The sequence below is a fragment of the Grus americana genome (genome assembly GCF_028858705.1).
Source record: "Grus americana isolate bGruAme1 chromosome 37 unlocalized genomic scaffold, bGruAme1.mat SUPER_37_unloc_1, whole genome shotgun sequence".
NCBI lineage: Eukaryota > Metazoa > Chordata > Aves > Gruiformes > Gruidae > Grus > Grus americana.
In genome coordinates this window covers 1-123,574 of record NW_026561323.1, presented here as the reverse complement: position 1 = coordinate 123,574, position 123,574 = coordinate 1, and the positions used below count along the sequence as shown (strand labels likewise).

The 123,574-nt window shown below is 63.7% G+C and overlaps 13 protein-coding genes across 23 annotated transcripts; 8 read left to right on the top strand and 5 right to left on the bottom strand.

The window, feature by feature from the left end:
• Window positions 1–36,424: 36,424 nt before the first annotated feature.
• Window positions 36,425–39,348, bottom strand: LOC129200195 (basic salivary proline-rich protein 1-like). The gene is made up of 2 exons (XM_054811492.1): window positions 39,065–39,348; window positions 36,425–38,184 (listed from the first exon to the last, which is right to left on the bottom strand). Exons 1-2 carry the CDS (start codon window positions 39,244–39,246, stop codon window positions 36,549–36,551), a joined length of 1,818 nt encoding a protein of 605 aa, XP_054667467.1. The 5' UTR covers window positions 39,247–39,348; the 3' UTR covers window positions 36,425–36,548.
• A 46-nt stretch (window positions 39,349–39,394) lies between these two features.
• DCAF11 (DDB1 and CUL4 associated factor 11) lies at window positions 39,395–46,180 on the bottom strand. Of its 3 annotated transcripts, none has more exons than XM_054811496.1 (14): window positions 46,049–46,180; window positions 45,526–45,655; window positions 45,340–45,431; window positions 45,041–45,171; window positions 44,231–44,295; window positions 44,025–44,125; window positions 43,798–43,944; window positions 43,025–43,079; window positions 42,820–42,946; window positions 41,953–42,138; window positions 41,573–41,726; window positions 41,224–41,379; window positions 39,975–40,081; window positions 39,395–39,539 (listed from the first exon to the last, which is right to left on the bottom strand). In XM_054811496.1, exons 2-14 carry the CDS (start codon window positions 45,651–45,653, stop codon window positions 39,402–39,404), a joined length of 1,587 nt encoding a protein of 528 aa, XP_054667471.1. In that variant the 5' UTR covers window positions 45,654–45,655; window positions 46,049–46,180; the 3' UTR covers window positions 39,395–39,401. The 3 variants fall into 3 exon arrangements, with proteins under 3 accessions (XP_054667471.1, XP_054667472.1, XP_054667473.1); XM_054811497.1 differs by having other exon boundaries at window positions 41,573–41,693; XM_054811498.1 differs by lacking the exon at window positions 41,224–41,379.
• Window positions 46,181–46,455: 275 nt separating this feature from the next.
• LOC129200194 (phosphoenolpyruvate carboxykinase [GTP], mitochondrial-like) lies at window positions 46,456–55,120 on the bottom strand. The gene is made up of 11 exons (XM_054811491.1): window positions 54,874–55,120; window positions 54,202–54,451; window positions 53,117–53,353; window positions 52,824–53,011; window positions 51,625–51,828; window positions 51,364–51,551; window positions 50,090–50,252; window positions 49,505–49,723; window positions 49,291–49,428; window positions 49,104–49,199; window positions 46,456–48,024 (listed from the first exon to the last, which is right to left on the bottom strand). The coding sequence occupies exons 2-11, from the start codon at window positions 54,228–54,230 to the stop codon at window positions 47,570–47,572; spliced, it is 1,917 nt and encodes a 638-aa protein (XP_054667466.1). The 5' UTR covers window positions 54,231–54,451; window positions 54,874–55,120; the 3' UTR covers window positions 46,456–47,569.
• Window positions 55,121–59,119: 3,999 nt separating this feature from the next.
• LOC129200192 (myosin-7) lies at window positions 59,120–73,237 on the top strand. Its single transcript, XM_054811488.1, has 40 exons — window positions 59,120–59,254; window positions 59,730–59,937; window positions 60,512–60,655; window positions 60,804–60,960; window positions 61,071–61,098; window positions 61,209–61,320; window positions 61,830–61,922; window positions 62,035–62,098; window positions 62,176–62,274; window positions 62,350–62,453; window positions 62,530–62,668; window positions 62,757–62,875; window positions 62,972–63,121; window positions 63,485–63,655; window positions 63,798–64,107; window positions 64,191–64,258; window positions 64,372–64,459; window positions 64,591–64,708; window positions 64,806–64,929; window positions 65,066–65,202; window positions 65,286–65,412; window positions 65,496–65,624; window positions 65,721–65,963; window positions 66,252–66,428; window positions 66,520–66,665; window positions 66,759–66,849; window positions 67,275–67,664; window positions 67,754–67,880; window positions 67,984–68,102; window positions 68,420–68,616; window positions 68,917–69,100; window positions 69,358–69,523; window positions 69,595–69,719; window positions 69,804–70,112; window positions 70,205–70,408; window positions 70,745–70,870; window positions 70,972–71,247; window positions 72,579–72,674; window positions 72,773–72,907; window positions 73,009–73,237. The coding sequence occupies exons 2-40, from the start codon at window positions 59,737–59,739 to the stop codon at window positions 73,027–73,029; spliced, it is 5,814 nt and encodes a 1,937-aa protein (XP_054667463.1). The 5' UTR covers window positions 59,120–59,254; window positions 59,730–59,736; the 3' UTR covers window positions 73,030–73,237.
• Window positions 73,238–75,126: 1,889 nt separating this feature from the next.
• On the bottom strand, window positions 75,127–78,577 carry PABPN1 (poly(A) binding protein nuclear 1). The gene is made up of 7 exons (XM_054811512.1): window positions 78,385–78,577; window positions 77,523–77,637; window positions 77,337–77,404; window positions 77,123–77,229; window positions 75,973–76,060; window positions 75,735–75,883; window positions 75,127–75,224 (listed from the first exon to the last, which is right to left on the bottom strand). Exons 2-7 carry the CDS (start codon window positions 77,602–77,604, stop codon window positions 75,185–75,187), a joined length of 534 nt encoding a protein of 177 aa, XP_054667487.1. The 5' UTR covers window positions 77,605–77,637; window positions 78,385–78,577; the 3' UTR covers window positions 75,127–75,184.
• Window positions 78,578–79,848: 1,271 nt separating this feature from the next.
• On the top strand, window positions 79,849–87,432 carry SLC7A8 (solute carrier family 7 member 8). Of its 3 annotated transcripts, XM_054811493.1 has the most exons (14): window positions 79,849–79,886; window positions 80,310–80,414; window positions 80,502–80,837; window positions 81,510–81,714; window positions 81,813–81,964; window positions 82,081–82,206; window positions 84,392–84,545; window positions 84,630–84,753; window positions 84,856–84,959; window positions 85,522–85,618; window positions 85,715–85,864; window positions 86,236–86,413; window positions 86,643–87,079; window positions 87,161–87,432. In XM_054811493.1, the coding sequence occupies exons 3-13, from the start codon at window positions 80,669–80,671 to the stop codon at window positions 86,777–86,779; spliced, it is 1,596 nt and encodes a 531-aa protein (XP_054667468.1). In that variant the 5' UTR covers window positions 79,849–79,886; window positions 80,310–80,414; window positions 80,502–80,668; the 3' UTR covers window positions 86,780–87,079; window positions 87,161–87,432. The 3 variants fall into 3 exon arrangements, with proteins under 3 accessions (XP_054667468.1, XP_054667469.1, XP_054667470.1); XM_054811494.1 differs by lacking the exons at window positions 79,849–79,886; window positions 82,081–82,206; window positions 87,161–87,432 and having other exon boundaries at window positions 80,269–80,414; window positions 86,643–87,045; XM_054811495.1 differs by lacking the exons at window positions 79,849–79,886; window positions 86,236–86,413; window positions 87,161–87,432 and having other exon boundaries at window positions 80,279–80,414; window positions 86,643–86,785.
• Window positions 87,433–87,754: 322 nt separating this feature from the next.
• On the top strand, window positions 87,755–101,051 carry ACIN1 (apoptotic chromatin condensation inducer 1). The gene is given in 17 exon segments (XM_054811489.1): window positions 87,755–88,182; window positions 91,083–91,148; window positions 91,249–91,398; window positions 91,401–91,574; window positions 91,658–92,332; window positions 92,456–92,517; window positions 93,296–93,377; window positions 96,514–96,559; window positions 97,153–97,274; window positions 97,359–97,544; window positions 97,655–97,847; window positions 97,939–98,078; window positions 98,180–98,287; window positions 98,386–98,493; window positions 99,397–99,760; window positions 100,443–100,543; window positions 100,661–101,051. Coding segments are annotated over 17 exon segments (3,069 nt in total). The 5' UTR covers window positions 87,755–88,044; the 3' UTR covers window positions 101,015–101,051.
• A 428-nt stretch (window positions 101,052–101,479) lies between these two features.
• NGDN (neuroguidin) lies at window positions 101,480–103,541 on the top strand. The gene is made up of 10 exons (XM_054811508.1): window positions 101,480–101,545; window positions 101,632–101,703; window positions 101,826–101,963; window positions 102,145–102,220; window positions 102,323–102,378; window positions 102,457–102,556; window positions 102,643–102,808; window positions 102,891–103,035; window positions 103,155–103,218; window positions 103,305–103,541. Exons 1-10 carry the CDS (start codon window positions 101,504–101,506, stop codon window positions 103,322–103,324), a joined length of 879 nt encoding a protein of 292 aa, XP_054667483.1. The 5' UTR covers window positions 101,480–101,503; the 3' UTR covers window positions 103,325–103,541.
• Window positions 103,542–103,671: 130 nt separating this feature from the next.
• THTPA (thiamine triphosphatase) lies at window positions 103,672–105,150 on the top strand. Its single transcript, XM_054811510.1, has 3 exons — window positions 103,672–103,806; window positions 104,229–104,882; window positions 104,978–105,150. The coding sequence occupies exons 1-3, from the start codon at window positions 103,776–103,778 to the stop codon at window positions 105,136–105,138; spliced, it is 846 nt and encodes a 281-aa protein (XP_054667485.1). The 5' UTR covers window positions 103,672–103,775; the 3' UTR covers window positions 105,139–105,150.
• Window positions 105,151–105,591: 441 nt separating this feature from the next.
• On the bottom strand, window positions 105,592–109,225 carry LOC129200199 (dehydrogenase/reductase SDR family member 4-like). Of its 4 annotated transcripts, XM_054811504.1 has the most exons (9): window positions 109,119–109,225; window positions 108,480–108,643; window positions 107,011–107,188; window positions 106,798–106,899; window positions 106,626–106,696; window positions 106,496–106,547; window positions 106,090–106,224; window positions 105,884–105,939; window positions 105,592–105,784 (listed from the first exon to the last, which is right to left on the bottom strand). In XM_054811504.1, the coding sequence occupies exons 1-9, from the start codon at window positions 109,125–109,127 to the stop codon at window positions 105,670–105,672; spliced, it is 882 nt and encodes a 293-aa protein (XP_054667479.1). In that variant the 5' UTR covers window positions 109,128–109,225; the 3' UTR covers window positions 105,592–105,669. The 4 variants fall into 4 exon arrangements, with proteins under 4 accessions (XP_054667479.1, XP_054667481.1, XP_054667480.1 ...); XM_054811506.1 differs by lacking the exon at window positions 106,090–106,224; XM_054811505.1 differs by lacking the exons at window positions 108,480–108,643; window positions 109,119–109,225 and adding an exon at window positions 107,720–107,855.
• On the top strand, window positions 109,034–112,072 carry RNF212B (ring finger protein 212B). Of its 4 annotated transcripts, XM_054811501.1 has the most exons (11): window positions 109,034–109,225; window positions 109,850–109,906; window positions 109,973–110,237; window positions 110,573–110,621; window positions 110,709–110,737; window positions 110,829–110,875; window positions 110,954–110,996; window positions 111,087–111,138; window positions 111,223–111,271; window positions 111,657–111,693; window positions 111,806–112,072. In XM_054811501.1, the coding sequence occupies exons 1-11, from the start codon at window positions 109,126–109,128 to the stop codon at window positions 111,930–111,932; spliced, it is 855 nt and encodes a 284-aa protein (XP_054667476.1). In that variant the 5' UTR covers window positions 109,034–109,125; the 3' UTR covers window positions 111,933–112,072. The 4 variants fall into 4 exon arrangements, with proteins under 4 accessions (XP_054667476.1, XP_054667475.1, XP_054667478.1 ...); XM_054811500.1 differs by lacking the exon at window positions 111,657–111,693 and having other exon boundaries at window positions 111,806–112,044; XM_054811503.1 differs by lacking the exons at window positions 111,087–111,138; window positions 111,223–111,271; window positions 111,657–111,693.
• Window positions 112,073–112,076: 4 nt separating this feature from the next.
• On the top strand, window positions 112,077–113,251 carry PSMB5 (proteasome 20S subunit beta 5). The gene is made up of 3 exons (XM_054811511.1): window positions 112,077–112,304; window positions 112,430–112,736; window positions 112,889–113,251. Exons 1-3 carry the CDS (start codon window positions 112,116–112,118, stop codon window positions 113,179–113,181), a joined length of 789 nt encoding a protein of 262 aa, XP_054667486.1. The 5' UTR covers window positions 112,077–112,115; the 3' UTR covers window positions 113,182–113,251.
• Window positions 113,252–118,428: 5,177 nt separating this feature from the next.
• Window positions 118,429–123,570, top strand: PRMT5 (protein arginine methyltransferase 5; the record flags this gene model as incomplete). The annotated part of the gene is made up of 8 exons (XM_054811513.1): window positions 118,429–118,559; window positions 118,659–118,777; window positions 119,592–119,677; window positions 119,769–119,903; window positions 122,533–122,657; window positions 122,757–122,806; window positions 123,140–123,303; window positions 123,415–123,570. Coding segments are annotated over exons 1-8 (945 nt in total), but the record flags the coding sequence as incomplete, so codon positions are not given.
• Window positions 123,571–123,574: the final 4 nt, after the last annotated feature.

The following is a 123,574-nucleotide window of genomic DNA, read 5'->3' as shown; positions in this document are numbered from 1 at the left end:
GCGACATAGCACCTTACGTCACTCTACCCTCGGCCAAAAATCACCATTCACCCTCAAAACTCCAAACGTCGAGCCCCTGCTCCCCGGCCAAAGGTGCCAGACCCAAAACGCGTGCCTGGCCTCAAACCTCCCTTGGTGGCCCTCGCACAGCCCCACTCACATTGGGGCTGCGGGCTCGCCGAGACGAGCAAGGCCTCGACATAGCACCTTACGTCACTCTACCCTCGGCCAAAATCAGCATTCACCCTCAAAACTCCAAACGTCGAGCCCCTGCTCCCAGCCCAAAGGTGCCAGACCCAAAACGCGTGCCTGGCCTCAAACCTCCCTTGGTGGCCCTCGCACAGCCCCATTCACATTGGGGCTGCGGGCTCGCCGAGACGAGCAAGGCCTCGACATAGCACCTTACGTCACTCTACCCTCGGCCAAAATCACCATTCACCCTCAAAACTCCAAACGTCGAGCCCCTGCTCCCAGGCCAAAGGTGCCAGACCCAAAACGCGTGCCTGGCCTCAAACCTCCCTTGGTGGCCCTCGCACAGCCCCATTCACACTGGGGCTGCGGGCTCGCCGAGACGAGCAAGGCCTCGACATAGCACCTTACGTCACTCTACCCTCGGCCAAAATCACCATTCACCCTCAAAACTCCAAACGTCGAGCCCCTGCTCCCAGGCCAAAGGTGCCAGACCCAAAACGCGTGCCTGGCCTCAAACCTCCCTTGGTGGCCCTCGCACAGCACCACTCACACTGGGGCTGCGGGCTCGCCGAGACGAGCAAGGCCTCGACATAGCACCTTACGTCACTCTACCCTCGGCCAAAATCAGCATTCACCCTCAAAACTCCAAACGGCGAGCCCCTGCTCCCAGGCCAAAGGTGCCAGACCCAAAACGCGTGCCTGGCCTCAAACCTCCCTTGGTGGCCCTCGCACAGCCCCATTCACATTGGGGCTGCGGGCTCGCCGAGCCGAGCAAGGCCTCGACATAGCACCTTACGTCACTCTACCCTCGGCCAAAATCAGCATTCACCCTCAAAACTCCAAACGTCGAGCCCCTGCTCCCAGGCCAAAGGTGCCAGACCCAAAACGCGTGCCTGGCCTCAAACCTCCCTTGGTGGCCCTCGCACAGCCCCATTCACATTGGGGCTGCGGGCTCGCCGAGACGAGCAAGGCCTCGACATAGCACCTTACGTCACTCTACCCTCGGCCAAAATCACCATTCACCCTCAAAACTCCAAACGTCGAGCCCCTGCTCCCAGGCCAAAGGTGCCAGACCCAAAACGCGTGCCTGGCCTCAAACCTCCCTTGGTGGCCCTCGCACAGCCCCATTCACATTGGGGCTGCGGGCTCGCCGAGACGAGCAAGGCCTCGACATAGCACCTTACGTCACTCTACCCTCGGCCAAAATCACCATTCACCCTCAAAACTCCAAACGTCGAGCCCCTGCTCCCAGGCCAACGGTGCCAGACCCAAAACGCGTGCCTGGCCTCAAACCTCCCTTTGTGGCCCTCGCACAGCACCACTCACACTGGGGCTGCGGGCTCGCCGAGACGAGCAAGGCCTCGACATAGCACCTTACGTCACTCTACCCTCGGCCAAAATCAGCATTCACCCTCAAAACTCCAAACGTCGAGCCCCTGCTCCCAGGCCAAAGGTGCCAGACCCAAAACGCGTGCCTGGCCTCAAACCTCCCTTGGTGGCCCTCGCACAGCACCACTCACACTGGGGCTGCGGGCTCGCCGAGACGAGCAAGGCCTCGACATAGCACCTTACGTCACTCTACCCTCGGCCAAAATCACCATTCACCCTCAAAACTCCAAACGTCGAGCCCCTGCTCCCAGGCCAAAGGTGCCAGACCCAAAACGCGTGCCTGCCCTCAAACCTCCCTTGGTGGCCCTCGCACAGCACCATTCACACTGGGGCTGCGGGCCCGCCGAGACGAGCAAGGCCTCGACATAGCACCTTACGTCACTCTACCCTCGGCCAAAATCAGCATTCACCCTCAAAACTCCAAACGTCGAGCCCCTGCTCCCAGGCCAAAGGTGCCAGACCCAAAACGCGTGCCTGGCCTCAAACCTCCCTTGGTGGCCCTCGCACAGCACCACTCACACTGGGGCTGCGGGCTCGCCGAGACGAGCAAGGCCTCGACATAGCACCTTACGTCACTCTACCCTCGGCCAAAATCAGCATTCACCCTCAAAACTCCAAACGTCGAGCCCCTGCTCCCAGGCCAAAGGTGCCAGACCCAAAACGCGTGCCTGGCCTCAAACCTCCCTTGGTGGCCCTCGCACAGCACCATTCACACTGGGGCTGCGGGCTCGCCGAGACGAGCAAGGCCTCGACATAGCACCTTACGTCACTCTACCCTCGGCCAAAATCAGCATTCACCCTCAAAACTCCAAACGTCGAGCCCCTGCTCCCAGGCCAAAGGTGCCAGACCCAAAACGCGTGCCTGGCCTCAAACCTCCCTTGGTGGCCCTCGCACAGCCCCATTCACATTGGGGCTGCGGGCTCGCCGAGACGAGCAAGGCCTCGACATAGCACCTTACGTCACTCTACCCTCGGCCAAAATCAGCATTCACCCTCAAAACTCCAAACGTCGAGCCCCTGCTCCCAGGCCAAAGGTGCCAGACCCAAAACGCGTGCCTGGCCTCAAACCTCCCTTGGTGGCCCTCGCACAGCACCATTCACATTGGGGCTGCGGGCTCGCCAAGGCGAGCAAGGCCTCGACATAGCACCTTACGTCACTCTACCCTCGGCCAAAATCAGCATTCACCCTCAAAACTCCAAACGTCGAGCCCCTGCTCCCAGGCCAAAGGTGCCAGACCCAAAACGCGTGCCTGGCCTCAAACCTCCCTTGGTGGCCCTCGCACAGCACCACTCACACTGGGGCTGCGGGCTCGCCGAGACGAGCAAGGCCTCGACATAGCACCTTACGTCACTCTACCCTCGGCCAAAATCAGCATTCACCCTCAAAACTCCAAACGTCGAGCCCCTGCTCCCAGGCCAAAGGTGCCAGACCCAAAACGCGTGCCTGCCCTCAAACCTCCCTTGGTGGCCCTCGCACAGCACCACTCACACTGGGGCTGCGGGCTCGCCGAGACGAGCAAGGCCTCGACATAGCACCTTACGTCACTCTACCCTCGGCCAAAATCACCATTCACCCTCAAAACTCCAAACGTCGAGCCCCTGCTCCCAGGCCAAAGGTGCCAGACCCAAAACGCGTGCCTGGCCTCAAACCTCCCTTGGTGGCCCTCGCACAGCCCCATTCACACTGGGGCTGCGGGCTCGCCGAGACGAGCAAGGCCTCGACATAGCACCTTACGTCACTCTACCCTCGGCCAAAATCAGCATTCACCCTCAAAAACTCCAAACGTCGAGCCCCTGCTCCCAGGCCAAAGGTGCCAGACCCAAAACGCGTGCCTGGCCTCAAACCTCCCTTGGTGGCCCTCGCACAGCCCCATTCACACTGGGGCTGCGGGCTCGCCGAGCCGAGCAAGGCCTCGACATAGCACCTTACGTCACTCTACCCTCGGCCAAAATCAGCATTCACCCTCAAAACTCCAAACGTCGAGCCCCTGCTCCCAGGCCAAAGGTGCCAGACCCAAAACGCGTGCCTGGCCTCAAACCTCCCTTGGTGGCCCTCGCACAGCACCATTCACATTGGGGCTGCGGGCTCGCCGAGACGAGCAAGGCCTCGACATAGCACCTTACGTCACTCTACCCTCGGCCAAAATCAGCACTCACCCTCAAAACTCCAAACGTCGAGCCCCTGCTCCCAGGCCAAAGGTGCCAGACCCAAAACGCGTGCCTGGCCTCAAACCTCCCTTGGTGGCCCTCGCACAGCACCACTCACACTGGGGCTGCGGGCTCGCCGAGACGAGCAAGGCCTCGACATAGCACCTTACGTCACTCTACCCTCGGCCAAAATCACCATTCACCCTCAAAACTCCAAACGTCGAGCCCCTGCTCCCAGGCCAAAGGTGCCAGACCCAAAACGCGTGCCTGGCCTCAAACCTCCCTTGGTGGCCCTCGCACAGCACCATTCACATTGGGGCTGCGGGCTCGCCGAGACGAGCAAGGCCTCGACATAGCACCTTACGTCACTCTACCCTCGGCCAAAATCACCATTCACCCTCAAAACTCCAAACGTCGAGCCCCTGCTCCCAGGCCAAAGGTGCCAGACCCAAAACGCGTGCCTGGCCTCAAACCTCCCTTGGTGGCCCTCGCACAGCCCCATTCACATTGGGGCTGCGGGCTCGCCGAGACGAGCAAGGCCTCGACATAGCACCTTACGTCACTCTACCCTCGGCCAAAATCAGCATTCACCCTCAAAACTCCAAACGTCGAGCCCCTGCTCCCAGGCCAAAGGTGCCAGACCCAAAACGCGTGCCTGGCCTCAAACCTCCCTTGGTGGCCCTCGCACAGCACCATTCACATTGGGGCTGCGGGCTCGCCGAGACGAGCAAGGCCTCGACATAGCACCTTACGTCACTCTACCCTCGGCCAAAATCACCATTCACCCTCAAAACTCCAAACGTCGAGCCCCTGCTCCCAGGCCAAAGGTGCCAGACCCAAAACGCGTGCCTGGCCTCAAACCTCCCTTGGTGGCCCTCGCACAGCCCCATTCACACTGGGGCTGCGGGCTCGCCGAGACGAGCAAGGCCTCGACATAGCACCTTACGTCACTCTACCCTCGGCCAAAATCAGCATTCACCCTCAAAACTCCAAACGTCGAGCCCCTGCTCCCAGGCCAAAGGTGCCAGACCCAAAACGCGTGCCTGGCCTCAAACCTCCCTTGGTGGCCCTCGCACAGCCCCATTCACATTGGGGCTGCGGGCTCGCCGAGACGAGCAAGGCCTCGACATAGCACCTTACGTCACTCTACCCTCGGCCAAAATCAGCATTCACCCTCAAAACTCCAAACGTCGAGCCCCTGCTCCCAGGCCAAAGGTGCCAGACCCAAAACGCGTGCCTGGCCTCAAACCTCCCTTGGTGGCCCTCGCACAGCCCCACTCACATTGGGGCTGCGGGCTCGCCGAGACGAGCAAGGCCTCGACATAGCACCTTACGTCACTCTACCCTCGGCCAAAATCAGCATTCACCCTCAAAACTCCAAACGTCGAGCCCCTGCTCCCAGGCCAAAGGTGCCAGACCCAAAACGCGTGCCTGGCCTCAAACCTCCCTTGGTGGCCCTCGCACAGCCCCATTCACATTGGGGCTGCGGGCTCGCCGAGACGAGCAAGGCCTCGACATAGCACCTTACGTCACTCTACCCTCGGCCAAAATCAGCATTCACCCTCAAAACTCCAAACGTCGAGCCCCTGCTCCCAGGCCAAAGGTGCCAGACCCAAAACGCGTGCCTGGCCTCAAACCTCCCTTGGTGGCCCTCGCACAGCACCATTCACATTGGGGCTGCGGGCTCGCCGAGACGAGCAAGGCCTCGACATAGCACCTTACGTCACTCTACCCTCGGCCAAAATCAGCATTCACCCTCAAAACTCCAAACGTCGAGCCCCTGCTCCCAGGCCAAAGGTGCCAGACCCAAAACGCGTGCCTGGCCTCAAACCTCCCTTGGTGGCCCTCGCACAGCACCACTCACATTGGGGCTGCGGGCTCGCCGAGACGAGCAAGGCCTCGACATAGCACCTTACGTCACTCTACCCTCGGCCAAAATCAGCATTCACCCTCAAAACTCCAAACGTCGAGCCCCTGCTCCCAGGCCAAAGGTGCCAGACCCAAAACGCGTGCCTGGCCTCAAACCTCCCTTGGTGGCCCTCGCACAGCCCCACTCACATTGGGGCTGCGGGCTCGCCGAGACGAGCAAGGCCTCGACATAGCACCTTACGTCACTCTACCCTCGGCCAAAATCAGCATTCACCCTCAAAACTCCAAACGTCGAGCCCCTGCTCCCAGGCCAAAGGTGCCAGACCCAAAACGCGTGCCTGGCCTCAAACCTCCCTTGGTGGCCCTCGCACAGCCCCATTCACACTGGGGCTGCGGGCTCGCCGAGACGAGCAAGGCCTCGACATAGCACCTTACGTCACTCTACCCTCGGCCAAAATCAGCATTCACCCTCAAAACTCCAAACGTCGAGCCCCTGCTCCCAGGCCAAAGGTGCCAGACCCAAAACGCGTGCCTGGCCTCAAACCTCCCTTGGTGGCCCTCGCACAGCCCCATTCACATTGGGGCTGCGGGCTCGCCGAGACGAGCAAGGCCTCGACATAGCACCTTACGTCACTCTACCCTCGGCCAAAATCAGCATTCACCCTCAAAACTCCAAACGTCGAGCCCCTGCTCCCAGGCCAAAGGTGCCAGACCCAAAACGCGTGCCTGGCCTCAAACCTCCCTTGGTGGCCCTCGCACAGCACCATTCACATTGGGGCTGCGGGCTCGCCGAGACGAGCAAGGCCTCGACATAGCACCTTACGTCACTCTACCCTCGGCCAAAATCAGCATTCACCCTCAAAACTCCAAACGTCGAGCCCCTGCTCCCAGGCCAAAGGTGCCAGACCCAAAACGCGTGCCTGGCCTCAAACCTCCCTTGGTGGCCCTCGCACAGCACCACTCACACTGGGGCTGCGGGCTCGCCGAGACGAGCAAGGCCTCGACATAGCACCTTACGTCACTCTACCCTCGGCCAAAATCAGCATTCACCCTCAAAACTCCAAACGTCGAGCCCCTGCTCCCAGGCCAAAGGTGCCAGACCCAAAACGCGTGCCTGGCCTCAAACCTCCCTTGGTGGCCCTCGCACAGCCCCACTCACATTGGGGCTGCGGGCTCGCCGAGACGAGCAAGGCCTCGACATAGCACCTTACGTCACTCTACCCTCGGCCAAAATCACCATTCACCCTCAAAACTCCAAACGTCGAGCCCCTGCTCCCAGGCCAAAGGTGCCAGACCCAAAACGCGTGCCTGGCCTCAAACCTCCCTTGGTGGCCCTCGCACAGCCCCATTCACATTGGGGCTGCGGGCTCGCCGAGACGAGCAAGGCCTCGACATAGCACCTTACGTCACTCTACCCTCGGCCAAAATCAGCATTCACCCTCAAAACTCCAAACGTCGAGCCCCTGCTCCCAGGCCAAAGGTGCCAGACCCAAAACGCGTGCCTGGCCTCAAACCTCCCTTGGTGGCCCTCGCACAGCACCACTCACATTGGGGCTGCGGGCTCGCCGAGACGAGCAAGGCCTCGACATAGCACCTTACGTCACTCTACCCTCGGCCAAAATCAGCATTCACCCTCAAAACTCCAAACGTCGAGCCCCTGCTCCCAGGCCAAAGGTGCCAGACCCAAAACGCCTGCCTGGCCTCAAACCTCCCTTGGTGGCCCTCGCACAGCACCATTCACATTGGGGCTGCGGGCTCGCCGAGACGAGCAAGGCCTCGACATAGCACCTTACGTCACTCTACCCTCGGCCAAAATCAGCATTCACCCTCAAAACTCCAAACGTCGAGCCCCTGCTCCCAGGCCAAAGGTGCCAGACCCAAAACGCGTGCCTGGCCTCAAACCTCCCTTGGTGGCCCTCGCACAGCACCACTCACATTGGGGCTGCGGGCTCGCCGAGACGAGCAAGGCCTCGACATAGCACCTTACGTCACTCTACTCTCGGCCAAAATCAGCATTCACCCTCAAAACTCCAAACGTCGAGCCCCTGCTCCCAGGCCAAAGGTGCCAGACCCAAAACGCGTGCCTGCCTCAAACCTCCCTTGGTGGCCCTCGCACAGCACCACTCACACTTGGGCTGCGGGCTCGCCGAGACGAGCAAGGCCTCGACATAGCACCTACGTCACTCTACCCTCGGCCAAAATCACCACTCACCCTCAAAACTCCAAACGTCGAGCCCCTGCTCCAGGGCCAAAGGTGCCAGACCCAAAACGCGTGCCTGGCCTCTAACCTCCCTTGGTGGCCCTCGCACAGCACCATTCACATTGGGGCTGGGGGGCTCGCCGAGACGAGCAAGGCCTCGACATAGCACCTACCGTCACTCTACCCTCGGCCAAAATCAGCACTCACCCTCAAAACTCCAAACGTCGAGCCCCTGCTCCCAGGCCAAAGGTGCCAGACCCAAAACGCGTGCCTGGCCTCAAACCTCCCTTGGTGGCCCTCGCACAGCACCATTCACATTGGGGCTGCGGGCTCGCCGAGACGAGCATGGCCTCGACATAGCACCTTACGTCACTCTACCCTCGGCCAAAATCAGCATTCACCCTCAAAAACTCCAAACGTCGAGCCCCTGCTCCCAGGCCAAAGGTGCCAGACCCAAAACGCGTGCCTGGCCTCAAACCTCCCTTGGTGGCCCTCGCACAGCCCCATTCACATTGGGGGCTGCGGGCTCGCCGAGACGAGCAAGGCCTCGACATAGCACCTTACGTCACTCTACCCTCGCCCAAAATCACCATTCACCCTCAAAACTCCAAACGTCGAGCCCCTGCTCCCAGGCCAAAGGTGCCAGACCCAAAACGCGTGCCTGGCCTCAAACCTCCCTTGGTGGCCCTCGCACAGCCCCATTCACATTGGGGCTGCGGGCTCGCCGAGACGAGCAAGGCCTCGACATAGCACCTTACGTCACTCTACCCTCGGCCAAAATCACCATTCACCCTCAAAACTCCAAACGTCGAGCCCCTGCTCCCAGGCCAAAGGTGCCAGACCCAAAACGCGTGCCTGGCCTCAAACCTCCCTTGGTGGCCCTCGCACAGCACCACTCACATTGGGGCTGCGGGCTCGCCGAGACGAGCAAGGCCTCGACATAGCACCTTACGTCACTCTACCCTCGGCCAAAATCAGCATTCACCCTCAAAACTCCAAACGTCGAGCCCCTGCTCCCAGGCCAAAGGTGCCAGACCCAAAACGCGTGCCTGGCCTCAAACCTCCCTTGGTGGCCCTCGCACAGCCCCATTCACATTGGGGCTGCGGGCTCGCCGAGACGAGCAAGGCCTCGACATAGCACCTTACGTCACTCTACCCTCGGCCAAAATCACCATTCACCCTCAAAACTCCAAACGTCGAGCCCCTGCTCCCAGGCCAAAGGTGCCAGACCCAAAACGCGTGCCTGGCCTCAAACCTCCCTTGGTGGCCCTCGCACAGCACCATTCACATTGGGGCTGCGGGCTCGCCGAGACGAGCAAGGCCTCGACATAGCACCTTACGTCACTCTACCCTCGGCCAAAATCAGCATTCACCCTCAAAACTCCAAACGTCGAGCCCCTGCTCCCAGGCCAAAGGTGCCAGACCCAAAACGCGTGCCTGGCCTCAAACCTCCCTTGGTGGCCCTCGCACAGCCCCACTCACATTGGGGCTGCGGGCTCGCCGAGACGAGCAAGGCCTCGACATAGCACCTTACGTCACTCTACCCTCGGCCAAAATCACCATTCACCCTCAAAACTCCAAACGTCGAGCCCCTGCTCCCAGGCCAAAGGTGCCAGACCCAAAACGCGTGCCTGGCCTCAAACCTCCCTTGGTGGCCCTCGCACAGCCCCATTCACATTGGGGCTGCGGGCTCGCCGAGACGAGCAAGGCCTCGACATAGCACCTTACGTCACTCTACCCTCGGCCAAAATCAGCATTCACCCTCAAAACTCCAAACGTCGAGCCCCTGCTCCCAGGCCAAAGGTGCCAGACCCAAAACGCGTGCCTGGCCTCAAACCTCCCTTGGTGGCCCTCGCACAGCCCCATTCACATTGGGGCTGCGGGCTCGCCGAGACGAGCAAGGCCTCGACATAGCACCTTACGTCACTCTACCCTCGGCCAAAATCAGCATTCACCCTCAAAACTCCAAACGTCGAGCCCCTGCTCCCAGGCCAAAGGTGCCAGACCCAAAACGCGTGCCTGGCCTCAAACCTCCCTTGGTGGCCCTCGCACAGCACCATTCTCACATTGGGGCTGCGGGCTCGCCGAGACGAGCAAGGCCTCGACATAGCACCTTACGTCACTCTACCCTCGGCCAAAATCACCATTCACCCTCAAAACTCCAAACGTCGAGCCCCTGCTCCCAGGCCAAAGGTGCCAGACCCAAAACGCGTGCCTGGCCTCAAACCTCCCTTGGTGGCCCTCGCACAGCACCACTCACATTGGGGCTGCGGGCTCGCCGAGACGAGCAAGGCCTCGACATAGCACCTTACGTCACTCTACCCTCGGCCAAAATCAGCATTCACCCTCAAAACTCCAAACGTCGAGCCCCTGCTCCCAGGCCAAAGGTGCCAGACCCAAAACGCGTGCCTGGCCTCAAACCTCCCTTGGTGGCCCTCGCACAGCACCATTCACATTGGGGCTGCGGGCTCGCCGAGACGAGCAAGGCCTCGACATAGCACCTTACGTCACTCTACCCTCGGCCAAAATCAGCATTCACCCTCAAAACTCCAAACGTCGAGCCCCTGCTCCCAGGCCAAAGGTGCCAGACCCAAAACGCGTGCCTGGCCTCAAACCTCCCTTGGTGGCCCTCGCACAGCACCATTCACATTGGGGCTGCGGGCTCGCCGAGACGAGCAAGGCCTCGACATAGCACCTTACGTCACTCTACCCTCGGCCAAAATCACCATTCACCCTCAAAACTCCAAACGTCGAGCCCCTGCTCCCAGGCCAAAGGTGCCAGACCCAAAACGCGTGCCTGGCCTCAAACCTCCCTTGGTGGCCCTCGCACAGCCCCATTCACATTGGGGCTGCGGGCTCGCCGAGACGAGCAAGGCCTCGACATAGCACCTTACGTCACTCTACCCTCGGCCAAAATCAGCATTCACCCTCAAAACTCCAAACGTCGAGCCCCTGCTCCCAGGCCAAAGGTGCCAGACCCAAAACGCGTGCCTGGCCTCAAACCTCCCTTGGTGGCCCTCGCACAGCACCACTCACATTGGGGCTGCGGGCTCGCCGAGACGAGCAAGGCCTCGACATAGCACCTTACGTCACTCTACCCTCGGCCAAAATCAGCATTCACCCTCAAAACTCCAAACGTCGAGCCCCTGCTCCCAGGCCAAAGGTGCCAGACCCAAAACGCGTGCCTGGCCTCAAACCTCCCTTGGTGGCCCTCGCACAGCCCCACTCACATTGGGGCTGCGGGCTCGCCGAGACGAGCAAGGCCTCGACATAGCACCTTACGTCACTCTACCCTCGGCCAAAATCAGCATTCACCCTCAAAACTCCAAACGTCGAGCCCCTGCTCCCAGGCCAAAGGTGCCAGACCCAAAACGCGTGCCTGGCCTCAAACCTCCCTTGGTGGCCCTCGCACAGCACCACTCACACTGGGGCTGCGGGCTCGCCGAGACGAGCAAGGCCTCGACATAGCACCTTACGTCACTCTACCCTCGGCCAAAATCAGCATTCACCCTCAAAACTCCAAACGTCGAGCCCCTGCTCCCAGGCCAAAGGTGCCAGACCCAAAACGCGTGCCTGGCCTCAAACCTCCCTTGGTGGCCCTCGCACAGCACCATTCACATTGGGGCTGCGGGCTCGCCGAGACGAGCAAGGCCTCGACATAGCACCTTACGTCACTCTACCCTCGGCACCATTCACCCTCAAAACTCCAAACGTCGAGCCCCTGCTCCCAGGCCAAAGGTGCCAGACCCAAAACGCGTGCCTGGCCTCAAACCTCCCTTGGTGGCCCTCGCACAGCCCCATTCACATTGGGGCTGCGGGCTCGCCGAGACGAGCAAGGCCTCGACATAGCACCTTACGTCACTCTACCCTCGGCCAAAATCAGCATTCACCCTCAAAACTCCAAACGTCGAGCCCCTGCTCCCAGGCCAAAGGTGCCAGACCCAAAACGCGTGCCTGGCCTCAAACCTCCCTTGGTGGCCCTCGCACAGCACCATTCACATTGGGGCTGCGGGCTCGCCGAGACGAGCAAGGCCTCGACATAGCACCTTACGTCACTCTACCCTCGGCCAAAATCACCATTCACCCTCAAAACTCCAAACGTCGAGCCCCTGCTCCCAGGCCAAAGGTGCCAGACCCAAAACGCGTGCCTGGCCTCAAACCTCCCTTGGTGGCCCTCGCACAGCACCACTCACATTGGGCTGCGGGCTCGCCGAGACGAGCAAGGCCTCGACATAGCACCTTACGTCACTCTACCCTCGGCCAAAATCAGCATTCACCCTCAAAACTCCAAACGTCGAGCCCCTGCTCCCAGGCCAAAGGTGCCAGACCCAAAACGCGTGCCTGGCCTCAAACCTCCCTTGGTGGCCCTCGCACAGCCCATTCACATTGGGGCTGCGGGCTCGCCGAGACGAGCAAGGCCTCGACATAGCACCTTACGTCACTCTACCCTCGGCCAAAATCACCATTCACCCTCAAAACTCCAAACGTCGAGCCCCTGCTCCCAGGCCAAAGGTGCCAGACCCAAAACGCGTGCCTGGCCTCAAACCTCCCTTGGTGGCCCTCGCACAGCACCACTCACACTGGGGCTGCGGGCTCGCCGAGACGAGCAAGGCCTCGACATAGCACCTTACGTCACTCTACCCTCGGCCAAAATCAGCATTCACCCTCAAAACTCCAAACGTCGAGCCCCTGCTCCCAGGCCAAAGGTGCCAGACCCAAAACGCGTGCCTGGCCTCAAACCTCCCTTGGTGGCCCTCGCACAGCACCATTCACATTGGGGCTGCGGGCTCGCCGAGACGAGCAAGGCCTCGACATAGCACCTTACGTCACTCTACCCTCGGCCAAAATCAGCATTCACCCTCAAAACTCCAAACGTCGAGCCCCTGCTCCCAGGCCAAAGGTGCCAGACCCAAAACGCGTGCCTGGCCTCAAACCTCCCTTGGTGGCCCTCGCACAGCCCCACTCACATTGGGGCTGCGGGCTCGCCGAGACGAGCAAGGCCTCGACATAGCACCTTACGTCACTCTACCCTCGGCCAAAATCAGCATTCACCCTCAAAACTCCAAACGTCGAGCCCCTGCTCCCAGGCCAAAGGTGCCAGACCCAAAACGCGTGCCTGGCCTCAAACCTCCCTTGGTGGCCCTCGCACAGCACCACTCACACTGGGGCTGCGGGCTCGCCGAGACGAGCAAGGCCTCGACATAGCACCTTACGTCACTCTACCCTCGGCCAAAATCACCATTCACCCTCAAAACTCCAAACGTCGAGCCCCTGCTCCCAGGCCAAAGGTGCCAGACCCAAAACGCGTGCCTGGCCTCAAACCTCCCTTGGTGGCCCTCGCACAGCACCATTCACATTGGGGCTGCGGGCTCGCCGAGACGAGCAAGGCCTCGACATAGCACCTTACGTCACTCTACCCTCGGCCAAAATCACCATTCACCCTCAAAACTCCAAACGTCGAGCCCCTGCTCCCAGGCCAAAGGTGCCAGACCCAAAACGCGTGCCTGGCCTCAAACCTCCCTTGGTGGCCCTCGCACAGCCCCATTCACATTGGGGCTGCGGGCTCGCCGAGACGAGCAAGGCCTCGACATAGCACCTTACGTCACTCTACCCTCGGCCAAAATCAGCATTCACCCTCAAAACTCCAAACGTCGAGCCCCTGCTCCCAGGCCAAAGGTGCCAGACCCAAAACGCGTGCCTGGCCTCAAACCTCCCTTGGTGGCCCTCGCACAGCCCCATTCACATTGGGGCTGCGGGCTCGCCGAGACGAGCAAGGCCTCGACATAGCACCTTACGTCACTCTACCCTCGGCCAAAATCAGCATTCACCCTCAAAACTCCAAACGTCGAGCCCCTGCTCCCAGGCCAAAGGTGCCAGACCCAAAACGCGTGCCTGGCCTCAAACCTCCCTTGGTGGCCCTCGCACAGCACCACTCACATTGGGGCTGCGGGCTCGCCGAGACGAGCAAGGCCTCGACATAGCACCTTACGTCACTCTACCCTCGGCCAAAATCACATTCACCCTCAAAACTCCAAACGTCGAGCCCCTGCTCCCAGGCCAAAGGTGCCAGACCCAAAACGCGTGCCTGGCCTCAAACCTCCCTTGGTGGCCCTCGCACAGCCCCATTCACATTGGGGCTGCGGGCTCGCCGAGACGAGCAAGGCCTCGACATAGCACCTTACGTCACTCTACCCTCGGCCAAAATCACCATTCACCCTCAAAACTCCAAACGTCGAGCCCCTGCTCCCAGGCCAAAGGTGCCAGACCCAAAACGCGTGCCTGGCCTCAAACCTCCCTTGGTGGCCCTCGCACAGCACCATTCACATTGGGGCTGCGGGCTCGCCGAGACGAGCAAGGCCTCGACATAGCACCTTACGTCACTCTACCCTCGGCCAAAATCAGCATTCACCCTCAAAACTCCAAACGTCGAGCCCCTGCTCCCAGGCCAAAGGTGCCAGACCCAAAACGCGTGCCTGGCCTCAAACCTCCCTTGGTGGCCCTCGCACAGCCCACTCACACTGGGGCTGCGGGCTCGCCGAGACGAGCAAGGCCTCGACATAGCACCTTACGTCACTCTACCCTCGGCCAAAATCACCATTCACCCTCAAAACTCCAAACGTCGAGCCCCTGCTCCCAGGCCAAAGGTGCCAGACCCAAAACGCGTGCCTGGCCTCAAACCTCCCTTGGTGGCCCTCGCACAGCCCCACTCACATTGGGGCTGCGGGCTCGCCGAGACGAGCAAGGCCTCGACATAGCACCTTACGTCACTCTACCCTCGGCCAAAATCACCATTCACCCTCAAAACTCCAAACGTCGAGCCCCTGCTCCCAGGCCAAAGGTGCCAGACCCAAAACGCGTGCCTGGCCTCAAACCTCCCTTGGTGGCCCTCGCACAGCACCCATTCACATTGGGGCTGCGGGCTCGCCGAGACGAGCAAGGCCTCGACATAGCACCTTACGTCACTCTACCCTCGGCCAAAATCAGCATTCACCCTCAAAACTCCAAACGTCGAGCCCCTGCTCCCAGGCCAAAGGTGCCAGACCCAAAACGCGTGCCTGGCCTCAAACCTCCCTTGGTGGCCCTCGCACAGCCCCATTCACATTGGGGCTGCGGGCTCGCCGAGACGAGCAAGGCCTCGACATAGCACCTTACGTCACTCTACCCTCGGCCAAAATCAGCATTCACCCTCAAAACTCCAAACGTCGAGCCCCTGCTCCCAGGCCAAAGGTGCCAGACCCAAAACGCGTGCCTGGCCTCAAACCTCCCTTGGTGGCCCTCGCACAGCCCCATTCACATTGGGGCTGCGGGCTCGCCGAGACGAGCAAGGCCTCGACATAGCACCTTACGTCACTCTACCCTCGGCCAAAATCAGCATTCACCCTCAAAACTCCAAACGTCGAGCCCCTGCTCCCAGGCCAAAGGTGCCAGACCCAAAACGCGTGCCTGGCCTCAAACCTCCCTTGGTGGCCCTCGCACAGCACCACTCACATTGGGGCTGCGGGCTCGCCGAGACGAGCAAGGCCTCGACATAGCACCTTACGTCACTCTACCCTCGGCCAAAATCAGCATTCACCCTCAAAACTCCAAACGTCGAGCCCCTGCTCCCAGGCCAAAGGTGCCAGACCCAAAACGCGTGCCTGGCCTCAAACCTCCCTTGGTGGCCCTCGCACAGCCCCATCACATTGGGGCTGCGGGCTCGCCGAGACGAGCAAGGCCTCGACATAGCACCTTACGTCACTCTACCCTCGGCCAAAATCATACTCAACCTCAAAACTCCAAACGTCGAGCCCCTGCTCCCAGGCCAAAGGTGCCAGACCCAAAACGCGTGCCTGGCCTCAAACCTCCCTTGGTGGCCCTCGCACAGCCCCATTCACATTGGGGCTGCGGGCTCGCCGAGACGAGCAAGGCCTCGACATAGCACCTTACGTCACTCTACCCTCGGCCAAAATCACCATTCACCCTCAAAACTCCAAACGTCGAGCCCCTGCTCCCAGGCCAAAGGTGCCAGACCCAAAACGCGTGCCTGGCCTCAAACCTCCCTTGGTGGCCCTCGCACAGCACCATTCACATTGGGGCTGCGGGCTCGCCGAGACGAGCAAGGCCTCGACATAGCACCTTACGTCACTCTACCCTCGGCCAAAATCAGCATTCACCCTCAAAACTCCAAACGTCGAGCCCCTGCTCCCAGGCCAAAGGTGCCAGACCCAAAACGCGTGCCTGGCCTCAAACCTCCCTTGGTGGCCCTCGCACAGCACCACTCACACTGGGGCTGCGGGCTCGCCGAGACGAGCAAGGCCTCGACATAGCACCTTACGTCACTCTACCCTCGGCCAAAATCAGCATTCACCCTCAAAACTCCAAACGTCGAGCCCCTGCTCCCAGGCCAAAGGTGCCAGACCCAAAACGCGTGCCTGGCCTCAAACCTCCCTTGGTGGCCCTCGCACAGCACCACTCACATTGGGGCTGCGGGCTCGCCGAGACGAGCAAGGCCTCGACATAGCACCTTACGTCACTCTACCCTCGGCCAAAATCACCATTCACCCTCAAAACTCCAAACGTCGAGCCCCTGCTCCCAGGCCAAAGGTGCCAGACCCAAAACGCGTGCCTGGCCTCAAACCTCCCTTGGTGGCCCTCGCACAGCCCCATTCACATTGGGGCTGCGGGCTCGCCGAGACGAGCAAGGCCTCGACATAGCACCTTACGTCACTCTACCCTCGGCCAAAATCAGCATTCACCCTCAAAACTCCAAACGTCGAGCCCCTGCTCCCAGGCCAAAGGTGCCAGACCCAAAACGCGTGCCTGGCCTCAAACCTCCCTTGGTGGCCCTCGCACAGCCCCATTCACATTGGGGCTGCGGGCTCGCCGAGACGAGCAAGGCCTCGACATAGCACCTTACGTCACTCTACCCTCGGCCAAAATCACCATTCACCCTCAAAACTCCAAACGTCGAGCCCCTGCTCCCAGGCCAAAGGTGCCAGACCCAAAACGCGTGCCTGGCCTCAAACCTCCCTTGGTGGCCCTCGCACAGCACCACTCACATTGGGGCTGCGGGCTCGCCGAGACGAGCAAGGCCTCGACATAGCACCTTACGTCACTCTACCCTCGGCCAAAATCAGCATTCACCCTCAAAACTCCAAACGTCGAGCCCCTGCTCCCAGGCCAAAGGTGCCAGACCCAAAACGCGTGCCTGGCCTCAAACCTCCCTTGGTGGCCCTCGCACAGCACCACTCACACTGGGGCTGCGGGCTCGCCGAGACGAGCAAGGCCTCGACATAGCACCTTACGTCACTCTACCCTCGGCCAAAATCAGCATTCACCCTCAAAACTCCAAACGTCGAGCCCCTGCTCCCAGGCCAAAGGTGCCAGACCCAAAACGCGTGCCTGGCCTCAAACCTCCCTTGGTGGCCCTCGCACAGCACCACTCACACTGGGGCTGCGGGCTCGCCGAGACGAGCAAGGCCTCGACATAGCACCTTACGTCACTCTACCCTCGGCCAAAATCACCATTCACCCTCAAAACTCCAAACGTCGAGCCCCTGCTCCCAGGCCAAAGGTGCCAGACCCAAAACGCGTGCCTGGCCTCAAACCTCCCTTGGTGGCCCTCGCACAGCCCCATTCACATTGGGGCTGCGGGCTCGCCGAGACGAGCAAGGCCTCGACATAGCACCTTACGTCACTCTACCCTCGGCCAAAATCACCATTCACCCTCAAAACTCCAAACGTCGAGCCCCTGCTCCCAGGCCAAAGGTGCCAGACCCAAAACGCGTGCCTGGCCTCAAACCTCCCTTGGTGGCCCTCGCACAGCCCCATTCACATTGGGGCTGCGGGCTCGCCGAGACGAGCAAGGCCTCGACATAGCACCTTACGTCACTCTACCCTCGGCCAAAATCAGCATTCACCCTCAAAACTCCAAACGTCGAGCCCCTGCTCCCAGGCCAAAGGTGCCAGACCCAAAACGCGTGCCTGGCCTCAAACCTCCCTTGGTGGCCCTCGCACAGCCCCATTCACATTGGGGCTGCGGGCTCGCCGAGACGAGCAAGGCCTCGACATAGCACCTTACGTCACTCTACCCTCGGCCAAAATCAGCATTCACCCTCAAAACTCCAAACGTCGAGCCCCTGCTCCCAGGCCAAAGGTGCCAGACCCAAAACGCGTGCCTGGCCTCAAACCTCCCTTGGTGGCCCTCGCACAGCACCATTCACATTGGGGCTGCGGGCTCGCCGAGACGAGCAAGGCCTCGACATAGCACCTTACGTCACTCTACCCTCGGCCAAAATCACCATTCACCCTCAAAACTCCAAACGTCGAGCCCCTGCTCCCAGGCCAAAGGTGCCAGACCCAAAACGCGTGCCTGGCCTCAAACCTCCCTTGGTGGCCCTCGCACAGCACCACTCACACTGGGGCTGCGGGCTCGCCGAGACGAGCAAGGCCTCGACATAGCACCTTACGTCACTCTACCCTCGGCCAAAATCACCATTCACCCTCAAAACTCCAAACGTCGAGCCCCTGCTCCCAGGCCAAAGGTGCCAGACCCAAAACGCGTGCCTGGCCTCAAACCTCCCTTGGTGGCCCTCGCACAGCACCACTCACATTGGGGCTGCGGGCTCGCCGAGACGAGCAAGGCCTCGACATAGCACCTTACGTCACTCTACCCTCGGCCAAAATCAGCATTCACCCTCAAAACTCCAAACGTCGAGCCCCTGCTCCCAGGCCAAAGGTGCCAGACCCAAAACGCGTGCCTGGCCTCAAACCTCCCTTGGTGGCCCTCGCACAGCCCCATTCACATTGGGGCTGCGGGCTCGCCGAGACGAGCAAGGCCTCGACATAGCACCTTACGTCACTCTACCCTCGGCCAAAATCAGCATTCACCCTCAAAACTCCAAACGTCGAGCCCCTGCTCCCAGGCCAAAGGTGCCAGACCCAAAACGCGTGCCTGGCCTCAAACCTCCCTTGGTGGCCCTCGCACAGCACCACTCACATTGGGGCTGCGGGCTCGCCGAGACGAGCAAGGCCTCGACATAGCACCTTACGTCACTCTACCCTCGGCCAAAATCACCATTCACCCTCAAAACTCCAAACGTCGAGCCCCTGCTCCCAGGCCAAAGGTGCCAGACCCAAAACGCGTGCCTGGCCTCAAACCTCCCTTGGTGGCCCTCGCACAGCACCACTCACACTGGGGCTGCGGGCTCGCCGAGACGAGCAAGGCCTCGACATAGCACCTTACGTCACTCTACCCTCGGCCAAAATCAGCATTCACCCTCAAAACTCCAAACGTCGAGCCCCTGCTCCCAGGCCAAAGGTGCCAGACCCAAAACGCGTGCCTGGCCTCAAACCTCCCTTGGTGGCCCTCGCACAGCCCCATTCACATTGGGGCTGCGGGCTCGCCGAGACGAGCAAGGCCTCGACATAGCACCTTACGTCACTCTACCCTCGGCCAAAATCACCATTCACCCTCAAAACTCCAAACGTCGAGCCCCTGCTCCCAGGCCAAAGGTGCCAGACCCAAAACGCGTGCCTGGCCTCAAACCTCCCTTGGTGGCCCTCGCACAGCCCCATTCACATTGGGGCTGCGGGCTCGCCGAGACGAGCAAGGCCTCGACATAGCACCTTACGTCACTCTACCCTCGGCCAAAATCACCATTCACCCTCAAAACTCCAAACGTCGAGCCCCTGCTCCCAGGCCAAAGGTGCCAGACCCAAAACGCGTGCCTGGCCTCAAACCTCCCTTGGTGGCCCTCGCACAGCACCACTCACACTGGGGCTGCGGGCTCGCCGAGACGAGCAAGGCCTCGACATAGCACCTTACGTCACTCTACCCTCGGCCAAAATCACCATTCACCCTCAAAACTCCAAACGTCGAGCCCCTGCTCCCAGGCCAAAGGTGCCAGACCCAAAACGCGTGCCTGGCCTCAAACCTCCCTTGGTGGCCCTCGCACAGCACCACTCACACTGGGGCTGCGGGCTCGCCGAGACGAGCAAGGCCTCGACATAGCACCTTACGTCACTCTACCCTCGGCCAAAATCACCATTCACCCTCAAAACTCCAAACGTCGAGCCCCTGCTCCCAGGCCAAAGGTGCCAGACCCAAAACGCGTGCCTGGCCTCAAACCTCCCTTGGTGGCCCTCGCACAGCCCCATTCACATTGGGGCTGCGGGCTCGCCGAGCTGAGCAAGGCCTCGACATAGCACCTTACGTCACTCTACCCTCGGCCAAAATCAGCACTCACCCTCAAAACTCCAAACGTCGAGCCCCTGCTCCCAGGCCAAAGGTGCCAGACCCAAAACGCGTGCCTGGCCTCAAACCTCCCTTGGTGGCCCTCGCACAGCCCCATTCACATTGGGGCTGCGGGCTCGCCGAGACGAGCAAGGCCTCGACATAGCACCTTACGTCACTCTACCCTCGGCCAAAATCAGCACTCACCCTCAAAACTCCAAACGTCGAGCCCCTGCTCCCAGGCCAAAGGTGCCAGACCCAAAACGCGTGCCTGGCCTCAAACCTCCCTTGGTGGACCTCGCACAGCACCATTCACATTGGGGCTGCGGGCTCGCCGAGACGAGCAAGGCCTCGAAATAGCACCTTACGTCACTCTACCCTCGGCCAAAATCACCATTCACCCTCAAAACTCCAAACGTCGAGCCCCTGCTCCCAGGCCAAAGGTGCCAGACCCAAAACGCGTGCCTGGCCTCAAACCTCCCTTGGTGGCCCTCGCACAGCACCACTCACACTGGGGCTGCGGGCTCGCCGAGACGAGAAAGGCCCCGACATAGCACCTTACGTCACTCTACCCTCGGCCAAATTCAGCATTCACCCTCAAAACTCCAAACGTCAAGCCCCTGCTCCCAGGCCAAAGGTGCCAGACCCAAAACGCGTGCCTGGCCTCAAACCTCCCTTGGTGGCCATCGCACAGCACCACTCACACTGGGGCTGCGGGCTCGCCGAGACGAGCAAGGGCTCGACATAGCACCTTACGTCACTCTACCCTCGGCCAAAATCACCATTCACCCTCAAAACTCCAAACGTCGAGCCCCTGCTCCCAGGCCAAAGGTGCCAGACCCAAAACGCGTGCCTGGCCTCAAACCTCCCTTGGTGGCCCTCGCACAGCACCACTCACACTGGGGCTGCGGGCTCGCCGAGACGAGCAAGGCCTCGACATAGCACCTTACGGCACTCTACCCTCGGCCAAAATCACCATTCACCCTCAAAACTCCAAACGTCGAGCCCCTGCTCCCAGGCCAAAGGTGCCAGACCCAAAACGCGTGCCTGGCCTCAAACCTCCCTTGGTGGCCCTCGCACAGCCCCATTCACATTGGGGCTGCGGGCTCGCCGAGCTGAGCAAGGCCTCGACATAGCACCTTACGGCACTCTACCCTCGGCCAAAATCAGCACTCACCCTCAAAACTCCAAACGTCGAGCCCCTGCTCCCAGGCCAAAGGTGCCAGACCCAAAACGCGTGCCTGGCCTCAAACCTCCCTTGGTGGCCCTCGCACAGCCCCATTCACATTGGGGCTGCGGGCTCGCCGAGACGAGCAAGGCCTCGACATAGCACCTTACGTCACTCTACCCTCGGCCAAAATCACCATTCACCCTCAAAACTCCAAACGTCGAGCCCCTGCTCCCAGGCCAAAGGTGCCAGACCCAAAACGCGTGCCTGGCCTCAAACCTCCCTTGGTGGCCCTCGCACAGCCCCATTCACATTGGGGCTGCGGGCTCGCCGAGACGAGCAAGGCCTCGACATAGCACCTTACGTCACTCTACCCTCGGCCAAAATCAGCACTCACCCTCAAAACTCCAAACGTCGAGCCCCTGCTCCCAGGCCAAAGGTGCCAGACCCAAAACGCGTGCCTGGCCTCAAACCTCCCTTGGTGGCCCTCGCACAGCACCATTCACACTGGGGCTGCGGGCTCGCCGAGACGAGCAAGGCCTCGACATAGCACCTTACGTCACTCTACCCTCGGCCAAAATCACCATTCACCCTCAAAACTCCAAACGTCGAGCCCCTGCTCCCAGGCCAAAGGTGCCAGACCCAAAACGCGTGCCTGGCCTCAAACCTCCCTTGGTGGCCATCGCACAGCACCACTCACACTGGGGCTGCGGGCTCGCCGAGACGAGAAAGGCCCCGACATAGCACCTTACGTCACTCTACCCTCGGCCAAATTCAGCATTCACCCTCAAAACTCCAAACGTCAAGCCCCTGCTCCCAGGCCAAAGGTGCCAGACCCAAAACGCGTGCCTGGCCTCAAACCTCCCTTGGTGGCCCTCGCACAGCCCCATTCACATTGGGGCTGCGGGCTCGCCGAGCTGAGCAAGGCCTCGACATAGCACCTTACGTCACTCTACCCTCGGCCAAAATCAGCACTCACCCTCAAAACTCCAAACGTCGAGCCCCTGCTCCCAGGCCAAAGGTGCCAGACCCAAAACGCGTGCCTGGCCTCAAACCTCCCTTGGTGGCCCTCGCACAGCACCACTCACACTGGGGCTGCGGGCTCGCCGAGACGAGAAAGGCCCCGACATAGCACCTTACGTCACTCTACCCTCGGCCAAAATCAGCATTCACCCTCAAAACTCCAAACGTCAAGCCCCTGCTCCCAGGCCAAAGGTGCCAGACCCAAAACACGTGCCTGGCCTCAAACCTCCCTTGGTGGCCATCGCACAGCACCACTCACACTGGGGCTGCGGGCTCGCCGAGACGAGCAAGGGCTCGACATAGCACCTTACGTCACTCTACCCTCGGCCAAAATCACCATTCACCCTCAAAACTCCAAACGTCGAGCCCCTGCTCCCAGGCCAAAGGTGCCAGACCCAAAACGCGTGCCTGGCCTCAAACCTCCCTTGGTGGCCCTCGCACAGCACCACTCACACTGGGGCTGCGGGCTCGCCGAGACGAGCAAGGCCTCGACATAGCACCTTACGGCACTCTACCCTCGGCCAAAATCAGCACTCACCCTCAAAACTCCAAACGTCGAGCCCCTGCTCCCAGGCCAAAGGTGCCAGACCCAAAACGCGTGCCTGGCCTCAAACCTCCCTTGGTGGCCCTCGCACAGCCCCATTCACATTGGGGCTGCGGGCTCGCCGAGACGAGCAAGGCCTCGACATAGCACCTTACGTCACTCTACCCTCGGCCAAAATCACCATTCACCCTCAAAACTCCAAACGTCGAGCCCCTGCTCCCAGGCCAAAGGTGCCAGACCCAAAACGCGTGCCTGGCCTCAAACCTCCCTTGGTGGCCCTCGCACAGCCCCATTCACATTGGGGCTGCGGGCTCGCCGAGACGAGCAAGGCCTCGACATAGCACCTTACGTCACTCTACCCTCGGCCAAAATCAGCACTCACCCTCAAAACTCCAAACGTCGAGCCCCTGCTCCCAGGCCAAAGGTGCCAGACCCAAAACGCGTGCCTGGCCTCAAACCTCCCTTGGTGGCCCTCGCACAGCACCATTCACATTGGGGCTGCGGGCTCGCCGAGACGAGCAAGGCCTCGACATAGCACCTTACGTCACTCTACCCTCGGCCAAAATCACCATTCACCCTCAAAACTCCAAACGTCGAGCCCCTGCTCCCAGGCCAAAGGTGCCAGACCCAAAACGCGTGCCTGGCCTCAAACCTCCCTTGGTGGCCCTCGCACAGCACCACTCACACTGGGGCTGCGGGCTCGCCGAGACGAGCAAGGCCTCGACATAGCACCTTACGTCACTCTACCCTCGGCCAAAATCACCATTCACCCACAAAACTCCAAACGTCGAGCCCCTGCTCCCAGGCCAAAGGTGCCAGACCCAAAACACGTGCCTGGCCTCAAACCTCCCTTGGTGGCCATCGCACAGCACCACTCACACTGGGGCTGCGGGCTCGCCGAGACGAGCAAGGGCTCGACATAGCACCTTACGTCACTCTACCCTCGGCCAAAATCACCATTCACCCTCAAAACTCCAAACGTCGAGCCCCTGCTCCCAGGCCAAAGGTGCCAGACCCAAAACGCGTGCCTGGCCTCAAACCTCCCTTGGTGGCCCTCGCACAGCACCACTCACACTGGGGCTGCGGGCTCGCCGAGACGAGCAAGGCCTCGACATAGCACCTTACGTCACTCTACCCTCGGCCAAAATCACCATTCACCCTCAAAACTCCAAACGTCGAGCCCCTGCTCCCAGGCCAAAGGTGCCAGACCCAAAACGCGTGCCTGGCCTCAAACCTCCCTTGGTGGCCCTCGCACAGCACCACTCACACTGGGGCTGCGGGCTCGCCGAGCCGAGCAAGGCCTCGACATAGCGCCTTACGTCACTCTACCCTCGGCCAAAATCAGCATTCACCCTCAAAACTCCAAACGTCGAGCCCCTGCTCCCAGGCCAAAGGTGCCAGACCCAAAACGCGTGCCTGGCCTCAAACCTCCCTTGGTGGCCCTCGCACAGCCCCATTCACATTGGGGCTGCGGGCTCGCCGAGCTGAGCAAGGCCTCGACATAGCACCTTACGTCACTCTACCCTCGGCCAAAATCAGCACTCACCCTCAAAACTCCAAACGTCGAGCCCCTGCTCCCAGGCCAAAGGTGCCAGACCCAAAACGCGTGCCTGGCCTCAAACCTCCCTTGGTGGCCCTCGCACAGCCCCATTCACATTGGGGCTGCGGGCTCACCGAGACGAGCAAGGCCTCGACATAGCACCTTACGTCACTCTACCCTCGGCCAAAATCAGCACTCACCCTCAAAACTCCAAACGTCGAGCCCCTGCTCCCAGGCCAAAGGTGCCAGACCCAAAACGCGTGCCTGGCCTCAAACCTCCCTTGGTGGCCCTCGCACAGCACCATTCACATTGGGGCTGCGGGCTCGCCGAGACGAGCAAGGCCTCGAAATAGCACCTTACGTCACTCTACCCTCGGCCAAAATCACCATTCACCCTCAAAACTCCAAACGTCGAGCCCCTGCTCCCAGGCCAAAGGTGCCAGACCCAAAACGCGTGCCTGGCCTCAAACCTCCCTTGGTGGCCCTCGCACAGCACCACTCACACTGGGGCTGCGGGCTCGCCGAGACGAGAAAGGCCCCGACATAGCACCTTACGTCACTCTACCCTCGGCCAAATTCAGCACTCACCCTCAAAACTCCAAACGTCAAGCCCCTGCTCCCAGGCCAAAGGTGCCAGACCCAAAACGCGTGCCTGGCCTCAAACCTCCCTTGGTGGCCATCGCACAGCCCCATTCACACTGGGGCTGCGGGCTCGCCGAGACGAGCAAGGGCTCAACATAGCACCTTACGTCACTCTACCCTCGGCCAAAATCACCATTCACCCTCCAAACTCCAAACGTCGAGCCCCTGCTCCCAGGCCAAAGGTGCCAGACCCAAAACGCGTGCCTGGCCTCAAACCTCCCTTGGTGGCCCTCGCACAGCCCCATTCACATTGGGGCTGCGGGCTCGCCGAGACGAGCAAGGCCTCGACATAGCACCTTACGTCACTCTACCCTCGGCCAAAATCAGCACTCACCCTCAAAACTCCAAACGTCGAGCCCCTGCTCCCAGGCCAAAGGTGCCAGACCCAAAACGCGTGCCTGGCCTCAAACCTCCCTTGGTGGCCCTCGCACAGCACCATTCACATTGGGGCTGCGGGCTCGCCGAGACGAGCAAGGCCTCGACATAGCACCTTACGTCACTCTACCCTCGGCCAAAATCACCATTCACCCTCAAAACTCCAAACGTCGAGCCCCTGCTCCCAGGCCAAAGGTGCCAGACCCAAAACGCGTGCCTGGCCTCAAACCTCCCTTGGTGGCCCTCGCACAGCACCACTCACACTGGGGCTGCGGGCTCGCCGAGACGAGCAAGGCCTCGACATAGCACCTTACGTCACTCTACCCTCGGCCAAAATCACCATTCACCCACAAAACTCCAAACGTCGAGCCCCTGCTCCCAGGCCAAAGGTGCCAGACCCAAAACGCGTGCCTGGCCTCAAACCTCCCTTGGTGGCCCTCGCACAGCACCACTCACACTGGGGCTGCGGGCTCGCCGAGACGAGAAAGGCCCCGACATAGCACCTTACGTCACTCTACCCTCGGCCAAATTCAGCACTCACCCTCAAAACTCCAAACGTCAAGCCCCTGCTCCCAGGCCAAAGGTGCCAGACCCAAAACGCGTGCCTGGCCTCAAACCTCCCTTGGTGGCCATCGCACAGCACCACTCACACTGGGGCTGCGGGCTCGCCGAGACGAGCAAGGGCTCAACATAGCACCTTACGTCACTCTACCCTCGGCCAAAATCACCATTCACCCTCAAAACTCCAAACGTCGAGCCCCTGCTCCCAGGCCAAAGGTGCCAGACCCAAAACGCGTGCCTGGCCTCAAACCTCCCTTGGTGGCCCTCGCACAGCCCCATTCACATTGGGGCTGCGGGCTCGCCGAGCTGAGCAAGGCCTCGACATAGCACCTTACGTCACTCTACCCTCGGCCAAAATCACCATTCACCCACAAAACTCCAAACGTCGAGCCCCTGCTCCCAGGCCAAAGGTGCCAGACCCAAAACGCGTGCCTGGCCTCAAACCTCCCTTGGTGGCCCTCGCACAGCACCACTCACATTGGGGCTGCGGGCTCGCCGAGACGAGAAAGGCCCCGACATAGCACCTTACGTCACTCTACCCTCGGCCAAATTCAGCACTCACCCTCAAAACTCCAAACGTCAAGCCCCTGCTCCCAGGCCAAAGGTGCCAGACCCAAAACGCGTGCCTGGCCTCAAACCTCCCTTGGTGGCCCTCGCACAGCCCCATTCACATTGGGGCTGCGGGCTCGCCGAGCTGAGCAAGGCCTCGACATAGCACCTTACGTCACTCTACCCTCGGCCAAAATCAGCACTCACCCTCAAAACTCCAAACGTCGAGCCCCTGCTCCCAGGCCAAAGGTGCCAGACCCAAAACGCGTGCCTGGCCTCAAACCTCCCTTGGTGGCCCTCGCACAGCACCACTCACACTGGGGCTGCGGGCTCGCCGAGACGAGAAAGGCCCCGACATAGCACCTTACGTCACTCTACCCTCGGCCAAATTCAGCACTCACCCTCAAAACTCCAAACGTCAAGCCCCTGCTCCCAGGCCAAAGGTGCCAGACCCAAAACACGTGCCTGGCCTCAAACCTCCCTTGGTGGCCATCGCACAGCACCACTCACACTGGGGCTGCGGGCTCGCCGAGACGAGCAAGGGCTCAACATAGCACCTTACGTCACTCTACCCTCGGCCAAAATCACCATTCACCCTCAAAACTCCAAACGTCGAGCCCCTGCTCCCAGGCCAAAGGTGCCAGACCCAAAACGCGTGCCTGGCCTCAAACCTCCCTTGGTGGCCCTCGCACAGCACCACTCACACTGGGGCTGCGGGCTCGCCGAGACGAGCAAGGCCTCGACATAGCACCTTACGTCACTCTACCCTCGGCCAAAATCACCATTCACCCTCAAAACTCCAAACGTCGAGCCCCTGCTCCCAGGCCAAAGGTGCCAGACCCAAAACGCGTGCCTGGCCTCAAACCTCCCTTGGTGGCCCTCGCACAGCCCCATTCACATTGGGGCTGCGGGCTCGCCGAGACGAGCAAGGCCTCGACATAGCACCTTACGTCACTCTACCCTCGGCCAAAATCAGCACTCACCCTCAAAACTCCAAACGTCGAGCCCCTGCTCCCAGGCCAAAGGTGCCAGACCCAAAACGCGTGCCTGGCCTCAAACCTCCCTTGGTGGCCCTCGCACAGCACCATTCACATTGGGGCTGCGGGCTCGCCGAGCTGAGCAAGGCCTCGACATAGCACCTTACGTCACTCTACCCTCGGCCAAAATCAGCACTCACCCTCAAAACTCCAAACGTCGAGCCCCTGCTCCCAGGCCAAAGGTGCCAGACCCAAAACGCGTGCCTGGCCTCAAACCTCCCTTGGTGGCCCTCGCACAGCCCCATTCACATTGGGGCTGCGGGCTCGCCGAGACGAGCAAGGCCTCGACATAGCACCTTACGTCACTCTACCCTCGGCCAAAATCAGCACTCACCCTCAAAACTCCAAACGTCGAGCCCCTGCTCCCAGGCCAAAGGTGCCAGACCCAAAACGCGTGCCTGGCCTCAAACCTCCCTTGGTGGCCCTCGCACAGCACCATTCACATTGGGGCTGCGGGCTCGCCGAGACGAGCAAGGCCTCGACATAGCACCTTACGTCACTCTACCCTCGGCCAAAATCACCATTCACCCTCAAAACTCCAAACGTCGAGCCCCTGCTCCCAGGCCAAAGGTGCCAGACCCAAAACGCGTGCCTGGCCTCAAACCTCCCTTGGTGGCCCTCGCACAGCCCCATTCACATTGGGGCTGCGGGCTCGCCGAGCTGAGCAAGGCCTCGACATAGCACCTTACGTCACTCTACCCTCGGCCAAAATCAGCACTCACCCTCAAAACTCCAAACGTCGAGCCCCTGCTCCCAGGCCAAAGGTGCCAGACCCAAAACGCGTGCCTGGCCTCAAACCTCCCTTGGTGGCCCTCGCACAGCCCCATTCACATTGGGGCTGCGGGCTCGCCGAGACGAGCAAGGCCTCGACATAGCACCTTACGTCACTCTACCCTCGGCCAAAATCAGCACTCACCCTCAAAACTCCAAACGTCGAGCCCCTGCTCCCAGGCCAAAGGTGCCAGACCCAAAACGCGTGCCTGGCCTCAAACCTCCCTTGGTGGCCCTCGCACAGCACCATTCACATTGGGGCTGCGGGCTCGCCGAGACAAGCAAGGCCTCGACATAGCACCTTACGTCACTCTACCCTCGGCCAAAATCACCATTCACCCTCAAAACTCCAAACGTCGAGCCCCTGCTCCCAGGCCAAAGGTGCCAGACCCAAAACGCGTGCCTGGCCTCAAACCTCCCTTGGTGGCCCTCGCACAGCCCCATTCACACTGGGGCTGCGGGCTCGCCGAAACGAGCAAGGCCTCGACATAGCACCTTACGTCACTCTACCCTCGGCCAAAATCACCATTCACCCTCAAAACTCCAAACGTCGAGCCCCTGCTCCCAGGCCAAAGGTGCCAGACCCAAAACGCGTGCCTGGCCTCAAACCTCCCTTGGTGGCCCTCGCACAGCACCATTCACATTGGGGCTGCGGGCTCGCCGAGACGAGCAAGGCCTCGACATAGCACCTTACGTCACTCTACCCTCGGCCAAAATCAGCACTCACCCTCAAAACTCCAAACGTCGAGCCCCTGCTCCCAGGCCAAAGGTGCCAGACCCAAAACGCGTGCCTGGCCTCAAACCTCCCTTGGTGGCCCTCGCACAGCACCACTCACACTGGGGCTGCGGGCTCGCCGAGACGAGCAAGGCCTCGACATAGCACCTTACGTCACTCTACCCTCGGCCAAAATCAGCACTCACCCTCAAAACTCCAAACGTCGAGCCCCTGCTCCCAGGCCAAAGGTGCCAGACCCAAAACGCGTGCCTGGCCTCAAACCTCCCTTGGTGGCCCTCGCACAGCACCACTCACACTGGGGCTGCGGGCTCGCCGAGACGAGCAAGGCCTCGACATAGCACCTTACGTCACTCTACCCTCGGCCAAAATCAGCACTCACCCTCAAAACTCCAAACGTCGAGCCCCTGCTCCCAGGCCAAAGGTGCCAGACCCAAAACGCGTGCCTGGCCTCAAACCTCCCTTGGTGGCCCTCGCACAGCACCACTCACATTGGGGCTGCGGGCTCGCCGAGACGAGCAAGGGCTCAACGTAGCGCCTTACGTCACCCTCGGCCAAAATCAGCCCAAAATTTTAAATGCGACAGCTTTAAGGAAAGATGAGATTAAAATAAAAACGGGGGGAAATAGCACATGCGCAAAACTAAAAATCAACGATGTATGTGACAAAAAAAAAAAATGGACCGAGTATGGGAAACTAAATAAATGGAGACATTGAAAATTCTTACAGCGACCCTGTGCAGGGCACAGAAGGAGGAATTAAAAAATAGAGACCGGGAGTCGGATAGAGGGAGACGTAGAAATTTTTAAAAGCGACAGGCTACAAGAAACGTCAGAAAGAAGAAAAAAGTAGGAATGGGGATGAGAATAGAAGGAAACATTGAAAGAAAATTTAAAAAGCGGCAGGGTATACGGAAGAAAAGGATGAATTAAAATTTAGGGAAAGGGAGATGGATATATGGAGTTGTTGAAAGAGAAATTAAATAGCAATGGCCTATAAGGAACGTAGAAAACAATTTTAAAAAAAATCAAGAAAGGGAGACAGAGAGATGTAGAAGGAATTTTAACAAGCAACTGAGTACAAGAAATAAAACGTAGGGACGGGAAGACGGGTAGAGGACGATGTGGAAAGAAAATTTAAAAACTGATGGGATACAAGAAACACAGAAATATTAAAAAAGGGACAGGGAGCTGAAGAGAAGGAAACATAAAAATTGAAAAAGTGAGTGGGTACAGAGGGAGGAATAAAAAACAGATTTGTTAAATCTACCAGAGGTGAGTTACCCTAGGTTTGCTTTACCACAGCGCCGGATGCACGGGGGGAAACGGCTCCGCCAAACGTGCATCCGGGTGATTACCGAGACGCAGGTTCTATAGAATCAAAATATACGTATCCATTATTTTTCCAAGAAAAGGCAGTCCTACGATAATCATTTCTTAGAATTCATTTCCGTATTCTCCTCCCCGTCACGCACGCTCGGTGATTTGAGTCGGCGGTCCTCGGGGGTCGCCGGCGGTCGCCGGCGGTCGCGCACCCGTGTCCGCCGGATGGCCCCTCTTCTTGCAGGCGTGCGCGGTATCCTCGCCGCGGATGCGCCTGTCCGTAACAACTTACTTTGTAAGATTAATATTCCCGGGCCTAGTGTCCGGTTGGGTGGGGACCCTACGAGGAACGTAGCGGCATTGTACGCTGCCGGGGTCGGTTAGCTTCGTTATCTATTACCTTGATTAGAAACCCCTTTCCCATAATTATAGGCTTTAAAACAGTTCTAGGCCTTAAGCAGCTTTCTGGTTAGCATAAGTTTTCTTCTAGCTAGGCTTCTATATTTTTTACAGTTCCCTCCGTTTGTTTTTATTGCATCCCTGCAATTATTTATATCCCCGAGCTCCTTGCCATTTTGCTACTGTACTAGAAAAACAGGTTATACGAGAGTGAAAAATCGCTATTACGCGTACAATCCCCACGATCGCTAAGGCTGCTACAGCGAGGGCCTTTTTGAGCCGCACAGATAGATCAGGAACCCGGGAAGTCAACCCCGACGCGGTATCGGTAAAACCCCGAGATGTATCGTCTTTTTGTACTTGTCGCATTCGAGAACTCATTTCCCAGATTTTATGTACGTCAGTCAAAAATTCCCCTGAATGATCCATACGCGTGCGACGACTCGCATTTAGCGTTGTGCGAACTCCACTTTGCGACGCTAACGTCGTATCTAAGGCCGTAAGATTTTGGAGGGCAATTTTTGAGAGTTCTGCGATTTCAATTTGCCGGTTTTTCAATTTCTCCCGATATGTTTAAAATCGCTTTTTTCCAGTTCGGTCACCCCTAAAGATGGTACGAACCGTCGGAGAAAAGAATGAAATCCCGAGGGCTTTTCTATTAATGGGGTATCGGTCCTGTTAACGCGAGTTAAAAAGGTGCGATGCCAGATGGGAACTTCTACAGTTTTCGGGAGAATTTGTAAATCCGCAGTTACCGATCCTAGAGTGCGAATTCCTCCCCGACGCGGTGGAAGTACTTTATAAGCTTTGTCGCTACGCGACCGAAATACTCCCGATGCCTTTGGTCCCCTCCGGGCCCGGCTCGAGCGAGATTTAATAGGATTAGTTGTGTTACATTTAGTTCGATTTCCCGCAAAAGCGTGGTTAAGATAAAACTGCCGATTCCGACTCTCTGGGGGGGTAACGTCTCTCTACGCAGAGGATGTTACGATATTTGTCTAAAGGAGGAATTTTGATGGTGCGGCGCACGTTAGAGATCGGATCTGCCAAGGACTGTGCTAAGAGGTGTTCTTCTTAACCCAGAGAGATGGTCTCCTGCCTGCAGGAGGTCCTCCTCCTCTGTTTCTTTAATGAAGCTGCCAGCTGGATCCCCTTCATTTTATTCTTCAGCTGCGTTGCCTTTTTCTGGCCTTGGGCTTGGGCCTCAGCAGCTCCTCTGTGCGGCCAGTAAGTGTCCAGCTATGCTTTTTTGCCTGTGCCTCTAGGAGCAGGAGGCCAAAGGCGACCCGCAAAAACCTGAGGCAGATGCAGCAAACAACATCCCCAGAGAGGAACCAACAACTGAGCCCTCACCGCTGCCTCTGGGAGAGGGAAACAACCAGCAACTCTCATCCACAGCGATGACTGTAGCTCTCCTGAAGCAGCAACCCCTTCTTCTGGGGGAGCTTTTGGAGACGCCGCTGTTTTCTCCAAACTGATGCTAATGACACCAGCATTTATGGTGCAATAAACTATCTTTGAGGGCCAGCGTGCTAACGTGAAGACAGGGTCAGGCAGCAGTCTGTGGCTATGGGACAGGCTACAGGGGAGGTGCTGCAGCTGGGAGCAGCTGTGTGGGCTAACCAGAGCTGGGGCATTTTTGTAGAGGTGAGAGGCAGACAGCGCCTTTTCCAAAAGGGGAAACAACACCTGCGGGCACGCACCGGCAAACACCGCATCTCAGCCGAGTGCCGTAAGAGACGGGAGGCAGCCTTCCACGCTTCCTGACCCTGCGGGGACACTGTCCCATTCCCTCGCACCAACTCACCGAGCTCCGCTCCTCCTCGAAGGCGCCACCGCCCTCCTCGGGGCTTTCCCCGGGACCCACCGGTCCGTCCCGCTGCCCCGCTCACCTTCTCCCTCCGTGCAGCCGCAGCCCGGCGACGCCTCCGCTCCTCCCTCGGCTCACAGCAGCCCCTGCACACCGGCAGCCCATTCCGGGGAGGGGCCGTGGCCATCAGCCTCACTGCCCGCACCTGGGGCTCCTCCAGCCCCAACCCACAGCTGGAGCCCCGCAGGAACAGGGGGCCATGGCCCGACCCCCCCCACCCCTCCTCCCCTGCCCTCCCTCACGGCCCCTCACCCCCCGCAAAGGAAGCACCAACGCAGCCGGCACGGCAAAAGAGACCGCAAGCGTTTATTCAGTCACACACAGAGCCGGTTCCGGGAGAGACTCCGCACCGGGGCTCGGGGCCCGGCCCTGGGGCACCTCGGCTGTCCTACCCGGAGCCACGCTCGCCAGTCCGGCGTGGAACAGACACACGGTCGGTCCGTCAGGCTGCTGGAGAGCTGGGCTGCTATGTGCAGGCTGCCGCCAAAACCGAGGAGCCAGCTGCAGGACGCTAGAAGAGAGGAGAAAAGGGGCAGCCAGCTGGATGGGGGGGGAGCGAGAAAGCGTGAGGCAAGGAAAGGGACGGCGAGTGAAGGACGGGGACAGGGAGCCTGACAGAGAGGGAGGAAGAAGCGGCAGGAAGAGAGGCAGCGGGACGGCGGCCGACAAACAAGGACGGGGAGCGGGACAGAGAGGCAGAAACGACCCTGGGCGGGCAGCGCCACGGCGAGGGAGGAAAAGAGAATAAGGGCAGGGAGCCGGACCGAGAGGTACTGCGAGGGACAGCGGCACGGGGAGCAGGACAGAGCAACAGAGAATAAAAAAAGGAAGCGGGAGCGTGAGAGAACCGGGCTGGGGAGCAGGGAGAAGGAGAGAGCAACAGAGGGAAAGAGGACCGGGGAGCGGGACGCTGGGGCAGAGTGAGAAAAAGAGGGGCAGGGAGCAGGACAGAGGGGCAGAGGCAGAAGGAGGACAGAGGGACAGAGAGACAAAAGAGGGAGACGAGGACTGGGCAGAGGGGAGAGAAAGACGGGGGCAAGGAGCAGAGACACAAAGGTGCCGGGAAAAGGACGGTCAGATGGAGCGAGAAACAGGGTCGGGGAGCAGGACAAAAGGACAGAGAAAAAGGCGAGGAAGAAGGAAGGAAGGCTAAAGGTGGGACAGGGAACGGGACATACGCAGCGAAACAAAGCAGAACAGAGAAGAGAGGACAGGGATTGAGGAACAGAGAGAGAGATGCAGGCCGGTACACAGAGACGGCGAAGGTAAGCAAAACCAGCGACAGGCAGGAGGACCTGGTTCTGACAAACCATCGCTCCCGGTGTCGCTTCCACGGCCTCAAAAAATGTGACGTGCCTAACCCTAACCCGTTACTGTGAACGCACAGAGCATCAGCGCAGCAGCACCTGTGCAATAACACATCGCCCACAGCTATACAGAAGAAGAATCCAACTGGATGTTAGAAGACCCCAGACCCTGGCCCCTAACCCTGGCCCCTAACCCTAACCCTAACACTAATGTCCACCAGGTCTACCCAAGGGAAAAAAGGACACCAGGTCTACCCAAGGGAAAAAAGGACATCAGGTCTACCCAAGGGAAAAGAGGACACCAGGTCTACCCAGTGAAACTGGCCATCAGGTCTACCCAGAGAGGGGATTGGGCGGGGTGGGGCTGTCTCTTTTTCCCTAAAACCGGCTGATTTAAGGCAAACCTCCACATTCACCTCTCATTTGCATCTGCGCAACCGCCTCGGTTGGTTTTTTTTTTTTTTCCCGCCAAATATAGTGCTCAAAATCGCCCTTTCTCGCCTCGTTTCTGCCCGCTTCCCATAAACGCCCTCCTGCTGCGAAAAATTGCTGGTTTTTGCTTCTTCCCCCCTGAATTTTTGAGTTTCGCCCTCGAAAGCGGCTCTGTCTCCTTGTGCTCCAAAATACCTGGTTTACGGTGGGAAAAAAAGTGCATATTTATGGTAAACGCCCCTTATTTTATGAGAAAATTACCCCATTTATGGTAAAAAAACCCAAACCCTCTCATTTTATGGGGAAAAAAACCTTCATTTTAGGGCTAAACCCATTCGTTTTGTGCAAAAATACACATGGCAAAAGAAGCATTGTCTGGCAAAAAAATAAAAAACCCCACACACCTCATTTTAAGGCAAAAAAAAAAAAATTCCTTATTTTAGGACAAACCTCCCGCCTTCATTTTCTGGTTAAAAATCCTCATTTTAGGGTAAAAAAAATTCCTCATTTGAGGACAAACAAATTCTTATTTTAAGTCTAAACAAAAAATCCTTATTTTTAAGGCAAAAAGACTTATTTTATGGCAAACACACCCCCCCACCCCGGGTTTACGGCACACCCCCACCCGCATTTTTGGGGGGGGGGGGGGGGCGGAAATTCTGGCAAAAGAAGCAGTTTTGGTCAAAAAACAAAAAGCATTTTATGGCACAAAAAGCAGCATTTTCTGGCAAAACCACACGTATTTATCAGCAACCCTACACATTTTACAGTAAAACCACACATTTTCTGGCAAAAATACATATTTTACGGCAAAACCACACGTTTTACGGCAAAACCACACATTTTCTGGCAAAAATACACATTTTACGGCAAAAATACACGCTTTCCGGCAAACCCGCGCATTTTAGGGGGGAAAAAAAAATAGACGTTTTCTTCATCATCATTTTAAGCCCCAAATTCCCCTTTTCCCCCCCAAACCAGGCGCCTTTCAGCAAAAAATACCCAATTTTACCCTCGCTGCTGAACCCAAATTCCCTTCCCGCCCCCCGCCCCCCCCATGATTTTTGCCCAAAAATTTGAATTTTGGCACAAAACTTGCCTGGCTTTTCGGAGAGAAATCCAACCAAAATTCACAAATCTTGACTTTTTTCACCCCAAAATCTTGACCTTTGTGTCCAAAAATCTTGACTTTTGTGCCCCAAAATCTTGACCGTTTTTGCCCCCAAAATCATGACATTTTGGTAAAAAAAAAAAAATCTTTAATTTTGTGCCCCCAAAATATTGAAATTCTCACCCAAAAAAATTTGAATTTTCTCCTCCAAAAATCTTGACTTTTACAACCAGAAAAAATCTCGATTTTTGTGCTCCAAAAATCTTCACTTTTACACCCAAAAATCTCGACTTCTGTGCTCCAAAAATCTCCACTTTTGCGCTCAAATATCTTCACTTTTACACCCCAAAATCTTAATTTTTGCGTCCAAAAATCTCCACTTCTCTGCCCCCAAATCTTCACTGTTGCACAAAAATTACCTGTTTTGCAAAACCCCGCCATTTCTGCAGATTAAAAGAAACCCAAAACCCCATTTTTTTAAAAAAAATCCCCAATTTGCCTCTTTACTCCCCAAAAAAATCTGGCCCCCCCCCGTCAAAAATCGCCACTTTTCACTTTTTGAACCAAAACCCACCTTTTTTAGCGCCGTTCTGCGCAGCCGCTCGATCGCGTCACCGCCCGGCCCCAAAACTTTTGCTTTTCACCTCGATTTGACCCTCCCAGCCCCAAAATCCCCCAAAGTGGTTGGATTTCACCCCAAAAACATCGCCCGATTGCCCCCTCGGGGCCCATCTCCTCCTCTCACCTGATTGGCCAATGGCTTCACCCTACCTCCCGCTCACTCAGCCAATGGCAGCGCAGGGATCTCCCCCCTTTGCCCTCACCTGATTGGTCAGGACCTCGATGACCTCAATCGCCACTCAAAAAAGTAGCAAACCCACCCACCCACCCCCGTTTTCGACCCAATTTGCCCCAAAATGGCTCCTCCTGGACACTTGAGGTTCTCCTGGAGGTCTTGGTCTTCTCCTGGACACCTGCCCCCCCCCCAAACCCCATAATTCCCCCATATGACCCCCCCCCCACCGTGGTCACATGGACCTTCTGGACACTTGAGGTTCTCCAGGAGAGTTGGGTTCTCCTGGAATCTTGGGTTCTCCTGGACACCTAGGACCTTCCTGGACACCTGAGTCCCATCCCGGCCACCAGGGTCCTTCAAGACGTTGGATATCCCAACCCTGGTGGCCCAGGAGAACATGGGTAACGGTACCAGAACCGATAGGTGATGACCCAAGCGGCCCAACCCAAGGCGGCGCCGACGGCGTTGCGCGGCCAGTCGTGACGGTAGGCCAAGGTGACGGCCAACAAGACCTGCCAGACCACCACCAAGGCCACGTTGAGGAGGAAGAGGAGGCAGAGGGCAATGCCCGGACGTCTGGGTCCTTCTTCTGTGGTATCTTCATCCTCCTTCCACCCAGATGTTTGGGACGGTTGGGTCCCACCAGGTGGCGGTGGCCTCATGGGTGATGGTGACCTCATAGGTGATGGTGGCTCCATGGGTGATGGTGGCCTCATGGGTGATGGTGACCTCATAGGTGATGGTGGCTCCATGGGTGATGGTGGCCCCATGGGTGATGGTGGCCACCTGGACGCTTGGGTCCACCCAGATGCAGGGGTCCCCCTGACAGCCAAACCGCCCAATGGGAGGACTTGTAACAACCAGCGCCAGAAGGTCTGGACCTTCCCAGGGGCGGAGGAGGAGGTGGGAACCTCCCAGCCGGGATATCTGGGTCCTTCATAGGTCTCCCAACCTGGATGCCAGGGTCCTTCATGGCTCCGTCCCACCTGTTGAGGCCCTTCATGGCCCCATCTCATCCGCTGAGGTTCTTCACGGCCCCATCCCACCCACTGAGGACCTTCATGGCCCCATCTCATCCGCTGAGGTTCTTCGTGGCCCCATCTCATCCGTTGAGGTTCTTCACGGTTCCATCCAACCCGCTGAGGTCCTTCACGGCTCTCCCAACCTGGGTATCTGGATCCTTCACGTCTCCATCCCGTCCGTTGAGCTTCTTCACCCTTCCATCCCATCCCTTGAGGTCCTTCAGGGCTCCATCCCATCCGTTGAGGTTCTTCACCCTTCCATCCCATCCCTTGAGGTCCTTCAGGGCTCCATCCCATCCGTTGAGGTTCTTCACCCTTCCATCCCATCCCTTGAGGTCCTTCAGGGCTCCATCCCATCCGTTGAGGTTCTTCACCCTTCCATCCCATCCCTTGAGGTTCCTCACGGCTCCATCCCATCCGCTGAGGTTCTTCACGGCCCCATCCCATCCGCTGAGGTTCTTCACCCTTCCATCCCATCCCTTGAGGTTCCTCACGGCTCCATCCCATCCGTTGAGGTTCCTCACGGCTCCATCCCATCCGTTGAGGTTCTCCACGGCTCCACTCGACCTGCTGAGGTCCTTCCCTCTCCCCTTTCCTCCTCCAATCCGGGTAGAGGATCCTCCCCAAAGCTCCGGCTTCTTCGGCCAATCCCAAGCCGCAATGAACCAAGGCGAACGCTTGAGGGGAGGCCCCGAACCCTTCCCACCGATGTCCTTCGGCCCGACAGCTCCGCGGGTCGCCGTGGGGCAGGAGAAGGATCCCGCCGGCCGCGGGGCTCAAGCAACGGCCGGTGGCGGCTTCCAAGGCGGCGAAGAGACGGGGGGCGGAGCGAGCCAGGGCCACGCCCACCACCCAGCGACCCACGGCGCGGAGAAGGGCGCCCCCGCCTGGACGGGCCAGGGGTAAGGTGGCCACCAGGAGGGCCACCAACAAGACGGTGGTCCAACCGCCGGCCGAGGCCACCAGGCGCCTGGGGGGGGGGGGAAGGGGAGAGGTCAACTGCCCCACAGGTCCCCCCCCACACCTGTGGTGACACCCTCTGCCCCATAGAGAACCCTCTGCCCCATAGACAGCCCTCTGCCCCATAGCAAACTCCTTGCCCCATAGCCAATCCCCTGACCCATAGCCACCCCTCCTGCCCCACAGACAATCTTCAGCCCCATAGCCACCCCTCTACCCCATAACAAACCCCCCTGCCCCATAGCCCCTCCCCCAGCCCCCCCCACGCCCTGCCCCATAGCCTTCCCTCAGCCCCATAGCCCCTCCTAAATCCCCATAGCCACCCCCCGCCCCATAGCAAACTCTCAAAGCCGCACAGCCCCTTCCCAGCCCCCCAACCCCACCTCCTCCCAGCCCCACACCCCCCTGCCCCATAGCGAGCTCTCAGCCCCATAGACACCCCCTGCCCCGTTGCCAGCCCTCCTGACCCGTAGCAAATCCTCAGCCCCATAGCCCCTCCCCTGGCCACCCCAACCCCCCACACACCCCCTGCCCCATAGCAACCCCCCCGCCCCATAGCCCCCCCAACCCCCATAGACCCCCCTCAGCCCCATAGCCACGCCCCTGCCCCATAGCCAGCCCTGCTGACCCATAGCAAATCCTCAGCCCCATAGCCACCCTCAGGCCCATAGCCAAGGCCCCCAGCCCCATAGCCCCCCCAAAGCCCCATAGCCACTCCTCTGCCCCATAGCCACCCCAGGCCCACGCACCCCCCCTGCCCCATAGCCACCCCCTCTGCCCCATAGCAACTCCCCCCAAGGCCCCATAGCCTCCCCCAAGGCCCCATAGCCCCCCCAGCCCCCCCCATAGCCCCCCCCCCTGCCCCATAGCCCCCCCCCGGCCCCACTCACGCCTCCAGCAGGTTATGGGGCGAGGCCAGCAGACTGTGTGGGTCAGCCCTGGCCCTGAGGGCCGGTCCCAGCCCCACAAGTACGGCCAAGGCCAAAGCGTGGGCCCGGGGAAAAATGGGGGACCCCAGGACGGCGGCCGCCCCACGGCTCAACGCCTGGATGGCCGCCCCACACCACCCCATGGCCGCCCCACAGCCGCCCCACGGCCTCCTGGGAGAGCGGCAGGTGGTGGGGGAGGGGACAAGGACAGGGAGGACACGGGTGGGGGTGGGGAGGGGGGTGGAAGGGGGGACACGGACGGACGGACGCTAAGAAGAGCCCAGGCGGCACTTGGGGGTCACAGGGGCTTTACTGGGGGGGAAGTGTGGGGCACGGGGGTGTCGCCGTCGCCCCCCCCCCACTCGTGTCGCCCCCCCCCGCTCGCGTCCTCGTCCTGCGGCTCCCGATAGTCCCACAGGCGGATGCTGCCGTCCCACTGCGGGGGGGGGGGGGGAAGGGGGGGTCAACCAGCCCCATAGCGACTCCTCTGCCCCATAGCGACTAGGCCCTGTCCCATAGATTCCCCCCGACCCACAGAAAACCCCCAGACCCACAGATTACCTCCCTGCTCCGTAGTCCGCCCCTGCCCCATAGATTCCCTCCCTGTGCCAGAGCTCCCCTGCCCCACAGACAACCCCCTGCCCCATAGATTCCCTCCCTGCCCCAGAGCTCCCCTGCCCCACAGGCAACCCCCTGCCCCATAGATTCCCCCCAGCCCCATAGAGACCCCCCCAGCCCCACAGATGCCCCCCAGCCCCATAGATTCCCTCCCTGCTCCATAGCCCCCCAGCCCCATAGCGACCTCCCCCAGCCCCATAGATTCCCCCAGCCCCATAGGCACCCCCAAGCCCCGCCCCCAAGCCCCGCCCACCGAGGCGCTGGCCAGCGTCCCCTCGTGCGGGTGCCAGCAGACGTCGCGCACGCAGGCGCCGTGATTGGTCAGCCGCCGCACGGCCCGGCCAGTCAGCACGTCGTACACTGCCCGGGGGGGGGGCGGGGCAAGGTTAGGACACACCCCCTGCCCGGAAGCCCCGCCTCCCTTAAGCCACGCCCCCACTCAGCCAGTTAAACCCATCCCACCCACAGGCCACGCCCCAGCATGTAAACCACGCCCCCTTGAAAGCCACGCCCATCCTCTAGACCACGCCCCCTCACCCTCAGACCACGCCCCCACCCTCAGACCACGCCCCTGCCCTGCAGCCCACGCCCCCACCCCCTCAGGCCCCACCCCCTCACCCCCAGACCACGCCCCCACCCCTGCAGACCACGCCCCCTCACCCGCAGACCACGCCCCCTCACCCGCAGACCACGCCCCCACCCCGCAGACCACGCCCCCCACCCCCAGACCACGCCCCCACCCTCAGACCACGCCCCCGCCCCCGCAGACCACGCCCCCGCCCCCGCAGACCACACCCCCACCCCCTCAGGCCCCGCCCCCTCACCCCCAGACCACGCCCCCACCCCTGCAGACCACGCTCCCTCACCCCCAGACCACGCCCCCACCCCCAGACCACGCCCCCACCCCCGCAGACCACGCTCCCTCACCCACAGACCACGCCCCCGCCCTGCAGACCACGCCCCCGCCCTGCAGACCACGCCCCCACCCCTCAGGCCCCGCCCCCTCACCCCCAGACCACGCCCCCACCCCTGCAGACCACGCCCCCATCCCGCAGACCACGCCCCCTCACCCACAGACCACGCCCTCGCCCGCAGACCACGCCCCCTCACCCCTGCAGACCACGCCCCCACACCTTCAGACCACGCCCCCTCACCCGCAGACCACGCCCCCACCCCTGCAGACCACGCCCCCACCCCCTCAGGCCCCGCCCCCACCCCTCAGGCCCCGCCCCCACCCCCTCAGGCCCCACCCCTGCAGACCACGCCCCCTCACCCGCAGACCACGCCCCACCCCCTCAGGCCCCGCCCCCTCAACCCATCCCCCAGGCCCCGCCCCCCAGGCCCCGCCCCCCTCAGGCCCCGCCCCCTCAGGCCCCGCCCCCTCAGGCCCCGCCCCCTCAACCCATCCCCCAGGCCCCACCCCCTCATGCCCCGCCCCCTCATGCCCCGCCCCCTCAGGCCCCGCCCCCTCAGGCCCCGCCCCCTCAGGCCCCGCCCCTCACCCAGCACCGCCCCCGAGGCGCAGCCCGTGCCCAGGTAGAGGCCGCCCCCCCCCCCGCGGGGCGGGGACAGGCGGCAGCGCAGGAGCGTGTGCAGCACCGCGTGCCCGCGGTACGTCATCAGCGAGCTGTCGCCCGGCAACGGCGCCGTCGCCATGGCTGTGGGGGGGGGGGGGAGAGAATCCATGAATGGGGCGGGGTAATTAACGCATGGGTGGGGCTAATTAACCCCTTTATAGCGCTAATTGCCCCAACCCTAATTACCACGGGGCCCCGCCCCCTCCCCTCATGCTCCACCCCCTCCCCCAAGGCCCCGCCCCCTCCCCCAAGGCCCCGCCCCCCCCCCCCGTACCGCGTCGTGGCGCCCGTTGCCAGCGATAGTCCCAGCTCTGCCGAGCGACGGCGCGGCGGGCAGCGGCCAATCCCCCGGGGCCGGCGGGACGCCGAAGGTCCCACAGTTTGGCCGTCTGGTCCTTGGAGTTGGAGACCAGGTAGCGACCGTCACCCTGGGGGTGGGGGGTGGGGGGGTGGGGGGGTGTCGGGGTGGGGGGTCAAGGTCAAAGGGGGGACCCTTAGGTTGGGGCTTTGAGGCACCCCAGGTGTCCCAGTGCCGCCCACGGCATCTCCAGGGCTTCTGGAGAACTTCCCAGTTGGACCAGTTCCACCAGAAACCCTTCCCCGTTGACCCCAGACCCCTTCCCGGTTGCCCCCCAGCCCCTCCCAGCGCCTCACCCTTGGGTGAAGGAAGGTGATGCCGTCGCGGTGACCCGCCAGGAGGCCGACGGGGCGAGGCCGCCCCTCCCCCAGGCACCGGCGGTCCCAGGCCCGGCAGACGCCGTCGTCCCCCCCCGAGAGCAGGAGCTGCCCCCCCGTGTCCCCCAGGGCCACCGCGTTGACGTCGTCCTCGTGGGCCTCCACCTGGGAGAGAGGAGGGAGGTCAAGGTCACCCCGGGGGGGGGGAGGGAGGAGTTCAGGGGCTGCAGGGTGGCCTTGACCTCCATGGGGTGGCCCCGACATCCATAGGGTGACATTGACCCCATGGGGTGGCTTTGGGACCGTGGATGGGGTGGCCTTGACCTCCCTTGGTTGACCTTGACCTCCATTGGGTGCTGTTGACCACCGTTGGGTAGCCTTGACCCCCATTGGCCAACCTTGACCCCATGGGGTGGCCTTGACCCTCCCCCATTGGCCAACGTTGACCCCATGGGGTGGCCTTGACCCCCATTGGCCAACGTTGACCCCATGGGGTGGCCTTGACCCTCCCCCATTGGCCAACCTTGACCCCATGGGGTGGCCTTGACCCCCATTGGCCAACATTGACCCCATGGGGTGGCCTTGACCCTCCCCCATTGGCCAACCTTGACCCCATGGGGTGGCCTTGACCCTCCCCCATTGGCCAACGTTGACCCCATGGGGTGGCCTTGACCCCCATTGGCCAACGTTGACCCCATGGGGTGGCCTTGACCCTCCCCCATTGGCCAACCTTGACCTCAATTGACGACCGTGACCCTCCCATTGGCTGTCCTTGACCCCCACACCCCCAGCCAACCGGCTGCCCCACCCCCCCGCCCAAGCCCCGCCCCTTGCCCCGACGCTGACCCGTAGGACGCGGCGTTGAACCTCCCGGTCGTAGACGTAGAGGCAGCCGTCGTTGGCTCCGCCCACCACCTCCCGCCCATCCGGCCCCACGGCCAATGAGAAGACAGCGAAGCGACGCTCTTCTGGTCTGGGGCGGGGCAAAAGAGGGTGTGGCACGCAGAGCCCCGCCCCTCCAAGCCCCGCCCCCTCAGGCCACGCCCCCTACCGTAGGTCAAGGGCCGTGTGGTTGTCGCCGTCCCCGTAGATGTCGTAGACGTGGACTGGGCGGGGGGGAGGGGCTTTGTCAGACCACGCCCCTTTTCTCCCAAGCCACGCCCTCCCTCGCCTAAGCCACGCCCCCCCGTGGGCACAAGCCACGCCCCCAGGAACACGCTACAGGCACAGGGGGCTGAAGCTCCGCCCCAACCACTTAAGCCCCACCCACACAGGGTGAGGCTCCACCCACAGCACCACTTAAGCTCCACCCACGGGTAAACCACGCCCATTGCCGCAAGCCACGCCCACAATCCCCAAGCCACGCCCCCAGGCCCATTCCCTCCACCTCCATAGAGACACATGGGGGGACCGTAAGCTCCGCCCACATTGCTTAAGCTCCACCCCCGGGGCCAAGCCACGCCCCCAGCCTTAAGCCACGCCCCCAGCCTTAAGCCACGCCCCCAGGCTCAAGCCACGCCCCCAGGCTCCTTCCCTCCAGCTCCCATAGACACGCATTGGGGGGGGGGAGAGGCTAAGCCCCGCCCCAAGCCCTGAAGCCCCGCCCCCCGTCTTAAGCCCCGCCCCCGTCTTAAGCCCCGCCCCCAGCCTTAAGCCCCGCCCCCAGCCTCAAGCCACGCCCCCCAGCCTCAAGCCACGCCCCCAGGCTCCTTCCCTCCAGCTCCCATAGACACACATTGGGGGGGGGAGGCTAAGCCCCGCCCCCCGCCTTAAGCCCCGCCCCCCGTCTTAAGCCCCGCCCCCCGCCTTAAGCCCCGCCCCCACCGTAGTCCGACCAGCTGGAGTAGAGGCACTGGGACGCGTCGGGGGTGAAGACGACGTCCAGGATGCTCCAACCCACGTCGCGTCCCCGCGACGCCCGGAACAGGCGCAGCCCCTCCCCCCGGCACTCGTACACCCGCAGCGTCTGGTCTGGGGGGGGGTTTAATTAACGTTAATTAACTTAATTAACGTAGTTAGGGTCTCCCCGTCGTCAGATCGAGGGGCGTTACCTTGGCAAGCGGAGACGAAGAGGGATCCGTCGTCGGAGAAGAGCCCGCAGAACGCTTTTTGGGGGTAGGAGTCGGCGAAGGCCACGTGGTTGGGGAGGAAACTTGGGGGGGGGGGGGGGCAGAGGGGGGTTAGTTAGGGGGCTGCCCCACACATCCGCACCCCAGTTGTTTCGGGGGTTTGGGGGGGTGTTTTCCCGGTTACTTACTGGGAGCTCAGGCGGGATTTCTCGCCCGGGGAGAAGCTGCCGTGGTGGCAACGGCCCCATTCACGCTGCGGGGAGGGGGGTGGGACCCATAGTGACCCATAGAGACCCCCCCCAGACCCATAGAGACCCATAGGGACCCAGAGCGACCAATAGAGACCCCCCCAGACCCATAGAGACCCATAGGGACCCACAGGGACCCCCCCAGACCCATAGGGACCCATAGGGACCCAGAGCGACCCATAGAGACCCCCCCAGACCCATAGAGACCCATAGGGACCCATAGTGACCCATAGGGACCCCCCCAGACCCATAGGGACCCATAGGGACCCAGAGCGACCCATAGAGACCCCCCCAGACCCATAGGGACCCATAGTGACCCATAGAGACCCCCCCCAGAGCCATAGAGACCCATAGGGACCCATAGTGACCCATAGGGACCCCCCCAGACCCATAGGGACCCATAGGGACCCCCCCAGACCCATAGGGACACATAGGGACCCATAGAGACCCATAGGGACCCCCCCAGACCCATAGGGACACATAGGGACCCATAGCAACCCCCCCTCAGCCCCACAGGGACCCATAGGGACCCCCCCACCCCAGCCCCATAGGGACCCCCCCAGCCCCATAGGACCCCCCCCCCAGCCCCATAGGGCCCCCCCACCCCAGCCCCATAGGGACCCCCCCAGCCCAGCCCCATAGGGCCCCCCCAGCCCAGCCCCATAGGGACCCCCCCAGCCCCATAGGGCCCCCCCACCCCAGCCCCATAGAGCCCCACAGATCCCCCCCCCCCATCCGCCCCTCTCCCACCTGCCGCAGCAGCCGGGGCAGATTCTCCTCGGGGGGGCCGGGTCGCCGCCCCCCCCCCCTCCCCGCCGCCAGTTCCAGCTGCGCCCTCAGCTCGTGGCTCGCCAGGACACGCGTGTCCGGGGGGGGCGGGGCTTCACGGGTGGGGGGAGTCACGTGATTAACCCCACCCCCCCCAACCCCATTTCCCCCCCCCAACCCCCCCATCCCCTCAATTCCCCCCTTCCCCCCCCCCGGCCCCACTCAGGACCCCTCCCCCACGCCCCTCCCCCCCCACGCCCCTCCCCCCCCCCCCAACTCACCGGGGGGGGGAGGGTCCGTTTCTCCCCCTCCCCCATCCCAAACTTCTTCGTCCGATTCGGGGGGGTCCCGCAGCCCCCCCGGGATCTGACCCCTGCGAGGGGGAGGGGGGAGGGAGGGGACAGGCTCGTTAGGCCACGCCCCCTTCGTCCTATAGCTCACCCTATAGGTGCCCCCCCCCGTTTTACCTGCGCAGGAAATAGCTCTGATTCTCTTCCTCTTCCTCCTCTTCTTCCTCTTCCTCTTCCGGGTCAGGACCCCGGGGAGGGGGCCGTGCCCCTCCCCCCCCCGCGCGGCTGCTGCTGTGGGAGCCCATCGCTGGGGGGGGGGGGGAGGGGCATCAGGGGTTTCCATGGCAACGGGATGGGTATTTCCCCCCCCTTCAGCCCTGTCTCCATGGCAACCGCCTGGGACACCCCCCCCACCCCCCGTGTCCATTGGGGATCCCCCCCTGGTCGCCATGGCAACCTCTCTGGGACCCCCCCCGTCCCCATGGCAACGGGCCTAGACCCCCCCCCATAGCGACCACCAGGCCCCCCCCGTTTCCATAGCAACCTCCCCCCCCCCCCGTCTCCATAGCGACCGCCCGGGGCCCTGCACCCCCCCCCCCCCCACCCCGGCGCCGTTTCAGCCAATCAGAGGCCGAGAGGCCGCCGGAGCCTCCCCCATGCCCCCAGCTGAGCGCCCACCAATCAGGAGCCCCCTCCTCACCCGGCGCTGACCAATCAGGAGCGGCGGCGCCACCGCCCCCCCCCCCCCCACACCGCCCGGCCGCCCGCTGCTTGTTTACGTCCGCCGCGCGCCGGAAGGGGCGGGGCCTGCATGGGGGGAACGAGGAGGGGGGCGGGGATTAGGCGTGGCGGGCGGGGATTGGACGCAGAGGGATCACGTGAGCGCTCCTCCCCTGCCGGGGGTGCTAAAGCGGCTCCCATTGGAGTCCCACCGCGCGGGCAGGTGGGCGGGAAGCGGGCGGGCACTGCTGATTGGCTGGGGCGGGGAAGGCCGCGCTGGTCCCGCCTACGGGAACTTTGATCCCGCGCTCGCGGCCAATAAGAAGCCAGCAGCGCCTCGCGACGGCCCCCCCTGGCCCCGCCCCAATAACAACACGTGACCCCGAGTCCCATCCGAGCCCCACCCCCCCCAAGGAGGGGGGGCTCTTTTATTGGTCCATCTAAGCCACGCCCCAAAGCACGTGAGCGAGGCCCCGCCCACCCCCAGGGGAGGGGGCGGTCCCTGAGGTTCCCACAGCGGCCAATGGGAGAGGAGGGGAGGCAGCACCCAGCCGGGGAAGGGGCCAATGAGAAGGTTGCGGGGGGGGGGGGCGGGGTCACTGGTATCAGGGCACGGTCATTGGTTAACAGGGAAAGGAGGCGTGGCCAGCGGGCAAATAGAGGCGGTCGGGGGCAGGGCCATCGGTCAGTGGGACGCAGCGATTGGTCAAGGGGAAGAGGTGGCCAAGGGGGCGTGGCCATGGGGCAGAGGGGCTGAGGCCACGGGTGGTGGGCACCCAACCCGAGGTGGTGGGCAACCAACCCGAGATGGTGGCGGGCAACCAACCCAAGATGGTGGCGGGCAACCAACCCGAGATGGTGGTGGTGGGCAACCAACCCGAGATGGTGGGCAACCAACCCGAGATGGTGGTGGTGGGCAACCAACCCGAGATGGTGGGCAACCAACCCGAGATGGTGGTGGTGGGCAACCAACCCGAGATGGTGGGCAACCAACCCGAGATGGTGGTGGTGGGCAACCAACCCAAGATGGTGGGCAACCAACCCGAGATGGTGGTGGTGGGCACCCAACCCGAGGTGGTGGTGGTGGGCAACCAACCCGAGGTGGTGGTGGCGGGCAACCAACCCGAGGTGGTGGTGGTGGGCACCCAACCCAAGATGGTGGGCACCCAACCCAAGATGGTGGTGGGCACCCAACCCAAGATGGTGGTGGTGGGCACCCAACCCAAGATGGTGGTGGTGGGCACCCAACCCAAGATGGTGGTGGTGGGCACCCAACCCAAGATGGTGGTGAGCACCAGCTCCTGGTGGTCAACGAAGACAATGGCCACCAGCCTGTCGATGGTCAACCAAGACAACGGTCACCCACCCACGCCCGTCAAGCAAAGCTGGTGGCCACCAGCCTGCTGGTCAACCGAGCTGGTGGCCACCAGCCCTCCAGAGTCCCTTGCCCCATCTGCTGGCCACCAACCCCCCCCGCCCCCAGCGCCGGCGTCCTGCCGCGTCACATCTTCTTGACACGTTCCTCCAGCGCCTCCAGCTCCTCCATCACCTCCTTGGGCAGATCTTCTCCAAAGTTCTCCTCGTAGTAACCACGCAACTCCCTCACCTCCTTCTCCCAGAAAGGTCTGGAGACCGAGAAGAGGTCGGAGTAGGAGACACTAGGAAGCCCGTCGAGATCCAAAGCGCCTTCCCGAGGTACCAACCCCACCGGGGTGGACCTGGCGTTGTCTTCTCCTCCCACCCGACTACAGATCCAAGCGAGGACGCGGGCGTTGTGACCGAAACCCGGCCAGACGTAACGACCTGCGGCGTCTTTGAGGAACCAGTTGACGTGGAAGATGCGAGGTAGTCGGGCGCCTTCTCGTTCGCCAATGGTCAACCAGTGGGCCAGGTACTGCCCGGCGTTGTAGCCGAAGAAAGGTCTCATGGCGAAGGGGTCGTGCATCAGGCGGCGACCTGGTGGGGAAAGGGGGCGGGGCCAAGGGGTGGTGAGGTCAGAGCAGCGGTAGGGCGGGGTTGGTGGAGAGGAAGGGCAGGAGGGGGGAGGTGGCAGGGTGGTGGGACATCAGTTATGGGGTGGTAGAACGTTGGGGCCAACGTTGGATGAGGTTATGGGGTGGTAGAACGTGGTTATGGGGTGGTAGAACGTTGGGGCCAACGTTGGATGAGGTTATGGGGTGGGAGAACGTGGTTATGGGGTGGTAGAACGTGGTTATGGGGTGGTAGAACGTTGGGGCCAACGTTGGATGAGGTTATGGGGTGGGAGAACGTGGTTATGGGGTGGTAGAACGTGGTTATGGGGTGGTAGAACGTTGGGGCCAACGTTGGATGAGGTTATGGGGTGGGAGAACGTGGTTATGGGGTGGGAGAACGTTGGGGTCAACGTTGGATGAGGTTATGGGGTGGGAGAACGTGGTTATGGGGTGGGAGAACGTGGTTATGGGGTGGGAGAATGTTGGGGTCAACGTTGGATGAGGTTATGGGGTGGTAGAACGTGGTTATGGGGTGGTAGAATGTGGTTATGGGGTGGTAGAACGTTGGGGTCAACGTTGGATGAGGTTATGGGGTGGTAGAACGTTGGGGTCAACGTTGGATGAGGTTATGGGGTGGGAGAACGTGGTTATGGGGTGGGAGAACGTGGTTATGGGGTGGGAGAACGTTGGGGTCAACGTTGGATGAGGTTATGGGGTGGTAGAACGTGGTTATGGGGTGGTAGAATGTGGTTATGGGGTGGTAGAACGTTGGGGTCAACGTTGGATGAGGTTATGGGGTGGTAGAACGTGGTTATGGGGTGGTAGAACGTTGGGGTCAACGTTGGATGAGGTTACGGGGTGGTAGAACATGGTTATGGGGTGGTAGAACGTGGTTATGGGGTGGTAGAACGTGGTTATGGGGTGGTAGAACGTGGTTATGGGGTGGTAGAACGTTGGGGCCAACGTTGGATGAGGTTACGGGGTGGTGGGACGTGGTGACGACACCAGGATGGTGGGGTTAGCGGGGCTGCCGGGGGCGTGGCCAGGGCGGGCACGGCTCACCCGTGTGCTCGGCGGCGGCGGTGGCCTCGCTCCTCATGGCGCTCCCCACGAAGACGCCGTGGCGCCAGTTGAAGGCCTCGTAGACCAAGGGCACCCCTAACCAAGAAGAAAAGCCACCCGCCATGGACCACCACAGCTGAGAACCAATCGCCTGGCAGGATCTAGGGCAGAGGGGGCGTGGCTTTACCTTCAGGTCTCCGCCCACCAAAGATGATGGCGTCGATGGGGACGCCCTCGGGGTCTTCCCAAGACGGATCCATGATGGGGCATTGTCTCGCCGGGGCGCAAAACCGCGAGTTGGGATGGGCGCAAGGTTGAGGGTCACCTACAAGTTCACCAGATGATGCGAGATGGTCCCGAGGGGGGCGGAGCCTCGGAGAGGAAGGGGCGGAGCATCTTACCAGGTTTCCAAGCTCGACCCAACCAATCGGTGAAGGTGGTGCCGGGGGTCAAAGGTTGATCGATGCCCTCCCAGTAGACGCCGCCGTCGCTGGTTTGGCCGACGTTGGTGAAGATGGTGTTGCTCCGGATGGTGAGCATGGCGTTGGGGTTGGTGCGCATGGAGGTCCCAGGGGCCACCCCGAAAAAGCCGCTCTCGGGGTTGATGGCGCGGAGACGACCTGGGCGGCATGAGGGGACAACGTGGGGTCAAGGGAGGACAGAACCTCAAGAGTCCTGGGGCCACCACGGCCAGGAAAACCCAAGAGTCCTGGGGCCACCAGGGCCACGGGACATCGTGGTCACCACGGCCAGGAGAACTCAACCATCTTGGGGCCACCACGGCCAGGAGAACCCAAGAGAACTTGGGGCCACCAGGGCCATGGGACATCGTGGTCACCACGGCCAGGAGAACTCAACCATCTTGGGGCCACCACGGCCAGGAGAACCCAAGAGAACTTGGGGCCACCAGGGCCACGGGACATGGTGGTCACCACGGCCAGAAGACCCCAACCAGAAACCACCCCCACCCCCCTCCCCGACATCACCTTCAGCGTCAAACTTCATCCAGGCGATGTCATCTCCAACACAATGGACACGCCAACCGGGCAGCGCCGGCGTCATCATGGCCAGGTTGGTTTTACCGCAGGCGCTGGGGAAGGCAGCTGCCACGTATCGCTTCCTGCCCATCGGGTCCGTCACCCCCAGAATCTTGGGGAGAAAAAAGCAAATTTTGGGGCCGTCAAGAGACCCAGGGTGGGCAGGGAGGTCCTAGGACCACCAGGGACGTGGGACATTGTGGCCACCACGGCCAGGAGAACCCAAGTGTCTTGGGACCACCATGGCCAGGAGACCCCAAGAGTCCTGGGGCCACGGGACGTTGTGGTCACCACAGCCAGGAGACCCCAACCATCTCGGGGTCACCGTGGCTAGGGGAACCCCACGAGTTCTGGGGCCACGAGACCCCCAAGACTCTTGGGGCCACCAGGGACACGGGACACGGTGGCCAGCACAACCTAAGTGTCTTGGGGCCACCACAGCCAAGAGAATCCAAGATTCCTGGGGCCACCACGGCCAGGAGAACCACAACTGTCTTTGTGCCACCACAGCCAGGAGACATTGTGGCCACCATCACCAGGAGATCCCGAGAGTCCTAGGACTACCACGGCCAGGAAACACTGTGGCCACCGCAGCCAGGAGACCCCAAGAGTCCTGGGGCTACCACAGCCAGGAGAACCCAACGGTCATGGAGCCACCAGGGCCATGGAACATTGGGACCACCGCGGCCAGGAGAACCCAACGGTCATGGAGCCACCAGGGCCATGGAACATTGGGACCACCGCGGCCAGGAGAACCCAACGGTCATGGGGCCACCAGGGCCATGGAACATTGGGACCACCGCGGCCAGGAGAACCCAACGGTCATGGGGCCACCAGGGCCATGGAACATTGGGACCACCGCGGCCAGGAGAACCCAACGGTCATGGGGCCACCAGGGCCATGGAACCTTGGGACCACCGCGGCCAGGAGAACCCAACGGTCATGGGGCCACCAGGGCCATGGAACCTTGGGACCACCGCGGCCAGGAGAACCCAAGTATGTTGTGGCCACCACGGCCAGGAGACCCCAGAAGTCTTTGGGCCACCACAGCCGGGAGACATTGCGGCCACCCTGGGCAGGAGAACCCAAACGTGTTGTGGCCACCACGGCCAGGAGACCCCAAGAATCCTGGTGCCGCCAGGGCCACGTATATAAACCCCCCCCAAAAGCCTTAAAATTCAGGGGAAATGGGTTAAAACGGAGGGGGAGGCCCCAAAAATCACCAGCATGTGCTCGGCCAGCCAGCCCTCGTCGCGCGCCAGGCGGGAGGCGATGCGGAGGGCGAAGCATTTTTTGCCGAGCAAGGAGTTCCCGCCGTAACCGCTGCCGAAGGAAACGATGCGTCGGCGGTCGGGGTGGTGCGCGATGAGCGTGCGGGGCGGGTCGCAAGGCCATTGGTTGACGAGGGGTTCTGGGAGGGAACGGGGGCGGGGTTAGCGAGGGGAGGGGGGCGGGGTTAGCGAGGGGAGGGGGGCGGGGCTTACCGCGGAGAGGGAGGGGCCTGCCGACAGAGTGGAGGCAGCGGATGAAGTCATCGCGGGCGAGGGCGGGGAAGGTCTGGGGGCCGACGCGGGTCATGATGCGCATGGAGGCGACGACGTAGGGCGAGTCGGTGAGCTGCACCCCCACCTTGGCCAGCGGGGACCCCACGGGGCCCATGCTGAAGGGGATGACGTACAGCGTGCGGCCTGCGCCGCGGCAGCGACGGAAAACGGGGGGAAGGGGGACAAAAAAAAAGAGGGATAGAGAGGGAAAATACAGGGAAAAAGAGTAACGGGGAAAAGGGAAAAGTGAGGAGAGAGAAAAGGGGGAAAGGGGGAAAAATCGTGATGGGAAAGGGGAAAAGAGGGAGAAAAAATAAGAAAAGGGGGAGAAATAATACAGGGAAAAAAGGAAAATAATAGAGAAGGAAAATAGGGGAAAAACAGAGAAAGAAAAAAAAAAGAGAACAAAAAAATCAGGGGGTGTCAGAAAACCATGGGGAAATTAGGAGAAAATGGGGGGAAATGAAGGGAAATCGGGGGGAAATGAGACATTTGGGGGGAAACGAGGGAAATCTAGGGGGGAATGGGGGGAGTTTGGGGAAAACCAAGGAAAATTTGGAGGGGAAATGGGGAAATTTGAGAAAAAACAGGGAAAGTGGGAGGGGGAATTTGGGAAAAAATGGAGGAAAGGGGAAGAGATGGGGGGGAAATTGGGACAATAGGGACAACGGGGGGGATACAGGGAAAATTGGGGGGGAGGGAATTCAGGAAAACCAGAGGAAATTTGGGATAAACAGGGAAAATGGGGGGGAATTTGGGGAAAACGTGGAAAAAAATGAGGAAAATTTGGGGGGAAATGGGGAAGAAAAAGGGGGGGGAACGAGGGGAAAGGGTGGGGGGAAATTTGGGGAAAAAGGGGGGAATGGGGGGGAAGGGGTAGTTTGGGGAAAAATTGGAAAAAACAGGGAAAATTGGGGGGGGAAATGGGGGGAAGAAGGGAAAACGGAAAATTTGGGAAAAATGGAGGAAAAAATGGGGGGAAATGGAAAAACAGGGGAAAAACAGGGAAAATTTGGGAAAATAGGGAGGAAAAAGGGGGAAAATTTGGGAAAACGGGGGAAATTTGGGAAAAATGAGGGGAAATCCGGGGCAATTAGGGTTTAAAAGGGCCCCCCTAAATCCTGGGGGCCCCCCCTTACCCTCCATACACCCCGGGAAGCGTTCCTGCACGGCCTGTTCCAACTCGGGGGGGCTCATCCAATTGCCCAACTGTCGGGGTCCCCCCCCGGGGGGTTTCGGGGGGATGGAATCCCTTTCCCTTTCCGTCACCAAAACCGTTCGGTTTTCCACTCGCGCCACATCCCGCGGATCCGTTCGCGCCAACCAGCTGCGAGAAACACCCCCCCCAAAAAAAAAAATCTCATTAAAAACATGGGGTTTTTAAGGGGGGGGGGGGGGTCGACTTTTGGGGGGTTTTTTGGGGTTCTCTTACCAGTTGTCATATTTGGGGAGGGGGTGCAGGAGCCCCTGGGCCTGGAGCTGGGCCAGGAGGGCGACCCCCTCCTCGGGGGAGCCATCGCAGAGGCGGACGGCGCGGGGGCGGCAGAGGCGAACCCCCTCTTCCACAAAACGACGGGCGGGGGGAGGGAGGGTCCCCAACCCCTCCCCCGTGCTCGGGGACACATCCCAGCTCCAAGCCCGGCAGGGGGGGAGGGGGGGGAGATGGTGGCTTTGGGGGGGGGACGGACGACAACACACACATGACACGGTTGAATTACGCAACTCTGTTTGCATTGGGCCCCCCCAAATTGGACCTTGCTCTGCCCCGGAGGATGCTGGGAAGGGAGCACCCCCCCACAGTGTCATCTCCCCCCCCCAGGACAACACGGGGGCAAAGGGCGGCTGTGGGTGGCCCAACCCCCCCACCCCCCGAGGGGACTGGGGAGTTTGGGGGCCCCACAGCCCCCCAAGTAGCCACAGACCCCCCCATGAGCCCCTAAGTAGCCCCAAAGCCCCCCCAAGTAGCCCCAAACAGCCCCACAGCCCCCCCCAATAACCCCTGTCTCCCCTATAGCCCCCCCCAAGTAGCCCCAGACAGCCCCACAGCCCCCCCAATGAACCCCTAAGTAGCCCCACAGCCCCCCCAAGTAGCCCCAGGCAGGCCCACAGCCCCCCCAAGTAGCCCCAGCCCCCCCAATGAGCCCCTAAGTAGCCCCAAACAGCCCCCCTAAGTAGCCCCCACGTAGCCCCCCTAAGTAGCCCCCCTAAGTAGTCCCACAAGAAGCCCCAGGCTGCCCCACAGACCCCCCATGAGCCCCTAAGTAGCCCCTGTCTGCCCCACAGCCCCCCCCAAGCAGCCCTGCAGCTCCTCAAGGAGCCCTGCAGCCCCCCCAAGTAGCCCCAGACAGCCCCACAGCCCCCCCAGTCACCCCTTGGCTGCCCCACAGCCCCCCAAGTAGCCTCCAACCCCCCCCCAAATCCCCCCTAGCCCCCACAAGCCCCCTTCCCACCCCCCAAATGCCCCCCCCCCAGCCCCCCCAAATCCCCTTCCCACCCCCCCAGATCCCCCCCACTTACCCCCCCAGCCTTCCGATGACCTTCTGCATCCCGGCTGCTGCTGCTCCTCCTCGGTCCAGGGGTCCCCCCCCAAACTTATAACCCCCATTGAAGGGGGGGGCTCCCCCCCCCCAAAAAAAAACAGGCCAGGCCCCACCCCCTGGAGTGGGCGTGGTTTAAGGGGGTTAAGCCCCGCCCCTATTTCCCAGGCTGATGTAACACCCCGTTGGCCTTGCCTGCAGGCCACGCCCCTTTGTTTGTGTAGGGTCGCCTGGGGAGAAAATAAAAAAAAAATATACCTATTTATATTTATATACGTACCTGGGTGCCCCCTTAGGTGTTTTAGGGGCTCCTGAATCGATTTTTAGGGAGATCCCCAAGATTTGGGACCCCCTGAATTAAGAGGGGGTCCCCCATGGTACATACCCCCCCCCTCCATAGAATTAAAGGGTTCCCTAACCATATACCAATATACGCCCCTCCCCTATGGATTTAAGGGGGGGGTCCCCGTAGCACATAGCCATCCCCTATAGAATTAAAGGAGGTTCCCGTGGTATATAGAGCCCCCCCTCAGAATTAAGGGGGTCCCCCCACCCAAGGAGAGGCACCAGCACCCTGAGGTAAAAGCTGACACCCCCCACTCTCAATTAAAAAAAAAAGCCCCCCAAAAACCCCATTTCCAGCCGGTTTTACCTCATCCCGCCGCCCCCAGCCGCGCCTCCATTCCCAGCCGCGGCTTCACAGCTCCGGCAGCGGCCGCCGCCATTTTCCTTCCTACCCTAAAGGTCAGTAAGCTTCCCCCAAAAAGGGTTGAGGGGTTAATTAAGGAGGGGAGGATGTTAATTAGCGGGGGGGGGGGTTTAATTAGGAGTTAAATGGGGCTTCTGCCCCCTCCCGGGCGCGGTAATGGCGGCTCTCCTCAGGGCTAGAAAATGGCGGGAAGCCAGCGCGCATGCGCGGAGCGGCGCCAAATCCACAAAGCACATGCGCGGAGGTCGCTCCACGCTCTTCTGCGCATGCGGAGCTGCCGGGAGTGAGGGCGGAACAAGGCAGGGCGGAAAGTCGGGCAGGTTTCGCACATGCGCAAACAGAGACAGTGAGGGCAGAGCGGCGGCGGGGAAGGGCGGGCAAGCGCCGCTCATGCGCGATGGAGCGCAGTGAAGCTGGGGCGCGGTACTGGCGCCGGGCAGCGGCTGTTTGCGGAGGGGCGGGGCTATGAATAGTAATTAGCAGCGATGCATATTAATTAGCATCAAGCGAACCCAATCATTCGGGGGCTTCTTCGGCTGAGTAACAAAGAGGGTTGGTGAATATTAATGAGCACCGGGAACTATTTATGGCATCGCTGGCCGTTAACGGCCCGGCCCTAATTAATATTAATGAGCATCACGCTGTTAACGAGCGTGATGAAGCTGTGAATATTAATGAGCATGGCTGTTAATGGCTATTAATGAGCAGTGGCGCACGCTAATCAGCGTTAATTGCTGTCTGTTAATAATATTAATGGTCATTAACGGCTCTTAATTAATAATGAAGGCTCCTAATTGGCATGTTAATTATTTTATTAACTTAATTAGGGGCTGGGAGACGCTCGTTTGGGGGTTTCAGGCCTTTTTGAGGGTGACTTGGGGCTTTAATGAGAAAAATTATTACAATTAGCATTAATTAATAGTAAATAACAGTAGTTAGCGCTAATTAATAGTGATTAATGGTAATTAATTCATGTGAGTTTCGGTATTTTCCACAATTTTCCTCATTTCGGGTTTTTTGGACCCATTTTGGGGGCAAAAGGGGGGTAGGGCCCCTTTTTGTCCAATGATGAGGGGGTTTACCCAAAAAATCGGGGGAGATGGGGAAAATTTGGGTTCAAAAAGACCAAATTAGGGAAAATTAATGAATTTGGGGGGGACTTTTCCCCCAAATTTTCATAATGTTCTCAACTGTTCCCCGATTTTCCCCAAATTCTCCCAACTTTCCCCTAATTATCCCCAAGTTTCCCTAATCCTCCCTTTTTCACCCCAAATTTCCCCTAATTTTCCCAAATTCCCTCTAATAATCCCCAATTTCTCCCAATTTTCCCCAATTTCCCCCTAAATTCTCCCCCAATTCCCCTAATTTTCCCTACTCTGCCTTTTTTCACCCCAAATTTCCCCTACTTTTCCCCAATTTCCCTCAATTCTCCTCAAATTCTCCCTAATCCGCCTTTTTTCACCCCAAATTTTCTCTAATTTTCCCAAATTCCCCCTAATTCTGCCAAAATTAGGGGGAATTTGGGGAGAATTGAGGGAAAATTGGGGTTTAAAACTTCAAATCTGGGAAAAATAGAGAAATTTGGGGTGCAAATGCTGGATTAGGGAAAATTTGGGGGGAATTTGGGTTTGAAAAGTACAAATTAGGGAAAAATTGGGGTGAAAAAAGGTGGATTAGGGAAAATGGGGGGATATTGGGAGAAAATGGTGCAAATTTGGACATAAAAAAGGGGAAATATTGAGGAAATAAAGGCAAAATTGGGGGAAATGGGTAAATTAGGGGAGATCAGGGAAAATTAGGACAGAATTAGGGGAAATTGGGGGAAAATTGTGGAAATTAATTGGAATTGGCGGAAATTAGGGATAAATTAAGGGGAAATGAGGGAAATTGGGGAAACTCTGGGGGGAATTGGGGGAAATTGAGGAAAAATACCAGAAATTAGTAAGATTTGGGGAAATTAGGGGAAAATAAGGGGAAAACCAGAGGAAATTGGGGGGGAATCAGAGGAAATTTGGGGGAATTGGGGGAAAGAGGAAACGTTGAGGGGAAATTAGGGGAAATACAGAGGAAATTAGAGGAAAACAGAGGAAATTGGGGGGGGAAATTGGGGGAAATGGGGGAAATCAGGGGAAAACGGGAAAACAGAGGAAATTTGGCAGAAACGGGGGGGAACAGAGGAATTGGGGGGAAATGGGGGAAATCTGGGGGAAATGGGGAAAGCAGAGGAAATTTGGGGAAATACAGGGGAAATTAGGGAAAATCACAGGAAAACCAGAGGAAATTTGGGGAAATGGGGTGAAATTAGGGGAAACCAGGGAAAAAACAGAGGAAATGGGGAGAGATTAGGAGAAATCAGGGGAAAACCAGAGGAAATTTGGGGGAAATGGGGGAAAATTAGGGGAAAGCAGAGGAAAAATGGGGAAATGGGGGTAAATTAGGACAAGTCGAGGGGGAATTTGGGGAATCAAGGGAAAACCAGAGGAAATTTGTGGGAAAGGGGAGGAAATTGGGGGAAAACAGGGGAAATAGGGGGGAAATGGGGGGAAATGAAGGGAAAACAGAGGAAAATGGGGGAAAATAATGGGAAAACCAGAGGAAATTTGTGGGAAAGGGGAGGAAATTGGGGGAAAACAGGGGAAATATGGGGGAAATGGGGGGAAATGAAGGGAAAACAGAGGAAAATGGGGGAAAATAATGGGAAAACCAGAGGAAATTTGGGGGAAAGGGGGAGAAATTTGGGGAAAACAGAGGGAAACAGAGGAAATATGGGGGAAATCAGGAAAATTTGGGGGAAATGAAGCAAATTTGCCCCCCCCCCCCACTTGGTGGGTTATGGGATGCCAGGGCGGGGGGGAGGGCATGTGTGGGATGGGGATCTATAGGGCCAGCCCCATATATGGCCATAGGGTGAAGGTGCCCCACGGCCCCACTGGCGTCACGAGCTGATCGGGTGTCGGGGGGGATCCCAAAAATATCCCATGGGGGGGGAGGGGGGGAGGGGAACAAAGGGATGGGGGGGAGGGGGAGGGCTCCCACCTGTCCTTTGTCTGTCTGTCCCCTCCCCCACCCCGGGGGGACCCAGGCGTCCCGCGCGCCTTTTGTCTCGCCTCATCCATCCCATAATAACCCGGGGGGGGGGGGGTATAGGGGGCCCCTATAGGGATGGGGGGGTGTTCTATGGGGCTGGGGGGGGGTTCTATAGGGGTCCTATGGGGCTGGGGGTTTCTATGGGGCTGGGGGGTTCCTACAGGGGTCCTATGGGGCTGGGGGGGGGTTTCTATAGGGGTCCTATGGGGCTGGGGGGATTCTATGGGGCTGGGGGGTTCCTATAGGGGTCCTATGGGGCTGGGGGGGGGGGTTCTATAGGGGTCCTATGGGGCTGGGGGGATTCTATGGGGCTGGGGGGTTCCTACAGGGGTCCTATGGGGCTGGGGGGATTCTATGGGGCTGGGGGGTTCCTACAGGGGTCCTATGGGGCTGGGGGGATTCTATGGGGCTGGGGGGTTCCTACAGGGGTCCTATGGGGCTGGGGGGATTCTATGGGGCTGGGGGGTTCCTACAGGGGTCCTATGGGGCTGGGGGGGGGTTTCTATAGGGGTCCTATGGGGCTGGGGGGATTCTATGGGGCTGGGGGGTTCCTACAGGGGTCCTATGGGGCTGGGGGGATTCTATGGGGCTGGGGGGTTCCTACAGGGGTCCTATGGGGCTGGGGGAGTTTCTATGGGGCTGGGCCCCCCATAGATCCATAGGGGTCCCCGTGGCCTTGAGGTGGCTGCTCTGTCCGTCAGGTCCCCCCTCCCCCCCCCCGGTGACGCAGCTTTGGGGGGGGGGGGTGGGGGGGAGGGGGGGATATAATGGGGAGACCCCCGGGCGGCGCCCGCAGACCCACGGGCAGGTGGGGCAGGGGCAACTGGGGGCACTGGGAGGGACTGGGAGGGGTCTTTGGGGGGACTGGGAGGGAACTGGGAGGGACTGGGAGGGAACTGGGAGGGACTGGGAGGGGGCTATGGGAGGACTGGGAGGGACTAAGAGAGTCTATGGGGGAACTGGAAGAGACTGGGGGGCACTGGGAGGGAACTGGGAGGGGTCTATGGGGGAACTGGGAGGGAACTGGGATGTGCTGGGGGAGGGCACTGGAGAAATCCTGGGGGATACTGGGACATACTGGGCAGGACTGGGGGGGGGGGGAGTGTTACTGGGGAACTACTGGTGTGGATATTGGGGCATACCGGGACATACTGGGACATACTGGGAGGGGTTGTTGTGTCCCGGATCAGGACCAGAGACCCCCCCCCCAAGTCAGCGCCTGAGACCGCAGAGAGAGGTGGGGCACTGGGAGCACTGGGAGGGACTGGGAGGGGTCTACGGGACAACTGGGGGGAACTGGGAGGGACTGGGAGGGTGTGTGGGGGCACTGGGAGGGACTGGGGGGACTGGGAGGGACTGGGAGGGTCTGTGGGGCAACTGGGAGGGACTGGGAGGGGACTGGAAGAGCACTGGGAGCACTGGGAGAGAACTGGGAGGGACTGGGGTGAGACTGGGAGGGCACTGGGATGCACTGGGAGGGTCTAGATGGGAAATGGGAGGGACTGGGAGGGACTGGGGTGGTACTGGGATGTACTGGGAGGTGCTGGGCTGGGGTAAAGCTCCGGCAGCGTGAGGCACTGGGCGAACTGGGCTGAACTGGGAGCACTGGGGAGGCACAGAACCTCCTGGAAATGACTCGAGACGGGTCCTACTGGTGGAACTGGGATGGAACTGGGACGGAACTGGGATGGTCCCCCCCCTCCCGGTCCCAGCTTGGCCATGCCGGACGTGGAGATGACGGAGTTCGGGGAGGCGGCCCCCTACCTCCGCAAGTCGGAGAAGGAGCGTGTGGCCGCCCAGACCCGCCCCTTCGACCTGAAGAAGGACATCTTCGTCCCCGACGAGCGGGAGGAGTTCGTCAAGGCCACCATCATCAGCCGTGAGGGCGCCAAGGTCACCGCCCAGACTGAGCATGGCAAGGTGGGGCACCCAGAACCCATCCCACCTTCTGCAGCATCCATGGGGCACCTAGGACCCATCCCACCTTCCAGAGCACCCATGGGGCACCTAGGACCCATCCCACCTTCCAGAGCACCCATGGGGCACCTAGGACCCATCCCACCTTCCAGAGCACCCATGGGGCACCTAGGACCCATCCCACCTTCCAGAGCACCCATGGGGCACCTAGGACCCATCCCACCTTCCAGAGCACCCATGGGGCACCTAGAACCCACCTCACCTTCTCCAGCACCCGTGGGGCATCCAGAACCCATCCTACCTTCTGCAGCACCCATGGGGCACCTAGGACCCATCCCACCTTCCAGAGCACCCATGGGGCACCTAGAACCCACCTCACCTTCTCCAGCACCCATGGGGCTCTCAAATGCCGTCCCACCTTCTCCAGCACCCGAGGGACACCCAGACCCCATGCCACCTCCTCTACCTCTTGAGGGACACCCCGACCTCCTCCAGCACCCAAGGGAACACCCTATGGGTGGGGCCAACTGGGCCAACTCCTTACCCGCCCCCCCCCCCCCCCCCTCACCTCGAGCAGACGGTGACGGTCAAGGAGGACCAGATCATGCAGCAGAACCCGCCCAAGTTCGACAAGATTGAGGACATGGCCATGCTGACCTTCCTCCACGAACCTGCCGTCCTCTACAACCTCAAGGAGCGATACGCTTCTTGGATGATCTACGTGAGTCAACAACCCACGAGGTTCTCTAGATCCTTCAGAACCAGGACAACCCATCTCCAGATCCAACGGACCACCCAGAGCTGGGATGTCCTCTCCTGGGGTGGAAGGTGGGACCTCATGGTTCTGACCCACCCATCTTCTTCTCCAGACCTACTCGGGGCTCTTCTGTGTGACGGTCAACCCCTACAAGTGGTTGCCCGTCTACAACGCCGAGGTGGTGGCCGCCTACCGAGGGAAGAAGCGGAGCGAAGCTCCTCCCCACATCTTCTCCATCTCGGACAACGCCTACCAGAACATGCTGACGGGTAAGGACCTCTTCATGGAGGACCTTGTGACCGTGCCCCCTTTGCCCTTATATGGAGGGGAAGGGGGTGGAGCCAAGGAAATTCACCGTTTCTCCTCCTCATCCCACCAGATCGGGAGAACCAGTCCATCCTCATCACGTGAGTGACGCCCGCCTCGGCCCCGTCCACTTGTCCGCATAGCCCCACCCCCTTCCCAGTCAGCCCCGCCCCCCCCCCCCCCCAGCTTCACTCTCATTGGCTGCCCCCAGCGGAGAATCCGGGGCGGGGAAGACGGTCAACACCAAGAGGGTCATCCAGTACTTCGCCGTCATCGCCGCCATCGGCGACCGTGGCAAGAAGGAGGCGGGGAGCCCGGGCAAGGTGAGGGGTGGGGCGGTGGGACATCCTGGGGCTGCTCGGTGCTCCTCACCCCGCTGTCCCACCGCCCACCTGGCCACCCCACCACCCCTCTGTCCCACCACCTAACATCTGACCACCCAACTGACCACCCAACCATCTGACCAGCCATTTGACCCAATGATCCACCCAATTGCTCAGCCAATGAATGAACCAGCCACCCAACCCACCATCCAACCAACCAACCGCCCATCTGACCACCCAACCGTCCATCTGACCATCCATCCACGCACCCAACCATCCATCCAACCACCTGTCCAACCACCCAACCAACCACCTATCTGACCACCCAACCACCCATCTGACCAACCATCTGACCAACCATCCAACCAACCATCTCACCAACCATCTGACCACCCATGCAACCAACCAACCACCCAACTAATCATCCAACCATCCTTCTGACCAACCATCCAACCATCTCACCAACCACCCAACCAACCACCCAACCACCCCTTGTCCCACCCCACCAGGGCACCCTGGAGGACCAAATCATCCAGGCCAACCCCGCCTTGGAGGCCTTCGGCAACGCCAAGACCGTCCGCAACGACAACTCCTCCCGATTCGTGAGTGGGGGTCTGTGGGGCAGGACCTGTGGGGTGGGGTGGGACGTATGGGGCGGGGTGGGACCTCCTAGGAGAAGGTGGCCACCTCCACCCGCCGCTGCTCCTCTCCCAGGGGAAGTTCATCCGGATCCATTTCGGCGCCACCGGGAAGTTGGCGTCGGCCGACATCGAGACCTGTGAGTTGTCCACCGCCCCCCACCCGTCCATCTCCTCCCCCTCCAACCTCCCCCCACCCACCTTCTCCCCACCCCAGACCTCCTGGAGAAGTCCCGCGTCATCTTCCAGCTGAAGGCTGAGAGGAACTACCACGTCTTCTACCAGATCCTCTCCAACAAGAAGCCGGAGTTGCTGGGTGAGTCACCTTTCCCACCCCACCCATGGACCTTTGACCTTGTGCCCTCGTCCCAACTACGTCTTCTCCTCGCAGACATGATGCTGGTGACCAACAACCCCTACGACTACGCCTTCATCTCCCAAGGAGAAACCACGGTGCCCTCCATCGACGACAGGGAGGAGCTCCTGGCCACAGACGTGAGATGGAGGGCCACCATCTCAGGGTGGGGGTGGCTGCTTGGAGAAGACCTTCACCCATGTTTTGACCTTGCAGAGCGCTTTCGACGTCCTGGGCTTCACCCAAGAGGAGAAGAACTCCATCTACAAGCTGACGGGCGCCATCATGCACTTTGGTAACATGAAGTTCAAGCAGAAGCAACGGGAGGAGCAGGCAGAGCCGGACGGCACTGAAGGTGGGTGGTCAACCGGGCAGTCACGGGGTGGGATTTGAGGTCAACTGCGTGGTCCTCCAAGGTCATGTCTTCTCCTGTGCAACCTTAGAGGCGGACAAGTCAGCTTACCTGATGGGGCTGAACTCGGCCGATCTTCTCAAGGGCTTGTGCCACCCCCGGGTGAAGGTGGGCAATGAGTACGTCACCAAGGGGCAGAACGTCCAGCAGGTGAGGAGGACATCCTCCAAAACGTCCTTCTTTTGGGGTGAGGCAGTGCCACCCCAGCCAAGGAGGACATGGAGAACCCAAACATCCTTGTTCCAGGTGATTTATGCCGTCGGGGCCTTGGCCAAGGCCGTCTACGAGAAGATGTTCAACTGGATGGTGACCAGGATCAACAACTCGCTGGAGACCAAGCAGCCGCGGCAGTACTTCATCGGCGTGCTGGACATCGCCGGCTTCGAGATCTTCGATGTGAGGCCTGGTTGACCCTGTTGCGTTGTCCCCGTTGGGTGTTGAGTTCACCCCGTTGATTCCACTGGATGTTCTGTTGACCCCGTCGGGGCTCAGGTTGACGCCATTGACGCCATTGGGCCTTCAGTTGACCCCATTGGGTCTTCCGTTGACCCCGTCGATCCCACTGGGTGTTGTGTTGACCCCATTGCATGTTCCATTGACCCCATTGACCACATTGAGCATTGCCTTGACCCCGCTGGGTGTCTAGTTGACTCTGTTGATCCCATTGGGCGTCATGTTGACCCCGTTGGGTGGTGACTTGCCCCTGTTGATCCCATTGGACATCACGTTGACCCCCTTGACCGTCCCCTCCCTCCCCAGTTCAACAGCTTCGAGCAGCTCTGCATCAACTTCACCAACGAGAAGCTGCAGCAGTTCTTCAACCACCACATGTTCGTGCTGGAGCAGGAGGAGTACAAGAAGGAGGGGATCGAGTGGGAGTTCATCGACTTCGGCATGGACCTCCAGGCCTGCATCGACCTCATCGAGAAGGTACCATCTCCCCCAGGGCCTCCAGGGGCTGAGGGGGCTCCTGGAGAAGGAACCTTCCAGCTGGAGCTCGCCGGGGACACCAAAGGTGGCTGGTTGGCTTGGGTTTGGTGTCCACCATGGCCAACAAATCTTCTCCTCCCAGCCCATGGGGATCATGTCCATCCTGGAAGAGGAGTGCATGTTCCCCAAGGCCACGGACATGACCTTCAAGGCCAAGCTCTTTGATAATCATTTGGGCAAGTCGGCCAACTTTGGGAAGCCACGGAACATCAAAGGGAAGCCAGAAGCCCACTTCGCCCTCATCCACTATGCCGGCACGGTGGACTACAACATCATCGGGTGGCTGCAGAAGAACAAGGACCCCCTCAATGAGACGGTGGTGGGGCTCTACCAGAAATCGGCCCTCAAGCTCTTGGCCAACCTCTTCGCCAACTACGCCGGGGCTGATGCACGTAAGGGGACATCCCCTTCCCTGGGATCCGAGGTTCTCCCCACCAAATCTTGACCTCTCCCATCCTTTCTTCTTCTCCAACAGCTGTGGAGAAGGGGAAAGGGTCCAAGAAGAAAGGTTCCTCCTTCCAGACCGTCTCTGCCCTGCACCGGGTGAGGCTCCGGGTGGACCCCAGGGTGTGGTGAGGGTGGACAAGGGGTGGTACCTCTTGGTGGGGCAGGTTGGGGTCTTCATTCCCTCCGTCATCTCCTCCTCCATACTCCAGGAGAACCTCAACAAGCTGATGACCAACCTACGGTCCACCCACCCTCACTTCGTCCGTTGCATCATCCCCAATGAGACCAAGTCTCCTGGTGAGCCAGTCCCAAGGGGTTACTCCAAGAGGGTGGGGCCAAACCCAGGGACAATGGGTTGTCCCCGGCCAAAGGTGGTGGCGGGGAGCAGCTCCGTGGGGCAGGACTTGACCCACCAACCCATTCTCCAGGCGTGATGGACAACCCCCTGGTGATGCACCAGCTCCGCTGCAACGGGGTGCTGGAGGGCATCCGCATCTGCCGCAAGGGCTTCCCCAACCGCATCCTCTACGGGGACTTCCGCCAGCGGTGGGAACGGAGGAGAAGACGTGGGGACGATGGGGGGGGACACACACAACCCCACCGGAGCTGATCTCGGGGTGTCCCCGTCTTCTCCGGCCACCAGGTACCGCATCCTGAACCCCGCGGCCATCCCTGAGGGACAGTTCATCGACAGCCGCAAAGGCGCCGAGAAGCTCCTGGGTTCCCTGGACATCGACCACAACCAGTACAAGTTCGGGCACACCAAGGTGAGGTCCATCATCTCCTCCCCCGTGCTCTTGTTGACCCTGTGCTCCCACCTGACCTCATGGTTCCACCACCCACGTGTGCACCTGCCCATCCGAGCTCCAACCCATCTTCTCGCCCACCTCCTCCTTCCATCAGGTCTTCTTCAAGGCCGGGTTGCTGGGGCTGCTGGAGGAGATGAGGGATGAGCGCCTGGCCAGGATCATGACCCGCTTGCAGGCCCAAGTCCGTGGTTTCCTCTCCCGGCAGGAGTTCAAGAAGATTCTGGAGCGCAGGTGGGTGGTGGGGCAAAGGTGGTGGTGGGTCTACATTGAGGTGGTGGCCCCTGGTGACCCACATCCTGCTTTGCCCCACTCAGAGATGCGCTGCTGGTGATCCAGTGGAACATCCGGGCCTTCATGGGGGTGAAGAACTGGCCTTGGATGAAGCTCTACTTCAAGATCAAACCCTTGCTGAAGAGCGCCGAGACGGAGAAGGAGATGCAGGTGGGGCAAGGACAGAGAGGACAGGATGAGGGGTGGGTGGAGGAAGAGATGGGCCTTACAGGGGACCTTTGCGCCTCCAACAGACCATGAAGGAGGAGTTTGGGCGGCTGAAGGAGGCCCTGGAGAAGTCAGAGGCCCGGCGGAAGGAGCTGGAGGAGAAGATGGTCTCCATGCTGCAGGAGAAGAATGACCTGCAGCTCCAAGTGCAGGCCGTGAGTGAGATGGCCCCCCAAAACCACGTCAAGGGGATGCCCCAGCCCTTCTCTCCTCCTTCCTTCACCCTCCCACCCACCTTCCCACCCTTCCAGGAGCAAGACAACCTGGCCGACGCCGAGGAGCGCTGCGACCAGCTGATCAAGAACAAGATCCAGCTGGAGGCCAAGGTGAAGGAGCTGACAGAGCGGCTGGAGGACGAGGAGGAGATGAATGCCGAGCTGACGGCCAAGAAGAGGAAGTTGGAGGACGAGTGCTCGGAGCTCAAGAAGGACATCGATGACTTGGAGTTGTCTTTGGCCAAGGTGGAGAAGGAGAAACATGCCACTGAGAACAAGGTGAGGACGAGGAGAAGCCTCCACATCAACGTGAGGGGACTTGAGTCCCCTCGGCCTGGTTGGGTTGAGGAGATAGGCTGGTTGGGTTGTGAAGACCCAAGGCTGGTTGGGTTGGCTTGAGAAGACCCAATTCTGGTCCTGTTGGGCTACATGGAGAAGACCCAAGGCCCTTTGGGTTCTCCTGCATCTCCTGACTGAGGTGCAGCTCAACCAAGAGCAAGAAGAACCTCCCCTCTCTTGCCCTACCACTGGCACCAAGCTGGACACCTGATGTTTCTCCTCCTGCAGGTCAAGAACCTGACCGAAGAGATGGCCGGGTTGGATGAGACCATCGCCAAGCTGACCAAAGAGAAGAAGGCCCTGCAAGAAGCTCACCAGCAAACGCTGGATGACCTGCAGGCGGAGGAGGACAAGGTCAACACCTTGACGAAGGCCAAAGTCAAGCTGGAACAGCAGGCGGACGACGTGAGTGTGTGCCGGTCCCACTGCGGGCACTGCCGAGGGCCAGAAATGACCAAAACCTGAGTTTTCTCCCCATTTCTCTCTTCCTGTGCAGCTCGAAGGCTCCCTGGAGCAGGAGAAGAAGATCCGGATGGACCTGGAACGGGCCAAGAGGAAGCTGGAAGGCGACTTGAAGCTGACCCAAGAGAACATCATGGATCTGGAGAACGACAAGCAGCAACTGGAGGAGAGGCTGAAGAAGTAGGGCCCCACCCTGTCACCCTAGACCCATAATCCCTCTCTCTGCCGAGGACCCAGCAGCGTGACAGGCTGGTGGTTCTCCTCCCCACCCAGGAAAGACTTTGAGCTCAACGCACTCAACGCCAGGATCGAGGACGAGCAAGCGATCGCGGCCCAGCTCCAGAAGAAGCTCAAAGAGCTTCAGGTGGGGTTCACCTTGTGGGTCAACCAGGACCCATTCTGAGAAGGACCTAGATCCACATGAGATCTGGAGCCCATGGCATGTCCCATGATCTGGAACCTCCCTGTGACTTATCTCATAGAAATGACTCATGGGTTCCTGGGTGGGTTGTCTTTGGGGTGGGGTGAGGTCAACCAACGGGTTTGGAAGGCTCAAGGCTGGTGGGGTGGCTTGGGTAGGATCAACTGAGCTGAGCAGAACATCTGGGGTGGATCACGGTGAGTCCAGTGTCCTCTGAGAAGGTTGTGCCGAATGTCTTCAAGACCTGTCGAGTTGAAGAGTCTCCAGCTGGTTGGGCTGAGCTGAGTTGAAGGGTCTCCAGCTGGCTGGGATGGGTTGAGGGGACAAGGTGGGTGGAGCCAAGCCTGATGGCAGCCTCTCCGTCCCAGGCGCGCATCGAGGAGCTGGAGGAGGAGCTGGAGGCAGAGAGGACAGGCAGGGCCAAGGTGGAGAAGCTGCGCTCGGACCTGTCGCGGGAGCTGGAGGAGATCAGCGAGCGGCTGGAGGAGGCGGGCGGTGCCACCTCGGTGCAGATGGAGCTCAACAAGAAGCGGGAGGCGGAGTTCCAGAAGATGCGGCGGGACCTGGAGGAGGCCACGCTGCAGCACGAGGCCACGGCCGCCGCCCTGCGCAAGAAGCACGCCGACAGCGTGGCCGAGCTCAGCGAGCAGATGGACAACCTGCAGCGCGTCAAGCAGAAGCTGGAGAAGGAGAAGAGCGAGCTCAAGCTGGAGCTGGACGACATTGGTTCCAACATGGAGCAGCTGGTCAAGGCCAAGGTAGGAGATGGGTGTCCAACCATGATGGGACAACTCTTGCACCACTCTCCCTACGTTCCCTTTCATTTTCCTGCTCTTCACATCTCCAGGCCAACCTGGAGAAGATGTGCCGCACCATGGAGGACCAGATGAACGAGCACCGGACCAAGTCCGAGGAGGCTCAACGCATGGTCAACGACCTGACAACCCAACGAGCCAAGCTCCAGACAGAGAACGGTGAAGGCCTTTGCTCTTCACCAACACAACCATTGATCCTGCGCCCAGCAGGGTAGCTTTGGGGTCTCTCCAGGGGGTGATTGTCCACCTTTCCACCCCACAGGTGAGCTCTCCAGGCAGTTGGAGGAGAAGGAAGCCTTCATCAACCAGCTGACGCGGGGGAAACTCACCTACACCCAGCAGCTAGAGGACCTCAAGAGGCAGCTGGAGGAAGAAACCAAGGTAGGGCTTCGGTGGGGAGGTCAACGGGGCCGAAGGTTGCAGGGTGGAAGACACCTCCAAGATCAAGGGTGAGGTTGGTTTGGGACTGAAGGGAGCGGGTTAGGTTGGTTGGCAGCGAGGAGGTCAGTTGAGTTGGTCTAGAGGAGGTTGGGTTGGTCTACAGAGGGTCTAAGGTGGGTCAGGTTGGTCTACAGAAGGTCGGGCTGGGTTGGGGTGATGAAGACCAGAACTCCCTCAGCTGGAGGACCCCAAGACGGCTCCAGCGGACGTGCGCCCAATGGTCCCACCTTCTCCTCACACACGCCCCTCTCCCCCAGGCCAAGAACGCGCTGGCCCACGCCCTCCAGTCGGCCCGGCACGACTGCGACCTCCTGCGGGAGCAGTACGAGGAGGAGACGGAGGCCAAGGCCGAGCTCCAGCGGTCGCTCTCCAAGGCCAACTCCGAGGTGGCGCAGTGGAGGACCAAGTACGAGACGGACGCCATCCAACGCACCGAGGAGCTGGAGGAGGCCAAGTGAGTCACCTCCCCACGGACGCTGAGGGTTCTCCCGTGGGTGGTGGCACCTGCTTGGTCTTCCTGGTCCCCACCTCTTCCCTCAAGAGCCACCAGCCAGGACGTTGGCCTTCTTCACGCTCGGTAGATCTAGAGCTCCATTTGGGGACCTAGAACCTGGGTCCACCAACCCAGAGCATCCATCGCCCTCAGGAGCCCACCGTCTTCTTCTCAGCCGCCTTCATTTTGGGGGTGACCAATTGACAGGGCGTCTCCGTGGGCTGGTGGGTCACACGTAGGTTTCTCCCCTACGTCTGGCAGGAAGAAGCTGGCCCAGAGGCTGCAGGAGGCCGAGGAGGCGGTGGAGGCGGTCAACGCCAAGTGCTCCTCCCTGGAGAAGACCAAGCACCGGCTGCAGAACGAGATCGAGGACCTCATGGCCGACCTGGAGAGGTCGAACGCGGCCGCCGCCGCCCTGGACAAGAAGCAGAGGAACTTCGACAAGGTTGGGGGGCACCGAGACAGGGTGGGAGGAGACGGGTGGGAAGCGGGTGAGGAGATGCGGGGCCCACCGGCCGTCCCCGACCAAAGCCCAGCAGGAGAAGAAGCCCAGCAGAAAGGTGGAGCGTGTTTCAGCAGAGCTTCGAGTCCCACCGGGAGACTGGTGGGGAGAGGAGGAGGAGGAGGAGGAGGAGGAGGAGGAGGAGGATGAAGAGAGGGGGGAAGCAGCTGGTGACCGGGGTGCGGGTGGTGTCCCCACAGATCTTGTCCGAGTGGAAGCAGAAGTTCGAGGAGTCGCAGACGGAGCTGGAGGCGTCGCAGAAGGAGGCCAGGTCCCTCAGCACCGAGCTCTTCAAGCTGAAGAACGCCTACGAGGAGTCGCTGGAGCACCTGGAGACCTTCAAGAGGGAGAACAAGAACCTCCAAGGTGAGAGCGCGGCCCCCCCTCGGCCCGCCCCTTCCTTCTCCACGGGACCTGAGGGCATCTCGCCCGCGCAGAGGAGATCTCGGACCTCACCGAGCAGCTGGGCGCCGGCCACAAGACCATCCACGAGCTGGAGAAGGTGCGGAAGCAGCTGGACGCCGAGAAGCTGGAGCTTCAAGCCGCTCTGGAGGAGGCCGAGGTGAGCGGAGCCACGTTCCCCGCGCGTCCCCACCTTCTCCCGGTCTCCTCCGTGGTCCTCAGCGTCCTCCCTGTCCCCCGCCAGGCCTCTCTGGAGCACGAGGAGGGGAAGATCTTGAGGGCCCAGCTGGAGTTCAACCAGGTCAAGGCGGACTACGAGCGCAAGCTGGCCGAGAAGGACGAGGAGATGGAGCAGGCCAAGCGCAACCACCTGCGGGTGGTGGACTCGCTGCAGACCTCGCTGGACGCCGAGACCCGGAGCCGCAACGAGGCCCTGAGGCTGAAGAAGAAGATGGAGGGCGACCTCAACGAGATGGAGATCCAGCTCGGCCACGCCAACCGCGCGGCCGCCGAGGCCCAGAAGCAAGTCAAGACCTTGCAGGGCTACCTGAAGGTCCGTCTGCCCCGCCTGGAGGCCGGGTGGACCTCCGCCCCCATCCCCGCCTCCCCGCTCACCCTCTCCTCCTCCCCCCCACCCCCGCGCAGGACACCCAGTTGCAGTTGGACGACGCGGTGCGGGTCAACGAGGACCTGAAGGAGAACATCGCCATCGTGGAGCGGAGGAACAACCTCCTGCAGGCGGAGCTGGAGGAGCTGCGGGCGGTGGTGGAGCAGACCGAGAGGGCCCGCAAGTTGGCCGAGCAGGAACTGATCGAGGCCAGCGAGAGGGTCCAGCTCCTCCACTCACAGGTGAGACCTCACCTACCTCCGAGGAGAGGGCGGTCGCCTCCGCCGCGCGACGCTCGGACCCTGGAGACACCGTGGGCGGGGGCTTCTCCCGGGCCGAGGCACCGAGATCTCCAGCTCGAGCCCCTTGATGCCTGCAGAGATGGGCGGGGGCTGCCCTGGTGGCGACTCCTGCCTCGCATCCCCTGGAACGTCCCGTTGGAGAAGAGCACGGCCTTGGGGGCCTTCCAAATACCCCCACGGGCCAGTGCCGTCTCCTGTCCGCCAAGCCCCCGAGATGCCTGCTGGACCAAAGCCTCCTCCCGGAGCTGTCTGAACCCGCGTGGTCTTCTCTTCCAGAACACCAGCCTCATCAACCAGAAGAAGAAGATGGAGGCGGACGTCTCCCAGCTGCAGACGGAGGTGGAAGAGGCCATCCAGGAGTGCAGGAACGCCGAGGAGAAGGCCAAGAAGGCCATCACTGACGTGAGTGCCGCCCTCGGAGCCGCACCTAGGACACCTTGCAGCGCGGGTGACGGAGAGCGCGCCTCGGACCTCCTTCTCTCGCTGCTTCTCTCCTCGGGCAGGCGGCCATGATGGCGGAGGAGCTGAAGAAGGAGCAGGACACCAGCGCCCACCTGGAGCGGATGAAGAAGAACATGGAGCAGACCATCAAGGACCTGCAGCTGCGGTTGGACGAGGCCGAGCAGTTGGCCCTCAAGGGGGGTAAGAAGCAGCTGCAGAAGCTGGAGGCCCGCGTGAAGGAGCTGGAGAACGAGCTGGAGGCCGAGCAGAAGCGCAACGCCGAGAGCGTCAAGGGCCTCCGCAAGTCCGAGCGGCGCGTCAAGGAGCTCAGCTACCAGGTGAGGCCGCCGCAGCCCGCTCCCGCATCACCCAGACCCGTGGTGGGACCTACCAGAGCGCGGAGCTGGTGGCCACAGGGACGGGGATGACCTAGGACATCACCCGCTGCCTCTGTGTCCGTGGAGCTAGAGCAGGGTTGACCTGGTGGCCGTAGGGGACATGGGTGACCCTGAGGTTGACCTGGTGGCCACAAGAATATGGGTAACCTAGAGGTTGACCTGGTGGCCGTAGGGGACATGGGTGACCCTGAGGTTGACCTGGTGGCCACAAGGATATGGGTAACCTAGAGGTTGACCTGGTGGCCGTAGGGGACATGGGTGACCCTGAGGTTGACCTGGTGGCCACAAGGATATGGGTAACCTAGAGGTTGACCTGGTGGCCGTAGGGGACATGGGTGACCCTGAGGTTGACCTGGTGGCCACAAGGATATGGGTAACCTAGAGGTTGACCTGGTGGCCTCATGGACATGGGTGACCCTGAGGTTGACCTGGTGGCCACAAGGATATGGGTAACCTAGAGGTTGACCTGGTGGCCGTAGGGGACATGGGTGACCCAAAGGTTGACCTGGTGGCCGTAGGGGACATGGGTGACCCTGAGGTTGACCTGGTGGCCACAAGGATATGGGTAACCTAGAGGTTGACCTGGTGGCCGTAGGGGACGTGGGTGACCCTGAGGTTGACCTGGTGGCCACAAGGATATGGGTAACCTAGAGGTTGACCTGGTGGCCGTAGGGGACATGGGTGACCCAAAGGTTGACCTGGTGGCCACAAGAATATGGGTAACCTAGAGGTTGACCTGGTGGCCGTAGGGGACATGGGTGACCCTGAGGTTGACCTGGTGGCCACAAGAATATGGGTAACCTAGAGGTTGACCTGGTGGCCTCAGGGTCAGGGATGACCAAGAAGGTTGACCTGGTGGCTGTAGGGACACGGGTGACCCCTGGTGGCCACAAGGACATGGGAGACCTAGAAGTTGACCTGGTGGCCACAGGGACACGGGTGGCCCAGAACGTTGACCTCTTGGCCATAGGGTCGCAGATGACCCAGAACATTGACCTGGTGGCCACAGGGACACGGGTGGCCCAGAACGTTGACCTCTTGGCCATAGGGTCGCAGATGACCCAGAACATTGACCTGGTGGCTAGAGGGGCACAGGTGACCCCAAAGGTTGACCTGGTGGCCTCAGAGACACAACTGACCCAGAACATTGACCTGGTGGCCACGGGGACGACCAAGGAGGTCCCGCCCCCCCCCAAGAACCTCGTTGCGGCTCTCCTGCCCCACGGCGTGGGCGGGCCCGGGCCCTGCCCCACACGTCTCTCGCCCCACAGACGGAGGAGGACCGCAAGAACCTGCTGCGGCTCCAGGACCTGGTGGACAAGCTCCAGCTGAAGGTCAAGGCCTACAAGCGTCAGGCCGAGGAGGCGGTGAGCGATTGGACGATGACGGATGATGACGATGGGGTGGGGTGGGGTGGGCGTGGCCGGGTGGGCGTGTCCCCGCTGAGGCCCCGCCCCCACCCCAGGAGGACCAAGCCAACACCAACCTGGCCAAGTTCCGCAAGGCGCAGCACGAGCTGGACGAGGCGGAGGAACGCGCCGACGTCGCCGAGTCCCAGGTCAACAAGCTGCGGGCCAAGAGCCGTGACATCACAGCCAAGGTGGGGCCCCGCCCCCCCTCGTGCCCCGCCCCCTACGTCACACCCACCTCACCCCAACCCCACCCCCCCAACACCTTCTCTGTGTCCATGTCCCCCCCCAGAAGCTCCACGAGGAGGAGTGATGCCCAAGATGGCGGCCCGCACACCCAAGATGGCGGCCCGCACACCCAAGATGGCGTCAGAGCCCCTCGGGCGCGTCCATTAACGGCGCGGCGGTGACGTCAGGAGGCGGGGCCGGGGGAGGGGCATAATGTCACCTCACCCGCCCCACCCTTAAAAAAAAAAAGTTAAAAATAAATAAAATAAAAAAAACTGCCCAGGGAGAACCAATGGGCCGTCGAGGAGGGATTTAATTGGTGGACGGAAATGAGGCGCGCGGGTGGTGGGCGGGGCCACGGTGGGCGTCAGCGCCGGGAATTATGGGTGTGGAGTGGGCGGGGCCACCCCAGGTGCACGTCGCGGTAGGTCCAGGGTGTGTGTGACGTCATTGGGGGGGGTGATGTCACGGGGGGGTGAGGTGTCATGGGGCGGGGGGAGTGACATCAGAAGAGGCGTGTAACCTCATGGAGCAGGGGAAATGATGTCATGGCAGGGGAAGATCCGGGGGGGGACGACAGAAATGACATCATAGCGGGGGGTGATGTCATGGGGCAGCAGAGATGACAGGAGCAGGAAGTGATGTCATGGCGGGGGGGTCATGTCATGCAGGAGAGGGAAAATGATGTCGTGGGGGGGATGAGATGTCATGGGGTGGGGCAGATCGTGGGGGGGGGGAAACGACATCAGAGCAGGCAGTGACATCATGGAGGAGAGAGGAAATGATGTCAGAGCGAGCGACATCATGGGGTAGGAGAGATCCCGGAGGAGGGGACGGAAATGACATCACAGGGGTGGAACGTGACGTCACGGGGCAGGGGAGATCCCGTGGGATCCCATAGCACCCATAGCACCCTACAGCACCCATACCACCCCATAGCACCCATAGCGCCCTATAGCGCCCTATAGCACCCCATAGCACCCCCCAGCGCCCCATAGCACCCTATAGCACCCATAGCACCCCCCAGCGCCCTATAGCACCCTATAGCACCCATAGCACCCTATAGCACCCCATAGCACCCACAGTACCCCCCAGCGCCCCATAGCACCCTATAGCACCCATAGCACCCCCCAGCGCCCTATAGCACCCTATAGCACCCATAGCACCCTATAGCACCCCATAGCACCCACAGTACCCCCCAGCGCCCCATAGCACCCCATAGCACCCATAGCACCCTATAGCACCCATAGCACCCTATAGCACCCCATAGCACCCACAGCACCCCCCAGCGCCCTATAGCACCCTATAGCACCCATAGCACCCTATAGCACCCCATAGCACTCTCCAGCACCCTATAGCACCCTATAGCACCCCCCAGCACCCTATAGCACCCCATAGCACCCCCCAGCGCCCTATAGCACCCATAGCACCCTATAGCACCCCATAGCACCCTATAGCACCCCCAGCGCCCCATAGCACCCCATAGCGCCCCATAGCGCCCCATAGCGCCCCATAGCGCCCCATAGCGCCCCCCAGCCCCCCTGGTCCCCCCACCCCCCCTCGGTGCTGCCCATCCCCCCCCAGCCCGAAGGGTCCCACCAGCCCCGGGGCGGGGGGCACTGGGGGGGGCAATGGAGGGAACTGGGAGCAACTGGGAGCCACTGGGCTGGACTGGACCCGGGCTCCCCCCTCCCCCCCCCAAGGGAGGAGCTGGCCCCGCCCCTGCCCTGTCAATCACAGCACAGGCCACGCCTCTTCCCCCCAGCAGCCGTTTATTCCCCCTCCCCCTCCCCATTTCCCCCTCCCCCCTCCAAAAAAAACCCCACCCCACCCCCACCCCTCCAGCGCACCCCTCCCCCACCCCTCCCCTCCTCCACCTTCCCCTCCCCCCACCCCTCCCCCTCTCCCCTCCCCTCCCCCCGCCCCCCCCCTCCCCCCCCCCCCCCCCGGCGTCGTCCGGCCCCTCCGGCTCCACCTGCAACGATAAACACACTGAAACCTGGGGGGGGAGGGGCGGGGTGGGGGGAGGGGCCGGGGGTGGGGGGAGGGGAAGCCAGGGCCCCTCCCCCCCCGGCATGCGGCTGCGGCGGGTGGGTTCGAGGGCGTTTTTTTTCCTTTTTTCCTGGGGTTTTTTTTGTTTCTCTTTTCGTTTTTTTCTTTTTTTTTTTTTTTTTGGAAGGGGGGGTGGGGGATGGGAGGGGGGAGGGGCAGGGAGGGGAGGGGGGGAGGGGGATCCCCCCCTAATAGGGGGTGTACCATGAGGTGGCTCTGGCCCGGCCCCTGTGGAGAAAAGGGCGGGGTCAGGGGCGGGGCTAAGGGCAGGGGGCACCGCCCATTGGGAGAAAGCACTGCCCCTCAGCCCGAAGGACCGCCCACCAGCTGAGGGAACCGCCCCATTGGACAAGGCAGCGCCCATCAGACCAAGGGAACCACCCATTGGGCCACCCCTCAGCCCGAAGGACCGCCCACCAGCCGAGGGAACCGCCCCATTGGACAAGGCAGTGCCCATCAGACCAAGGGAACCACCCATTGGGCCACCCCTCAGCCAAGAGCCCGCCCCCTTTGCCCAAAGGACCCACCCATTGGACAACGCACTGCCCCTCAGCCCCAGGCACCGCCCCCTCCCCCCGAGGCACCCACCCATTGGCCCACCCCTCAACCCAAAGCCCCGCCCCCTTAACCGAGACAGCTGCCCATTGGCCCACCCCCAGCCCCAAAGCACCGCCCCCCCAGCTTCCCCCCCTCCCATAGGCTGAGGATGCCGCCCGTCACTCCCACGCCCGCCCCCACCTGTAGGCCCGCCCCCGCGGGCGGCCGTAGCCGCTGTAGAAACGCGCCCGAGCGGCGCCGAACCCCCCGCCGCGTCCCCGGTACCGCGCGCGGGAGAACCCCCGGTCCGTCGTGCTGATGCCGGGACGGTTCGTGCGTTTGGGGATCACCTGGGCGGGGAGGGCGGGGCCCTGTCAGTCAGCGTGTCCCCGCCCTCCTCCCCCCCCCCCCCCCCCCCCCCAATTTCCCCGGGAATCACCTTAATTTGCCGCCCGCGGAACAGCGACTCGTCCAGCGCCATCGACGTCCGCACCGACTCCTTGTCTGAGAACTCGATGTAGGCGAACCTGGGGGGGGGGGGGAGGGGTTACGGGGGGCGGGGCTACACACTGGGGGCGTGGCCATAAGGGGCGGGGCTACAGGGGTAGGTGGGGTTTATGCGAGGGAGGTGGGGGCTACGAGGGGCAGGAAGCAGTGGGATTGGGGGGTGGGGCTATAGAGGGGGCGGGGCTACAAAGGGGTGGGGGCGTGGCTAGCACTGTAGGGGGCGTGGCTCCGGGGGCAGGGGGCGTGGCCCCAAGGCCCATGGCTCTATGGTGGGGGCGTGGCCTAGAGGCCCATGGGGGCGTGGCTCCAGGGCAGGGGGTGTGGCTCCGGGGTGGGGGCGTGGTCTGGAGGCCCGTGGGGGCGTGGCTCCCAGGCAGGGGGCGTGGCCTGGAGGCCCGTGGGGGCGTGGCTCCAGGGCAGGGGGCGTGGCCTGGAGGCCCGTGGGGGCGTGGCTCCACAGCAGGGGGCGTGGTCTGGAGGCCCGTGGGGGCGTGGCTCCAGGGCAGGGGGCGTGGCCTGGAGGCCCGTGGGGGCGTGGCTCTGGGGCAGAGGGGCGTGGCCCCAAGGCCCATGGCTCTATGGTGGGGGCATGGCCTAGAGGCCCATGTGGGCGTGGCTCCAGGGCAGGGGGCGTGGCCTGGAGGCCCATGGGGGCGTGGCTCCAGGGCAGGGGGCGTGGTCTGGAGGCCCGTGGGGGCGTGGCTCCACAGCAGGGGGCGTGGTCTGGAGGCCCGTGGGGGTGTGGCTCCGGGGCAGGGGGGCGTGGCCCCAAGGCCCATGGCTCTGTGGTGGGGGCATGGCCTAGAGGCCCATGTGGGTGTGGCTCCAGGGCAGGGGGCGTGGCCTGGAGGCCCATGGGGGCGTGGCTCTGGGGCAGGGGGCGTGGTCTGGAGGCCCGTGGGGGCGTGGCTCCGGGGCAGGGGGGCGTGGCCCCAAGGCCCATGGCTCTATGGTGGGGGCATGGCCTAGAGGCCCATGTGGGTGTGGCTCCAGGGCAGGGGGCGTGGCCTGGAGGCCCATGGGGGCGTGGCCTGGAGGCCCACGGGGGCGTGGCCTGGAGGCCCACGGGGGTCCCGCCTCACCCCTTGGGGTGGCCGCTGTACTTGTCGCAGAGGATGGTGACGCGGTTGACGGAGCCGCAGCCGTGGAAATGGGCTTCCAGCTCCTCCGCCGTCGCCCCGTAATCCACCTGCGGGAGAGGGAGGCGGGGTTTGTGAGGGCGCGGCCGCCATGCGCACCCCCCCCCTGCCCTCCCCCGGCCCCCTTTCCCCCCTCCCCAAGCCCCGCCGCTCTCACGTTGCCCACGTAGATGGAGCGAGCGTCGGCTTCCATTTTCTCTTCCAGCGACATGATGACCGGGCCGGCTACGAGGGAGGAATCAAAGGTCGACGTTAATAAACCACGCACCCCCCCCCATTTTCTTTTTAGGGGGAAGGGGGTGTGGCTTGTGCTGGCACCGCCCCTGGGCATGGCCCGGCTCACCGTTGCCCGGAGGGGGGCTCATGTTCATCTGCTTCTCCACCTCGTTCTGCAGCTCTTTCAGCTTTTCCGCCTCTTCCTCCATCTCCCGCACCCGGGCCTTGATGGCCTCCAGCTCCTGGGGGGAGAGGGGCAAAGGTCAAGGGGGGGAAGGGAGAGAAGAACCCCCCATGTGACCGTGCACCCCCCCAAAAAACCCCCCTTCACCCCCAAAATCACCCCCCTGTGACCTCAGCTCCCCCCCAAGTGATCCTGGACTGCCCCAAACCCCCTCTTCACCCCCAAAACCAGCCCCGCACCATGTCCCTGGACCCCCCCCTTCACCCCCAAAATCACCCCCCATCTGACCTCAGAACCCTCCCACCCTGGACCCCCCCAAACTCCCCCATCGCCCCCAAAATCACCCCCCCACGTGACCCTGGACCCCCCCCAAACCCCCTCTAATCCACCTCCCACATGACCAAGACCCCCACAAACTCCCCCTTCGGCCCCAAAATCTCCCCCCGCTTAACCAAGACCCCCAAAATCACCCCCCCCACGTGACCCTGGCCCACCCACATGACCCTGGCCCCCCCAACCCTCCCAAAATCACCCCCCACGTGACCCTGGACCCCCCCAAACCCCCTCTAATCCACCTCCCACGTGACCAAGATCCCATCCCCCCCCCCCCGTGTGACCCCAACTCTCCCTACATGACCCCGGACACCCCCCCCCCAAAAAAACCGCCATCCCACGTGACCAAGGCCCACCACCACCACGTGACCAAGGCCCACCACCACCACGTGACCAAGGCCCCTTCCGGCCCGGCCGCTCCCCCCACGTGACCCCGGCTCCCCCCCCCCTTCCCCCCCCCCCGCCTCCTCACCGGGTCCTCGATGGCGGAATCTCCGGGATCCCCGTCCCCTAAACCCGCCTCCTCCTCCAACTCCTCGGAGGCTTCGTGCGGCGGCTGAGGAGCGGCGGCGGCTGAGGCGGCGGCTGAAGCGGCGGACGACGAGGAGGAAGCGGCGGCGGAGGAGGAGGAGGAAACACCGGCCCCGCTACCCCCCGGGCCTCCCCCCGTCAGCGCTACCGCTGCCCCCCCCCCCTCCTCCTCCTCCTCCTCCTCCCCGGCCTCCCCCTCCCCTCCCGCGGCTCCCCGCTTCGCCTAACACCGCCGCCTCCTCCTGCCCGGCCGCCGCCGCCGCCGCTCCCAGCCCGTTGCCGTAAGGCGGCCCCGTTTCTCCGCTCCCCGTTACGGTCCCTCCGGACGCGGCCGCGGCCGCCTCAGCCCCGCGCTGCCCCGCAGCACCGCCGCCCCGCAGCGCCGCCATGGCCGCCCGCCCGACCGCACTGCGCATGCGCGCCGCCCTCGGGGAGGGGGGGAGCCACACGGACGGACACGAAGGGGCGGGGACTGCGGCGGCCAATGGCGGGGCGAGTAGAGGGGAGGTGGGCGGGGCGGGAGGGGGTGAGTGGCGGGGGAGAGGGTGGGCGGGGCGAGCGGTGAGTGGCGTGGGGAGGGTGGGCGGGGCGAGCGGAGGAAGTGGGCGGGGCGAGGCCTTAAAGGCGCCGCGCTCCCGCTTTCACCGACAAAACTGCTTTTTTCGAGCTTTTTCTTCTATTTTTTCCGCCACGTTTAATGATTCTAATTAATGGCGGCGCTAATTAACGGATTAACCCCGCCCCTCAGCGCGAAAAAGCACTCCTTTGACGGCCAAAGAGCGATTAAGGGGGGGTGGGGTGGGTGTGGGTTAATTAGCGCGGGGCGGTGTGGGTTAATTAATCAGCGCGGGGGTGTTAATTAATTAGCGCGGGGGGTGTGGGTTAATTAATTAGCGCGGGGGGGGTTAATAAGGGCCCCGCTAAGCGCTTAAGGAGAGGTTGAAGTCCGCTCGCGCTAATAGCGGTGCGGCCGGGTTAATTAATAAGCCGCTAAGGGGCGCGGGGCGCCGGGGGTGGTTAATGAGTGAGTTATTAATGAGCGCGCGGGGCGAGAGGCGTAATTAGCGGGGCGTTAATTAAAGGAGAAAAGGCGGGAAGGGGCGCGCATGCGCGGGAGGGGCGAGGGAGAGGCAGTGCGCATGCGCGGGAGAGGCGAGGGAGAGGCAGTGCGCATGCGCGGGGGGTGCCCCGGAGGGGGTGGGAGGGGGTCGCGCATGCGCGGTCCCGCGGGGGGGCGCGGAGAATGGGGAGTGGGCGGGGGAAGGGAGCGGGCGTGGCCGATGGTGGAGTGGGCGTGGCCTAGGGAGTGGGCGGGGTCAGGGAGTTGTGCGCGGTGTGGGGAGTGCGCATGCGCGGGGGTGGGAAAAGGGCGGGAAAAGGCGTCGGCGAGGGGGGTGGGGGGGCAGAGGGGGGGTCGGCTGAGGAGAAATGGCGGGAAGGGAGGTAGGAGCGGGGGGGGGGATGTGTGGGGGGAAATGGGGGGATTTGGGGGGGGGGAGATTTGGGGGGGTGCGGGGGGAACGGGGGGGTGGGGGCCGTGAGGGAGTTGGGGGGGGGGTGGGGAGTGTGAGGGGAATGTGAGGGGAATGGGGGGGGGTCGTGAGGGGAAACGGGGGGAGATAGGGGTCGTGAGGGGGTGGGGGGGGCTCGGAGGGGTGCGTGAGGGGAGATGGGGGGGCTGAGGGGAAATGAGGGGGCTGAGGGGAGATGGGGGGGGGGCTGAGCCCAACCCCAGCGATTTCGGGGGTCCGGAGGGGCCTGAGGCACCTTTGAGGAGGGGGGGGTGTGGTCACGTGGAGGGGTCACCCACCCCCCACCCCTTCCTCTTTCCTTCCTTCCTTCCTTCTCCTCCTCCTCCTTCTCCAGAGGGGGAAAGTCCGCTCCCCGTTATCAGCCTCCGGGTCGCCGAGGGGAGACCGAAGGTCGCCGGCAAGGAGAAGGGGGGGAAGACACGCTCCGCTCGCCCTCCAGGTATTTTTAGGGGTGCCCCCCTCCCCTTTCTATTCTACCCACGCACCCCCCCCTTTAAACACCCCCCGTTGTTTCCCTTCTTTACAGCCCCCCAAAACCCCCAGGAGGGCCCCCACCCCCCATAGAGGAGCGGCCACGGAGAACCGCCCCCCGCGTCGCCCGTCGGGAAGGGGGGAGCGAATAAACACCCGCACGCCCCCCCCAAAAATAACAACCTTACGGCGACAAACAACAACAACAAACAGCCGGGCGGCATGAAGGAGGGAGCCCGGCAGCGGGGTACGCCCCTGGGAAAAGAGGAACCCCCCCTGAAAGGAGATGGAGGAGGAGGAGGAGGAGGAGGAGGAGGGGGGGGCGATGATGGCGGCGGCGTGGCCTTGAAGAAGGAGATCGGGCTGCTCAGCGCCTGCGGCATCATCGTGGGTGAGGCGGCGGGGGGGGCTCCCGGCCCCCCCCCCCAAATACGTACCCTGGGGGGAGGGGGCACCCTGCTCTGAACACCCACCCGGGGGGATCCCCCCCCCCACCCCCTTAAACACCCACCCAAGGGGCTCCCCAAACCCCCACCCAAGAGGCTCTCACCCCCCCCGAATTCCACCCGGGGGGGGGATCCCCCCTCCCTGGGGTCTCCCCCCCACCCAACGGGCTCCCACCCCCCCAAATCCCAGCCCAAGGGGCTCCCCCTGCCCCAACACCCCCCCCCCAACCCCCCACCTAAGGCTCTCCCACCCCCCCACATCCCACCCAGGGGTGCTCCCCCTCCCCCAAACCCCCCCCCAAGGGGCCCCCCCACCCCAAACCCCCCCCCAACCCCCACCCATGGCCCCCCAAGCCCCCACCTATGGGGCTCCCACCCCCCCACATCCCACCCAGGGGTGCTCCCCCTCCCCTAAACCCCCCCCCAAGGGGCCCCCCCACCCCAAACACCCCCCCCCAAGGGGCTCTCCCCCCCCCCCAAACCCCATGGGCCATCCCCCAGGGTGGGGGGTGCCGCCTACCAGCGTGGTTTTGGGGTCCCTCCAGTGCCCCACGTCCCTGTTCCCCCCCTCCCCACCCCCTTTGCTGACCTCACCTCGCTGACCTCACCTCCCCAAGGTAACATCATCGGCTCGGGTATCTTCGTCTCCCCGAAAGGGGTGCTGGAAAATTCGGGGTGCCTGGGCCTGGCCCTGCTGGTTTGGGGGGCGACGGGGGCCGTGACGGCCGTGGGGGCCCTCTGCTACGCCGAACTCGGCGTCACCATCCCGCGCTCCGGCGGCGACTACGCTTACGTCACCGAGATCTTCGGGGGGCTGGCGGGGTGAGCGGGGGGGGGGGTGTGTGTGTTGGTGCGCGCGCCGTGCGGGCCGGTAACGCTTAACGAGGTTTTAATTAACCGCTTTTCTCCGTCCTCGTTAGGTTTCTGCGGCTGTGGATCGCGGTGTTGGTGATCTACCCCACCAACCAAGCCGTCATCGCCCTCACCTTCGCCAACTACGTCCTGCACCCGCTGTTCCCCTCCTGCCCCGTCCCCGAAACGGGGTTACGGCTCCTGGCGGCCGCCTGTCTGCGTGAGTGACACCGCACCCCCCCCCCCCCCTTTTTTCCTGCCTGTACTTTCCTTCCTGCCTGTCCTTTCCGCGCTCTGCCCGTACCCCCGCTGACCGTCGTGTCGCGTCGCCCGCAGTGCTGCTGACGTGGGTGAACTGCGCCAGCGTGCGTTGGGCCACCCGCGTGCAGGACGTCTTCACCGCCGGCAAGCTGCTGGCGCTCGCCCTCATCATCGGCACCGGCATCTTTCAGATCTGCAGGGGTGAGCCCCAAAAATCTACGCGCCCTCCCCCTCCCCGGGAACCCCCAAAATTTTGATCCCCGGGGGGATCCTAAAAATCGAGCTCTGGGACCTCAAAAATTGATCGCGGGGGATGCTGAAAATTGAGTCTCGGGACGCAAAAATTGAGGCCAGAGGCAAAAAAATGGAGCCTGGGACCCCAAAAATGGAGCCTGGGACCCCAAAAATGGAGCCTGAGACCCCAAAAATGGATCCTGGGACCCCAAAAATGGATCCTGGGACCCCAAAATCGACCCCTGGGACCCCAAAAATGGATCCTGGGACCCCAAAAATGGATCCTTGGAGCACCAAAATCCTCTCAGGGACCCCCAAAATGGATCCTGGGAGCACCAAAATCCTCTCTGGGACCCCAAAATCGACCCCTGGAGCCCCAAAATCGACCCCTGGGACCCCCAAACCAACCCCTGGGACCCCAAAATGGATCCTGGGACCCCAAAATCGACCCCTGGGACCCCAAAATCGTTATTGGGAACCCCAAAATCCTCCCTGGGAGCCCCCAAACCAACCCCCAGGAACCCAAAATCAACTTCTGAGACCTGAAAATGGATCCTGGGACCCCAAAAATGGATCCTGGAAGCACCAAAATCCTCTCTGGGACCCCAAAATGGATCCTGGGACCCCAAAATCCTCCCTGGGACCCCAAAATCCTCCCTGGGAGCCCCCAAACCAACCCCCAGGAACCCAAAATCAACTTCTGGGACCCCGAAAATGGATCCTGGGAGCACCAAAATCCTCTCTGGGACCCCAAAACCGACCCCTGGGACCCCAAAATGGATCCTGGGACCCCAAAATCCTCTCAGGGACCCCAAAACCAACCCCTGGGACCCCAAAATGGATCCTGGGACCCCAAAATCGACCCCTGGGACCCCAAAATCGTTATTGGGAACCCCGAAATCCTCCCTGGGAGCCCCCAAACCAACCCCCAGGAACCCAAAATCAACTTCTGGGACCTGAAAATGGATCCTGGGTGCCCCAAAATCAACCCCTGGGACCCCAAAATGGATCCTGGGACCCCAAAATCGACCCCCAGGAGCCCCAAAATTCTGGGAAACCCCCAAAACCACCCCTGCCCCCCCCCAAATCCTCCCTGGGACCCCAAAATTCACCCCAGAGGCCCCAAAAATGGATCCTGGGAGCCCCCCCAAAACCAACCCCTGATTGCCCCAGCCTGCTAATTACCCCCACCCCCACTAATTATCTCTAGAGCCTCCCTAATTGTGTTTTGGACTAATTAGCTCTAAGTGCCCCACTAATTATGTCCAGCCCACTCCTAGTTACCCCCAGCCCCCCTAATTACCGCAGGACCCTCTTAGTGCTCCCTAATTATCTCTAGTACTCTCCTAATTATCTTTAGCCCCCCCTAATTACCCCCCAGAGCCCCCTTAATCCCCCCATTACATTTAGGGTCCCCCTAATTACCTTTAGGACCTGCTAATTATCTCTGGGACCCCCTCAATTCCTCTCTTAATTACCTCTAGGGCCCCCCTTAATTACCTTTAGGACTCACTAATTACCCCCAGTCCTCCTGATTACCCCCAGGAACCCCTTAATCCCCTCCTACTTACCTCTAGGGCCCCCCCAATTAGCCCTACACCCCCCATAATTACCACCAGAGCCTTTAATTACTCTTACGCTCTCTCTAATTATCTATATAACCCGTGGTATTGCTTTTAAGACTCCCCGCTGGCCCCGCCCCCTCCCCGCTGGCCCCGCCCCCTCCCCGCTGGCCCCGCCCCCTCCCCGCTGGCCCCGCCCCCTCCCCGCTGGCCCCGCCCCTCCCCATATCCATGGCCCTGCTGGCCCCGCCCCCTCCCCGCTGGCCCCTCCCCATATCCATGGCCCTGCTGGCCCCGCCCCCTCCTGTATCCATGGCCCCGCCCCCTCCTGTATCCATGGCCCTGCTGGCCCCGCCCCCTGCTGGCCCCGCCCCCTGCTGGCCCCGCCCCCTCCCTATGTCCATGGCCCCGCCCCCTCCCTGCTGGCCCCGCCCCCTGCTGGCCCCGCCCCCTCCCCATGTCCATGGCCCCGCTGGCCCCGCCCCCTACCCGCTGGCCCCGCCCCCTCCCCGCTGGCCCCGCCCCTCCCATATCCATGGCCCTGCTGGCCCCGCCCCCTCCCCGCTGATCCCGCCCCCCTGTCCCCACAGGCGAATCCTATTGGCTGTCCCCGGAACAGGCCTTCTCCTTCTGGGAGCCTGCCACGGCCGGGGGGGTGGCGCTGGCCTTTCTGCAGGGCTCCTTCGCCTACGGCGGCTGGAACTTCCTCAACTACGTCACCGAGGAGCTGGTGGATCCCTACCGGTGAGAGGGCGGGGGCCTGGGCGGGGCCAGGGCGGGGGCCTGGGCGGGGCTTCTCACCCTCCCCTCCCCCCCCCCCCCCCTTAGGAACTTACCCCGCGCCATCTTCATCTCCATCCCCCTCGTCACCTTCGTCTACGTCTTCGCCAACGTGGCCTACGTCACCGCCATGTCGCCCCGCGAGCTGCTCGAGTCCAACGCCGTCGCCGTGGTGAGGGGCGGGGCCTTTGGGGGGGCGGGGACACGCCCTTCTCCCAGCTCCGCCCACAAGCCACGCCCCTTTGTCCCCTCTTCTCCCCACCCCCCCCCGCAGACTTTTGGGGAGAAGGTGCTGGGCGCCGTGAGCTGGGTGATGCCGCTGGCCGTCGCCCTCTCCACCTTCGGCGGCGTCAACGGCTCCCTCTTCACCTGCTCACGGTCAGTGACATCACCCAGCCGCGCCCTCGGCGTGACATCACACCGACACCCGCATCATCACACCCACACCCCCCCCCCTCCATGGACCCACCTGGGGGCTGAACCCCCCCTCCTGGCTCCGCCCCCTTTGTAGCCACGCCCACTATGGGGACACGCCCCCCTTAGCTCCACCCTCTTGGGAGTGGCCAGCTCCATGGCTCCACCCCCATTGGGGAGCCACGCCCCCTCCCTGAAGCCACGCCCCCTCCCTGAAGCCACGCCCCCTCCTTCCCGAAGCCACACCCCCTCCTCTCCCGGGGATGCCCCTCCCTGAAGCCACGCCCCCTCCCTGAAGCCACGCCCCCTCCCTGAAGCCACGCCCCCTCCCTGAAGCCACGCCCCCTCCTTCCCGAAGCCACGCCCCCTCCTCTCCTGGGGACGCCCCTTCCCAAGCCACGCCCCCTTTTCCTTAGGCCACGCCTCAAGCCCCACCCCTTCCCCCAGCCACACCCCCTCCACTCCCACCCCCACCCCCCCACCCCCCCGTGTGACATCACCCCCCCCCCCGATGACGTCACGGCAGGCTGTTCTACGCGGGGGCGCGCGAGGGCCACCTGCCGGCGCTGCTGGCCATGATCCACCTGGAGCGGCGCACCCCCATCCCCGCCCTGCTCGTCACCGTGAGTGGGCGGGGCTTCTGCGGGTTTTTGGGGGGAGGGCGGGGCCAGCCTGCCGGGCCACGCCCACACCTCCCGTCCTCCTCCTCCGCCCCGTAGTGCGTCTCCACCCTGCTGATGCTGGTGACGGGCGACATCTACACGCTCATTAACTACGTGGGCTTCGTTAATTACCTCTGGTACGGCGTCACCGTCGCCGGGCTGGTGGTGCTCAGGTGGAGGCAGCCCGACAGGCCACGCCCCATCCGGGTGAGCCACGCCCACCCCCCGATGCTCCGCCCACCCCCCCCGATGCTCCGCCCACCTTTCCTTTGCCCCATAGCCCCGCCCACTCCCTCGTTGCCCCGCCCACTCCCTCGTTGCCCCAGCCTCTCCCATGGCCCCGCCCCCTCTCCCGTGGCCCCGCCCCCTTTGCTCCACCCATGTTCTTGCCCCGCCCACTCTCCCTTTGCCCCACCCTTTACCCTGCCCCTGAGGACAGGCCCCGCCCCCCTGGGGGCGTTCCCCTCCCTGTCCCCGCCCCCTTGGGGGCGTTCCCCTCCCTGTCCCCGCCCCCCGGGGGCGTTCCCTTCCCTGTCCCCGCCCCCTGAGGGTGTTCCCCGGTGTGGCCCCGCCCCCAGGTGAGCCTGCTGTTCCCCGGCGTGTACCTGCTGTTCTGGGCCGCCCTCCTGCTCTTCTCGCTCTGGTCGGAGCCGCTGGTCTGCGGCATCGGGCTGGGCATCATGGCCACCGGCGCCCCGCTCTACCTGCTGGGGCTGCGGGGGGGACCCCGGCCCCCCGCCCTGCGCAGGGCCCTGGGTCAGTGGGGGCGCGTGGGGGGTGGGGGTGGGGGGCACTTGGGGGGTAAGGGCGGCGCTCGGTGGATGGAGGGGGCACTTGGGGGGCAGCAGGAGGGGCAGCATGCTGGGGAGGGATGGGGTTTGGGGGTGATGTGGGGTGCTATGGGGCACTGCGGGGTGCTGTGGGGCTCCACGGGGTTCTTGTGGGGTGCCGTGGGGCGCCGTGGGTCACGGCCCTTTTCCCACAGACGCCATGACACGCTTCGGCCAGCGCCTCTGCCTGGTGGTTTACCCCCTCGCCGACGGCGACTCCTCCGCGCCCCACGGCGACGCTGCGCCCCACGGCGACCAGCAGCAGCCCCTCACCTCCCAGCCCCACAACTGAACCTTCCCCCCCCCCCCCGCCCTAGCTCCAGCCCCACACCTGAGCCCCGTGGGGCTGCCCCCCATCTCCCCCCCCCCACACACACCCCCCCTTCCCGGTGCCTTTACCCTGCCCCACGGCCTCCCCATAGCGTGGCCGCCGCAGTGCCTTAACCCCAGCCCCGCCGTGGGGCTGCCCCACGGAGCCGGCCCCTGCGGAGGAGGGAGGGGCCCGGTGGGGGCGGGGCTTCTGTGGAAGCCCCGCCCCCACCGCCTGACCCCGCCCACTGCTCGCCCCGCCCCCGAGCTGCGGCTTCTCCAGGTAAGACCCTGCCCCATGGCCCCGCCCCCAGCCCCGCCCACAACACCCTGGCCCCGCCCCCTTAACCCCATCTCCCCTCAGGTCCGTGGCCCCGCCCCCTGACGTCGCCGGCTCCGCCCCCGCCTCAGCCCCGCCCACCCGGACACTCGGGCCCCGCCCCACAAACGGGACCCGGATGTCTGGGCCCCGCCCCCCCGGAAAATGGGGGGGGGTGGGGGGGAGAGATCACGTGGTGTGGCCCCACCCTTTTGTTTTTATCGTAGGTCCTACGTCATCAGTGGGGGAGGGGCGTCGTTGGGGGGGAGGGGGGAGGGGCTGTATTTGTAGGTCCTACGTCAATAAAGGTCCTTGCAACGAAGGCGTGGGGCTGAGTTACTGCGGTGGTGATGTCATCAGAGGGGCGGGTCTGCATCATCGAACGGGTTCCCCTGTCAACCTTGGGGGGGAGGGTGTCTGACGTCAGCAAACCCCTTCCTGGAGGTCCTACGTAAACAAACCGCCCCCCCCCGTTGTTCTCACGGCGGTCCGACGTTCGTTTTCCGGAAAGAGCCGAAGCGTTTTCCGGAAAGAGCCGAACGCCTCCGGGGCGGAGGCGGAAAGAGCCGAAGAGGAGGCGGAGGGAACCGAAGAGCTTCCGAAAAGAGCCGAAGAGCTTCCGGAAAGAGCCGAAGCGACGTCGGAGGAAGCCGAAGCGGGAGGGGAGGGGGGAGTCGAGGCGCAGGCGGAAGTAAACGATGCGCGGCCGGAAGGAGCCGAAGAGGAGGCGGAGGGAGCCGAAGGGAGGCGGAAGTAACCGAAGAGGAGGCGAAGGGAGGCGGAAGTAACCGAAGAGGAGGCGGAGGGAGCCGAAGCGGCGGCGGAGGGAGCCGAAGCCGTTCCGGAAGTTGCCGAAGCGCTTCCGGAAGGAGCCGAAGCGTCGCGCAGGGGCGGGCGCTGTTCGGAGCGGTTGAGCGGCGCCACACAAGATGGCGGACGGGGAGGAGGTGACTCTGGACGGGCGGCCGCTCCATCTGCTCCGCGTCGCCGACCTGAAGGCGGCCCTGGAGCAACGGGGCCTGGCCAAAAGCGGACAGAAGAGCGCCCTCATCAAACGGCTCCGCGGGGTGAGAGCGGCCGGCACCGCGGCGGGGAAGCGGAGGGGCGAGAAGGGAACTGAAAGGCGGCGGGGCTGGCGCGGGGGGGGGGGAAGGCGGTTACCGGCGGCGCATGCGCCGTCGAACCGGTTTATCCCCCCACATCGTTGTGTCTCTCTCCCCCCACACACACACCGTCCCGGTTTCCCGCCAAGGGCTGAGGGGAACCGCGCGCATGCGCAGAGCGGGGAGGGGGGGGGGGAGAGAGAGAGACCCCCCGTGCGGAGGGGAACTGAGGTGACAGCGGCGGGTTTTGGGGGGAAAAGGCGGGTTTGGGGGCAAAAATCGCGGGTTGGGGGAGGTGAAAATCGCGGATCCGGGGAGTTTTTTGAGGGGATTTGAGGTAAAAGTCGTGTTTGGGGGGAGTTTGTGAGGGATTTTGAGGTAAAAGTTGGGGGTTTGAGAAGGGTTTTTTTGGGGGGGTGAGGTAGAAGTCGTGTTTTGAGGGAGTTCGGGGGGGATTTGAGGTAAAAGTTGTGTTTTGAGGGAGTTTGGGGGGGGATTTGAGGTGAAAGTCGCGGGTTTGAGGGGATTTGGGGCAAAAAGGGCCGTTTGGGGGGATTTGAGGTAAAAAAGCATGGGTTTGGGTAGTTTGTGAGGGGAGATTTGAGTAAAAATCGCGGGTTTTGGAGAGTTTCTGAGGGGATTTGGGGCAAAAATCGCGTTTTGGGGGGAGTTGAGGTGAAAGTCGCAGTTTTGGAGAGTTTGTGAGGGGATTTGGGGGAAAAACCGTGGGTTTGCAGAGTTCGGCAGGGTTGAGGCGAAAGTTGTGTTTCGAGGAGGAAAAGTTCCGGGTTTGGGGGTATTTGGGCCAAAAATCATGGTTTTGAGGGGGATTTGAGGTAAAAATGAGGGTTTCTGGGGGGGATTTGAGGCAAAAGTTGTGGTTTTCGGGAGTTTTGGGGTGAAAAACCAGTGTTTTGTGGAGTTTGTGAGGTAAAAGTGGCGGGTTTTGGGGACTTTGTGAGGAGATTTGAGGTAAAAGTTGAGTTTGGGGGGGATTTGAGGTAAAAAAACAGGTTTTTGGGGGGGGATGAGGTGAAAGTCGTGGTTTTTTGGGTGAAACACCAGGATTTTGTGGAGTTTGTGAGGGGATTTGAGGTAAAAGCGGCAGGGTTTGAGGGTTCGTGAGGGGATTTGGGGCAAAAATCACGGTTTTGCAGAGTTTGGGGGAGCGTTGAGGTGAAAGTCGTGGTTTTGGGGGGATTTGGGGTGAAAAATGAGGTTTTGGGGGAGTTTGTGAGGGGATTTTGGGGTAAAAGTTGCGGGTTTGGGGAGTTTGTGAGGGGATTTTGAGGTAAAAGTTGCGGGTTTGGGGAGTTTGTGAGGGGATTTGGGGTAAAAACGGTTGTTTTGAGGAGCTTTGGGGAGGGATTCAAGATAAATTCGGTGTGGGGGGATTTGAAGTGAAAAATAATGGTTTGGGGAAGTTTGTGATGGGGGATTTGGGGTAAAAATGATGTTTTGGGGGAGTTTGGGGGGGAGTTTGGGTGAAAAACCATGGTTTTTGGGAACTTTGTGAGGGGATTTGAGGTGAAAGTCATTTTTGGGGGGGAGTTTGGCGGGATTTGAGGTAAAAGTTGCGGGTTTGGGGGCAATTGCGGTTTAAAACCATGTTTTTGGGGAGGAATTTGAGATAAAGATCAGTTTTTTAAGGCGTGTGTTTTGGGGGAGTTTGAGGGGGGATTTGGGGTAAAAGTCGCGGGTTTTTGGTTGTTTAGGGAGACTTGAGGTAAAAGTTGTGGTTTTGGGGGGATTTGAGGTAAAAATCATGTTTTTAAGCAGTTTTTGGGGGGGGGGATTTGGAAAAGTGTTACTTTGAGGGGTGATTGGGGTTAAAAATCAGGTTTTTCAGGAGTTGGGGGGGTGGTGTGAAAAATAGTGGTTTGGGGTGTTTGTGAGGGGATTTGAGGTGAAAGTCGCGTTTTGGGGTAGAAATCACGTTTTTAGGAAGTATTGGGGGGCAGTTGAAGTAAAAGTTGCATTTTTGGGGGAGTTTGGGGTGGAATTTGAGGTAAAAATCACGAGGTTTGGGTGAAAGCTATGATTTTGGTAGTTTAGGGTGGAATTTGGGGTGGAAGTTGTGGCTTTGGGGGAGTTTGTGAGAGGATTTTGGGGGAAATCCTGGTTTTAGGGAGTTTGTGAGGGGGATTTGGGGTAAAAGTTGCGTTTTGGGGGAGTTTGGGGCGAAAAATCAGGTTTGGGGGATGTTTGTGAGGGGGAATTTGAGGTGAAAGTCGTGGAGCTTTGAGGTAAAAAATCAGATTTTGGGGGAGTTTGTGAGGGGATTTGGGGTAAAAAATGTGGGTTTGGGTCGGAATTTGGGATAAAAGTTGTGGGTTTGGAGTGGAATTTGAGGTAAAAATGGGGTTTGGAAGTTTTGGGCGGAGTTTGAGGTAAAAATTGTGGGTTTGGGGGAAGTTTGGGGTGAAAGTTGTAAGTTTGGGGTGAAAAATCGTGTTTTATGGTGGAATTTGGGGGAAAAGTTGTGGGTTTAGGGTGGAACGTGAGGTAAAAAGAATAACATTTTTCAGAAGTTTGGGGAGGATTCGAGGTACAAGTTGCATTTTGGGGGAGAATTTGGGGGAAAAGCGATGGGTTTTGGGGTGAAAGCCATCTTTTTGGGGGGTAAAAGTCACGTTTGGGGGGTGAAAACCCACATTTTTGGGGTGAATTGGGGTAAAAACCGCGGTTTGGGTGTGAAAAATGACATTTTGGGGGGAGATTTGTGAGGATTGATTTCTGCCGTTGGGGGGTGTCTGGATAACTTGGGGGGTCCCCGATCAGTTCGTTAATCTGACGCGTTAATTTGCACATATTAATTGAAGCCTGTTAATTAATTACTTGTTATTAATTAATTGCCTGCTCAGGCGCTGATGCTGGAGAACCTCCAGAAGCACTCGACCCCCCACCCCACCTTCCAGCCCAACTCCCAGGTGAGAAACACCCCCCCCCCCCCAAAAAAAAAACCCCTTAAATCCCTAAACCGCCCCTAAATCCCCAAAACGCCCCAAATTGCCCCAAATTCGCGCCCAGATGGGGGAGGAGATGAGCCAGAACAGCTTCATCAAGCAGTACCTGGAGAAGCAGCAGGAGCTGCTGCAGCAGCGGCTGGAGCGGGAGGCGGCCGAGCTGGAGGGTGAGGATGTTTTGGGGGCAGAAAGGGCCGCTTTGGGGCTTTTTGTCAAAAAAAAAAAAAAAAAAACCAAAACCCAAAACCTTTCATTTTTCTTCACACCCCCCCCCCCAAAAAAATATTAAAAAATGACATTCAAGCTTCCGGGAAGAGCGGCCCCACCCCGGGAGACTCGGACGAGGAGGGGGGGCGGAGGCCGGAACGACGAGCCGGGCGCCTCCGGCAGGTAAGAGAGGGGGTAATCCCCCTCCTCCCCCCCCTTTTTTTTTTTCCCCGCTTCCTCTTCCTACTTCCTCTTCCTCTTCCCAGGCTCGAGGCGCCAAGCCCCCCGAGACGGGGGCGGAGGGCCCCCCCCGCGGGCGGAGGGCCGGCGCGCGGCCCCCCCTGAAACCGGGCGAGGAGGAGGAGGAGGAGGAAGAGGAGGAGGAGGAAGAAGAAGAGGAGGAGGAGGAGGAAGAGGAGGAGGAGGAGGAAGAGGAAGAGGAAAAGGAAACCAAACCCCCCCCAGCCGGGGAGAGCCAAGAGCAGCCTGAGGGAGACCCCGCCCCGCCCATGCAGGAGGAGGCCCCGCCCACCCAGGAGGCCCCGCCCATGCAGGAGGAGGAGGCCCCGCCCACCCAGGAGGCCCCGCCCATGCAGGAGGAGGAGGCCCCGCCCACCCAGGAGGCCCCACCTCCCGAGGAGGCGCCATCCAATGAGGAGGCGCCACCCAAGGCAGAAGCCCCGCCTGCCTCCCCCTCCCCGCCCCCGCTGAGGGAGGGGCCTTGCCAGGCCCCGCCCCCCCGGGAGGAGGAGGAGCCGGCCCCACCCCTCCTCACCAAGGAGCCGCCCCCTCCCGCGCCTGGGGGGCGTGGCCGGCGCCGGGCCAGCTCCTGCTCCTCTTCCTCCTCCTCCTCCTCCTCCTCCTCGCCCTCCCCCTCGCCTTCCGCCTCCTCCCCCGACAGCTCCCCCTCCCCCCCGGCATCGCCCCCCCGCAGCGCCAAGGTGAGGGGTGCTGGGGGGGAGCTGGGACCCGGTTGGGGGGGAGCTGGGGGGGAGCTGGGACCCTGCTGTGCTCCCCGTGCTGGGCGTGGCCCCGCCCCCACTGACCCCTCCCCCTCCCTGCAGGACACGCCCCAAGGGCCGGGGGGGGCGGCGGCGGCCTCCTGCCCCCCGAGTCAACCCCCCAGGTGGGTATGGGGGGGGTAGGGGGGGGCTATAGGGGAGTATAGGGGATATGGGGGGGTGTAGGGGGGCTATAGAGGGGATATGGGGGGGTGTAGGGGGGGTATGGGGGGGTATAGAGGGGATATGGGGGGGTGTAGGGGGGGTATGGGGGGGTACAGGGGTCTATAGAGGGTCTATAGGGGGGCTATGGGGGGCCATGGGGTGGCTATAGGGGGCCATGGGGGGCTATAGGGGGCTATGGGGGGCCACAGGGGCCATAGGGGCAGCGGTGCCTGTAGGGCACAGGGGCTCTGGGGGACGCGCGGCTCGATGGGGCTCTGTGGGCGATGGGGGGGGCGCGGGGTTGTTCCCCCCCCCTTCCCCCTTCCCCCTTCCCCCCGGTGCCGTCTGGGCTCCATGGGTGCCCCCGGGGTCACGTGGGTGGGCCCGCTGGCCCCGCCCCGCCCCTCCCCGCGCGCCGGCGTGGGCGTGGCCCCGCCCCCTTTTCCCCGCCCCTTCCCCGCTGCCGGCCCCGCCCTCTCCGCGGGGGCTGCCGGGTAAGCGGCAAGATGGCCGCCCCGCCTGCCTGCGGCTGCCCCGCACAATAGAGCAGGGGGGGAACCCCCCGGGCGGGGGGGCCGCCATGCTGGCCGCCTGCGAGGAGGGGTGAGACCCACGGCTGCCCCACGGCGGCTGGGGGTGTGGGGCCGGGCCCCACAAGTGTGGGGCGGCCCCATTGATTCTCACACACGCACGTATCCCTCCCCCCCCCCCCTTTCCTTCTTTCCCCTCTTCACCCAGCGAGGAGCCGGCGGTGCCCGCGGAACCGGGGCCCCCCCCCGCAGCGGGGGGCTCCCCCCCCAGCGCCCCCCCGGACCCGGAGGTAATTGGGGGGGGCAGCGGGTTTGGGGTGGGGGGGGGGGCGGGGGGCCCGCGGGGGGGGAGAGAAGGAGGGATGTGTGGGGCGTGTGTGGGGCGGGGGGGAGGGGGGGGATGTGTGGGGCAGCCCCCCAAGTGTGGGGCGGGGGAGGGAAGGGGTGTGGGGGGCGGGGGCTGCCTGGCTTCTCTCGACTTGGGGGGGCGCCCCACGTCGCCGCCGCCGCCGCTGCCACTCGGGGGGCGCCCCACGGCGTGAGTTGGGGGGCAGGCGCCCCCGCGGCCCCCCCCCTTTCCCCTGCGCCCCACACCCGGGACCCCCCAAACGTCTCTCTTTTGGGCACCCAGCGCTGGCTCAAAGGACCCCCCGGACCCCCAACGTCTCACTTGGGGGGCGCCCCACACCCGAAGGACCTCCGGGACCCCCGGCGTCTCACTTGGGGGGCGCCCGAACCCGGTTGAAGGATTTTTGGGGAGATGCGCCCCACACACACCCCCCCACCCCGCCCCCCAACCCACCCACCCCCCCCAAAGAAACGTCTCACTTGTAGGGCGGGGGGGGCGCCCCACGGCTTCCCGGAACCCCCAAGTCTCTTCTGGGGGCACCCAGGGACCCCCCCGACCGCACTTGGGGGGCACCCCACGGAACTCCGGGACCCCCAACTTCGCTTATGGGGCACCCCACGGAGATGAAGATGCTCCGCTGTCACTTGGGGGGCACCCTATGGACACGTGGGACCCCCAAACTCGCCTGGGGGGCACCCCACAGACTCCGAGAACCCCCACCGTCACTTGGGGGGCACCCCACGGATCTCTGGGACCCCCAACTTTGCTTATGGGGCACCCCACGGACCTGAAGACGCTCCAGCCTCGCTTGGGGGGCACCCCACAGATCTCTGTGATCCCCAACTCCATCTGGGGGGCACCCCATGAACCGCTGCGACCCCCAAGCCCAACTTGTGGGGCACCCCATGGACTGCTGGGACCCCCCAACTTCACTTGTGGGGCACCCCAGGAACACGAAGGTCTTCTGATGCGAGGCGCCCCACGGTTCGCAGCAGCCTGCAGCGTCACTTGGGGGGCACCCCACAGATCTCGGGGACCCCCAACCGCACTTAGGGGGCACCCCACGGATTTCAGGGCCCTCTGACTTCGCTGGTGGGGCACCCGACGTCTCCCACGGAGGTCGCCCAGCACCCGCTGAAGGAGCCCTGTGACCCCCAACCGCACTTGGGGGGCGCCCCACGGACCTCCAGATCCTCCACTGTCGCTTGGGGGGGCACCCCACGGACTGCCGTGACCCCCCCGACTTCACTTGTGGGGCACCCCACGGATCTTGGGGACCCCCAGCATGCTCCACGGAGGTCGTCCATCGAAGGAGCTCAAGGGCCTGCACTCTCGCTTGGGGGGCACCCCACAGCTCTCCGGGACCCCCACCCGCACTTGTGGGGCACCCCATGGAGCTCCGGGCCCCCCCCGACCCCACTTCTGGGGCATCCTACGGACTGCCGGGACCCCCAGTCGCACTTATGGGGCACCCCATGGACTTTTGGGACCCCCAAGCTCGCTTATGGGGCACCCCATGGACTGCCGGCACCCCCAACCGCACTTGGGGGGCACCCCACAGACCTCAACAGCCTGCGTCGTTGCTCGGGGGGCACCCCACGGACCACCAGGACCCCCACTCGCACTTGGGGGGGGGCACCCAACTCTGCCCCATGGACTTCCAGAACCCCCGACCTCACTTGTGGGGCACCCCATGGATCTCGGGGACCCCCAACCGCATTTCTGGGGCACCCGACTCCCCCTCAAGGACCCCCAAAATCTCCTGTGGGGCACCCAGCTCTGCCCCACGGATCTCAGGGACCCCCCGATGTCACTTATGGGGCACCCCGCGGACAGCGAGATCCTTTGGCATCACTTGTGGGGCACCCCACGGACTGGTAGCCCCCCCCGCAGCTTTGCTTGTGGGGCAGCCAGCTGCACGTCAGGGACCCCCAAGCTCATTTGTGGGGCACCCCATGGACCTCAACGAGCTCAACGGTCACTTATGGGGCACCCCACGGATCTCGGGGACCCCCCAACCGCCACTCAAGGGGCACCCCGTGGATCACGGTGACCCCCAACCACACTCGTGGGGCACCCAACTGCACTGCACGGACCTCGGGGACCCCCCCCGGTTAACTTAGGGGGCACCCCACAGAACCCCAACCCCAGTTCCGGGGCACCCCGTGGATCTCGGCGACCCCCAACCGCACTCGTGGGGCACCTGGCTCCACCCCACGGACCTCTGTGACCCCCAACTTTACTTACGGGGCACCCCACGGACCCCCGACCTCAGTTATGGGGCACCCTATGGACTTCTGGGCCCCCCCCACCCTCAACTCGGGGGGGCACCCCACGGACCTCAAGATCCTCCACCGTCACTGGTGGGGCGCCCCACAGATCTCAGGGACCCCTGACCGCACTTGTGGGGCACCCCGCGGACCTCAGGGACCCCCGAAACCTCACTTATGGGGCACCCCATGGACTTTTGGGACCCCCAACGGCACTTGAGGGGCACCCCATGGACCTCGGGCACCCCCGAAACCTCTTAGGGGGCGCCCCACGGACCCCCAGCTCCACTTGCGGGGGCACCCCACGGACTTTTCGGGACCCCCCCCTCGAGTTTACTTATGGGGCACCCCACGGACCCCCGACCTCACTTGGGGGGCACCCCCGGACCTCGAGACCCACGGCCCGGACCTGCGGGACCCCCCCACCCCGCCGCGGTGGGGCACCCCCCGGCTCTCGGTGCCCCCCACCCCCACCCCACTTGGGGGGCACCCCACGGATCTGCAGGACCTGCGAGGTCACCCCGCCCCTCGCAGGACACGCCCACGGCCACACCCCCATCTGGGGCGGGGCAACGGGGGGAGGGGGCGTGGTCACCCCCCCCACACTTATGGGGCAGCCCCATGGATTGCCCCACACCCTCCCCCTGGAATTAAAGCTGCCCCAAAATGGGGGGGGGGGGGGAAGGGAGGGGGTGAGGGGGCGGAGCCTCCGCCTTGCCCCGCCCCCGGTGCTGATGCGGCCCCTCCCGGCCCCTCCCCGTGTGGGGGCGTGTCTCTCCCCTTGGCCCCTCCCACTCTCTTCCCCAGAGCCCCGCCCAGCCCAAGGCCTTCAAGAGGAAGATCTCGGTGCTCTGTGAGTGGGGGCGGGGCCGGGGGGTGGGGGCGGGGCTGGGCAGTAAGGGGTGGGGGTGGGGGCGGGGCTTGGCCCGCGGGGGGCGGGGTTTAGGTCATAGGGGGCGGGGCTTGGCCATAGGAGGTGTGGTTTGGACCGCGGGGGCGGGGCTTAGCCCGTAGGGGCGGGGCTTGGCCATAGGAGGTGTGGTTTGGCCTGCAGGGGGCGTGGCTTAGTCTGTAGGGGTGGGGTTTAGCCCGTAGGGGCGGGGCTTGCCCATAGGGGGTGTGGTTTGGCCTGCAGGGGGCGGGGCTTGGGCGGGGGCGTGGCTTGGCCCGCGGGGGGGCGTGGTTTGCCCCATGGGGGCGGGGCTTGCCCATAGGGGGCGGGGCTTAGCCTGCAGGGGGGTGTGGTTTGGCCTGCAGGGGGCGTGGCTTAGCCTGCAGGGGGCGGGGCTTGGGCGGGGGCGGGGCTTGGCCCGCGGGGGGGGCGTGGTTTGCCCCATGGGGGCGGGGCTTGGCGGCTGTGGGGTGGAGCCCGGTGGGGGTGGGCGGGGCCATCCCGGGCAGGGGCCGGGTCTGAGGCCAGGCCCCGCCCCTCCCCCCCATCCCCAGCAGCCTCCAAGGGGGCGGCGCCGGGCGCCCAGGAGCCGGGGGGCCGGAAACGGCGCTGGGGGGCCAGCACGGCCTGCGCCCCCAAACGGCCCTCCATCAGCATCACCACCGAGTCCCTCAAGGTACCGATCCCCACCCCCACCCCCCCCCCACCACCGCCCCCCGGGGCCCCTCCCCCGCTGACCGCCTGCGCCCCTCCCCCGCAGAGCCTGATCCCCGAGATGAAGGCGGGGGGAGGGGCGGAGGCGGTGGTGGAGCTGCACCCCGAGGAGGGGCCCATGTCGGAGGAGGAGAGCGGGGGAGGGGCGGAGAGGGGGCAGGGCGGCCCCCTCCCCCTCCTCCCCTCCCCCGCCCACCACCCCCCGCTGAAGATCTGCCGCACCGTCACGCAGGTGGGGGATGGGCGACGCGCGCACACACCACACCCCCCCCCCTCCCCAAACACCCGCCCCCCTCCCCCCCGCCCGCCCACCGCGCTCTCACCCCTCCCCCACCGCCGCAGGTGGTGCCGGGGGAGGGGCAGGAGAACGGGCAGGAAGAGGAAGAGGAAGAGGAAGAGGAAGAAGGCAGGCCGGCGGGGGAGGGGAAGGGGGAGGAGGAGCGCCCGCAGCCCCTCCCCCTCCCCGCCCCTCCCCCCGCCCCCGCCGAAGCCGCCGCGCCGCCCCTCCCCCCGCCGGGCGAGGAGGGGAAGAGAGGTGAGGGGGGGGGAGGGGCGAAGGGCGGGGGAAGGGGTGGCGACCCCACGGTGACGTCACCCCCGCCCCTCCCCGCCCCCCCCCCCCCCAGGCGAGGCTCCACGGCGGGGGATGGGCGCCCCGTCCCGCCCCCTCGGCCTCTCCCTCCCCATCGACGACCCCGTCCGGGCGGCGCCGCGCCCCTCCCCCCCCCGCGCCCGCCCCTCCCCCATCGTCCATCTCTGCAACCTGGTGAGTCCCCGAAAAGAGGGGGGGGGGGGGGGGGAGGGGCTGCCCCCCAGGTGCCGGGGCTGCCCCCCAAGCGCTCTCCCCCCCCCTCCTCCCCCCCCCAGGTGCGGCCGTTCACGCTGGGGCAGCTGAAGGAGCTGCTGGGCAGGACGGGGCGGCTGCGGGAGGACGGGTTCTGGATCGACAAGATCAAGTCCCACTGCTACGTCACGGTCCGTGGGGCGCCGTGGGGGGTGTGCGCGCGTCCCGTGGGGCGGCCGTGGGGCTGACCCCCGCGCTCTGCTCTCCTCTCCCCCCCCCCCCCCCCAAGTACGCGTCGGTGGAGGAGGCGGTGGCCACCCGCAACGCCCTGCACGGGGTCAAGTGGCCGCAGTCGAACCCCAAGGTGCTGGCGGCCGACTTCGCCGAGCAGGAGGAGGTCAGGGGGCTGGGAGGGGGCTTGGGGGGCTGGGAGGGGATTTGGGGGGCTGGGAGGGGGATGCTGGGGGGCTGGGAGGGGGCTTGGGGGGCTGGGAGGGGATTTGGGGGGCTGGGAGGGGGATGCTGGGGGGCTGGGAGGGGGCTTGGGGGCACTCGTGGGTCTCAGCAGGGCACTTGTGGGGCTGGGGGCACACGTGTGGGTCTCTGGGGCACTTGTGGGTCTCAGTGGGGCACTTGTGGGGCTGGGAGGGGACTTGGGGGCACTTGTGGGTCTCAGTGGGGCACTTGTGGGGCTCAGCGGGGCACGTGTGGGGCTCAGCAGGGCACTTGTGGGTCTCAGCAGGGCACTTGTGGGGCTGGGGGGACACGTGTGGGTCTCAGTGGGGCACGTGTGGGGCTCAGCGGGGCACGTGTGGGGCTGGGGGGACACGTGTGGGTCTCAGTGGGGCACTTGTGGGGCTCAGTGGGGCACTTGTGGGGCTGGGAGGGGACTTGGGGGCACTCGTGGGTCTCAGTGGGGCACTTGTGGGGCTGGGGGCACACGTGTGGGGCTCAGTGGGGCACTTGTGGGGCTGGGAGGGGGATGCTGGGGGGCTGGGAGGGGGCTTGGGGGCACTCGTGGGTCTCAGTGGGGCACTTGTGGGGCTCAGTGGGGCACGTGTGGGTCTCAGTGGGGCACTTGTGGGGCTCAGTGGGGCACTTATGGGTCTCAGTGGGGCACTTGTGGGGCTCAGTGGGGCACTTGTGGGTCTCAGCGGGGCACGTGTGGGTCTCAGCGGGGCACGTGTGGGGCTGGGGGCACACGTGTGGGGCAGCGGGGGGCGCCGGCGGGGTGGCACCTGTGGGTGGGCGTGGGGCAGCCCCCGACGCGTGGGTCCCGTTCCCCCCCCCTCCCCCGCAGCTGGATTTCCACCGCGGGCTCCTGCCCGAGCGCCCGCAGCGGGGGGAGGAGGCTCCGGCGGGGCCGTGTCCTTCGGGGGCGGGGCGGGGCTCCGCCTGCCCTTCCTCCGGGGCGGGGTCCTCGGGCGGCCGCGCCCCCCGGGAGGCGGAGCGGGCGCAGTGGGCGGAGCGGGAGCGGGAGATGGAGCGGCGGGAGCGGACGCGGGGGGAGCGCGAGTGGGACAGGGACAAGGGGCCCCCCCGCTCGCCCAGCCCCTCCCCCCCGGCCCCGCGGGGCCCCGCCCCCCGAGAGCCCCGGGCCCGGCACCGCCCCCCGGACAAGGAGAGGGGGCGGGGCTCCCGAGAGGCGCGCCCCGACAAAAAAGGTAAAAGGGGGCGGGGCTTGAGGGGTGGGGGCGGGGCTAAAGGGGCCTGGGGGTGGGGCTAAAGGGGCTGGGGGCGGGGCTAAAGGGGCTGGGGGCGGGGCTAAAGGGGCTGGGGGCGGGGTTATGGGGTGGGGGGCGGGGTTATGGGCCTGGGGCGGGGCTAAGGGGTGGTGGGCGGGGCTAAAGGGGCCTGGGGCGGGGTTAAGGAGCTGGGGCCGGGGCTAAAGGGGCTGGGGGCGGGGCTAAGGGGTGGTGGGCGGGGCTAAGGACCTGGGGCGGGGCCAAGGAGCTGGGGTGGGGCTAAAGGGGACTGGGGGCGGGGTTAAGGGGTGGTGGGCGGGGCTAAAGGGGCCTGGGGCGGGGTTAAGGGCCTGGGGGCGGGGCCAAGGAGCTGGGGTGGGGCTAAAGGGGCCTGGGGGCGGGGTTATGGGCCTGGGGGCGGGGCTAAAGGGGCTGGGGGCGGGGCTGAGGGGTGGGGGGGCCAAGGAGCTGGGGTGGGGCTAAAGGGGCCTGGGGGCGGGGTTATGGGCCTGGGGGCGGGGCTAAAGGGGCTGGGGGCGGGGCTGAGGGGTGGGGGGGCCAAGGAGCTGGGGTGGGGCTAAAGGGGCTGGTGGGCGGGGCTAAGGACCTGGGGGCGGGGTCAAGCCCTGATCCCCGCCCCCTCCGTCACGTCCGCGGGCAGAGAAGCCGCCGGAGGAGCCGCCGGCCAAACTGCTGGACGACCTCTTCCGCAAGACCAAGGCGGCGCCCTGCATCTATTGGCTGCCCCTCACCGACACCCAGGTGGGCGGGGACGCGTCCTCCGAACCCCTCCCCCCCCCGGGGGGTGGGGTCCTCTTCCCTGGCCACGCCCCCTCTGTGACCACGCCCCCCTCTCTGGCCACGCCCCCCCCCCCCCAGTTCGTGCAGAAGCAGGCGGAGCGAGCGGCGCGGGCGCGGGAGCGGGAGCGGCGCCGGAAGGAGCAGGAGGAGGAGGAGCAACGTCAGAGGGGAGGGGGCGGGGCCAGCAACGCCTCGGCCCCGCCCCCTTCGGGGCGGGACAAACGGGGAGGGGGCGGGGCCGGCTCCGGGCGAGAACGAGGCTTGGGCCCGCCCGGGGCCACGCCCACCGCCGCCAACGCCCCGCCCACCGCCCCGCCCACCCACCGCGACCACCACCGCGAACGGCACCGCAGCCGGGGGGGCGGGGAGAAACGCCGCAGTCGCAGCCGCAGCCGCAGCACCCCGCTGCGGGACCGGGGAGGGCGGCGCTGAGAGCGGCAATAAAAACCACCCCGCGGGGGGCTTTGCAACCGGCCCGGCAGCGTCGTTTGTTGGTTTTTTGGGGTGATTTCCGGCGGGTTTGGGGGTTTGGGAAGGGAGGACGGGGAGGCGCTAGGACCCAGCGGGTGGTTGGGGGGGGCCGCGCACGCCGCTCGGATCTCATTGGTGAGGCGGCGTGCCGCTCAGCAAGCCGCGCCCTCTCATTGGCGCTCCGCGCTCCGGTTGGGGCGGGCCGCCCGCGCGCTTCGCCCTCCCATTGGTCCGCGGGCGCCTCCCGCCCCCCAGCTCGTGGGCGGGACATCCGCAGCGCTCCTCGCCCTCCCATTGGCCGCTGCGCGCGTGCTCCTCGCCCCTTCCCGCCGTGCGGCGCGGGGGGCGGGCCATCCTCATCCCCTCCTCTCCCTCCCATTGGCCGAGCGCTCCAACGCCTCGCTCCTATTGGCTCCCGGCCTTGCCCTCAGCCTTTCTCCTCTCCCCAAGATGGCGGAGGCGGTCGCGCTGCTGGAGGCTCTCCGCGGGCAGGTCCGGGCCTTAAAAATCCCTTAAAAAAAAAGAAAAAAAAAATACACAAAACCAACCCCGCTTTAACGCTTATTACGGTTTCGCAGGTAGCGGCGGTCACCGACCACGGCTTAGCGCTGCTGCGGCGCGTTGGAGGCGGGCGGCTGCGCACCGAGAAGGTACCGGGCTGGGAGGGAGGGAGGGAGGGAGGGAGGCGGCGGGGGGGAATTGGGGCCTGCGGAGCTCCCTGTGACCGAACCGCGGCCCGGGCTCTCTCCCCTCTCCTCTCCTCTCCCCGCAGGGCGTGTCGCTGCTGGAGGTGCGGGCGCAGGCGCTGCTGCAGTACCTGCAGGACCTGGCGCTGCTGCTGGCGGCCAAGACCCGCGGGGGGACGCTCGGGGCGCTGCCGGCTCTGCCGCGGCTGCTGGAGACACGGCTGGTGAGGGGCGGGGCCTGCGGCTGGGGGGCGGGGCCTGCGGGTGGTGGGAGGGGCCGTGGGAGGGGCCTGTGGCTGGGGGCGGGGCCGTGGGAGGGGCCTGTGGCCGGGGGCGTGTCTGTCTTGGCGTGGGCGGAGCCTGCGTGCCCACGCCCCGCCCCCTGACCCTTGACCCCTCCCCCAGGTGCTGGAGAAGCTCCGCCCGGCCGAGCGGCGCCTCAAGTACCAATTGGAGAAGCTGCTGCGGGCGGGGGGGCGGGGTGAGCGTCACCAGGTCCCGCCCCCTCGGGGCGCTGTGCCCGCCCCTCGCCAGGTTGATTGACACCCGTCCGTCAACCGTCTTCTTCCCGCGTCCCTTCTAGGCGGCGGCGGCGACGACGACCCGCTGCGCTTCCGCCCCGCCCCCGCCAACATGGAGGTAGGGCGGGGCCGGGCGGGGTGGGGCGGGGTTTCGGGGGGGGCGGGGCTTGTGATTGACAGCTGCGGCGCCCCACAGGAGGAGGGTGAGGAAGAGGAGGAAGGGGGAGGGGCGAAAGCCCCGGGATTGGGTGGCGGCCGCCGCTACGTCCCGCCCCGCCTGGTCCCCGTCCAATACGGTGAGTCTTCATCCCCCCGAGCCCCGCCCCCGCGCCGTCGCCCCGCCCCTGCCCCGCCCCACGGCCTTCCCCCCTCTGCCCCACAGACGCCGTGGGGCAGGAGCGGGAGCGCCGGGCGCGGGAAGCGGCTCGTCGCCGGGCCCTGAGCGGCTCCGTCATCCGGGAGCTGCGGGAGGAGCTGGGCGACGCCCCCCACCAAGTGGGCGGGGATGAGGGCGGGGCTTCGGCCACGCCCCGCCACGCCCAGATGAGGTCAGTGCTTTGGAGGGCGGCTGGGAGGGGGGGAGGGGCGGGGGCCGGCGGCGGGCGCGGCTGACGCAGGCCCCGCCCCCAGGCGCCGGTACGAGGAGGCCATGTTGGTGCGGCTGAGGGAGAGCCGGCGGGAGCGGGCACAGCGACGGCGGGGGGCGGGCGGCGACGGCCTCGACGTCATCACCCGCTTCGGTGACATCACGCCTCTGCTCGATCCGGCCAATCAGGTGAGAGAGAATCTGCCGGAAGTCCCTCCCCTCATTTACATATCCCCGCCCACCTCCCCGCAGGAGGCGTGTCCTCTCCGGAAGCCTCTCCCCTCATTTGCATATCCCCGCCCCCGCAGGAGGCCCCGCCCCCCAAGAAGAAGAGGAAGAAGCTGCCACTGACGGGCAGGAGGAAGAGGCGGGGTGAGTCCGGCCGGCGGCCAATCAGGGGGCGGGGGCGGGGTGGCCACGCCCCCTCGCTCACCCCCCCCCTCCCCTCCCCCCCACAGGTTTCCGGCGTCGGCGCTGAGCCCCTCCCCCCTCCTCTGGTGGTGGGTAATTAGCGCTAATTAGCACTGCGGGGGGGGGTAATTACAGCAATTATGCTTTGTCCTGGCCTTAATTAACCCCATGTGTGGTGATTAAAGGCAACTAAGCCTTACTTATAGGTAATTAGGCCTTAATTAAAGGTAATTAAGCCTTAATTGGAGGTAACCAAGCTTTAATTAAAGGTAACGAGGCTTTAACGGACGGCTCGGGGGGGAGGGGCTGGATTCGTTACCCTGGAGACAGGCCACGCCCCCCACCGTGTCAGCGTGGCCCTGCCCTGCCCGGACTCCACTTCCCACAATCCCTTGCGTCGCCCCGCCCCCTCCAATCCCATCCTGCCCCGCGGCCCCGCCCCTTCCCACAATCCTTTGTGGCGCCCCCCCCCCCCCCCCACGCTTGCCCTTTCTCCCAACCGGGCCCTGCTCGTCGCCATGGAAACCGGCCCCCCCGGAGGGGAGGGAGGTGCCAAGGGGCATTATGGGATGGCAGGGGGCGGGGGGAGGGGTCTGGGGGGCAGCGGGGGCTCTGTGGGGCACCGGATGGGTTCTGTGGGGCAGCGGGGCGGCTCTATGGGGCAGGGGCTTTTCTATGGGGCACTGGGGAGGCTCTGGAGGGTGTTGGGGGGGGTCCCTATGGGGCACCGGGGGTTTCTATGGGGCACTGGTTTCCCCATGGGGCACTGGGAGGGGGGGTGTTCTGTGGGGCGCTGGGGGGGTGCCTGTGGGGTACTGAGGTTTCTCTATGGGGCAGAGGTTTCTCTGTGGGGCACTGGGGGGGGGGGGCCTGTGGGGTACTGAGGTTTCTCTATGGGGCAGAGGTGTCTCTGTGGGGCACTGGGGGGGATCTATGGGGCAGGACCTGCAGCCCCTTCCCCCCCCGCCCAGCCCCCATCGAGGTGGAGCTGAAGTTCCGTGTGGGTCCCGACACGGCGACCGCTCTGTGGGCCCTGGGCGCCGTGGGGCTGCCCCACACCCCCCCTTTCCGCGACTGCTACTTCGACGTCCCCGGAGCCGCCCTGGGGCGAGCCGACGTCTGGCTGCGGCACCGCCAGGGGCAAGGCTGGCAGCTCAAACTGCCCCACGGAGACCCACGGCTGCCCCACGGAGACCCAGAGCCAGCTCACGGTGACCCCCAGCCCCATAGAAATGCCGAAATCACCCGAACCCCCCCCGAACCGGCCGAGCCCCGCTCCCACCCGCCCCCCACCTCGCCCCCCAGCCGCCCCCCGAGCGCCGTCACAATCTACCGGGAAGTGTGGGGCGACGCGGGGGTCTTACGGGAACTAACCCGGCTCCTGGGGGTCCCGTCGGCGCCGTGGGGCAGCGTGAGGGCGGCCCTGGCCCCGCTGGGCCTGCGCCCCACGGCGTCCTTCGTCACCCGCCGGCGCAGCGTCCGCGTGGGGCGGGTGAAGGTGGAGCTGGACGAGGCGGATTTCGGGTACGGGCTGGGGGAAGCGGAAGAGGAAGTGACGGCAGAGGGCGGGGCCCGGGAAGTGGAAGAAGCCAGGAAACGCGTGGAAGGGGTCTGCAGGGCGCTGGGTGAGCGGGGCGAAGGGCAGTGGGGGGGCAAGGAGGGGTCACGGGTCCTTTTGACCCCGTCTGACTCCTCCCCCCGTGGTTTATCCCCCGCCCAGGGGCGGAGCCGCGGCAACGAATTCCCGGGAAACTCAGCGTTTTCCTGGCCCGGCATCAGCCGCGTTATTACAAGCTGCTGCGGGAAGCCGGGAGGTTGGAGGAAGTGGAGAAAGAGGAAGAAGAGGAAAAGGAGGAGGAAGTGCCAGGCCCCACCCAATAAACCATGCCCTAAGCTCCGCCTCCAGCCTTGTTTCTTGGCACCAAGATGGCTGCCCCCTTATCCAAGATGGCCACCTTCATGGGGGGACGCCATGTCGACACACCAAGATGGCCACCCCATCCAAAAATGGCTGCCACGATGGGGGGGGGGGCGCCATGTTGATGCCCCAAGATGGCCGCTACGATGGGGGGCACCATGTTGGCACCCCAAGATGGCCACCCCCCCCAATCAAAGATGGCTGCCTCCAGCGGAGGCCGCCATGTTGGCTCCCCCCTCACCGAGGAGCCCCGGTTCTCAGCACTGGGGTTTATTGCGAGGGGGGGGTGACAACACAAGACTGCCCCGAAACGGACGGAATTCCCCCCAAAAGGTGCCCCGTTCCCCGCCATGGCCCCTATAGGCACCCCTAAACCCATCTATAGGCACCCGCATCCCCTATAGACCCCCCCCAAACCCCCCTATAGGCACTGACGTCCCCTATAGACGCTCTCTGGGCGCCCCTCGCCCCCCCTATCCATCCCCTATAGGTTGCTATAGGCGGGAGGGGGCCCCCCCGGCCACCACCACGGTCTCCCCGACCACGTAGGCGGCGGCGGGGGAGCAGAGGAAGGTCACGACCTCGGCCACGTCCGACGGGGTCCCCAGCCTGGGGGGAGGGGGGGGGGGGAAGGTCACGGGGTCACAGAGGGAAGGGAGGGGCTGGGGGGGGTCAGGCTCCACCCCCCCTCGTAGCCCCGCCCCCTACCTGTCAATCCCCATGGATGACATCACTCGCTCCCGCGTCGCGTCGTCCTCCCACAGCTGCCGGACAAGGGGGGGGGGGTGGGTGGGTGTCGAGGCCACACCCCCTCCAGGCCACGCCCCAACCCCCACACCCCTCCCCCCAGCCCCGCCCACCCCAGACCACGCCCCCTCCCCAGCCCCCGCCCCCCCCGGGTCCCCTCCTCTCACAGCTGCGCTGAAGCGCGTGCGGATGAGTCCCGGCGCGACGCCGTTGACGCGGATGTTGCGTGGGCGGAGCTCGGGGGCCAAGGCCTTCACCAGGCCCAGCAGCGCCGACTTGCTGACGCTGTACGGACCCAGCGCCTGGCCACGCCCACGGACACGGTTAGGACACGCCCACAAAACCCACTCGGGCCACGCCCACCCCCCGGCCACGCCCACAAACCCCCTCGGGCCACGCCCACCCCACTCAGGCCACGCCCACCCCATTGGGAGACAGAGCCACTCGCCTGCACCTAAGCCCCGCCCACACCTAAGCCCCGCCCACACCTAAGCCCCGCCCACTCCCCACCCAAGCCCCGCCCACTCCCCACCCAAGCCCCGCCCACCACGCCCCAAAGCCCCGCCCACTCACCGTGAAGGGCATGTACCCGGCGACCGACGACACCAGGACGATGGCCCCGCCCCTAAGGGGAGGGGACAGTGGGGGTGGGCGTGGCTAACCCAGACCACGCCCACCCCCCCAAAAAGCCCCGCCCACTCACCCCCTCCTCTCCATGTGGGGCACGACCAGCCGCACCAACATGGCGGCCGCCGTCACGTTCACCTGGAAGAGCTGGGGTTGGGGTTGGGGGGGTAAGGGGGCGGGGTTAATGCTGGGCGTGGCCCTGGGCGTGGTCAAAAGGGGGCGGGGTTAAAGGAGGGGGCGTGGCCGACCTTCTCCCAGGCGGCTTCGTCGGCGTCCAGGGTGCTGCCCAGGACGGGGTTGACGGCGGCGTTGGACACCAGGATGTCGATGCCCCCGTAGGTCTCCAGGGCCTGGGGTGGGGGCACAGACCCATAGCGCCGTGTGACCCACGGCCACCCGACCCACATCGACCCATAGCGTCCCCATAACCCCCCCCCCCCCCCATATTGTCATCCCCGCACCTTCTGGACGAGGGCCGTCCGGCTGTGGGGCTGCCCCACGTGGCAGACGACGCCGCTGACCTCCAGCCCCCGGCTCCTCAGCTGCCCCACGGCGGCCGCCACGTGGGGCTCACGGCGAGAGCTCAGCACCACCCGCGCCCCCGCCCCAGCCAGCCCCGCCGCCACCGCCAGCCCGATCCTGGGGGCACGGGGTGGTGGGGGGGGGGGGTCAGGGGGGGCTGGGGGTCACGGAGGTTGGGGGGGCTCAGGGGGCTGATGGGGGGCTATGGGGTGGGGGGGGCTGGGGGGGGCCATAGGGGCATTATGGGGGGGCTATGGGGTACTATGTAGTGGCTATAGGGGGCTATGGGGGGGCTATGGGGCACTATGGGGTGCTATGGGGTGCTGGGGGGGGGCCATAGGGCACTATGGGGGGGTTATGGGGTGCTATGGGGGTGCATGGGGCACTATGAGGGGGCTATGGGGGGGCTATGGGGGTCCACGGGGTGCTATGGGGGGCTATGGGGGGGGCTATGGGGCACTACGGGGTGCTATGGGGTGCTGGGGGGGGGCCATAGGGCACTATGGGGGGGTTATGGGGTGCTATGGGGGTGCATGGGGCACTATGAGGGGGCTATGGGGGGGCTATGGGGCACTATAGGGGGGCTATGGGGCGCTATGGGGGTCTCTGGGGTGCCGTGGGTCATGGGGGTCACTGGGGGTCACTCACCCGTCGGTGGCGGCCGTCACCACGGCCACCTTCCCCGCCAGCGGCCCCCCGGGGCCCGCCGTGCTCGCCATGCGCAGGCCGCTGCCCCCCGCCCGCCCCACGGCGCCCCACATGCGGCCCTGGACACGGACTCTGCCCCCCCCCCGGGGAACCGGGGCTGGAACTGCTGGGAGGGGCTGGGGGGGAACTGGGAGGACTGGGGGGGACTGGAGGGGGGATCAGGGGGGACGGCGGCGATGAGGACGAGATAAAGGAGCGGGGGGGGGGGCTGTGGGGGGCACTGGGGGCTACTGGGAGGGACTGGGAGGGAGTGGAAGGGCACTGGGAGGGAGGGGGGGGCACTGGGGGGGGGACTGGGGGGGCATTGGGGGGGACTGGGACGGGATTGGGAGGGACTGGGGGGGACTGGAAGGGCACTGGGGGGGCACTGGGAGGGACTGGGGGGGACTGGGGGAGCACTGGGAGGGACTGGGGGGGACTGGGGGGGCACTGGGGGGGACTGGGGGGGCACTGGGGGGGGCATTGGGGGGACTGGGAGGGCACTAGTGGAGTACTGGGAAGCACTGGGGGGGTTACTGGGGGGTACTGGGAGGCACTGGGGGTTACTGGGAGGTACTGAGGGGCACTGGGGGGGGGTTACTGGGGGGCACTGGCTGCTCTCGGACCCGGTTCGGGACACCTCGGGTGGGTTCGGGTTCTCTCGGGTGGGCTCGGCCCCTTTCTCGGGTTGGTTCGGCTCCTCTCGGGCGGGCTCGGGTACCTTCGGGCAGGCTCGGGAGCGCTCGGCCTCTCTCGGGTCTTTTCGGCTCCGTCCCGGGCTCGGCTGTGTTCGGCTCCCGACTCGAGCGCGTTCGGCTCCGCCCGGGTCCCGTTCGGCTCCGCTCGGGCCGGCTCGGCGCAGGGGGGGGGGGGGTGTCCCGGGAGCTGGGGGGGGGGGGGGGGCACCCCATAGGACCCCCCCTGTGCCCCCAGAGCCCCCCCAAATCCCCTGCAGGGCCCCTCCATCGCACCCTATGCCCCCCCCCCCCTCCGTGGGGTCCCCTATATCCCCCCATATACCTCCCATATCCCCCCATGACCCCCTATAGCCCCCCCCCATACCTCCCGCTTATTCAATGGTGGCTCCGCCCCCTCCCCGCCCCTTCCAGCGATCGCTCCGCCCCCTCAGGCTTCCCCCTCTTTTCACAGTGGCTCCGCCCCTTCACTGCTGGCTCCGCCCCCTCGTCCTTCCCGCCCTTTCCAACGGCCGCCCTGGCTCCGCCCCCCCCAGCTCCCCTCAGGTTTCCCGCCCTTTCCAACGGCCGCTCCTCCGTCTCCTCACAGCTCTGAGGCGCGAAGGGAGAAGGGGGCGGGGGGGGGTGCGTGGAGGAGCACCTCGTCCTCCTCGCCCTTTTCTCACCTCCAGCATGGACTGGTTCCACTGCAACCGCTGCTTCCGCCAAGAGGGAGCCAGCTTCGCCGTCACCAGCTGCGGCCACGTCCTCTGTGCGACGTGTGGGGCCGCGGGTAGGAGCCCCTTCCGCCTTACACAGAATGGAGGGACACCCCCTCCTTTCCTCCCCCTCCCACCTCCTTTTTCCCCTCACAAACGCCCTTTATCCCCCCATAACTGCCCTTTTTCTCCTCACAAATGCCCTTTTTCTCCTCACAAACGCCCTTTTCCCCCTCACAAACGCCCTTTTTCTCCTCACACACCCTTTCCCCCTTCACAAACGCCCTTTATCCCCCCATAACTGCCCTTTTTCTCCTCACAAACGCCCTTTTTCTCCTCACACACCCTTTCCCCCTTCACAAACGCCCTTTATCCCCCCATAACTGCCCTTTTTCTCCTCACAAACGCCCTTTTTCCCCTCACAAATGCCCTTTCCCCCCCATAACTGCCCTTTTTTCCCTCACAAATGCCCCTTATCCCCCTACAAACACTTTTCCCCCCTACAAACGCTGTTTCTCCCATCACAAACACCCTTTATCCTCTCACAAACACCCTTTATTCCCCCCACAACCTGCCTTTATGTCCCACAAACACCCTTTTTCCCTCACAAACACCCTTTTTCCCTCACAAACACCCTTTTTCCCTCACAAACACCCTTTTTCCCTCACAAACGCTCTTTTTCTGCCCCTCTCGTGCAGCTCCCTGCCCGGTCTGCGCCGCCGACTGCCGCTACCTCCCCATCTCCGACCAGGCGAGTTCTGCCCCCCACCCCCCCCACCCCCCCTTTGACCTTCCTCATCCTCCTCCTCCCTTCCCCGCAGATGCGCCCGCAGGAGAAAATCTTCTTCAAGAGCCCAGCCGACATCGCCCTCAAGCGCTTGACCCACATCTCCCAGGCGAGGAGGAGGAGGACGAGGAGGATGAAGAAGGGCGGCCTGCCCCACGCCAGCCTCACGCCTCCTCCCCACAGGTCTGGCGATTCCAGCGTGCCCAAACTGACATGCTGTTGGCTTCCCACAAGGAAAAAACCCGCCGTGCCAGGGCGGCGCTGGAGGAAACCCGCCATGTCCTGGAGAGTCGAAACAGGTGAGGCGCCCATCTTGGGGGGGGGTGGTGTCCCTGGGGCCGCCATCTTGGTGAAGGGGCTGTCCCCTCATGGTGGCCGCCATCTTGGAAGGGTCCCCCCCTCGTGGTGGCCGCCATCTTGGAAGGGTGTCCCCCCTTGTGGTGGCTGCCATCTTGGAAGGGTGTCCCCCCTTGTGGTGGCCGCCATCTTGGGAGGGTCTTGTGGTGGCCATCTTGGTGAGGTCCATGCTGCAGCCCCATAACGCCTGTTAATGTGTGCGGGTGTGTTCCCCCCCGTGCCGCCATCTTGGGAGGGTCAGCCCCACATCACTCCCCCCCCCCATACACACACACAGGGAGCTGGAAGCGCTGCGGAGGGAGAACGGGGAGCTGCGCCGCGCTCAGGTGACACACTCCCCCCTCCTCATTCCCCCCCCCCCATATTTTACCCCCCCCCTCCCCACACTGACACCCTCTTTTCTCCCCACGCAGCTCTCACCCGGCTGGCGAGGGGGCAGCAGGTGAGACACCCCCCCCCCCATACCTTGTGTGGGTTTTTTTTGGGGGGGGGGGGTGGTGTTTGCGCTGAGACCCCTGTATTTCTCCACGCAGGAGCAGCACACCCCGGCCGGTCGGTGTCACATCCCCGGCGCAGACAGGTAGGCGCCCCCCGCCCTAAAATTTGGGGGTCCCCGTGCCTCTTCCTGCCCCCCCTCAACCAGCTCCTTCCCTTCCAGTCACCCCCCAGCCCCGCCGGCAGCTGAGCAGCCAAGTGGTGAGGTAATGGGGGCTCCGTTTATTGCTGGGACGACCCCAAAATCCCTGGGGCTCATCCCAAAATGCTCACGGACACCCCCCCACCCCTCGCAGCCGCTCGGCCCCGCTGGAGCCCCCCCTTTCCCACGGCACCCCCGTATGGCAGGTAACAGCCGCCATGTTGGGTGTGGCACCCCCCCCCCCCAAAAAGGGGCGGTTACCCAGCATATTTGCACCCCCCCACACACAGGTGGGCAGCGCCCGTAGGGGATGGGTGACCCCCCAACCCTCCAGCGTGGGTGAGCGACCCCAAAACTGGCTGGTTTTCACCTAAATCCTGGCTTGCCCCCCCCCCCCTTTGTGTCACAAGCCCCGCCCCTCGCCCCGCCCCTTCACCCCCCCACAAACCCCTGCTCTTCCTCTGCCCCAAACCCCGCCCCTTTTCTGCTCAGCCCCGCCCCTTTCCCTTAGCCCCGCCCCTTCCCCTTAGCCCCACGCCGTCTCCCAAGCCACGCCCCCTCGTCACCCAAGCCACGCCCCCACCCCGTGCCCTGGTCTTCCTCTGCCCAAATCCCGCCCCTTCCTACTCAGCCCCGCCCCTTTCTCCATAACCCCGCCCACAGCCCGCCCCCTTGGTCACGCCCCTTCCCCTAACCCCGCCCCTAACCCCGCCCCCCTCCGCAGCCCCGTCTCCTGCCTCCGCCCACGGGCTGACCCACAGGTGAGCGTGGCGGGGGGGGTGTGTGGGGGGGTGTCGTGTTCCCCCCCCCCCCTCTCTGTGGGTCCCTTTGCGGGGGATCCCCGCACCCACCGTCCCCCCCTGTTCGCCCCAGGGCCGCCCCCCCGGCGCCTCGCAGCCCGCTGTGGGTGCCCTGGGCCAGCCCGCCGCTGCCCGCCGCCATTTTCCCCGCGGAGACCCCTTCTCCTTACCCCTCCCTGCGCCCGCCCCCGCGCGGCTGACGTATACCGGAAGAAAGAAGCCTGCGGCATCCTTTTGCCGCCTCATGCCCTCAACAGACATGGCGCCACGCGTCGCCCGGCAACCCGCCGCCCGCCTGCGGGCGTTGCCTAGCAACGCGCTCACCGCGCATGCGCCTCCCCGCCCTTCCGCCGCCATTTTAGAGGCGCAGCCGCCTTTCCAAGATGGCGCTGGCCAGCGTCCTCCGCTCCTCCGAGCTCCCGGCCCTTCCTTCCCCTTTCCCTCCGCTCGCCGCTCCCCGCGATGGCTCCGGCTTCCCGCAGGGTTTCGCTACCCCTGCCTGGGGCGTCCAGAGCTCCCTCCCCGGGCCTGGTTTGCATCTGCTGCACGGTACCACCACGCTGGCCTTTAAGGTGGGTGAATCTGTGTGGTGCCACCCTCGCGTTTTTCCATCCCCCCCCCCCCCCCCCCCCCTTTTATTTCTCCCTTTTCTTTTCTAAAAAAAAAAAATTTTTTTTTTTTTTTTTTTCCTTTTCAGTTCGACCACGGCGTGATCGTGGCGGTGGATTCGCGAGCCACGGCGGGTTCCTACATCAGTTCGCAGACGGTGCGTAAAGTCATCGAGATCAACCCTTACCTTTTGGGCACCATGGCGGGGGGAGCGGCCGACTGCAGCTTCTGGGAGCGGCTCCTGGCCCGGCAGTGTCGCGTCTACGAGCTGAGGAACAAAGAACCCATTTCGGTAGCCGCCGCTTCCAAATTGCTAGCCAACATGGTCTACCAGTACAAAGGCATGGGGCTCAGCATGGGCACCATGATCTGCGGATGGGACAAGAGGGGGCCAGGTGAGATTTGGGGGGGGGGGGTGTGGGGGGTGTTTGGTGGCCACCGTGAGGTTTTGGTGGCCACCTGGGGGTTGTTGGCCACCGCGGGGTCAGTGGCCGTGCTGTGAAGTTGGTAGCCGCGGTTCAATTTCTCCATCTTACCCCCCCCACAGGTCTGTACTACGTGGACAACGAGGGGACGCGCGTGCCGGGCCGCGCCTTCGCGGTAGGGTCGGGTTCGACGTACGCTTACGGGGTGTTAGATCGCGGTTACCAGGCGGGGCTGGAGGTGGAAGCCGCCTGCGACTTGGCGCGACGCGCCATCTACCAAGCGGCCCGTCGCGACGCTTATTCGGGGGGTCGGGTCACCGTTTATCACATCGGGGAGAACGGTTGGCGACGCATTTCCACCGATAACATGGCCGAACTTCAGGAACGATACGCCGGAGAGGAGGGGAACGCCTGAGCGGGGGGGGTGTGTGTGTGTGTGTGTGTGTGGGGGAATACAACGCAAAAAATCGTGGTTTTGGTGAAAATCCTCTGAGTTGAGTGGTGGTTTTTGGCGCCGTCGGTAGGCTCCAGAGTGAACGGGAGCGGCGCATGCGCAGAGCGCCGCGGGAGGGTGGAGGCATCTGCGCACGCGCCGGCCCCCCCCCCCCGGTGGATCCCCCACTGCGCATGTTCCGCTTAGGGGCGGGAACTTTGCTCCCACTCCGCTCGCCTATTGGACGCCTGCCCCAGCCTCGCCGCGTTCCTATTGGGGGGCGCTCGGGAGTGGGCGGGGCTCGGCGGGGCGCGCGGCGGCAGCAGCCGCATACGGGCGCGGCGGGAACGATCGTGAGGGGATACGGGGGGGGGGGAGGCGGATTTTGGGGTGAGGGAGCGGGATTGGGGGGGGAGAATAAGGGTTTGGGGGGAAGCTGCGGGGGGGGGGGCGGGACGACGAGTTTTGGGGTGAGGGAGGGGGTTTTTGGGGGAGTCGTGAGGGGTGGGACAGGCCGGGGGGGGGGCGGGTTTTTTGAGGGGAGAACAAGGGGTTTGGGGGCTGTTGTGAGGGGAGGGGCAGGTTTTGGGGGGGGGGAGCAGGTTTTTGGGGGGAGAACAAAGTTTTTGGGGGGCAGTTGTGAGGGGGGATAGGCTGTAGAGGGGAACCTGAGGGGGGGGGGAACAGTTTTTGGGGTGCGGCAGTGGGTTTTTGGGGTGAAAACAAGGTTTTGGGGGGGGAGTTGTGGGGGGGACAGGCCTTTGGCGTGCTATGGGGGTGAAGAGGGACAGCTTTTGGGGTGGGGGAGCAGGTTTTGGGGGGAGAACAAGGTTTGGGGGGGGACTTGTGGGGGGGTGAGGGGGGGATAAGTTTTTGGGGTGAGGGAGAGGGTTTTGGAGGGGGGTAACGGGGGGGGGGGGGGCAGCTGCGTGTTCCCCCCCAACCACAGGGGTGGCCGCCATGGCGCTGGGCGTGGGGCCGCCGGGCACCGACCTCCTTCCCGTGGGTGAGTCCAGCGCTAACGAGGAGCCCGGGGCGGGGGTGTGTGTGTGTTTGTTAATTAAGATACTAATTAGCTTCCCCCACACACACACACAGAGGAGGAGCCCCCCCTGCCCCTCAGCACCGTCACCCCCGAGGAGCTTCGCGCCCACCCCGGCCTGGCCCGGCTGCTGCGGGGGCTGAGCTGCGCCCTGGGGCCCGACGGGCTGAGCGCCCCCCTGGAGAGGGACCTGCGGCAGGTTTGGGGGGGGGGGACGCACGGGGGTTCAGAGATTTTGGGGGGGGGGTGGACACGCTCCAGGTGATGTTTTTGGGGTTTTTTTGGGGGGGTTTCTCACAGGCGGAGGCGGCGCTGGCCCTGCGGCGCCGGACCTGGCTGCGCTGGGAGACCCTTTGGCGGGGGGTGCAGGAGCTGCGGAGGGACCCCCGGGACCTGGAGCCCCCTGTAAGTCTGCGCAGGGGGCTCCCCCCCCCAAAAAAATTCGGGGGCACCCCAAAGCCTGCCGGGACACGTGTAAAATCCCCCCCGCAACCCCCCGTTTAGGTGCTGCAGGCGCTGGAACGCGCCTTGGCCTTGGCCGAGCTGCGCCGCGGCCCCTCCGCCTTCGCCCCGCTGCTGCCCCCCGCCCAGGTGAGCACCCCAAACCCCCCCCGCACCCCAAAAATACCCCCCCGACATTCCTCACGCACACACCCCCCCCCCCTTTCTTCTTTTCCCAGGATCCCTCCCCGCTCCGCGCCCGCCTGCTGCTGGAGCTGGAACGCCGCTTGGCCGAAAAAACGGGGGAATTGAGCGATTATCACGGGGGGGGGGGCTCCCCCCGCCCCCCCAAATTCCCCCGCGCCCCCCGAAGAGCTGGCGGTAGCGTTAAGCGCCCAACGGCGACGCTTGGAACGAGCGCGACGCCAGCGCCGTGACCTCATCCGGCTGCTGGGGCGGCAGCGCCGGGCGTACGCCGAGGTACTGGGGAGGGGCGGGGGGGGGGTGTCAGGATTTGGGGGGGGGGGTTTGTTGTTGGGGTGACCCCCCCCCCACCCCGCGTGACACCCCCCCACCTCCCCCCCCCCAGGTTTTGGGGCGCTGCGGGGAGGTTTTGGGGCGCCTGGCAGGGCAGAGCTGTGCCGGGGCGCAGGCGGAGCTGGACGGGCGTCGGGCAGAGTACCTGGAGGTCAAAGGGGCCGCCATGCTGCTCAAGATCCGGTGACGAGCCCCGCGCTAATTAACCCCCTCGTTAGCACCCCGCGTTAATTACCTCCTTACCCTGCCCCCCTCGTCACCCCCTTCCCCTCCTTCCGTCCCCCCATTGCCCCCCTCCCCTAGTTGGCTCCCTCGTTAGTTCCCCCCCTCCTTACTCTCCCCCTCGTTAACTCCCTCGTTACCTCCCTCTTCCACTAATTCCCTCGTCAACCCATCCCCTCCTGAACCCCCCTCCTCGTTATTCGCCTGCTCATTAATCTCCTCGTTAGTCCTCTCCTCTTTACTCCCCCTCCTTAATTCCTTCGTTAGTCCCCCCTCATTAGTCTTCCCCTCTCGTCACCCCCCTCATTAACTCCCTGTCATTAATTCCCTCGTTAACCCACCCCTCTTAATTCCCTCGTTAACCCATTCCTCATTAATTTCTCCTTAACCCACCCCCTCGTTAACCCATTCCTCATTAATTTCTCCTTAACCCACTCCTCTTAATTCCCTCGTTAACCCATTCCTCATTAATTCCCTCGTTAACCCACCCCCCCTTAATTCTCTCATTAACCCATCCCTGCGTTAGCCTCCCTCCTTAATTCCTTCATTACCCCCCCACTAATCACCCCCTCGTTAATTCCCTCGTTACCCCCCGCCCTCATTACCTCCCCCTCATTAATTCCCTCGTTAGTCCCCCCCCATCACCTCCCCTTCCCCACAAACTCATTAACGAAAAAGGGGGGGGGTGGGGTTAGTTACCCAGGGGAATTAATTCCCCCTCGCTCACCCCACCCCCTCATTAACCGCTCGTTAACCCTCGTTACCGCAGGCTGGAGGAGCTGGGGGTGCTGCTGGACACCTACCCCCCCCACAAGGTGGACGCCCACCGCCGCATAAGGTCCGCCCCCTTCCCCTTAGCCCCGCCCCCCCTTAGCCCCGCCCCCTTCGCTGACCCCACCCCCTTTTTGTCCTTTTTTGGCGCGGCAGGGCGGGGCTGGAGGCGGAGTCGGAGCGAGCGGCAGCCCAGGCCTCGGGGTTGCGGGCGGCTCTGGCAGCTTTCGGGGAGCTGGGCCCCGAATTCGGGGCGCTGGCCGGGGAGTACGGGCGGCTGCGGGAGAGGCTGGGCCATCGGCGCTGGGCCCTGCGCCAGCTGCGCCCGCATCAGCCCTGACGTCACGGCGGCCTGGCAGTAAACACACCCTGCGCTGGCACACGCGCTCCTGGCTCCGTGCACTTCCTTGGCGGGACGGGGGGTGATTGGCAGGCAGCGCGGTGTGGGGATTGGCCTGCTGGGTGGGGGGGGGTGGGGCCTTGGGGTGAGTGACAGGCAGCGCAGTGTGGGGATTGGCCTGCTGGGTGGGGGGGTGGGGCCTTGGGGTGAGTGACAGACAGCATGGTGGGGGGATTGGCCTGCTGGGTGGTGGGGTGGGGCCTTGGGGTGAGTGACAGGCAGTGCAGTGTGGGGATTGGCCTGCTGGGTGGGGGGGGTGGGGCCTTGGGGTGAGTGACAGGCAGCGCAGTGTGGGGATGGGGTGGGGCCTTGGGGGGTGATTGGCAGGCAGTGCACTGTGGGGATTGGCCTGCTGGGTGGGGGGGGTGGGGCCTTGGGGTGAGTGACAGGCAGCGCGGTGTGGGGATTGGCCTGCTGGGTGGGGGGGGTGGGGCCTTGGGGTGAGTGACAGCAGCGCAGTGTGGGGATTGGCCTGCTGGGTGGGGGGGTGGGGCCTTGGGGTGAGTGACAGACAGCATGGTGGGGGGATTGGCCTGCTGGGTGGGGGGGTGGGGCCTTGGGGTGAGTGACAGGCAGCATGGTGGGGGGATTGGCCTGCTGGGTGGTGGGGTGGGGCCTTGGGGTGAGTGACAGGCAGCGCGGTGTGGGGATTGGCCTGGTGGGTGGTGGGGGTGGGGCCTTGGGGTGAGTGACAGCAGCGCAGTGTGGGGATTGGCCTGCTGGGTGGGGGGGTGGGGCCTTGGGGGTGAGTGACAGCAGCGCAGTGTGGGGATTGGCCTGCTGGGTGGGGGGGTGGGGCCTTGGGGTGAGTGACAGGCAGCGCAGTGTGGGGATGGGGTGGGGCCTTGGGGGGTGATTGGCAGGCAGTGCACTGTGGGGATTGGCCTGCTGGGTGGTGGGGGTGGGGCCTTGGGGGGGTGATTGGCAGTCAGTGCACTGTGGGGATTGGCCTGCTGGGTGGTGGGGGTGGGGCCTTGGGGGGGTGATTGACAGGCAGTGCAGTGTGGGGATTGGCCTGCTGGGTGGGGGGGTGGGGCCTTGGGGTGAGTGACAGGCAGCGCAGTGTGGGGATTGGCCTGCTGGGTGGGGGGGGTGGGGCCTTGGGGTGAGTGACAGGCAGCGCAGTGTGGGGATTGGCCTGGTGGGTGGTGGGGGTGGGGCCTTGGGGTGAGTGACAGCAGCGCAGTGTGGGGATTGGCCTGCTGGGTGGGGGGGTGGGGCCTTGGGGTGAGTGACAGGCAGCGCGGTGTGGGGATTGGCCTGGTGGGTGGGGGGGTGGGGCCTTGGGGTGAGTGACAGGCAGCGCAGTGTGGGGATGGGGTGGGGCCTTGGGGGGTGATTGGCAGGCAGTGCACTGTGGGGATTGGCCTGCTGGGTGGTGGGGGTGGGGCCTTGGGGGGGTGATTGGCAGTCAGTGCACTGTGGGGATTGGCCTGCTGGGTGGTGGGGGTGGGGCCTTGGGGGGGTGATTGGCAGTCAGTGCACTGTGGGGATTGGCCTGCTGGGTGGCAGGGGAGGAGCCCTGCGGGGGTGATTGAGAGGCGGCGCGATGCGTGGATAGGCGGGCAGTGCCGTGGGGGGCGGGACCAGCCGGGTGGTGTTGCGGGTGGGCGGAGCCAAGCGGGACTGACAAGCGCCGCGGCTCGCTGATAGGCGCGGTACGCTCTGTGGGCGGAGCCCTGCGTGCGCGGGACGACTGCCAATCCTCGCGGCGGCGCGCTTCGTCTCTTCCTATTGGCCACCGGCGGAGAGTCTGCGAAACGATTGGCCGAAAAGCGGCGCGGGTGGGCGGGGCGAAAACCCGGTGGTCCTTTACCCTGCATCCCTTGCGGCAGTGATGGCGGCGGCGGGGCCGGGGGTGGCGGGTGCCGCTCGGGTCTCCAGCGGCCGCGACCTCAGCTGCGTCCCGGAGGTGGCGGGGGCGCTGGGGGCCGTGGCCCGGCAGGGGTGAGGCTCCGGGGGGAAGGGCCGGGAGGGGTTCCCGGGGGGTTTCCCCGCTCTCTCTCTCTCAACCGGTTGGGGTTCCCCCCCCCCCCCCCCCCCCAGGTTCGATTTCCTCTGCCTGCCGCTCTTCCACCCCCGGCACCGGCGGGAGTTCGGCCTGGAACCCGCGCGGGATCGGCCCGGGCCTCAGACGCGATCGGATCTTCTGCTTTCGGGACGCGGTGAGGCCGCGGAATGTCCGCCATGAGGGGACGGGGGGCCCCGGGACCCCCTGTAGCGCCCCTGGGACACCCTGCGGCCCCCCCAAGGGGCCCGGGATTCCCCGAAACCCCCCTATGGCACCCTGGGGACCCCCCCAAAGGGCCCCATGGCACCCTGGGACCCCCCTAAACGGTCCTGGGCACCCTGGGACCCCCCTATGGCACCCTGGGATCCCCTATGGCACCCTGGGACCCCCCAAAAGGGCCCTGGGGTCCTCTGGGACCCCCCCATGGCACCCTGGGACCCCCCAAAAGGGCCCTTGGGGGCCCCCAGGACACCCTATAGCACCTGAGCACCCCCTGTAAAGGCTTATGGGGCACCCTGGCACCCCCCTATAGTACCCTGGGACTCCCTATAGCACCCCAGGACCCCCCCCCCCCAAGGCCCCTGGGGTCCCCTGGGACCCCTTATAGCACCCCCGGGATGCCCCTCTGCCACCCTGGGGTCCCCTGTAGCGCTCTGGGACCCTCTTAAAGGTCTTTGGAACCCCCCGTAGCACCCTGGGACCCCTCCCAAAAGGGGCTATAGGGCACCTTGGGGCTCCCCCCAGCACCCGGGGGGCACCCTGAAGGGCTGTGAGGCACCTTTGGGTGCCCTATAACACCATAGGGTCCCCCAAAGGGATGTGGAGCACCTTGAGATCCCCCTATAGCACCCTGGGGACCCCCCCAGAGGGGTTTGAGGTACCCTGGGGACCCCCCAGAGAGGTTTGGGGCACCCTGGGACCCCCCCCAGTGCTGTGGGGCCCCCCCTAATGCCACCGGGCCCCCCCAGACTGGAACACCCTGATCGTGGGGAAACTCTCGCCCTGGATCCGCCCCGACTCCCCCCTGGAGCACGTCCGCAGGAACTCGGAGGCTGTGAGTTTGGGGGGTCCGGGGGGGGTTTTGGGGGGTCCGGGGGGGGGTTTGGGGACCCCCCCTTAACCCCCCCCCGCCCCCCCTCCCTCAGGCCATGCTGCAGGAGCTGAATTTTGGGGCGTACCTGGGGCTCCCCGCTTTCCTGCTGCCCCTCACCCAGGCCGAGAACCCCAACCTGGCGCGGGTGCTCTGCGCACACCTCCACACCGGCCACCACAGCGCCATGGTGGGGGCACTGGGAGGCACTGGGAGGGGGAATTGGGGGCACTGGGAGGCCCCAGGGGATTACTGGGGGGCACTGGGAAGCCGTGAAAGGCCCCAGGGGGTTACTGGGAGGCACTGGGGAACCCTGGGGCCTTACTGGGAGGCACTGGGGCTTACTGGGAGGTCGCAGGGGAGCCCTGGGGGCTTACTGGGAGGCAATGGGGAACCCTGGAGGCTTACTGGGGGTTACTGGGAGGTCTTAGGGGGGTTACTGGGAGGCACTGGGGAACCCTGGAGCCTTACTGGGAGGCACTGGGAGGTCGCAGGGGAGCCCTGGGGGCTTACTGGGAGGAGTAGGGAGCCCTGGGGGCTTACTGGGAGGCACTGGGGAACCCTGGGGCCTTACTGGGAGGCACTGGGAGTTACTGGGAGGTCGCAGGGGAACCCTGGGGCCTTACTGGGAGGAGTAGGGAGCCCTGGGGGCTTACTGGGAGGCAATGGGGAACCCTGGAGGCTTACTGGGGGTTACTGGGAGGTCTCGGGGGGGTTACTGGGAGGCACTGGGGAACCCTGGGGCCTTACTGGGAGGCACTGGGAGTTACTGGGAGGTCGCAGGGGAACCCTGGGGCCTTACTGGGAGGCACTGGGGCTTACTGGGAGGTCGCAGGGGAACCCTGGGGGCTTACTGGGAGGCACTGGGGCTTACTGGGAGGTCGCAGGGGAACCCTGGGGCCTTACTGGGAGGCACTGGGGGTTACTGGGAGGTCACAGGGGAACCCTGGGGGGTTACTGGGAGGCACTGGGGAACCCTGGGGCCTTACTGGGAGGCACTGGGGCTTACTGGGAGGTCGCAGGGGAACCCTGGGGGCTTACTGGGAGGCACTGGGGCTTACTGGGAGGTCGCAGGGGAGCCCTGGGGCCTTACTGGGAGGCACTGGGGGTTACTGGGAGGTCACAGGGGAACCCTGGGGGGTTACTGGGAGGCAATGGGGAACCCTGGAGGCTTACTGGGGGTTACTGGGAGGCACTGGGGAACCCTGGGGCCTTACTGGGAGGCACTGGGGCTTACTGGGAGGTCGCAGGGGAACCCTGGGGCCTTACTGGGAGGCACTGGGGGTTACTGGGAGGTCGCAGGGGAACCCTGGGGGGTTACTGGGAGGCACTGGGGAACCCTGGAGGCTTACTGGGGGTTCCTGGGAGGTCTCAGGGGGGTTACTGGGAGGCACTGGGGAACCCTGGAGCCTTACTGGGAGGCACTGGGAGGTCGCAGGGGAGCCCTGGGGGCTTACTGGGAGGAGTAGGGAGCCCTGGGGGCTTACTGGGAGGCACTGGGGAACCCTGGGGCCTTACTGGGAGGCACTGGGAGTTACTGGGAGGTCGCAGGGGAACCCTGGGGCCTTACTGGGAGGAGTAGGGAGCCCTGGGGGCTTACTGGGAGGCAATGGGGAACCCTGGAGGCTTACTGGGGGTTACTGGGAGGTCTCGGGGGGGTTACTGGGAGGCACTGGGGAACCCTGGGGCCTTACTGGGAGGCACTGGGAGTTACTGGGAGGTCGCAGGGGAACCCTGGGGCCTTACTGGGAGGCACTGGGGCTTACTGGGAGGTCGCAGGGGAACCCTGGGGGCTTACTGGGAGGCACTGGGGCTTACTGGGAGGTCGCAGGGGAACCCTGGGGGGTTACTGGGAGGCAATGGGGAACCCTGGAGGCTTACTGGGGGTTACTGGGAGGTCTCGGGGGGGTTACTGGGAGGCACTGGGGAACCCTGGAGCCTTACTGGGAGGCACTGGGAGGTCGCAGGGGAGCCCTGGGGGCTTACTGGGAGGAGTAGGGAGCCCTGGGGGCTTACTGGGAGGCACTGGGGAACCCTGGGGCCTTACTGGGAGGCACTGGGAGTTACTGGGAGGTCGCAGGGGAACCCTGGGGCCTTACTGGGAGGAGTAGGGAGCCCTGGGGGCTTACTGGGAGGTACTGGGGAACCCTGGAGGCTTACTGGGGGTTACTGGGAGGTCTCAGGGGGGTTACTGGGAGGCACTGGGGAACCCTGGGGCCTTACTGGGAGGCACTGGGAGTTACTGGGAGGTCGCAGGGGAACCCTGGGGCCTTACTGGGAGGCACTGGGGCTTACTGGGAGGTCACAGGGGAACCCTGGGGGGTTACTGGGAGGCAATGGGGAACCCTGGAGGCTTACTGGGGGTTACTGGGAGGCACTGGGGAGCCCTGGGGCCTTACTGGGAGGCACTGGGAGTTACTGGGAGGTCGCAGGGGAACCCTGGGGCCTTACTGGGAGGCACTGGGGCTTACTGGGAGGTCGCAGGGGAACCCTGGGGCCTTACTGGGAGGCACTGGGGCTTACTGGGAGGTCGCAGGGGAACCCTGGGGCCTTACTGGGAGGCACTGGGGGTTACTGGGGGGTCACAGGGGAACCCTGGGGGGTTACTGGGAGGCACTGGGGAACCCTGGGGCCTTACTGGGAGGCACTGGGGGTTACTGGGAGGCACTGGGGAACCCTGGGGCCTTACTGGGAGGCACTGGGGGTTACTGGGAGGCACTGGGGAACCCTGGGGCCTTACTGGGAGGCACCGGGGGACCCCACGCGGTCACTGGTGGCTCACTGGGACGCACTGGGGGGTCACCGGTGGTGCTGGGCAGTTCTGGGTGCGGGTTCCCCTCCTGGCGCCCGAGGACGTGCGGGATGACCTCATCGGGAACGAGGCGGGGCCGGAGGCGGGGCCTGAGGGGGCGGCGGCGGCACCCGAGGAGAAGACCTGGCTGTGGTGAGGACGCGGGGGAGGTTTTGGGGCGGATTCGGGGGGTTTTTGGGGGGGTTTTGGGGTGACCCCGGTGTGGTGTGCGTCTCCCCCCCCCCCCCGCAGGTGGCACAACTTCCGCACGCTCTGCGACTACAACAAGCGAGTGGGCGTGGGTGAGGGGGCGGGGCCTCCGGGCCCGAGGGGGCGGGGCCTCGGAGGGTGTGGCCGTGGGGGCGGGGCCAGGGGCCGGCAGAGCCAATGGCAGGGCGTGAGCGGAGGGTGGGTGGGAGGGGTTGTGCCCTGAGGGGGTGGAGCTAGAGCCTCATTGGTGCGCGGCGGAGTGGGCGTGGCTCTGGGGGGGTGTGGGCGGAGCTACAACCCAAGGGGGCGGAGCCTGGGCTTTGTGGGTGGGGCTGTGGGGGCAGGGGGTGTGGCCAAGCCCCGCAGGGGGTGGAGCCAGCCGCTGAGCCCGCCCCCCACCCCCCCACCCCCCCCTTTCCCGGCAGCCCTGGAGGTGGGGGCGGACCTGCCGTCGGGGGCGGCCATCGACCGGTGGCTGGGGGAGCCGGTGAAGGCGGCCATCCTCCCCACCAGCATCTTCCTCACCAACAAGAAAGGTTTCCCCGTCCTCTCCCGCCTCCACCAGCGCCTCGTCTTTCGCCTCCTCAAGGTACCGGGGGGTGCGGAGTCGGGGGGGGGGGGGGTGGTGGTGTCCCCCGGGTGAGTTCTGGGGTGGCTGAGGCCCTGCTGCCCTGCCCCTCCCCTCCCCTCCCTCCCCCAGCTGGAGGTGCAGGTGGTGGTGTCGGGGGCCCCCCGGCACGGGGGGAAGCCGCTGGGTTCCTACCTGCAGTACCTGGAGCACCTGGGGCAGCACCGGCCCCCCCCGTCCGCCTACGAGCTCTTCGCCCGGGGCTACGAGGATTACCTGCAGTCGCCGCTGC

Bases quoted from the DNA above. Each gene is read 5' to 3' on its own strand.
- THTPA (XM_054811510.1), top strand. From the start codon at position 103,776: ATGGAAACCGGCCCCCCCGGAGGGGAGGGAG. The intron at 103,807-104,228 runs GTGCCAAGGGGC...CCCCCCGCCCAG, and splicing joins CCCCCCCGGAGGGGAGGGAG to CCCCCATCGAGGTGGAGCTG. The intron at 104,883-104,977 runs GTGAGCGGGGCG...TCCCCCGCCCAG, and splicing joins AGGGGTCTGCAGGGCGCTGG to GGGCGGAGCCGCGGCAACGA.
- DCAF11 (XM_054811496.1), bottom strand. From the start codon at position 45,653: ATGGGCTCCCACAGCAGCAGCCGCGCGGGGGGGGGAGGGGCACGGCCC. The intron at 45,432-45,525 runs GTAAAACGGGGG...TCCCCCTCGCAG, and splicing joins CAGAGCTATTTCCTGCGCAG to GGGTCAGATCCCGGGGGGGC. The intron at 39,540-39,974 runs GTGGGCGGGGCT...CCCCCCCCGCAG, and splicing joins GGACGCTGGCCAGCGCCTCG to TGGGACGGCAGCATCCGCCT.
- NGDN (XM_054811508.1), top strand. From the start codon at position 101,504: ATGGCGGAGGCGGTCGCGCTGCTGGAGGCTCTCCGCGGGCAG. The intron at 103,036-103,154 runs GTGAGAGAGAAT...CCGCCCCCGCAG, and splicing joins TGCTCGATCCGGCCAATCAG to GAGGCCCCGCCCCCCAAGAA. The intron at 103,219-103,304 runs GTGAGTCCGGCC...TCCCCCCCACAG, and splicing joins GGGCAGGAGGAAGAGGCGGG to GTTTCCGGCGTCGGCGCTGA.
- LOC129200199 (XM_054811504.1), bottom strand. The intron at 106,697-106,797 runs GTCGGCCACGCC...CCCCAACCCCAG, and splicing joins ACGAAGCCGCCTGGGAGAAG to CTCTTCCAGGTGAACGTGAC. The intron at 105,940-106,089 runs GTGAGAGGAGGG...CTTGTCCGGCAG, and splicing joins GCACGCGCTTCAGCGCAGCT to CTGTGGGAGGACGACGCGAC.
- SLC7A8 (XM_054811493.1), top strand. From the start codon at position 80,669: ATGAAGGAGGGAGCCCGGCAGCGGGGTACGCCCCTGGGAAAAGAGGAA. The intron at 84,754-84,855 runs GTGAGGGGCGGG...CCCCCCCCGCAG, and splicing joins AGTCCAACGCCGTCGCCGTG to ACTTTTGGGGAGAAGGTGCT. The intron at 85,865-86,235 runs GTGAGCCACGCC...CCCCGCCCCCAG, and splicing joins ACAGGCCACGCCCCATCCGG to GTGAGCCTGCTGTTCCCCGG.
- LOC129200192 (XM_054811488.1), top strand. From the start codon at position 59,737: ATGCCGGACGTGGAGATGACGGAGTTCGGGGAGGCGGCCCCCTACCTC. The intron at 59,938-60,511 runs GTGGGGCACCCA...CACCTCGAGCAG, and splicing joins CCCAGACTGAGCATGGCAAG to ACGGTGACGGTCAAGGAGGA. The intron at 66,666-66,758 runs GTAGGGCCCCAC...CTCCCCACCCAG, and splicing joins CTGGAGGAGAGGCTGAAGAA to GAAAGACTTTGAGCTCAACG.
- LOC129200194 (XM_054811491.1), bottom strand. From the start codon at position 54,230: ATGCAGAAGGTCATCGGAAGGCTGGGGGG. The intron at 53,012-53,116 runs GTAAGAGAACCC...TGTTTCTCGCAG, and splicing joins CTCCCCAAATATGACAACTG to CTGGTTGGCGCGAACGGATC. The intron at 50,253-51,363 runs GTGATTTTTGGG...TTTCTCCCCAAG, and splicing joins GGCTGGCCGAGCACATGCTG to ATTCTGGGGGTGACGGACCC.
- LOC129200195 (XM_054811492.1), bottom strand. From the start codon at position 39,246: ATGGGGTGGTGTGGGGCGGCCATCCAGGCGTTGAGCCGTGGGGCGGCC. The intron at 38,185-39,064 runs GTGAGTGGGGCC...CCCCCCCCCCAG, and splicing joins CCCCATAACCTGCTGGAGGC to GCGCCTGGTGGCCTCGGCCG.
- PABPN1 (XM_054811512.1), bottom strand. From the start codon at position 77,604: ATGGAGGAAGAGGCGGAAAAGCTGAAAGAGCTGCAGAACGAGGTGGAG. The intron at 76,061-77,122 runs GTGAGGCGGGAC...CCCCCCCCCCAG, and splicing joins TACAGCGGCCACCCCAAGGG to GTTCGCCTACATCGAGTTCT. The intron at 75,884-75,972 runs GTGATTCCCGGG...CTCCCCGCCCAG, and splicing joins TCCGCGGGCGGCAAATTAAG to GTGATCCCCAAACGCACGAA.
- RNF212B (XM_054811500.1), top strand. From the start codon at position 109,126: ATGGACTGGTTCCACTGCAACCGCTGCTTCCGCCAAGAGGGAGCCAGC. The intron at 110,238-110,572 runs GTGAGGCGCCCA...ACACACACACAG, and splicing joins GTCCTGGAGAGTCGAAACAG to GGAGCTGGAAGCGCTGCGGA. The intron at 110,997-111,086 runs GTAATGGGGGCT...CACCCCTCGCAG, and splicing joins CTGAGCAGCCAAGTGGTGAG to CCGCTCGGCCCCGCTGGAGC.
- PSMB5 (XM_054811511.1), top strand. From the start codon at position 112,116: ATGGCGCTGGCCAGCGTCCTCCGCTCCTCCGAGCTCCCGGCCCTTCCT. The intron at 112,305-112,429 runs GTGGGTGAATCT...TTTCCTTTTCAG, and splicing joins CCACCACGCTGGCCTTTAAG to TTCGACCACGGCGTGATCGT. The intron at 112,737-112,888 runs GTGAGATTTGGG...CCCCCCCCACAG, and splicing joins ATGGGACAAGAGGGGGCCAG to GTCTGTACTACGTGGACAAC.